The 141,887-nt window shown below is 51.4% G+C and overlaps 4 protein-coding genes and 1 long non-coding RNA gene across 6 annotated transcripts; 3 read left to right on the top strand and 2 right to left on the bottom strand.

Annotated features, from left to right (window-relative positions):
• Positions 1-41,881: 41,881 nt before the first annotated feature.
• Positions 41,882-73,178, bottom strand: LOC121447481. The gene is made up of 3 exons (XR_005974182.1): positions 72,896-73,178; positions 51,775-51,957; positions 41,882-42,711 (listed from the first exon to the last, which is right to left on the bottom strand). It is a non-coding gene; the product is annotated as an uncharacterized LOC121447481 (long non-coding RNA).
• A 1,045-nt stretch (positions 73,179-74,223) lies between these two features.
• Positions 74,224-78,009, top strand: Foxf1 (forkhead box F1). Its single transcript, XM_041650348.1, has 2 exons — positions 74,224-75,299; positions 76,579-78,009. The coding sequence occupies exons 1-2, from the start codon at positions 74,324-74,326 to the stop codon at positions 76,737-76,739; spliced, it is 1,137 nt and encodes a 378-aa protein (XP_041506282.1). The 5' UTR covers positions 74,224-74,323; the 3' UTR covers positions 76,740-78,009.
• Positions 78,010-86,569: 8,560 nt separating this feature from the next.
• Mthfsd (methenyltetrahydrofolate synthetase domain containing) lies at positions 86,570-99,461 on the bottom strand. Of its 2 annotated transcripts, none has more exons than XM_041650278.1 (8): positions 99,393-99,461; positions 98,111-98,214; positions 97,021-97,134; positions 95,706-95,819; positions 91,962-92,052; positions 90,994-91,106; positions 90,059-90,184; positions 86,570-87,644 (listed from the first exon to the last, which is right to left on the bottom strand). In XM_041650278.1, the coding sequence occupies exons 1-8, from the start codon at positions 99,406-99,408 to the stop codon at positions 87,198-87,200; spliced, it is 1,125 nt and encodes a 374-aa protein (XP_041506212.1). In that variant the 5' UTR covers positions 99,409-99,461; the 3' UTR covers positions 86,570-87,197. The 2 variants fall into 2 exon arrangements, with proteins under 2 accessions (XP_041506212.1, XP_041506210.1); XM_041650276.1 differs by lacking the exon at positions 97,021-97,134 and adding an exon at positions 96,877-96,990.
• A 10,447-nt stretch (positions 99,462-109,908) lies between these two features.
• Positions 109,909-112,610, top strand: Foxc2 (forkhead box C2). The gene has a single exon (XM_041650476.1). The coding sequence runs from the start codon at positions 110,333-110,335 to the stop codon at positions 111,815-111,817; it is 1,485 nt and encodes a 494-aa protein (XP_041506410.1). The 5' UTR covers positions 109,909-110,332; the 3' UTR covers positions 111,818-112,610.
• An 8,625-nt stretch (positions 112,611-121,235) lies between these two features.
• Foxl1 (forkhead box L1) lies at positions 121,236-124,135 on the top strand. Its single transcript, XM_041650744.1, is given in 2 exon segments — positions 121,236-122,008; positions 122,010-124,135. Coding segments are annotated over 2 exon segments (1,020 nt in total). The 5' UTR covers positions 121,236-121,342; the 3' UTR covers positions 122,364-124,135.
• The last annotated feature ends 17,752 nt before the right edge of the window (positions 124,136-141,887 follow it).

Genomic DNA, 141,887 nt, shown 5'->3' with positions numbered 1-141,887 from the left:
CATGCACTGTGCAGCCTTAGGGGAAACCACTGACATGGAGGGGTGCCTGCGCCAAGCCCTCAGCCTTCTCCCTCCCCAGCACCCCTGCTCTGCCTTTGGAGCCCAAGTACGCAAGTCTCATGCTGCGATTTCAAACATCCTTCTTGGGTGACTAATGTCGGGGACCCAGGGCTTCCCAGGAAACATGCACTCCTCAGACTGGGCCACTTTTGCTTGGAAATTTCCCATTCCCACCAAACAAATAAGAAAGCCCATCCATTTCCAGGCAGCCAGGAGAATGTCGGCTTCCACCGGCCCAGGACACCTGCCCTCCAGAGGAGTAGACCCCATCCGTAAACACTCTGCCTGGGGGAGGCGGCCAGCGGGAAAGGAATCCATCCGCCAGGCTCCGGACATCCTGGACAGCAGTCAACACGCTTCCTTCCACCGTCTTAGAGAAAAATGTCACATTCACCCAGCCAACTCTTCTTTCCTTTCTCATGGAGGACGGTACCTGGTGTGATTTCCGAAAAGCAAGAGCAGCCTGGCTCCGTTCCCCAGATGTCATAGTCTGATGGCTTTTCTCACTCACTCCTCCATCCCTTCGTGTTTATTCAACAAACCTTTCTCGAGTCCAGGCTCAATGAATAGCCCTCTTCCTGGGATGCTCTGGGACGTGAGCTCTCCCAGACTTCATGGAGGACCTTGCTGTCCACCACACAGGAGGATGCCCTGGGTACAGTGTGGTGTGGCTACTAGCAGGTTCCTGTCCAGTCAGGAGCTCCTCTGTGCAGGTAGATTCAGATATCCTTGCCAGTACCGTTGGATAGAGGGGAAGTCAGGAATGTAAGGACGATATCATAAAGAACATACCTTCTGACCCCTCTAACCGGATCTCTGAAAGCAGAGAACGCCTCTGTTGCACAGGAATGAGGAGCTGGTCCTTTAACAACATCTTAAGTCCCCAGCAGTCACCAGCCCTGGGAGCTGTGATTCTGGTCATAAGGGTTCACTTATTACAGCAACCAAAGTAGCCTCGAAGGAGTTGAGCCCATGCCTACAAGCGCCCCCTGCAGATGAGGATCAAACTTTGCCGTTTGACTCCTTCGTAGGGAAATGAGGGTGGGGTCACTGGGCTCCTTCTCTGCTCAGCTGCCTCTCAGGTTCCATGCTGTTTTGCCTTCCAGGGTTTAAGTTCCAAAGGCCATGGGCAACAGAATCGACAATTTACTCTCTTGTGCTACATTGGCTCCTTCCCTTCCAAGATGAATACTCTGCTCTCTACCCTCTGAGCCAAGCTCCTTCAATATCTGTTTCCAGGAGAGCCAGGCTAAGAAGACCAAGGAGCACACAGAGCTCAGGCAGATCACCCAAAGCTGCACAGAGGCCTGCAGACTGAGCTGTTCCACTGCCCCTTTCCCTGTCCCGCCCTCCCTCTTTCCTCCCCAGGATCTTGCTGACCTCCGTCTTTCAGACAGTAGCAGGTTCTAAAATGACAGCATCTCTTGTTCAGAGTCACCCAAGTTTTCTGGTATGAAACTACCTTGCATGTTATAGAGATGGGGTGGGCTTTGCTGGGCTAAAGAATGTTCTAGAAGAGTCTTGGCACGGCCTGCTGGCCAGTAGCCAGCCTGCTCCCCTCCATCCCGAACAGCACAGCGTGGGACCTCCATTCTCCATGGGGATGTGAGGAGGGACTGCCCATGGTGGGGGTGAACTTGAGAACAGGGCAATGGGGGATAGGCCTCCTTCAGCTTTCCCTCTGCTCTCTGAGCCTGTGTCTCCCAGCACAGACTTCATCTTGGTACCTGGGGATAGACGACCACCCCACGAAGCCTTCAGGGAGCTTTCTTTAGTTTCCATGTCCCACTGGGGTGACATAGTAAGGACTGTAGGAGACAGCGAGGATGGGAAGGAGGGACAATGGAAACGTGACACACAGGCAAGCGTAAGAGGGAGGCAGCCATCGAACACACCCTTCACTGAGGACCAGCAAGCTCAGTTCAGACCTTCTGGAGACAACAGATAAGTTCCTGAGGTCAAAAAAATGTAACTATACCAAGCAGCCAGTCACCAGGGGAGGTGCGTCTGAATGCCTGTGTCCCACTTCAAGTTCCTGGGGCATTTGAGGCACTGTGAAATCATATTTATGCAGAGGTGGGAACCATTCTGAGCCGTCATTTATCCCCTGGCCTCGAAATAGGTTCCCAAGGCTTGACAGAGGCAGGACCATGAATAATATTTCACACCGCCCGGGGCTTCCTCACTCCCTCAGAGCCTTGGCTACCTAAGAGAGGCTGACTCTCCTGGAATCATAGGCCCTGGTTGGACGGGCCTGTTTTTGCACCCTCCACCGTCTGGGCGTGCATTCACCAAATGGATGTGTGTGTGTTGAAGTTGGCAATGGAATGTTGGAAGTGGCTGGGCGCTACACAGAGATAGGCCCTGGCTTAGAATAAATTTGCATTCGGCTCCCTGTGCGCCTCCAGGGCCTGGAGTAGAAAGGAGGCTTATTCATCAGCCACGGTGGAATTTGGTCCCTGGGGTTCCTGGCTGCCGTCCCTCCATGCTGCCCATGTAATCAATCATGCAAATAGCCACATTATCTGTGAAGAGTAATGGAGGGGTCACGTGGTAGAGGCAAGGGAAGTTGGCACCAACAGGGGCTCCATCACCCTGGGGTGGTGTGGGCTTACACTTGCTGATCTAGAGACTCCTAGGTCTCCTCCAGGAAAGCACAGAGGGTAAAGAAGTATCTTGCTGCACAGAGAACGGAATGGATCACCCAACATGGCGCACAATCAGAGAGCAGGCAGACCATTTGCCTTGTATAGATGCCCCTACGTCCCTATAGGACACACGTGAGCAGAGACAGCGCTTCTCTGCCGCCCCTTCCAAGGCCCAGTTCTCACCAGCTTCCCCATCAGGACCCACCTGGCCTCCATCTTTGCCCTAGCTGGCTGGCTCAGGCACGTGGAGCAGCAGCTTCGATCACGTGGATAAAAGCATTGCTCAGACCGGTGATTCTCAATCCGTGGGTGGTGGCCCACTCTGGGTTGCATATCGATATCCCACATGCCAGATATTTACATTGTAATTCATAACATTAGCAAAATGATAGTTGTGGAGTAGCAAGGAAAATAATTTTATGGTTGGGGGAAGGGTCAGCTCACACGAGGAACTGTATTAAAGGGTCGCAGCATTAGGGAGGTTGAGAAGCACTAGTCTAGATGGTGCAAGAGGCCAGAAGGAGGAAGCTAAGTCTCAAGCTGTCTTGTGGCGCAGGCCACTTAGCCTGCCAGCTACGTGCTTGCCTGCTGTGAGAAAGGGTGGGCCTCCTCAGAGGAGGCCAACAGCACCAGCTTAGCTGAGATGACTGACAGGAAGGAACTCCATCTCGGGAGGAAGTGCTCTGCACTAGCCATCTTTCTGGAATGGCCATCGGGATAAGCAAAAAGAGGCTGGTCCCGGAAGACTCATTCATTTCCCATGAAGAATGGGTAGGCTTGGATGTTCAGGGCAGAAAGGACCGAGGACCAGGGCACATGTGTGGAGAACTGGGACCCTGCTTTCTGCTTTTTTGTTGCTGTTTGTTTTTCCAGAAGGTTCATTACGACCTGGCTCCAACAGAGGCAGGTGTGAGTTGAAATCTCACGTTTCCACAGATGGTGGCAATGACTGGGTCCCGGCTGCACTTGTGTTCCCTTTGAAGCTGGGAAGATGGCACTTCCAACCCATGAACCCGTGTCCATGAGTAAGCTGTGAGCAGGACAGTTAGTCTCTGGAGTTAGTCTCTGGTGTGAGACAGCCCCCCCCCCAAAGATCCCTCATTCAAGATGGCGCCTACTTCGTCATCCTTGGTCCCTGAGTGACCTCCATGTCCCTAGAAACCCAGAGTAGGTCTACAACACAAACATAATGGGGTCTGTGATGTTTTAAGTCACTGGGATCCGGGGCTGTTCATTACCACAGCATAATGTACCCTTCTGACTAACCCATGATTCAGGGGCTTTATGACCTTCAGTGGGTTGTGTGGCTTCTGTGGACCTGCTTCCTCACAGGATGGAAGGAGGACATTTCATACCTGGTTGGGCTTGTAGAAGACAGGGGAGAAATGGTACTTGTCATATCCTCAGCAGGCACCTGGGTGTTCAGACGGCTGTCAGTCTACTGAGATCTTTGGCAGCTGATTGGGTTGATTCGCACTCAGGGCCCAATTCCCTGTACACCTCACTTGCCCGGCTTTGTTCTCAGACTGCTCGATTTGGGCCAAGTCCCTGGGATTTGATGTGCGCTGTTTGACACCCAGGTGACAGGTTACAAAGTCCAGGAGCCCCAGCCAGGAAGGCAAGAGAGCAGGGCTTGCTCCTCAGCTTCCTTGAGCTCCCTGGATTTTTTTTTTCTCTTCTTCAAATCCACCTTTTCCATTAACTGGACTTTTATAGCTTGGATGGAAGACAGTGAGCCGCACACATTTCCAAGAATTCCTGAAGGCTGTTTCATGGAGCGCAGAGCCCATTAAGAATGTATCAGAACCGAAGCTTTGGACCCAGAGACTAGAGAAGACCCACAGAGGATCTTTCATACCCCTGCAGCAGACTAGAGTTTGTGTCTGGGCTTTCTGACATCCCAGAGCCGTAGATGACACCAGCTCTGGACAGGTGGCAGAGGTCCCAGGTCCCTGGCTTCTTGTTTTCTCTAAGTCTCAGCTTTTTTCCCCTGTAAAGTATAATTATGACAGTGTCCACCTGTGGGCCTCCTGACACTTCTCTCTCACCCACTGACTTTAGACCCTGCGGCAGAAGGATCACAAGACCAAGTTCTGACTGAACTACAGGATGAGTTAAGGCAAGACTGGGCAACTCAGGGAAAAAAGAAAGCTGGATGGCAGATCAGCCATAGAGAACCTGTTGGATGTGCGAGCCCCTGGATTCCCTCCTCATTTACACACAGAAGTATCACCTCAGAGGTGGCTATTTGACAGCAGTAGTTAATCCATGAAACATTCCCAGGATCCAGGATGAGCAGAAGCAAGAGCTCAGCAAAGATTGGCTACTGCCATCATCACCACCATCATCACCATAATCATCATCATCACCATAATCATCATCATCACCACCATCACCACCATCATCACCATAATCATCATCATCACCACCATCATCACCACCATCACCACCATCATCATCACCATAATCATCATCATCACCATAATCATCATCATCACCATAATCATCATCATCACCACCATCACCACCATCATCACCATAATCATCATCATCACCACCATCATCACCATAATCATCATCAACATCACTATCACCACCATTATCACTCTTACCATAATCATAACTGTTATCATCACCATAATCATTATCATCACCACCATTACCCTCCAGCACCACCATCATCAACACCATCACCATCATCATCACCACCGTCATCATCACCACCATCATCACCATAATCACCAAAATCATCATCACCATCACTATCACTGTTACCATAATCATAACCGTTATCATCACCATAATCATTATCATCACCACCATTACCCTCCAGCACCACCATCATCAACACCATCACCACTATCATCATTACCATCATCATCACTGCTATTATTTATTCCTGCTGTAGATCCCAGACAGCCAATCTGGTTTCTCGACTGGAAACCTCCTTCCTATCACAAATATTCAAGGGCACAGTTTTTAATATTCTAATGAGAATTAACTCCTGCATGACAAGTAACAGCGAATTTGCTAGGTTAGTGCGGTTGTTTGGCTGCTTGTTTCATAAGTTAGATGTGAGTGACAGAGCTTCCTAAGTCCACTCTCTTTTATGTGTTCTGGTTCTGAATCTTTTCAAAGAAATCAAAAACTACCAAAAAAGCAAGTGAGCTGCAGCCCAGTGGAGAGAGCATTCGCTCAGCAGGCACGAGTTCTGGGCTGCATCCCAGCAATGGACAAACCAGACATGGCGATGCATGTCCCCCATACCAGCGCTTGGCAGAGGCCAGGAGACTCAGGAGGTCAAAGTCATCATTGGCAAAATAGAGTGTGCTTGAGGCCAGCCTGGGTTGCATGACCTTCTATTTCAGAAGTAAAAACCAACTGAATTAAACCAGAAAGCAAGAATTAGAACAGTACAATTGTCCATCACACCTCCAGACACCATGCATGTAAGAGACTATTTGCACAGGGGATAGCCTGTAGGATCCCTGCTCACCTCCCCAGCCATTCCTCACTTCCCTGAGAATTCAGTAGTCCAGCACACTGAAGAGGCTTTACCTCAGCACGTGCCAGGATCAGGTGGGGTGACAGTTGGGGTCTTAGCTGTCTGAAGCCACTGAGTTTGGGGACTTTGTTACACACGATGATCCCTAACTAATACAGACACATTTCTTCATGCCCATCTGTCAACAGCTATCACCGAGTCTGGCACACAGTACCATTCAAATTAACATTTGTTGAACAAACAAACAGATGAAAGCATGAATTAAAATAGCTCCTTAGGGCCGGGCGGTGGTGGCGCATGCCTTTAATCCCAGCACTTGGGAGGCAGAGGCAGGTGGATCTCTATGAGTTCGAGGCCAGCCTGGTCTACAAGAGCTAGTTCCAGGACAGGCTCTAAAGCTACAGAGAAACCCTGTCTTGAAAAACCAAAAAAAAAAAAAAAAAAATAGCTCCTTAGGAGTACCACCTCGCACCCTTAAAGGAAACAAACAAGGCACATCCATCACACACCAGCAAGCCCAGCAAGCAGCAGCCATTCCTGGGTACCTGAGCACCTCCCATGTCACAATGGAGGATCCCTAGCTGGGATCTTCATCCCTAGAGCCCCAGATATTGGCAGGATTGGTATCTGCTGAGCGCAACTGGGAGAGGGAAGAACTAGGTGAGGGGAAGAAGAGGAGGCAGCTGTGCAGATGGGGACCGCAGGGTACGAGAAGTGGGTAGGACTCTGGATAGACAGTGGACAGACCTCCACGGTGTGACTCTAACCTGGGCTGCAGGAGGAGGGGGTCACAGCCTCTCTTCACAGACATTGGTTAAAGGGGGCCTTTCTTTTCACAGACTAGAAATCACCTTCAGAGGAGCCCGACTTCTACGCCCTCTGCCGTTCTCTGCCAAGAAGACAGTAGCCATCCACTCTGGCAGATGCACTTCTCTCTCCCATGTGGCTTCTCCATTGAAGCCAATGGGAACCTTGGGATTCACAGTACAGACAGGATATCCCAGTCTCTAACGTTGACGTCTGGGCTAGGTAAGCATTTGCTGGGGAAGGGGTGGGTGGGTGCCAGCCTCATTGAGGCCATCTAGTGTGCCCTTCCATCACTCCACCCCATTAACACCCCAAACTACAAGCTGGAATGCCTCCAGGCATTGCCAGGTATCCCCAGACCCCTGGCCCAGCTGGCAGAACCACCGGGAACTCCACTGCGGGGAACCTGCTCGTTTCACTTCTGACCGAGATCAATGCTTCAGGTCATCATGGGTCCTTCCTCTAAAATAAGAGGCTTTTGGTTGACCAGGCTGCCCTAAGCAACAAGCCCTATTTTGTTAAGCACGCCTCTTGGCCTTCAAGTTATCCCACGGTTCCTGAGATTGTGTCGAAAGCCCTGGCTGGATTTCACCTCTGTTTTGCAAAGTCCACCTCAGACCACGTTTGGCCCCAGTCTTGACTCTCTTTGGTCCTGTAGAAAGTTCCTGGGAAGCTGTGGGCTGGGCTGAGCAGAGGTCTGTGGCAGAGGAACTGCTTTGAAGGCCCGGGCCAGTGTGGCCTTCACCTCCTCATGGATTTCCTGGTGAGCTGGGGCCTGAGTCTAGGAACAATAGCCGCAGCTCCTGAACCTCGGTGGCTCAACCTCTTCCCCTGAGGTTACAAACCAGCTCAGAAAGCACAGCTAGATTCTGAACATGGAGCAAAGCCAACAAGGGGGAGCAGGAGCCTCAGGGGTCCTCATTTCCCTGAGTTACTCAGAGCCTCTGGCCAGTCTGCTGGAGCGGGCGGCCCTGGGCTTTGGAAAAAGAACAACAGAGGTAGGAAGGGCTGTGTCTTTTACTTGCTATGTGGACTCAGGCATTTTGGAGCTTGTCTGACCCACCGGGTCTTCATTTGTGTGGTGACACAAGAATGTGTCCCCCTGGCCCAGGGGCTGGGACTGCAGGTGCATTGCTATCAACTGCATTCTCACAGGAGCAGAGACACAGGACTGATATTAGACATAATATATTATGACATAATATTAGAAGGGGCTTTTTCAATTACAATCTTCTTCAATTAAATGCTACTTCATGGGACCTCAGAACAGGAAAGAGAAGTCACTCTCAAAAGTCAGGTGACCACAGTGTCAAGAGTGGTGGGGACAGAAGGAGCACACTTGGGGTCTTGGTTGAGTATTATGGGATGCTGTAGAGAGGCTTTCCTGATGCTCACAATGAGCTCACTGATTGAATGAAACTCAGGGCACCGTGGATGTATCTGCACAGGGTCAGCCTCCTCCGCAGAGACTGGTCATTGTCACTGCTGTAAGAAAGCTGGCATGCTAGTACAGGTGACAGACTTGTGGCGTCTAAGAACAAGCCCTCAATTCCAGGTGGAGTTCACTATGGCCATCACAGTTATCATCACCACCATCACCTCCGTCACCACCAAATCATCACTATCATTATCGCCATTATCAAAATCATCATCATCACTACCATGGTGACCATCACCATCATCATCATCACCATGGTCACCTGGTCACCACCATCCTCATCATCATTGATGATGACCCTTTCAAACAGTCCAACGGCCTGCCTCATTCAACCCTTCCGAAGGATTGGCTGAAACAGACACCTTTTCTCTAAGAAGCATCGGGACCTGTGACCACAGGACAACACCGCAGCAGACCCATGGGTTTCTGGGAGCTGGGTACTCCCTCCATAGGAGGTCTGACTCCAATGCCACATAGCTTAAGGAGATCTAGGCACTTCTCCACTTCTAGGAAACGGCAAAGAATCCCTGGGACTCTTGGGTAGGGGGGCTTCCCCAGGAAAGTTAAATTTTATCTTACTGTCCTGTTTTGTGTTGCATAAGAGGACTCTTGGTGGCGTGCAGGAGAGCCTTGTTTAAATTTCGGGCCTTTGGGTGAAGTCAGAATAAGAGTCCTGCTACTGACAGGCATCGCACAGTAGGTGATAGAAAGGTCAGTGCGCTAGATGGACCACAGGGTCACACAGGAAGAATCCAGCACTTCAGCTGCTGAGGTAGGAGGATCAAGACATTTGAGGCCAGTCTAGGCTGTAGAAGGAGACTCTACCTACAAAACAGAATGAAAATAACAAAAGGATAGAGAGAGTCAGAGGAGAAAATGGCCAAGGGGACCGATGGAGAAAGGAAACCACTGTGAATGGCGAACTTAACCAGATACATAATACATCAATAGGACAATTTCCAGTCTCCTCGGGAAGGATTCCACTTGGCAACTCGGTCTTGTCAGTTCTTAGATTACTACCCATGTACCTACAGTCAATAAAGAGAATGCTCATTTCTGCATGCATCACACGTAGTTGCTCATAAACCATTTACTGCATTCTGCAGCATGTCATCTGCACTAAGATCCCAGGTCCACGTAAGCGCCTGCTCGCTGCAGCCCTATTTGTAACAGCAAAAGAGGGAAGTTCAACGTCTGGGAGGCAGGCAATGTTTAAACGAAGAATGGAACGTGTTTTGAGTGAATTTAACACAGCTGTTAGATAGATGGGAGGGAGGGTGTCTGTACAGGAATGCGAGGTTCACTCAAGATGCACCAAGTAGGGAGGGAGCTGAGGAGATGGCTCTGAGGGTGAAGTGTCTTCCATGCAGTGTAAGGACCGGTCTCTGGTCCTCAGAACCCATATCCTAAAAAAAAAGAAAGAAAGAAAGAAAGAAAGAAAGAAAGGAAGGAAGGACAGCATGTAAGCTGGGCATGGTGGCATACACCTGTGATCCCAAGGGTTGAAGGGGATGGAAACAAGCAGATCCCTGGGACTTTCTGGCCAGCCAGTCTAGCCAAATCAGGGAGCTCTGGGCTCCGTGAGACACAGGGTGACTTAAAGATAATGTGGGGAGTCATTAAGGAATGATGTGACCTCTGGCCTCTACATGCATGTGTGCACGCACGCACACACACACACACGATTAACAGGTGGAATAAAATGAGGCTGAGGACTGGATACACTGCAGGTCATGCATATCATGGCATGCCTCCTGGTGGGTTCCGACTGAGTCTCGAAGGCAGCTTCTGGAGGGAGCCAGTGTCTGAGTGAGGACAGCAAGGATAGGCTGCAATAACAAACAACCCATGCCTGAGTGACTTAGCAAACTCCACACCCAGCACTCGGGAGGCAGAGGCAGGCGGATCTTTGTGAGTTCGAGGAGAGCCTGGTTTACAAGAGCTAATTCCAGGACAGGCACCAAAGCTACACAGAGAAGCCCTCTCTTGAAACTGCCCCCTTTCCCCAAAAAAGGTTATCTAGGGAGGCTAGCCACTCTTTTCACATGCCTTCAGAAGTCCAGTCTATGAGCTGTCAATCTTTCCAAGTTGGCTTGTTGCCAGACCAAAGACCACATGGGCCTGGAGGTCTGGATTGGACAAGACAGGGCTCCGACTTAGACACACCGCTTTTGTCTTTCTTGCTCTCAAGTCATTGGTGGATGCTAGAAGCATGACCTCTCTTGGTCATAGGGGAGCTGAGCAGACAGATGCAGGAGACACACATTCACTGGTGTCTGGAAGAGAAGAGTTGACCTATGTGGTAGGCAGAGGCCAAAGAGAATGAGCCCTCCATGAACCCTTAAAAAAAGCTTTTTGTTTTTACATATATAATTTTTTTATTTTATGTTCATCGATGGTTTGCCGGCATGTATGTCTGTGTGAGGGTGTCAGTCCCACAGAACTGGAGTTACAGACAGCTGCGAGCTGCTTTGTGGGTGCTGGGAATTGAACACGATCCTTAGGGAAAAACAGCGAGTGCTCTTAACCACTGAGCCATCTGTCCAGTCCCCATAGTCCCCCTTAAACATCTAGCCACCCTTATTCATGACCCCTTTATAGAACTAAGGAGTGCACAGAGGTGAGCCTGGCCTCAGTGTCGTTCATCACAGAAGCCATCAATGAGAGAAGAGTGAGGTCAAACCAGGCTGGACTGCTGGGGAAAGTGCTGGCCGTTCATTTCTCAGCATGCATGTATGTTACTGGGGTGGAAGGACGCTACAGTAGGATCGTGCAGTTAAATAAGACCTATTATCCAGGAAGAGCGATGCACACTCACAATCCAATCCAAGCATTCAGGAGGCAGAGGCCGGAGGATCAAGCCGGTCTTGATTATAGAGTGAGCGCCAGGACAACCTGAACTACCTGAGCCCCTATTTCAATCAATAAAAAACCCAGCAGTTCCCCCTGACACAGTCATGGTCTATAGTGAAATGAAACGCTGACCGAAAGCCAAACACTCAAGTTCAAGTCCCTCCTCCGGACATTGTTTACCTCCCGCTTCATACCTTGAAGGCAACCAGGAAGATTTGCTGCACCGACATGGCTTAGGTGGAAGGTACAAGGGCTGAAACACGGGGAGGAACAGCCAAGTGCAAAAGCATTGTGCACGCTTCCTGTCTCTGCAGGGGATGGCTGCGGCCTGCAGGCGGGACGCGTGTTAGAGGGGGCCCTCGGTCCTTTCATTCTTTGGTCTGATAGACAGCTCCCTGATGCTAATGGGAACCCTGTCCTGATCCCTGCACTAGCACCATCTCTGAGGTCTCTCCTGTCAGTCCGCGTGCACGGGCTGAACTGCAAGCCGTCTGCCAGGAATAATCGACTTTGCATCTTATCAAAACTTTGAAAGTTGAAGCTCTGTTCAGAGGGAGGCGTTTGGGGGCTGCAAAGGGGTAGGGGGGAAAGAATGCCAGGATCTTGGGATTATCAAGATTTGGATTAGTGTGCAATTTCCTGAGTCCCCGACTTCACAAATGAGGTCAGAAAGGTCCGTTCTGAATGGAGCCCATTAATCTCCGGGCCGCGCGAGGAAACGTGGCCAGCGCAGGTGTGAACAGTCTCGCTGTTATTTTTGGGAGAATGTGAGCTGAACAGTCACAGGAAGTGCACAGTCCCCCGCCAGCATCCTGCTGTATTATTTTAGGCTGCAGAACTGAGGCCTGTAAGCAGAACCTGGCTTTCAACACACCTTTAAAGGCAGAGGGGCACTTGGCAGACACGAGCCCTGCTGCAGAGCTGGGGGACATCCCAACAACATGTGTGTTCAGAGGCTGCACTCAGAGAGGGTCACCTGTGAACCTCCTGGGAAGCCACACCTATGCAGTGGTCACAACCTGTCTGACACAGAGGAATTGGGGGGGGGGGGACACAACCCAATTTTATGGTTTCTTGGGCCTCACGTGAGCCAGCAGCTCAGAGACAAAAGACAGATCACTTCACATCAGGATCTGCAAGGTCTGTATAAGACATAGTAAAAGTTCCAGACTCTCTGGGCTGGATAGCCCTGTAGGAAGTGATCCACAATGCTGTCCAACATGACAGCCATGGGAACGGCCCAAGGTGAGTGCCCTTTATTGACAGCATGTCATTTTCAAGTGTCACCAAACACTCTTTCAGCCTGTCCAGCCATGTTAGCAGGTGAATCCAGCCTTGGTTCTCCAGCTCTGGCAAACAGTGATTGGTTCTGAGGCACTGTTTACGAACCTCTTGGCCGAATGGAGTAAATACTGCACTGACACCATCACTAGAGGCCTGTGAGCTGAGCCTAGGACATGTGACAGAACACGGACCCTTATCTTCTGTCCCCAAACTCAGAGGAGCTATGCAGCAAAGACCTGAAGTGTGGTCGTGCAGCTTTGGGAAGGCAGACAGGAAAGAGTCAGCTGAGGTCCCATACCACAGCACTGAACCATCAGAAGGCCCTGTGTCCCCCATGGCTCTCCAGGGTACAGGTTCTCTGATTTGTTTATTCATTTTCTATGCAAACATTTCCTGGTTACTTGCCACACAGAGACCTGGAGCTCTGAACAGGTTAAGACCCTGTCAACACACGAAACATCCCCTCAGGGCTAGCCAAGGCATGGAGTCTGTCTGAGGGGACATGAGGGAAGACAGAGGCCCAAGTGTAGATGGGGCCAGTGTGGATCAAGGCAAACCAGAGCTTCCCACATGCAGTCAGTGAGGCAAAATGTGGGAAGCGGGTTTTGCCAGCAGCGGTGTGTTAGGTTTCAGCTAGTGTCGCTGGAACCCTGGTGGCCTGGGGCAGCTGTGGCTGATGCCCCTCTCCCTCCTGCCCCCACCCAACACCATGCAGCTGTCAGTCACCTCATCCTCATCTGCAGCCACAATCCAAGAGGCACATCCTCTCTAGCTCCTCCTTCCCCCAGGATGACGCCCATAGAACAGGGAGACCGGGTTGCCACACCCTGACCACCACAAGGATGCAGGCCAGGGGGTTAGAGGATGAAGGGCTGGGGGAGGGGCTGTGGCGAGCCTTAGGCACAAGGACAGGAACACCTGGGGCAGCAAGCAGAACAGAAGAGAGGACAAATCTCTCAGGAAGAACCGGGACCTCCCTGCCCAGAGCTCAACCAAGGATGTCATGACTAGTGAGAATCAGCATCGGGAAGACCTCAATGCTTCCTTGCCAGGAGCTCACCTCAATTTTCCGCAGGCCTCAGTCTCTCCATCTGTCCAATGGGTGGAGCAGCCCCTATGTGCCGCATGTCCCATCTTGGGACCTGAGCTGCCACCTCCCCGTGAACTGTTGGTGCCTTCCCAAGGGGAGTTGTAGGGTCCTTGGCAGGGAGGACTGGGGGGCCTCCCTCTCCCCAGCCTGCCAGAACAGCAACTAGAAGAGGCTCTAGCCGCCTCACATGATCAGACAGGAGAGGAAATCGCCAGCAATTGCCGTCATAAATACTCGCCTTCCCTTTTAGCACGTTTACAATGCTCCCTCTTTTCCGATGCAGTAACTTATGCTAATGTCTTCCTCCCGGCACATTTGCTACTCGCTGACATCTGTTTAAACGTGGGGCCGGTGGGACCGAGTAAATCACCCTCTGTTGATTGCACGGATTTGGTTCCACCGTGTGCTGCAGAGACCACGCCAGCTTCACGGCCAGCCTGAGACCACAAACCCTGAGCATAGCTCTCAGCCTTATCTTGATGAACGGACATAAATCGTAACTCCTGCAAAGTGCGTATCGGGAGGATCTGGAGGATGCAGCGAATGACTTTCCCTCCATGTGTCGAGGTGGCAGTGAATCAGGTCTGAGGAACCACCAACTCTGATGCTAAGACATCCGGGACCGGAGAGCAACACACCACTGTGGCACAGGAAAGTCCCTTCAAAGTGTACACACCATCTCCTGTAGTGCTGGGCTCTGCTGCACAGGAACAAAACAAAACTGAGCTGGCGATTGGCGGCTGATAGCTGCAATGTCTTATTCTTTAACATAAAAGGGAGGTTCATTCAGCGCTGAATGGTGGTTGTGTAAAACCGGCAAAGGCCTCAGCTTTTTTCTGGTGGTAAGCTAGCTGCCTGGGCTTCAGCTCTCACATCCTGACAGCAAAATGCTCAGAGAAGGAGAGGAAAGGGTTTGCCTTGCCCTTTATAAGAAAAAAGAACAACAAAACAAATGTACTTTCTTCTGCACACAGCTTTAGGGTAAGGAAAAACTGTGGAAATCACCCAGAGAGTCCCCTGTACTCTGCCCTCCTTAATGGCTTACTTCGGTGTGGGGTTGATGCCACAGTTGGGGTCATCATTGACTGGAGGCTGTGTTTGATTTGGGCTTGCCTCACTCACCTCCCTGTGCGATTTTCCTGGGGATCCTGTCACCCCCATCCTGCGTCTCCCTTCTGGAGCCACACTGTCTGACTTTACCCTAAGCTGCCTACCCAAGCTCTCCAGAACCCTGAGGCTAACCCAAGTTATTTCAAGATTCAGGGTCAGGGTCTGAGAGATGGCCCAGTGGTTAAAATACTTGCCTTGTACACATGAGGACCTGAGTTTGAGCCACAGTACCCACATTAAACAAAACAAAAAGCAGGCATGGTGGCATGCATTTGTGTTCCTGGGGCTAGGGAAGTAGAAGACAGAAGCAGGTAGATTCCTGAGGCTTGCTGGGCACAGGGCCTGGCCTCCTTGGTGAGTTCCAGGCCAGAGGGAGACCCTGTCTCAAAAACTAAGGTGACAGCCTTTGAGGAAATGACAAGATTGTTCTTTGACTCCACACACACGTACACACACACTTCCCTGAAGATACATGAACACGTACATGTGTGTGCATTCACATGATTTGGAGAAAGGCTCAGAGAGTGCAACATTGCTTGAGCATGTATTCTTAGAAGCTAACTGCAGGAACAAAAGGTTCCGTTTAAGGAGCCAAACTCTACACATGGTCCTCTCTCTATCGTGGCCCCGGACAGAACTGTGGGGAGATGTAGCTTCAAATATTCCCCATTCCTCTGGCCCCCTAGACAGGTTTCTCTTCACCCACCTTAAGTGTACCGAAGGAGAAAGACGCCAGAACTATACCGGCAAGCCACAGCTTCATCGCAATACACAGATTAATAGAAATGGGTTAATTTAAGATATAAGAACTAGGTAGGAACACGCCTAAGCCATTTGACCAAGCAGTGTTGTAATTAATATAGTTTCTGTGTGATTATTCGGGTCTGGGCGGCTGGGAAATGAAGGTGCAATCTCTGTTTACAAGGAGGGCTTTCTGTGGAGTTCTGGAATCCAGGGTTGGGGGGGGGGTCTTCTCTCCAAGTAGCAGATAACAGAAGATAGTAGGATCAGATTCGGGGCAAGACACCTCCCTGCAGCCACTGCTTATAGCCCAGATAGGGTCATGAGTCAGGGAGCGATGGTGGGTGGGGAGGAGATGCAGCTGGTGGTGGGTGAGATGCCTGCTATGTAAACTTGGGGAGCTGACTTCAACCTGCAGAGCCCATGTAAAAAGCTAGGCATAGTGGCAAATGCCTGTAATCCCAGATTGGGTAGACAGAGATAGGAGGATCCCTTGGGCTCACTGGCCAGCCAGCCTAGCCAAATCACCGAGTTCTAGATTCAATGAGAAACCCTGTCTGGAAAACAAACTTGATGGCATCCGTGTACCCTGAAGTAGTTCCCTGGCCTTCATGTGCCACATCCACGTGTGCCCACATTAAAATGAACACACGCACACTCACACACGAGGAAGAACATGGATGAGCTGGTCCAGCTCACAGAGCATCTCAAGGGCCTCCAAGGACAGAGGGGAGCTTCTTGGCTGGTGTATTAGGAAGAGGTACTATGGTATGGAGCAGAACCCTGCCCTATCACCCTTGCTTGGCACTCTTCTGGAACTCAGGACTCAAGGTGTCCCAAGTTTGCTGCACAGAGTTGTAACCGCCGTGACGGAGTCCAGTCCGAGGTCTCTAGGAGACACCCGAGAGCACACAGTGGGCAAGTCCCCTCAGAGCTGACCTTACAGAGGACTCCACAGAATCCCAAAGCTGCAGCGATCCCAGGACCAGGAGGGGCTCCAGGAAGAGCAGCAGGCATTTACATTTGTTGATGGGATCATTTGGGTGACGGACGATAGGCTTTGGTTTTCAGTCTCTCCAGGGTCAGATACAGGGCAGGGCTGACATCAAGCTCCATGTGGAGAGGGACACGCCGCACTTCTGATACCTGAGAGTTGAGTAAAAGTGACACTGATGTCACATGTCCTCCTGAGAGGCTCAGATTTCACGTATCCTCAGCATCCTGGGCCAAGGTACGGCTACGGTTCCTTAGTCTGGTTCCAGTGGACTTCAGCAGGTGCCCACACTGGGCAGAAGCTCACCTCCAACTTAGGATGGTCTCTTTGGGGCCTACAGTAGTGTGCAACCAAGAAAGGTGCAAATGGTGGCTGACGGGCAGATATCAACGCTAGCGTGCAACCCCTAATGAAGCTGACAGGTGAGCAGGGACCCGAGAGCCAGGCTGGCTGAGGCCTGCTGCCCTGATGTCACCTGGAAGCCCACCAGTCCTATTGAGGAGGTTGCTGACTACACAAGTAATCAGGAGAGAGTGGTGCCAGCACTGGAGACAGGCCCCCAGCAGGGACAGTCTGTGCGTTCTGTCATACAGAAGTCACTTGAGTGTCCATGAGCATCCACGAGGGCCTTTTCCTCTTAGATCCAGCAGCACGCTGGCAAGTGACAGGATGTGGATCACAGGGCAGGGTTTGCTCAGAGAGAGACCTCTGGAAGGGCGGCACAGCCCTGGCGCCTCCTGTCACCTTGCTGGGGCTGCTCTGGTTGGAGCTTCGCGTGTGACTTCGCTGAGTGTCATTTTCCTTCCTCCCTACAGGGGCTGCCAAGGCCCAGGCCAAGATTTCAGAGGGACTGCCAACTCCTACAACTAGATTTCCAGGCTTCCATCTGAGATGGTTCGAGGCCCAGGAACCCCTGCTGTACCTCCCGCTGGTGTTCCGAGCCATGGGACATCTCTGCCCTGTAACCTTCTGGAAGCCAGGTCCACTGGCAGGCCCCACTGGAGGGCAGGCTGTGAGGACTGAAGGGGCTCTGTGCAGTAGGTGTGCACTGCACACCAGCCTGGCATGATCAACCCGGCAGAGATGAGTGACATAAAAACTCATTTCGCAAGGACTCAAGCAGCCCCGGGAGGCATTCGTTTCTTTGCTGTCCTGTACATGGCAACCTGGAGATGCCCTCTGCATGCCTCACCTGGAAAACAGCCAATGAGGGCCATAGCCACCTGCAGCTGCCAGTGATACCAAAGACGACCGCTGAGAAGGTAGCAAGCCATGGGCCAGGCTAAGGGGGTGGGAAAGACACTGAGATCATGAACCTCTATAAACTCTAGGGTTTTACCAGAACCCGCCCTAGCTGTGGCATTGAAATGACAGGACAAGAAAAGATTCCTGTCCAGGACACAGCGCCCTGAGGGCTCCAGGCTGTAAGGACCCTTGGGGTCCTCTCCTCCCCAGACAGCAGGGACACCGCCCTCCCCAGCAGAGTCTCCCAGGCTTATCTCAGGGCTCCTAACGGGAAAAGGAGGTATTTACAAGGGGTCAAGTCCGCCCTGGCTGCTGGCCAGCTCACATCCTTCACAGAGGGCAAGTGTTGTTTTCAGACTTCCATACTCTGTGGAGCTGAACCAATGCACTCCTGGTGGAAACAGAGAGGAGTCAAGTCAGCCTGGCTCAGAGCGGGAGAGCCAGCCTGCCCCAGCTTGAAGCTTAAAGCAGGAGGAGTGTGTGGGACCAGGGAAGAGCAGTTGTCTAGATGTGCAGAGTCCTTGTTCCGCCCCCCTGAGCTGAATAAATAAATGAGTATTCCCCCTAAAACTGACATCAAACGGATCCCACACACACACACGAGCTCTGTGTCCTGTTATGTGAGGGGACCCAGAGCTGACAACACCGGAGTCTGTGACTCACCTGGTCACCAAACAGGAGCAAATCCTCTGGACATTATATGTATAATTTATATTATATAATATATTATATATAATATTATATATGTATGATTTCATATGGTTGGGGTATGTGGTTTAGTGGATAGAGAGTCTGCCAAGCCTGACGACCTGAGTTTGATGCTTGGCACACACACAGTGGAAGAAGAGAACTGACTCCAGAAAGTTGACCTCTGACCTGCACATGCGCACGCACAAACCACAAACACTCATATACATAGATGTAAAATTAAAAAAAAAAAGATTGGCCGGGCGATGGTGGCGCATGCCTTTAATCCCAGCACTCGGGAGGCAGAGGCAGGCGGATCTCTGTGAGTTCGAGACCAGCCTGGTCTACAGAGCTAGTTCCAGGACAGGCTCCAAAGCCACAGAGAAACCCTGTCTCGAAAAACAAAAAAAAACAAAAATAAATAAATAAATAAATAAATAAAATAAAAAAAAAAGATTGATAAGTAGAGGCAGTGAGGTCATGGGTCAGTTATGACTTTCAAATACAGGGGAGAGATAAAAATATAAAATAATGAAGTGTGGCTGAATGTCAAGGCCATTTAACGAGTACAAAATGATGAAAGCACTGCCGAGTGGGGAGGTTAGGTGGAAAGGGGTCCTCTAGCCCCCAAATTCCCAAAAGTTTTCTATGTACCACACACTAGCGGGGACTTGAACCCCGTCCTGGAGAGCCACGCAAGGTTCAAGGGTCCCCCAGAGTCTCCATCTCTGTTCTGGCCCCAGCTCCCCAGCTGCTCTGCTGGTGTATGAGGCGTCCGGGAACAGGGAGAGCGGGCTTGCTGGCCGTTCAGGCTCCACAGGCATTCGGCATCATTCCATTGTGTGGCCCAGCCCTTCTCTCGACACTTCTCAGTATTGTTCGGCTCTTGGCCCTCCATCCCCCAGAACCATGCCGCTGTGGATGCCCATAAAACACAGAGGCCCTCACCTTCCTGTTTTTCCAGCCCTGGCTCCCTCAGGATGTGTTTCACCTCGGAGCTTTGCTCAGGTTCCCAGGCATCTCTGAGTGTGCAACTCCCAGATCTGCAGCTGCCCAGAGCGTGAGTCTCTAGGGATGGCCTTGAACTGTGAGTGTATGGGTGTCCAGAGAATTTTCTAGGACTTATGTATCCACTCTTCTGCTTGTGTTCTCATATAGCAAGTATTTAAGGAATGCAACCCCATACATAGGCTCCCATCTTCAGGGACAAGAGTTTAAGGGGGTGTCCCAGGTAGCTAATGCTGTGTAACAAAGCACCCCGAACCTTAGTGCCTTAAATCAACAATCATTTGTATTGGCTGTGTCCATCTGCAGAGAACACTGGACCAGAATGCCATTCCTATGCCAGCCCCCACTCCTGAGGGACTTATATAATAGATTTTTACTCTGTCGAAGATCTGGAGTCCAAACATCTGACACAGAGATATCCACTGGGCTGGTTCGTTCTTGGAGTGGGAGGGAGAAACAGCTTGGGCCCCTCATTATATTCTGTCTGCCCTGGCGCTGGATTCTGTTTCTTGCAGACCTGTCTACCCAGCCTCTGCCTTTATCTCTCCATGGTGTTCTCCCTATGCCTCCTTTGCTTCTGTCGGGCTGAGTTCCAGCTCACCCTCATGGCCTCTCATTTGCTCTGTTGTTGCCCTGACAAAACACCGTGATCAGAAGAACTTAGAGAAGGAAGGATTTATTTGAGCTTATGATTCCAGGGGGCTGAGTCCATCACAGCAGGGGGACATGGCAGCAAGCAGCAGGTGTGGCAGATGGAGCAGGAAGCTGGGATTACACATTCGCAATGGCAAGAATGGTGCTGAGGATGCAAACTGGGAGTGGGGGAAAGCTATATACTCTCAAAGCCCATCTTTAGTGGCGTACTTCCTCCAGCAAGGCTGCACCACCCACTGGGGAACAAAGCATCCAACCAGCCAAGTTGATGGGGGCCATTCTCACACAAACCACCACAATCTCCTTTAACTTGAGTCTCTGTAAAGACCCCATTGCTGAATAAATTCACCCAGCATGGGTTGTGATCCTATTTGTCTGAAAGATTCACAGGTGTGCTCCTGGCCTCTCCCCTGGGTCCAGTGGTTGCCACAGTGGATTTAAGGTCCCACACTCTTTAGGGTGCCTGAGCCCATCAAACCTAGCCATGAACCACATTGTGACACAGCTACTCAGTGCCACAGCTGACCCTCTTTGTCACCCAAAATGGATACCTACATGCGGCAGTGTATCCCAGGGATGCAGAGGCTGGATGTGTGGAGAAAGCCCCTCCCTGTGCCCTGCTGTTGCAGTCAGGGTACACACGCCTGCTACCACATAGCACTGCAGGGAGTGTCAATGAGTATCATAGAGCAGAGGTGGCAGCCTGAAGACCACCCTTTCAGGGACAAAGCAGATGCCCTATAGGGGTGACTGGCTAAGCACAGGGAAACTGGGAACACGCAACAGGTGCCTCCCCAGAAGAAGGAAGGGCCTGAACTTGTACTCTCAGGGCAGATTCTCACGGGACCCCCAAAGCTCACTCCAGTCACATCTAAGCATTTCTGAGACCCCAGTGCCTCCTCCTGTCGATATGAGCGTTCAACGTCACAATCTTTATTTCCCTCTGTGTGACAAAAATACTCATCAGATCAACAAAAGAACATGGGAACTTGTGAACTCCAAACCTGTGTGGAGACATTGCACTTGAGATGTCCAAGGCTTTGGGCTGAGGAAACGGCCTGCAGGGTCAGATCTGAACACAGGACTGTAGCTGGGAAGCGAGGACAAACTGACCACTGTAGGGCCTTCGCTCTGGAACACTAGTTTCCTCCGTGGACTTCCTCGGTGCTTCCTCGCTTTGAGCACAGGTGTGTCCCTCCTACACAGAGGAAGAAGTAGGAGATGCAGCCCCTCAAAGGGTATTTGGGTATTTGCAGTGTGCCTTCAAACTCAGCTGTTTTACGGAATCGACGACTTCAAAACCAGAAAGGCTTGGAATCAAAGGCTTCCTGCTATAAATTCCCCTCAATACCTCAGATACTGAGTGCCTGGAAGAGCTGATGAAAACCGAAATTGCTCCAAAAATAGTCTGGGGAAGGATGGGGTGGGGGAGTGACCTTGGAAGATCTGGGGGAACTACCTTGTGCATGCCAGAGTTTTGAAGACATTTGAGGCACCTTACTTTTGTTATTCTGAAATCCTTAGCATTAAAAAAATTATTTTGTAATTTGGCAGCAGAAGTGGGCATAGAATGGCTGCTGCGATGGCTCAAGATGGCTCCATGGTAAATGTGTTTGCAGCCAAGCCTGGGACCCAAGTTCAATCCTCAGAACCCGCCTGGTGGAAAGAGAGAACCAACTCATGCAAGTTGTCCTCTGACCTCCACTCATGGGCCATGGCACATGTGTGCACACACAAGGCACACAAAACAAATAGAGTGTGATTTGTTATTTATTTATTTAGGGTTTTTTTGAGACAGGGCTTCTCTGTGGATCTAGTTCTTGTAGATCAGGCTGGCCTTGAACTCACAGAGATCCACCTGCTTCTGCGTCCAGAGTGCTGGGATTAAAGGCGTGCATCACCACCGCCCGGCAGAATGTGATTTTTCCAAAAGTGGACATGTAAGACAGGACTTGGAAACAAGAGATGGGGCCAGCCACCAACAGTGTTGAAGACCATTTTAAAAGCAGAGGGTGACGTGATTGGGATCTGCGTTTCCCTGAGACCCATGACTTTGATGAAGGCAGGACAGTTCCCAGCCAGGCCCACACCATTCTTCTCGCTGAGCCATCCCCTTCCTCCCTTCAAGGTTGACTGACCCTCTGGGTCTCGGTTTCACTGAGAGAGCCCGGTGCTGAGGTGGCACAGTGCCTTCTCTGCTGTTTCCATGGCGTGTGTCTGGTAGCTGAACATCCTCTATGTCCTTGCTCAGCTAGACACAGTCACCAATATTCATCATTTCAGCTGTCCCAATGAGTGTGACTTAATCTCACGGTGGCCTCTTTCCTTTTATTTCTTCAGGGATATGTATGTTTGCATGTGTGGGGGACATGTGTGCACTTGTGTGTGGAGGTCAGAGGCAGGATCTTTTTATTTATTTATTTATTTATTTATTTATTTATTTATTATGTATACAATGTTCTGTCTGTGTGTATGTCTGCAGGCCAGAAGAAGGCACCAGACCTCATTCCAGATGGTTGTGAGCCACCATGTGGTTGCTGGGAATTGAACTCAGGACCTTTGGAAGAGCAGGCAATGCTCTTAACCACTGAGCCATCTCTCCAACCCCACGAGGCAGGATCTTTTACTTGACCCCAGAGTTCCCTAACTCCGTTGCTAGCCAGCTTGCCCTGAGGATCTCCATCTCCCCTTTCCAAGTGCTGGGATTAGGGGCAGGCTACCGCAGCTGCTCAGCCTTTGCATGGGTGCTTTGCTCCAAACTCCGCTCCTCGGGTCTGCTTGCCAAGGGTTTACCTGCTGGCCTTCGCTAGGGTTTCAGTGCGCTCCTCTCCGCATGAGGTGAGGTTTGCTGTCCCCACCTTTGACTCAGGATGCCTTTGGCGGGGGAACCCATCAAAGCCAGCTGATGCACACCGCTGAGATACCTTACAGCTCTTCTTCCCCAGGGTTTGGTGCTCCACCGCGGAGACTTGGCTCTGGTGGCTGGGAAGAGGCTGGAGAACAAACATACAGATTCAAGGGATGGCTCATCAGAGGTAAATGGAAATGCCTGCCGGGGTGTGAGCCTGTGTTTATCTGATGCCCAAAACCACACTGAAACCCGAGTGCGCCCACCGACCCTCCTATGCTGCAGGCACCAGATGTTTGGTGTGGGGTAGCTGCATCTGCTTGCTGAGCTGAGTATTCCAGTTGTCGGTCTCTTCCGGTCTTAAGAGACCCCTTACACCTCACACGCCCACCAGGAAAGACCAACCTCATGGGAGCCAGATCAGTCTAGAAAAGACTACAGATAGCAACAGGCCTGCTGGGCAATGGAGTCCAAGGTCACATCATCATCTACTCTTCCTCCACTGAGTGGGGACTTTGAATGACACCATTAAAGGGACTCCCCCTAGGAGTATGGACTTTGAATGACAGTATTAAAGGGTCAGTGTGACACGTGATCAAAGCAGGCCAGGCGCAGGGGGAGCAGTGCAGAGCTGGCCCGGGCTACGCATGGTTTCTCAACGTGGCCTGTGCAGGGAGGACGGGATTTCACCGACCTGCTTTACGGCTCCCCTAAGTAACATTATCTTGTTAAAGACATTAACCTCAGGCCTTGGCTGTTACATATTTAGTTTTATTGTTTTTTCATCCTGGGGAGAGACCTGTAGGAGACACTCCTCGGCGAGAAAAGGGTCGCGGGTCAAGAAAACATTGAATGTCAAGGTGGCCAAACGGCTGCTTGGGGAACTCGGGCCAAGTGCAAAGAACAGGCAGTGCTGCTCCTCATGGTCTGTTTTATGATCTAAAAGAAATCTATGAAATACCAAACGTTAATAACCCTTTCATAGCCCTGCCCAACGCGACACAGCTGTGAGAGAAGGCTCCTGAGCTCCATCGCGGGCGAGGCAGGGAAAGGCTGTCATCCTGTCCCGTGGGGTTGACGCCACCCTAGCTGGAGCAGGTCTTCAGAATGAGGAAACCCATCTGCCTTGGCACCCCACAAACCCCACAAAACAGCGGCAGAACCTACCACTCCAACCACCCGGGAAATGACTTTCATTCTGACTGGGTCTGCGGAGCGGGGTTGCGGGGAGCTCACCTCTGTTGACAGAGCCTGGGCTATGGTCTCAGCTTGTCTAAGATGTGGGATCTCTCTATCTGGAGAGAAGACTCCAGGTAACGCAGCCACAGTTGGAGTTACGGATGGTTATGGGTCACCTGACATGGGTGCAGGGAACCAAACCCTGGCTCCTGTGCTCTTAGCTCTTGACCGTCGCATCTTTCTAGCCCATGGATCTCCTGTCTAGATCTCACCCATTCCTCGCTTGATAAAAATCACCACCAAGCCGGACTTAGGAAGACCCCATGCTTCTTGTTCCCAGTTCTCTCTCATCTTCAGGGCCCAATTGCATGGGTGTCAGGATCTACACAAGGAAACTGGACTGGCCAGGAACCTTGGACATCAGTACCATACCAGACCCACGTTCTTTCCACGTACCACATTGTTTTGGCTTGTTCACCCTCGAGATTGGCCCACAGACTCTGAGACCAGAAATGAGTGACAGAAAGGAGGTGTGGCTCATGGTGGGGCCAGGACTCCTCTCTGAGGTTCCTGAGTGGTTGATCCCAGACCTGCCCTTGGATGTCCGAACATCATTAGCCTGGGAACGGATGAGATCTAGAAAGAATGAGATTTCTTACTACTCCCTGCACTAATAATTCAGAAGTGCAAACATGTAGCAAGCTGATCCTGGGGAAGTTTTCCTGAGAGGTCTGCACAGAATCCAGCTTCTCCATCTTTCCCTTCCTCCTCCTTCCTTCCTTTGCAGGCACAGTGGACCATGGGCTCAGCTTCCTAAAATAACCAGAATATTCCAACTTGGGATATCATCTGTGTTTTAGTGGCCAAAAAGCCTCTGAAACACCAGAGTCTTAATTCAGAAGGTCTTTTCAAAACCCTGTCTACCCTGAACCCTGCTCTTCAAAGTATAGATTTGTTCAACGAGCGTTTCTGGAAGTCTATGTAGTAATATCTACTAAGTTTGAATAAACAGCAACTTGGCTTCCCCGAGGTTAGGGATTACGGAGAGGAAATAATTAAGGATGTGTGTGGACTTGACGATGAGATGTTCACTGCAGTGATGTTTATCTAGATGTCGGTCAGTAAGCCATGCCAGCAGCTCTGAGACAGGGCCCTAAACTGCAGGGGGATTCCATTCAGAGAGTGGAAATGCAGCCAGTTCATGAGCATCTGGGAAAGGGTGGGGGTTTGGGGTGGAGCTCAGCAGCAAGGTTTTGGTTCAGTACAATCCCAGTGCCACAATAGGGGAGGGAGCGAGGAAGGGAGAGAGGGAGGGAGGGAGGGAAGGAAGTAAGGAGGGAAGGAGGGAGGGGAGGGAAGGAGGGAGGGAAGGAAGGAAGGAGAGGAGGGAAAGGGAGGAAAGGGAGAGAGAGGGGAAAGGAGGGAGGGAGAGAAAGGAAGGGAGAGAGGGAAGAGGGAGGGAGAGAAAGAGGGGAGGTAGGGAGAGGGAGGAGAGAAAGGATTGTTCCCCAATTCCTTCCTGGACAAGCTGCCTTTGTTCATGTTCATTTGTTTTTGTTTGTTGTTGGCTTTGCTTTTTATCTTTCTGCTCTGCCTCTCACTATAATGTTGACTAAGAGCAGTGGGCAGCAACCATGCCACACCCTGGATGCCCCTGCTACCCCACCCATCTTGACATTTCCTGCACCAAAGAAATGAGCTATCATTTTAGAAATTCAGGATTGATCAAATGTTGAGGACACAGGTAGAATGTAGCCAGGTTCTTTACAGGAAGGGGACCTGCATGACCTCTAGCTCAGTTCCCAAGAGAGTCCTTGTTCCACTCGGAAACCTCACCAGCCAGGTCTCTACTGCCCACAGTATAGTTTTCCAGGATCCCACCAGCATGTCCCACGAGGTTCTGCTGGGTTCCTTTAACCCATGGCTCCAGACACTGCACACTCCTCCAGCCTGCTCTCTTCAGAGGTCCAAGGACCCAGACACAGATTTATAGTGGCAACAGTCCACTCCTTGGTGCCAATTGATTTTCGAGTTGCGACCCATCCTGCAGAAGTACTGCACAGCAGGGGCAGGTGCACCTACGCAGCTAGCCACACTGTGTCCGCAGTCATGAAGCAGAGAGGTGACTGCCAGGGCTCAGCTGGCTTTCTTCTTATCCTTGAATGAAGTGTGGGCACTGGTCCATAAGACTGTGCCACTCACACTCAGGGAGGGTCCTTCCTCCCCAGTTAAGCTTCCATGGCAACATCCTCACCTGTACCTAGAGGTGTGTCTCTCAGGTGAATTTAAAGCCTGACAAGTTAACAGTGAAGACAAATCAACACATTATATTTTCTTACAAGGACTTAAAGTATTCTAGATAGTGTCGAGGCCTAGCAGTGGTCACCAATGGGACAGCGCACAGGGGTGGGGCAAGGGACATGACATGAGTGGACAGATGGAGGGTTTTTGTGTTTTTCTTTTTTTAATCATTTTATTTTGCTAAGAGCAGCAAAACTCCTATGAGGGATTCAAGACAGGTTGTGTCTCTGGCATGTCTTCATGTGGATTAAGCGTGTGTTTCCCTGCAGTCGGTTTGGCTTGCAAACCTTCTTTCCCCATCTATCAGAAAGCACCAGGCTTTCTGTCCTACGTTACTTTCAGCACCACCGTCCTCTGTGGGTCCTGTTCCTTACCCGGACAGGTTTCTGCCTAGACAAGAGCTGCATCCCCTCCCTCCAGGACAGCTTAAGCCATCTTTCTTTGGGGAAGTTAGGAGCTGAGAAGTCCCAGCCTCAGCAGAGCATGAACTGTAGCAGGGCAAGATAGGGAGGGTGCTGACCCCAGATGCTACAGAGGAACCCACAGCGGGCAAATCCCACCCCCCACCCCCCCACCCTCCACCACCTCCACTCCCCCCCCACTATTACCTACCCCCCCACCATCACCACCTCCACCACCATCACCACTACCACCATCACAACCATCACCTCCGTCATCACCACCATCACCACCACCCACTACCACCACCCCATTTCACCCCCTGCCTTGGACTCTAGGCTCAGGACCCAGAACACACGGTGACTCCAGTGGGCTACTGCAGCCCATGTGACAAGATGGGGTTGTAACTCCAAGTGGCCTTCTGAACAGGCAGGTAGAGACACAGGGTCCCTTGTCCTGGGCTTCAGCTGGATGGTTCTGAGCTAACTCAGGCACCAGAACTTGTAGAGATGGCAGAGGAGACAGGGCCAGTGACAGGAGCACCCAGTGACAAGAGGCACAATGGTCAGCCTTCTGTCCCCTGCAGGGTAGATGTGCACTCACAGCTGAGGGGTTCCCGAGAGCAGGACTTGACTATAGAAAGTTCCACAGATGTGTTTCTCTTTTTCCAGTTGACTCGGAAAGCTGCCTCAGCAACTTGACCAGCTCCTGGACTCCTGCACAGGAACCCTCCTCCACCACAGGCCGCTGACGCCACGGTTGATTTTCCTGTATGTAGCTATAAGAGAAGATGCTCTCCCACACAGGTGAGCTCAATGACCACCTGGGGACCAGGCTCCCTGAGTATGACCCATGATGGAGCCAGGGGTCAGCCAGGTACCTCAGAGGGACATGAAAACTCACAATATCAGGCAAATAAGAGCGACTGCAAACACTTAACCCATCGGGTTAACACTGACTTTGGTTTGGCTGGGCAAGTTGTTCCAGCCTCTTACCCATCCCATGCTGCCAAAGTTCCCTGGTGCTAGCTCCTGGCAGTGACATATGGCCACCACTACCAGCTCCAGGGCAGGGGGAGGAGGAAGTTCCCCAAACCAACAGAAACACTGTAAGCCAGGCCAGGAAGGTGGGGGTAAGAACTAGAGTGGGGTGAGGGGTAGTAGTAATGTCAAAGCCACCAAGACGGAGCGACTCAGGTCAGGCTGAGCAGTGTTGGGCAAGGCACTGAGGTCCTAAGCCTCTGAGGGCCCTCTTTAAAATGAGTTCTGGATTAGGTACAAAGAGGTGATGTAACTTAGCACGACACTATGAGTAAGGAGCAGTGTGGGTGGCAGAAAGTCCCCAAGAAACAGTGGCTTCAATGATCTAGACCCTTCTCTCTGTGTCGTAACTGGAGATGGACATCTGGGGCCAGTTGTGCTGCTCCACAAAGCCCCCAGAGACCTGGGCTCCTTCCTGCCTTGCCCTCCGGGCTCTGCTTTCTCACCACCGTGACAACCTAGTCACTGCTCCCATATGTGACTGGATCGGGATGAAGGCAGGGACTATGACAGAGAGTTGTGTGTGGGACCTGGCATTAGGGCCCGCTCATGGGGGTTGAGGAGATGGTCTAGACAGAGGGAGGAGAGCCAGGTATGACTGTAGCAGGGACCTCAGAGTGTACCTCTGTTCCTCAGGTATCTGTAGAGTGGGACCGTCTCCAGAGTCATCTTGAAGTGAGGCAGGAAGGTGCCCATGTCACATGGATACTGCCTAGACTCAGAGCAGGCAGGCCTCCAGTTTAGGGCACGTTCCTAATAGGATCCTGGGCTACCAATCCATCACCTATCAGCCATCCTGGAACTCAGTCACCCATCCTGGATGAAGGTCCTGAAAGAGTTCCCAGGACCCTCACAAAGCCTTACCTCACTGCCAGAGAAGCTGGACTATCATCAACTTTGTTCCTCTAAGTGTTGTAGAAACAGGGTCCCACTGCAAAGAAAGGCAGAGAGAACAGACAGCAGTCTGTCCACGGCAATCCATGTGAGCTGGCACTGCCAACACTGAGACACAGGCACATGGCTCGATTCTGCTGTCAACAGAAGGAATAAAGGACTCTCAGGGCCCAGGGCCCCAAAGAGACACCGGTCAGGCAGAGAGGAGACCAAGTGACACCTGGTGAGACCTTGGGCAATTAAAATCAGAGTGGTCCACACACAAGACACCATCTGGAGTCTTTTCCCATCCTGTAGCGCTATGAGAAGACACCCACCCTCAGCATCAAGAGGTGCGTCGAAAACCTGTTGGGCTGTGGTCTGCAAAATGGCCTTGTTGGATCAGTGTTTTCTGTGAAGCCTGAGGATACTGTAGAACTGGGAGGTTGGCGGCAGGCTGAGCAGTCCCAGGGGTTATCTCAGGGTAGACTATACTGGATATAGAATCATCTGGGAGACACATCATGTCCTCAAGGGTGCTTCCAGGGAGGTTTAACTGGTGAAGCAAGGAACCATCCCCAATGTGGGTGGCTCCATCCCCGACTGAATACAAAGCAACTTAAGAAGGACTTTGCTTTGGTTTATAGTTTGAGGCTTCTGTCCCGCATGGTGGGGAAAGTGAGGTGGGAGGAGTGGGAGGCGGCCAGCCACATGGCAGCCACAGTCAGGAAGCTCAGCTCTTCTTCCCCTTTTTAATTCAGTCAAGGACCTGTCCAGGGAATGGTGCCACCCCCTCTCATCTCATTAACTTCATCGCCATAATCCCTCCCAGGCCTGGCCAGAGGCTAAACTAATCTAAATAATCCCTCACAGCTGTGCCTGGAGGCCTGCCTCCTGGGTGACTCCAGATCTGGTCTGCTAACGACCTGTGTTGGTTGACCCTCACCATAACCCTGAGGTCACCAGTTCTGTGGTTGGTTACAGACCCAGCTTCTCCACTCCCTGGCTACAGGCCTTGAGGAAAAATGGACTAGAGTTTTGGAGCCCTGGTTTCCACCCAGGTAAGACAGAGGACAGCAGAGCTTGCTCTGGAGGGGGGGCTGGGGGTGGAGTATGAGGTGTTGAGGAGACCAGGCAGGCCAAGATCCTGTCAATCCTGTCACCATGATGGGTCAGACAGGGCTCCCTGATTGACATCTTTCACTTTAAGTGGATATATGGTGTGTAACAAGCTTTCCCCGGTTCAGTGGGTACAGCATCAACCATTTAAATCCATATAAAAACACAGTAGCAATGCCGGAGAGAGACTCTAGATTGGGGTCAGTGCTTGACGAAGGTGTCCTTCCTTCTTTCTGATCTGATGCTGTTAAGCCAGGGTTCAAAATCACCATCACCGTCACCTGTCTTCCTGAGGGTGAATGGTAGACACAGAAGCACACGTCCACCCTCTGCCAAGTGGGACTAAGTCACACAGCAACTCATTTGTGGGGTCAGCTTGCCAACCCCACAGATCATCCGGACACCTAGTGCTGTGATTTAACACATCCCCCAAATTCACAGGTGGGAACCATGGGACAGTATGAAGAGGTGGAGTCCCAAGGAGGAGACTAGGTCATAAAAGAGGTGTCCTTGTGGGTGGGATTAGGGCTTGAGGGGGAGTCCAGTCTATTCCTGTCCTTCCTTCTGCCACCCAAGGACATACCACGTAAGGTGTCATTTTGGAAGCAAAAGACCAAGCCCCCACTAGACATAGAACCAGCCAGGCACTTCCCAGAATCCAGAACTACGAGAGAAAGAGAAGCAATTGTTTATTTATTGTTTATAGATTATTCAGTTGTAGCAAGACAGGAGAGTCACATGGGATGCTCACCTTGGGATACCACACTTGCTTATGAGGCAATCACAGCCAACCCTGAGATGGAAGTCCAGTCTTCAAGGAAACGCCCCTGGAGGCCAAAACGTCCACCAAAGCCACCAAGCCTTGTGCAAAGCAGCACAGAAGCTCACAAGAGCTGGCTGTCTCCATTCTGTGTTCTGATTGAACCTCTTTCTTTCCTGGCCACTGTGTTCAGAAACACCGATGTCCCATTTGCTCCATGCAAGGCAAACATAAACTTACAGAGTCATCTCGGGAAAATCTGAAATATAAGCTAGCTACAGGAGGTTGGGAGAGGGCTCCGTCTGTGCAGACATAAGGACCTGAATTTTGTATCCATCGTCCATATTAATAGCCCAGCATGGTGGCACACATCTATAATCCCAACAGTGGGGAGGCAGAAACAGGAAGATCTGTCTGGGACTCACTGGACTGTCAGTCTAGCTGGATGGGTCAGCTCTAGGATTAGTGAGAGACCCTGTCTCAAGAGGAGAGTGACCAAAAAAAAGAGTGGACGTGGACCTCTGGCCTCCGTGCAGAGGCACACACATACACACTCACGCACGCATGCACGCACACACATACACATACTACTGACAGCCGTTTGTCTGAGGCATCCAAGGCTGAGTTCTGATTTTGACCCTTGCCCAGGAGAGGGTGAAATGGGTCCTGGCCCCCTCACAGCAGCCCCGTCTAAGCTCCATGAAGAGTCACTGCCCTTCCCAGCCACTTCCTGGCTGAAGAGCAGCCTCACCATCGGGAACTTCATCATAAGTCAACCAGGGGGCACCGTCTCTCCTGGGCCCCCTCCGTTGGGCCCCTTGGAGCAGGTGTTCCCCGGGCGAGGTCTCAATGCTTACATAACCCTGGTTCCATTTGGAAGGATGAAAAATCACCCCGCGGTTCACTGTAAACAGGCTTAGGATCACCCAAACACACTGAGGAAAGGTCAGCAGATTATTCATGAGCCTCTCCTGCCCCTATGTCCCTCCACCCCACCCCAGCTGCAGACATCCTGGTACCCACCCTCTCAACCTGGCCATCCAGGGCCTGGTGATGGGGGTCTCAGGTCTCCTCAACAGCACTGAAGGGCCCTGTCTTGGCAACCATTCCCATAAGAAGAGGCCGGGGGAGGGGTACAGGAAGTTACTAGAGAGACTGCAGTGAGTAGAAGCTTGCTCACGGAAAGGCCATCTTTCACCGTGACAGAAACGGAGCTAGGAACTCAGAGGGAGGGGCCAGAGAGTTTTGTTCAGGGGAACAAGGTCTCAGCTGTACACCAGCTAACGGTGCCCCATAAAACCTTCACACCATGCTTGGAGCGTCCGCAGGTATCTCCCTCAGGCTTGAGACACTGGTGCAGGCCTATCTTGCAGCTGAGAAACCGAGCTAGGCCTCTACCTTGGGGGTTCTGTGTGGGTGCAGTGGGTGCAGCTGGATCCCCTTCCAAGATGGTATGGGCAGAGGGCTGCAGTTATAACCAACCAGGTGAAATCTGAGACGTCTGAGTGTCCCATTTGGAAATGGAGATGTGGGGTCTGTTGTAATGACTGCAGGCCCACAGTGAGGCACACGTTCTGCTAATGTACAGAAATGCTCTGTGGATAGGATCCCATACAGACAGCAGAGTCATCTGGGAACTGGTTGGAATTAGTCTGGGTGCCACCCAGCCCTCCTGAAATGCCAGGGAAGGTGGATGGGGAAGGCTCTGTCCATGCGCTTTCGTTTGCTCGTTTTTTGTTTTGCTCCGTGTGGTGTGTGTGACAGGAGGGTGCACATCTGTTGCAAGCGCACATGCACAGGTGTGTAGGCTAGGCTTCCTGGCCGGCAAACCCAGGGATGCCCCATCTCTTGTCTCATAAAGCAGGGCTACAGGTACGAGCAATCGTGTTGAGATTCTTGGGAATGGAACCCAGGTCCCAAGCTTCCATGAGAAGCACTATCCTGACTGAGTCACCCGTGTTCTTTAAAGCTACCTGGTGCTGTTGATATTCCACCCCCTCTGCAAGCTGAGGCTTTCCGCGGGGTCTCTTTGGCCTGACTCAGAGGGTTAAGATGGACAGAATCTGTGTAAGGAGGTTGGACCAGTTTTTCATGCACCATTGTATCAACTCCAGTAACAAGCAGAGGGCTAGACGGAGGATTCCCCACCTCTTCCCCTGCCCATTGGGCACCTTGCCCAGGGAGTCATCAGGCCATGTTCCGAGACCTCCCATGGACTCTGGCTGAAGCGGGAGACAGGTGGGTGGGGTTCAGGATGCCCTGTGAGTGCCTAGAGAGCACAGTGTTGGCCCAGAGCTTATGCTTGGACAGCAGGTTGTGGCAGGAATGATGTACCGTGAGGGGAAGCGAACGTGAAGGACGGTCTGGGGGTTCTGACTAGAGATCCAGATTATGAAGAGAAATCAGAGAACACAAACAGGGCAGAGGTAGCTTGGGGTGAGTACAGCATCCTGGGCCACTGTCCCCCACCACAAAACAGGTTGCGTAGCCTATGGGTCCAATAGTGTGATGGATTCTGCAGACCCAGAGTATCTATAGTCGTATCTGTTCTTATTTCTTCACCTATGGTGGTGAGACACTCTGACCTTCTGCTGGCTTTGGAAAACAACAACAAAAAGTGCAGCCCACCTGGAATGAGTCAGCAGTGGTCCAGGTTGTTACCATGAAGATGGAGCCAGGGAAAGCCTGGCACAATGGAGGCTGTGATGAAGGTAGGGACAGGAGGCACAGCCGGGTCAGGGCACCTTCTGTGTGTGCTCCTTACTCTCATCTCATTGTTTCTACTACAGAACTGATGGCCACGCATCTCAGACTGGCCCAGGTGAGGCTGGACACAAGCCTTACTGGGGGACTTGTTTAGGGACCCAAAGTTCATTGGCACCAGCTTTGGCTTGCACAGTCCCCCTAAGGCAGAAGAAAAGGGTGCTCATGGGTGGGTATCTGCTAAAGAAAGCACACAAAGCACAGGGAGGTGGCTTAGGGCACTGTCTTAGCTCTTCCTCTCCGGGAAGAAAGAAAGGAAAGCAAGAAGCCATCCACATGGATGAGCAAGCCTCTGCCACCTACTCCAACATGGTTGTACAGACCACACCCACTCCCAAGCCTTAGTTAGCAAGCCCTGCATACAGACACAGCTGACATGTTTAAATTCAGGCATGTAGGATTTGTTTACATCCAGTTTTACACCCTAGTTTACATCCAGACTTGGCTCTTCAACATCTGTGTGACTTAGGAAAAGTTATTCATTTCTGTAAGTCTGCCTTCCTGTCCACCCAGCGGGGTTGGTAGGACATGGTTTCTGGGAGATTGGAATCATGGCCTCCGAAAGTTACTCTAACAGCATCTGATGGTGATCCGGAGAGGATAGCAGCGATGATGATGGTGATGATGGTGAAGGTGGTAGTGATGGTGATGATAGCGATGTTAGTAACGATGATGATGGTAGTGATGGCTTTGTGGTTATGATAATGGTGAATGCTAGCCTTAGGCTTAATCCTACCGCAGGATCACCTCCTTGGAAGAAGAGGAGGAGAAAAAAGGAGAAAAAAGAGAAGTAGGAGGAGCATCATGGCTCTCTCCATACTTCCCCTCATCTCAGTTAGGCACAATGGATCTAAGAATGTCTCTTACCTGGTTCCCACACCAACTTCACTGGATGCCTTTCAGCGCCACCTCTGATTTTATTCCTGAGCAGCTGGTCCCTTGCAATGTACCCTGGGGCGAAGATGACCTGGGTCTTTTCTCATCCTACACAATGCTTCCATAAATACAGGACATGTGGATTTGTTCCCAGTTATGACTGCACAAAACTCCGATGGATAGTGCATACTCCTTTTTGGGAGGGTTGTTTTGTTTTTCAAGACAGGGTTTCTCCGTGTAGCATCCTGGCTGTCCTGGAACTCGCTCTGTAGACCAGGCTGGCCTTGAACTCACAGAGATCCGGCTGCCTCTGCCTCCTGAGTGCTGGGATTAAAGGTGTGTGCCACCACTGCCTGGCTGCACACACTCCTTTTTTAACCACTCCAATCCAGTCTCAAAGTTGACCTTCCTAAATTCCACATACAGATGGATTCCCTAGACTATTTCAAATCCAAACTCCAGCTCTTTGAGAAAAAAAAAATCCAGGCTGGCTGGGTAGTTCTGTAAAACACCTTGAAAACATGGTGGCATCACCCACCTCACCCCTAAGCAATAGTTGCTCCAAGAGGAGAGCCCCAGGCTCTGGAATTGGGAGGCCTGCAAGCCTGAGATCAAGTCCTATCGCTGACCACTTGAGTCATGTAGCTTTGAATAAGTCACTGTGCCTCAGTTTCCCAACATGTCCAAAGAAGTAGTTATGACAATACTTGCCTGGGAGAACTGTAGCGATTAAATGAGAAGTATCTGGTATCTACTAATAATGCACACTGAGAGAGAGAATGTTTTGTTACAGATGAACGTGTGCACAGATGGATGAGTGGATGGTGAATGATGGATGATGGTGTGAGTGGGTGGGTGAGTGACAGACAGAGTGGGTGGAGGATGAACAGACGATGAGTGAATGATAGATGATAGGCGGATAGATGGATACGGGAGTGAGTGGATGGATGGATGAGTGGGTGGGTAAGCTGCTGAGGGCCTGGGTGAGTGAATGAATGGGACTGATGGATGGGTACATGACGGATTGATGATGGACAAGTAGATGGTGGATGAACAGGTTAGATAGATAGGGTTGGGCAGATGGAGAGAAAAATCGATGGGTGGAGGAATCAGCCTCTGTCCACCACATACTTATGCACAGGTCCCTCTTTCTTTATCCAGATGAAAAACGCTAGGTATGTCCTGGCTTCTCGCATGTCACCAAGGGACAGCTGCATTTCTGTGTGGTGCTGCAAATATGTTATTAAAACCTGAGACAGAGGCATTCAGAAGTGAAGCTGGAAGCCTCTTTAGGTCAACAATGCTGTGGCCCAATCACAAATAGAGCATGCACCAGAACACAGGGTTCTCAGAAGTGCAAATGCCTGATGGACAATTTTTAAGCTCAATATCCACAGCCACCAAGTAAATGAAAACAAAAGCTGCTTTGAGAGCCTATCTCCACCCCGCCCCCGTCATGATGGCTATTGCTAGTGACAATGAATGGCAGCAAGGGCGCCTGGAAGGAAACCCCCTGTTGTGGAATATTTATTTAATTATGTAAAGATGTCTTGCTGTTTTACCTTGCCTGCCTAAGGCGCTTGATTGGTCTAATAAAAAGCTGAATGGCCAATAGCAAGGGAGGAGGTAGAGGTGGGACTTCTGGACAGGGAGAGTAAGGAGGAGGAGGAATATAGGCTGGGGGAAGAAAGAAAAAGAGACACCAGGAAGATGCCAGAGGCCTGTCAGACAGACATGGAAAAAGCAGAAAAGTAGGACATATAGGGAAAAAAAAAGGTAAAAAGCCCTTCAGCAAAACATAGACAAATAGAGACAGGTTAAATTAAGTTAAAAAAAAAAACCCAGTGGGACAAGCCTAGGATACATAATGAACAGTAAGTCTCTGTGTCTTTATTTGAGAGCCAATTGGAGGCCCAAAGAAATGCCAGCTGCAGCCCCCTTAGCCAGGGTTGGAGTGGAAATGGATGCAGTCACTATAGAAGCCAGTGTGCAGGTTCCTAAAAAGCTAAGAATAGCCGGGCAATGGTGGCGCACACCTTTAATCCCAGCATGCAGAAGGCAGAGGCGGGCAGATCTCTGCGAGTTCAAGAACAGCCTGGTCTACAAGAGCTAGTTCCAGGACAGGCTCCAAAGCTACAGAGAAACCCTGCCTCAAAAAACCAAACAAACAAACAAACAAAAAAGCTAAGAATGTGACCCAGCTCATCTATCACAGAGATATGACCACAACCATGTTCATCACGGCTCAACTGACACCAATAGCTAGAAATGCAAGTCTCCAAGATGCCCATCAACTAATGAGAACGTGGGACATACACAGGACAGAATTTTATTCAGCTCTAAAGACAAATAAAATTGTGATGCTCTCAGTATGGAGCTGTGTGCTGGCTAGTTTTTTGTCAACTTGACACAAGCTAGAGTCATCTGAAGGGAAGGAACTCAATTCAGAAAACGCCTTCATGAGCTCCACCTGTAGACAGTTTCTTAGGGATTGACATGGGAGTGCCCAGCCCATTGGGGTTGGGGATACCCTTGGGCTGGTAGTCCTTGGTTCTCTAAGAAAGCAGGCTGAACTAGCCATTGAAAGCAAGTCTGTGGTAAGCAGCTCTCCCCCATGGCCTCTGCATCAGCTCCAGTCTCCAGGTTCCTAATCTGTTTGAGTTCCTGTCCTGACTTTCTTCAGTGATGGATTACAACATGGAAGTGTCAGCCAAATGAGCCCTTCCCTTCCCAGCTTGATTTTGGTCATGCTGTTTCATCAGAGCCATAGAAACCCTGACTGAAACACACCGGAACACATCAGGCTGTGAGATGATCCAGGCCCAGTGACACAAACACCACGTGTCCTCACTTTTGTGGATCTTAACTTTGAATTTTTAGATTTGTGTATCTAACCAAGAGTGTCTGGAGAGGTCAGAAAGAGCCCGCGAGTGTGGGAGGGGATAGTAAAATGTGATAATAAGCTAAGGGGGTGGGGTAGCAGAAGTTAAAGTGTTCCACCTGGGTGAGTGCTGGGAGATGGGAGATGGGAGAGGGAGAGAGGCAGAAGTGGATATGTTAACCAAAGTCTAAGGGTGCATGGGAGGCCTAGGGCAAGCCATCGTCACCATTTCGTCATTTATGCCCCGGCAATGCTGAAGTATGCATGGGCAGCCCGTTTATGGTGGCTCTTCAGTTGTTCCTATCCTGGGCAGTCCTGGATGCTTGTGTTATTGTCACACCCAAGCTTCCGGTCTTCCTTTATGCTGTCTCTCCAGCATCTTTTGGGCCTTCCTCTTCGCCTTATCCGGTGCACTCCTCCAAGCAGTGCTAACTTTGGGTATCTACTAGCATTCACTCTCATAACATAGCCGAAGTATCTCAAGTGCCATCACTGTATCTTGTAGTTTACTTGCTTCTGTAGATGGAGATGTTTCTTAATGTCATTGTTATGCAGCCTATCTCTTCATGTGACACCTAGAATCCTCCTGAGACATGGCATCTCAGTCACATTCAGCCACTGTTCTGAGGAGCATTTCATTGTCCAGGTTCCGGAGTTGTTAAGAAGGCAGCTCAAGACAAGTGTCTCATATACTCATAATTTTGTTGTTGTCGTTATGTCTCTTGCTGACCAAACCTTTCCTAGTGCCTGGAATGCAGCCCTCGCTATCCCTATCCTTCTCTTGACAAATGAAATAGTTCCCTCTTTTGAACTAAGGTTTTCTCCCAAATAGACAAAATTGGCTGTTTGCTTGAGATTCTGATTCTTTATTAAATGATCAGCTTAAGACAATCATAGGAGTGTTGCAGGGATGCGTCTTCTCATCGCTACTCTTTAATATATTCCTTGAATTAATAATAGCAACAGCCCTGGAGGATGAGGAGATAGACGTGCAGATGGGTGGTGTGTGAATGAATAACTTGCATTTCCCCGATGATACAGCACTACTTGCTGAAAGTCGAAATGAGCTGCAGGCCGCGGTAAATAGAGTGGTGGAAGTCAGTGAAAACCTTGGTATGGGGCTGGAGAGATGGCTCAGAGGTTAAGAGCATTGCCTGTTCTTCCAAAGGTCCTGAGTTCAATTCCCAGCAACCACATGGTGGCTCACAACTATCTGTAATGAGGTCTGGTGCCCTCTTCTGGCCTGCAGGCATACATGTAGACAAACTATTGTATACATAATAAATAGATGAATATTTTTAAAAAAGAAAAGAAAAGAAAACCTTGGTATGAAAGTAAACACTTAATGACCTGGATTTCCCAGTGTATGAAGTGACTCGGTTTCCCCTCCTTCTCCACCCACCACAGAGCCAAGTAAATACTCTGAATCAAATCCTATGCAGGTTCAGCAGTCCTCTTTAATGCACATTCCCCACAAACTTGGGGCCAAGACGCTGAGTGACAATGACGGGAAGGCCCCCACCATGCCTGAGAGCTTCGGCCACTCCAGGAGGTTCTGCAGTAACTCAGCCGTCAGTCAGTCGGTCCAAGGCTTCATTCAACAATGTCAACGGGAAGCTCCGGGAGGAGGGGCCGTGACATGAGTCACCACAGCTCCTCCCCACCACAGTAGTAATGCCAGCCTCCACCATGCCAAACCAGGGGCGGGCGGGAGCTGCGAGTTCAGTTTATGGGTCTCTTGGGCCGCTCTCGGGTCTGTATCGTCAGCAGTCCGCGGGTCAAATCTATTATGACTGGGCCTTTTCCAGCCCTCAGTGGTTGGAGGCAAAACCAGCCTTACAGAGCCACTCGTCCCACGTCCCTGGCTACAACTTTCCTCGATGACACTCCTACCTCAGCACTTCCTGATGGTCATCTGCCCAGCACAGGTGTGCCATGACCCCCAAACCTTCCCCTTCCTCTTTTCCTAACGGGATGGGTATGAACGGCTGCCAAGAGAGATGATGGGTCTTCCTGAACCCCATCCGCACACTGAGGGACAGCGAGAGTCAGTAATGACCAAGTACACCCAGGAGCTCAGGCCTCAGGCGGACCCTCAGCTTCTACTTAAAAGAACCAATGCCTCCCAGACATTAGTGAGAGATTCCGGCGAGAGAGCTGTTTCCATGGCTGCTCACGGTTGTCGGAGGAGCCCCATGAGAGGGATCAAAAATGAACTCTCCACGATCACCATGCTTCCTGTTCAGTAAATATGGGATGTGGCCAGGAATTGATATTGTTCATAGTTATTTTTTTTTTGTTTTTTTGTTTTTCGAGACAGGGTTTCTCTGTGGTTTTTGGAGCCTGCCCTGAAACTAGTTCTTGTACACCAGGCTGGTCTCGAACTCACAGAGATCTGCCTGCCTCTGCCTCCCTAGTGCTGGGATTAAAGGCGTGCGCCACCACCACCCGGCCGTTCATAGTTATTTTTAATTAGCATGCCAGGTAACGGGTTCCGAGGGACGAAGTTCCGTGCTAGATAGCTTTCTTAGTGCATGTGAAGGTCAGAGTTTGATACCCAGTGCTGGAAAAAGAGCAGTGGGCTTTACTGTGGCATTTCTATACTAACTCTGTCTTGGTGGGCCTCCTCCCGACTCACGGAGCCTCTACTAGGGAGGCTAAAGGGGGAGGGCACAGAGTTCAAGGCCAGCCTGAGCAACCGAGGCAGCCTGCGCCTGGATTGGGACATGGCTGCTGCCCATCATGTCAGGGACACCCTCCTCACCCTGCCGGTCAGCCTAAGTCATTCCCAAGGCCACTTCAGGTTTCCTAGGACCCCCCCATGTCAGGTGGAGATGTTTGGGGTCCCCCAAAGCCAGCTGCTGAGGGGCAGCACACAGGGTTCACTGCCTATGCCTGGGAGGAAGCCAAGAGCTGCCTTCGGCCCTCTTCACTCTAAAATACTGCCAGCTGCCAGCAATCTTCATAGCTGTCCACAGCCACGAATGTGGTTCAGGCCCAGATGCTTGAGCAGATGTCCGAGTGCATGTGCTCTCTGGGATGGCATCTGAGGTCTCTACTCTAGCGGTGCATGATGGGACTTCCTGCCCCCTTCTTTCCTGACACCTGGAGACCCTGGCCGGGAGGTGCCAACTCCACATCCCACTCATGGACCTGCACCTTCTACCACCAACGGGAGAGGGGCTGCTTCCAAAGCCAGCCGTGCCGTTAGATTTACCATAAGCCCTGGGTGGCCTCCGAGTACCAGGCAGGGTTCTCACAGTGACAGTGAGAGAGCTGGAGACCCAGGAGAAACAAGACGACGTCAAACCTTTCCTGGCTGGGGCAGGGACTGCAGTAACCTAGCGGAAAGCATCTGATTTAAAGAATGAAACTTAGATGAAAAAAAACACAACTCTCGCCTCCCATGAGCATATCATTAAAAAAAAATGCAGTTGTTTATTAAAATCAAAATTTTAAGGATGGAGATATGGCTCAGAGAGTGTAAGGGTTGCCCAGCATGCATGCAACACTTGGGTTCTATTCCCAGCGCCACGAACAATACTGGATATGCTTGCACGTGCCTGTGACTCCAGTACTTGGGAGGAGGAAGTAGAAGGATCAGAAATTCAAGGTCATCCTGTGTGCTCCTGGCCAGCCTGGGCTACATAAGATACTGGCTCATGGCTAGCCTGGGCTACATGAGATCCTGCCTCAAAAGATAAGTCAAAACTGTAAAACTCTGTAAAAAGCAAAATATCAATTTTTTTTCAAAGGACAAAATATGACCTAGACTTTATAAAACCCTTACTGGCTGGTCCGTTCCTGATTCTGGTCCAGGGCCTTAGTAAAACTTTATTTATTAAAAAAGAAAGAAAAGAAAAGAAAAGAAAAGAAAAGAAAGGAAACCAGGCTGGCCAATCACAGCAGATAACGGTTTAGCACCGTAATTTTTGCTCCTATGCTAAAATACCATTTCTCTCGATGGCCCAGATTTTAGGTATACTTCTGTTCGTTTTACTTAAGCTGCTGGAGACAGACCTCAGGGACTTGCTGCTCAGTAACACTCTGCCACCAGGCTGCACCCTCGGCTCTCTATTGCATTCTGCAGGTGGCCCTGCCCTGTGCCCCACTTCCTGAATCGGCCTGGGTCGATACATACCACATTTGGGGCTCATGAGCAGCAGGGCTTGGATTTGGGGGTACAGCCATTGTATTCTGGGTTCTGCCCTGCTTGATGAGCCTGCATATTTGCAGAGAACCTTCTGGGGTCCATTCTGCTGACGGGGCACAGCCTTTGCCAGGGGTACTGGCATCAAAGCCTTTTCAACTTTAACGATGTATGACATTTTGGAGACAAAATACGTTTGGGCTAATCATATTTTAATAGCCCTACCTTTTTGCACAGCCCTTCTGCCCAGTGCACAGTGACGTTCTAATTTCCCAGCTCTGATGAGCCTCATTCCAACTAGGCATTCAGTTTCCCCCACTTATAAATTTCTCTCCCAGATGTCGGATGCCAGGGAACTCTCCAGAACAACTCCACAAATATAGTATTTAATATTGGATGTCAGTTTGGGTGTTCCACTCAATTTCCTGGAAAGAGCTTGAACCGCCTCTCCTTTTGGGTGGGACATCCAATCAGCTCCGTACTCCCAGGCTAGGGGAGTGCCGTGTGATACCAGGCAACTGAGCGCTCTCGTTTCTGAAACACAAATTTGGAGCAGATGTGAGGACAGAGTGTCATTTATTTCCAAATGCAGCCGTTATCAGGCAAACAGGGAAAAAGGACAGTCATCAGGGGCCAAGCTTGTGAGCCCCTTCCCTCCACCGCACAGCAGGCTTTCTGGGAAGCCCGCCCACCCACCTCCCTCAAAGGAAAGGCAGGCAAAGGTGACTGGCATGGAATCCCACTCTCTGCTCCTGAGGAGCAATGAAGGTAAGATGCAGAGGCTTGGAGCAGGTTTTCCACACGACTTGGGATTTCATTTTATTAAGGAAAAGGTCTCATATAGCCCAGGCTGACCCCAAGTTCACTATGTAGCCCGGGATAACCTTGAATTTATGCTTCAGCCTCTACCTCTCCAATGTTGGGATTACTGGCATGCTCCATCACACCGTTTATGCCATCTTGAGAATGGAACCCAGGGCTCCTTGCATGCCCGACAGGAACTCTGTCAAACGAGCCACATTCCCAGACTCCGACTTGGAGTTTGGAGAGCTACATTATTGGGGTGCAGACACACGAAAGACGTCAGGAGTCTCCCGTCAGCCACTCCAGCTGGAACCCAGGCTCATGAATGTCCTCTGTTCAGCTGTCTCTTCATTTCTTGAGGTCATCCAGTTTTTTGAGCCTTGACGTTTCTGTTCTTGGCAGAGGTTCCCTAGTAACTTGCTGCTGCAGTAAGCTGGACTTACCGGAGAGAGCTGACGCGGGTGGGTCAGAGAAGTCTGGGACCAGAGTGGACGGTTGTGCCACAGGCGGAAGCAAGATGCCAACAGGCAGTCAGTTGTACCATCCCACGAGGAAATAATGGGTCCTGAGTGGGGTCCTGAGTGGGGTCCTCCTCTGTAACAAACAAGAGAGACAGAATTAACAGAGCTTGGAACTAGAATTTCACAACAGGACAGTGAACTCCTGAGCCCTGCATGCTCATTCTGGGCCCACGCATAATTGAGGCAAGAAGGCAACAGAGCCTTCCCAGGAATCTGATATGGAAATAAGTGTCATGACATCAGAAGGTTGGGGTCTAGTCCTAACTCTTTCGGGCCTCTGAGAAACGCACTTGACCATCGAGTTTCCCAGCGTCAAAACTAGAAGTGGGCCAGAGGAATTCAGTCCCTCCTAGAGCTCAGATTTCTCCCCTCTACGTTTGCCAAGGACAGAGGGTAAAGACAAGGCTCTTTGTCATCTTCTTGCCATGACAGAAGGCAACCTGAGTCCTTTGCGTGTGGAGACCCCACGCGGGACTTTAGGAGCCGCAGCCGCAGTTCCGTCTGGTGGAAGTGTGTGGGCAATTCCTGACCGCCTCCTTGCCTCTTGGTCTGGCTGAGTGTTCAGGAGTAAGTCTGCCCCTCACAAGACTATGGAGCCGTCCTCTGCACACCCATAACAAGTGACTGGACCTCCCATCTGCTGAAGTTTTTGGGGGGGAGGTCTATTGCTAATTCAATCGTAGATGATCCCACCTCACAGCTGTCTGCCGTCACTGGAGTCACCTGGGACATTCTCTGCAAGGCCCAGCCTGGTGTTGGACAGGATGGTGGGATCTTGAAATGGCCCAGGCAAACTGGAGCAGAGACAGAGAGCCCTTGGCTGCTGGGAAGGTCAAGTCCTCTGTGTAGATCACATGTCCTCACCCTTACCATGGTGAAATGAGTATTACCGAGCCATCCCATTATACCCTGACCCATCACACACCATGGGACTGAGCAGTGAGTCCCAATTAGCCCTGTGTCCGACCTTCTGGTACACCATACACACATTTGTCCACTTATGGAAGCCCTTTCACAGCCCTGGCTGGGACACAAACACCAGGGACACACGGGAACACAGAAACAGTCCCTGTAACCAGAAATATGGACACCCCAAAATGAAACCACATTTCCCAGCTCCCTTGCTGGTAGTTGATGTTATCTGACCACAGTACAGCTAATAAGACCAAGGTAAGAATGTGGTCGCCTTATCCCTAAAACATCAAACAAACCCCTACAGCTGACTGGAGTCCCTACTCTTCCTTCTAGGCAGTGCTATTTCCTGCTGACTGGAATAGAGACGTGATACACAGCACTAAAGCAGCCTTCTTGTATGCTGAGGCGTAAGGTCCACAATGCAGAGCAACCAAATAGAACTGTCTTGAAGGTGCCATGGAGGAGAAGTATCAGAGCCCTGTGGCCTTGGTGTGAGAGACAGGGGAGTCTTCGTTCTTGCTTCTGTTGGTTCTTTTGCTGTTTTCACCTGGAGACCACTGACATCCACCAGAGGCCACAGTGGGTGTTAGAGGCTCTGGCTACAGACAGGATGCTGCTGTAACTGAAGTCCACTGACATCCACCAGAGGCCACAGTGGGTGTTAGAGGCTCTGGCTACAGACAGGATGCTGCTGTAACTGAAGTCCACTGACATCCACCAGAGGCCACAGTGGGTGTAAGAGGCTCTGGCTACAGACAGGATGCTGCTACTGTAACTGCCCTGTGGGGACGCTCTGGACCCCTAGGGACCTGAGAGGTTGTGCTCTGCCTTATGAAACAGACCTGAGACACCTGTCCCGTGTCAGAGGGAAAGGTTGTGAGCCTCTGATAAGATGCATGTCATCCTGTACAGGATAGAGGAGCCATCTGAGTGTGAGGACAAGTCCTGACCACAGCTCCAAACCAGGGTGGGGGGCACACTGTCTGTGGTGTGGTGCTCATGGCACGGTGCCCAATGTGGTGCTCACTGCACGGTGCCCACAGCATGGTGCTCACCGCACGGTGCCCACAGCTTGGTGGTCACTGCACGGTGCCCAGCGTGGAGCTCACTGCACCGTGCTCACCGATCTCACCCTCATTCATAGGTCCTCAGCCCAGACCAGACCAGGGGCTAGTCCCAGAATCTTGGACCCTGGGTCTCGCCTCCTCTCTCCTCAGTCCCCACTGTTCTCCAGATAACCTAGTGAAACCACAAAAACTATCTCAAAATTAATAATACTAATATTAATACTAATAATACTAATAATAAATAACAGGGTTTGCCGGGCGGTGGTGGCGCACGCCTTTAATCCCAGCACTTGGGAGGCAGAGGCAGGCAGATCTCTGTGAGTTCGAGACCAGCCTGGTCTACAAGAGCTAGTTCCAGGACAGGAACCAAAACCACAGAGAAACCCTGTCTCGAAAAAGCAAAAAATAAAAATAAAAAAAAAAAAATAACAGGGTTGGGCAGGGCTACTCAGTGGTGAGAGCCAACTCTTGCAAGTTGCCCTCTGACCTGGACACACATCACATACTCACAGTAATAAAATTTAAACTTCTACTTATCCATCTTATGTGCACAGGTGTTATGCCTGTCTGCATGCATGGGCACCATGTGCCTGCCTAGTGCCTATGGAGGCCAGAAGAGGGCATTATATATGCCCCAAGAATGGAGTTACAGATGGCTGTGAGCTGCCCTGTGGATGTTGGGAATCCAACCCGGGCCTCTACAAGCGCAGCCAGCATGCTTAACCTCTGAGCCATCTCCACCCGACCCCCATTTTTAGGGGTTTAAAACAAACAAACAAACAAACAAAGGCACGTACATTCTGGCACTCTACCCTGGAAGCTTCAGGGGGCACTGACTTGGGTTCTGGCTGTTTTTTAGTTAGCCATCAGGACCGTGTGTCTGATCTCGGCAAGCACGAGTCCAGCAGGCACTGGAGGTTGACAAGGGCTGCAGCTACTTCAGCATCCACAAAGTCTGGTACGGGAGACCCTCCACTGCAGACTTTGCAAAAGACCGCTTGGCGCAGCATTCCCACACTGTGAAGAACAAACTGTTTTCTCATTTGGGGGCAAAAGTGTCCTTTTATGGGAAACAGGCTCAGCCCTGGGTATGCTCCGCACATGAAAGCCACGCCGCTCTCATTTGTGGCCTCCTGACCACAAGACAAGATCTTTAATTAAAATCGGTTTGGTTGTATGTGTGTCTTTCAAAGAAAACCATGGAAATAGTGTTTGTGAGTCAAGACCTAGCAGATGCTACCCCAGTCACCCTCCTCATCTAGCCAGTCCTCCATGAGACGCTGGAGGGCTGGGAGGTGGCACCACTGTGGCCCTGTGGCGAACCCCTCTGAGCACTTCACCAAGGGCAAGAGGACAGGGCAGAGGAGGATGCCTAATGTATCCTAAGGGCACGCATAGCCCAGGGCTGGGGAATGCCTGGCTCTGAATGGCTAGAAGGCCAGGGCCAGCCCAGGCAGATTTGCTCATTATCTGCACATGGCCAGGGGGAATGTGGAATCACATGGCTTTGGGGAACTGTTTCCAGTCCAGGAATGAGCCTGTGGAGACCAGCGTGCCATCTAACATGTTAGCGAAATGAATGCTTAGCCATGTTTTTGGGAATCCTGTGGTTGGGCGTTCCATGTTTTTTCCTCTGCCAACAGCGCTCTGCGCTCTTGACCCCCCTCCACTTGCTGCAAAGAAGAGCCAGGGCTGCACACAACAGCGCCCTGCTCAAGCAAGATCTAGAAGCTTCAGGCTTTGCTCGCAGGCTTGCCTACCCTCTCAGGGCTTCCCTCCCACTCCCAGAGGTGGCTCCTCCTTGCCACAGACCTTTTTAAAGTCTGCAGCATGGACCTGGAGTCTGGCACCAGACCTGTGTGGCATTTTCCAGCTCTCACTCCCCCTCGGCTGTGCTGGACTAGCTATGCAAGCCCAGGTGACTGGGGAAGCTGCTTCCCAAAGGCAGTGAAGGAGCTCTGCGGCCTAGGGGTAAGGGCAGCGTCTGATCACGCGACAGGATACACAACACACTAATTTGGGAAGGGAGGTAACTGTACACAGACAGTCAATGACAGAATTTGCATTTTATCTTACGAACCAACGAAACTCTAAAATAATCAAAGTGAGTTTCCAGAAAGGTGGCTGAAGGAGATGCTAAGAATGAGACAGGCGAAGCCGGGCGGTGGTGGTGCACGCCTTTAATCCCAGCACTTGGGAGGCAGAGGCAGGCAGATCTCTGTGAGTTCAAGACTAGCCTGGTTTACAAGAGCTAGTTCCAGGACAGGCTCCAAAACCACTGAGAAACCCTGTCTCAAAAAACAAAAACAAAAAAAAAACAAAAAAAAAGAATGAGACAGGCGGGACGCGGGTGGGAGTGTGCACACCCCAAACACTACGCACAGGTATGTGACTCTACAGTGTATCTATCAACGTCTCTTTGCTAGGACAAAAATACCTGACACACGCAACTTAAGGAAGGGTTTGTTTCAGCTCACACTTTGAGGGTACACGGTCTATCCTGGTAGGAAGGGCATGGTGACAGGAGCGCAAGGCTGCTGGTCACATGACATCCCCAGTCAGAGAGCAGGAAGAGATGAGCGCTGGTGTTCAACTCACTTCCTCCTTTATTCAGCCCACGTTCCAAGACCATGAGATGGTGCTGCTGACATTCAGTGTGGACCTTCCCACTTCAGTGAACACAACCTAGAAACTTCTTGACAGGCAGACCCAGGGGCTTGTTTTCATGGTGATTGTGAATCCCATCATGCTGATCCTCAATTCAGATCATCCCAGTGATACAAACCTGTTACACTACTAGAGCGATTTAAATCCCATCCTCAGCTGATGGAATACATGAACAAGAGAAGCGAGTAAAATTAAAAGGCTGATCCAGTCCTACCCATCATCTTGATCTCAGGGAATCCATACAGTAATCATCCAGGAGTTGTAGGTGACTCATTTTTTTCTGATTGCATAAGAAGCATATACCAGACTTAGTGCCTGCTGGATGGGCGGTAGGACATTGTTACATGTCACAGGGAGCTCAATGTACAGCTGGTTTTCTGGCTGCAAGGGGGGCTGTCTAGAGCATTTCAGGATAGCTGGACGGTAAGGAACAAAGCCGAAGACCTGCTGCCGGTGGCGACAGAGTATGACAGCTGCGGGGTAAACCAACTGCTTTCTGAGGGATATGGGGTCAGCTTCAGAGGAAGAAATTCAAGTCTAGGACACCTGGTCAAAAGCTGGAGGTCAGGCCACAGGGCCTAGGGGAGAAACCTCTACTGCTGCTTGGTTAAATGGGCATGTTAATCAAATTGCCTCCTAAATATTTCTGTTTACACCCTGCTCACCCTACACCAGCACCGCTCTCAACCTTGGTCAGAGGAGCTTCCCTTTGCAATGTAGTGGTTAGTGCTACAATAAGTGACTATGGACACTGAACCCTAAATGGGATATCTCTATTCATCCTTTCCCTGCAGAACTCAGGGAGCATTGTGGAAGAGGAATCAGGAAGAATGTAAAAGCTGGAGGCTGGGGGAGGGCTATGACATGCTGTCTTCTGGACATGGCATCACCGCTGCCCTTACGAACTCACAGCAACCATGGTGACCTACAATCCAGTCAGCATTCTAGCGTGGATAAGAGAGGGGCTCATAAAATTCCATCCCTGGCTGAGAACCTACTGACAAGCGATGGCTGCTAGAAATGGAGGACCAATCTTCCTGAAAGGTGTGGCAGCTGGTAGGCTGCCCGTGCTCCTCGGATGGCCAATACCCACATGCATCTGGGCAGCACTAACTGGACTCTGTTATCGTAAAGAAGGGGAGGAGAAGAAGGAAGAGGAGGAGGAGGAAAAGGTGGGAGAGGAAGAAGAGGAAGTATTGAGAAAACCCGGGGGAGTGAGAGGGCTGTTGACGTGGATGTGAGCAACATACATTGTGTACATGTATAGAACTGTCGAAGGAAAAAAAATTCTTTAAAAAAGAAGGCAAAAATATTCACAGCTCACAGAAGCAAGCATAGGAGAGAAATGATCCCCCAAGACCAGTGGCAGCAGAGAAGAGTGAATACTAATTTACTGTGTGGGACTAACCGGATCCTTGGAGAGAGAGACATGGTTGACACCATGTCAGCTATGGACGACTTTCAAGCGGGTGGTGTGAGCATCTGTGTTAGGAAAGAGAAGAGAGAAGCAAGCCAGACGCGGGGTCAAAGGAAGGGAGAGCAAAGATGAGAAAACAGTAAAGGGCCAGCAAGATGGCGCAGCAGGGTAAAGGAGCTTGGTGCCAAGGCTGATGACCTGGGTTCAGTCCCTGGGACCTATGTGGTGAGAGAACTGACTCCACAAAGCTGACCTCTGACCCCCACATGCATGTGCTGGCATGTGAACAGACAAACAAATGTAATAAAGAGAACATTAAAAAAAGAAAAGAAAATCAAGGAAATAGGGGAAAAGAAGAAAAAGAAGGGAAGCCCAAAGCAGCACCTTTGAAGGAGCTAATACAGTTGACATAGATCTATACCTACCTCTAATCTACATCTATGTCTGTATGTATATCAAATGACCAAAAAAAGAAACAAAAAGACACAAGTCACAGATCGTGAGGACAAAGGATGACATATCACATCAGATCCTACGGGGTTTGGTTTTTTCTTTTTTATGACCTGCAAATCATGGGGGCAGGTTGGCATGAATAAATTCAATGAGAGATAAAATCCATAAACTCTTCACACACACACACACACACACACACACACACACACACACACACTTGTGTAAAACCACAAGAGACAGCGGTCTCCTCTGCTCAAGCTATACTCAGTGAGACAGTTCACTTCCTGTTGCCTACAGGTCAAGATGTTGGACTCTCAGCTCCTTCTCCAGCACCTTCTCCATGTCTTTCTTTATAAGAGTTGCCATGGTCATGCTGTCTCTTCAGAGCAATAGAAACCCTAAGTAAGGCAGCTTCTGCATGGCATCTGGGGTAGAACCACGAAGCAGCTTCACTCTGGGCCAGTCCACAGGCGGCCAGTGCTCCAGAGGGAATATTCCACCTCTGCACTACTGCTTGAGAAGTTTGGATATTTGGAGTAATTTCTGTTCATCTTGCAGAGGCCAAAGTGGGCCAGACTGCAGGAATTATGTGCTACATAATGTTGCCCCTGGCCAGAGCATTTTTCCCAGGTGGTGAAGCCCAGGATCTCAGTCACTGCACTTTGAAGACATCCCCTTCTCTCCCACCCTCCATATTTCCTTCCCAGAAGCCACCAGTCCTAGCAAGCATCTCACCAAGGCAGCAAGGAAGGCTGCCCTTCCCCTGGTCTGGGAGCCATTTTGTAGGGAAATGGAAGCAACATTTTAGTTCAAGGAAAGGGACGGAGTATTCGCCAAGAAGGCCCCAAATCATTTCTGTGCTGGGAGCCACCAGCACTCAGCTTAGTTACACAGTGGGCCACGACCTGCAGAATGCAATCACACTGCAGAGCTACCCCAGAGCATGCGCAGGGACACACAGCATCCAAACTTGGGAGTCTCCAAGCCTATCTCATCCCAGATGCCTACCCCCCCTCCCTCAGGAGCATGTGTCTGGCTCTTTCCATAGTGGAGAAGTATTCTGCTGGGCAACTTGTGTCACAGCTGACCAATCCAGAGTCCACAGGCCAGGGAGTCACCTTTCTTAGCCCTACCTTGTCCTATCCACAACTGAGCTGGGAACTCAGAGGCTAACAGCCTCGCTTGTACCTTTCAGGAATCCAGTCACACTGTCTACCCCTTCTGCCATGTCTGGTCCAACAAGGAAATAACTTTCTACCACAGAAATCTTTTGGTATTCTGTTATATCTATTGTATTTACAGCAAATACACAAACCCACAGCTCCCTGTCCCCAGCATACATATGTGCACACACACACATATACACATGTGCAAACACACCCACTCACATGCATATGTACATACATGACTGCACATGCAGACACACATGTACTCAATCATACACACATGTACACACAGACACATGCAACACATGCATGCATACACTTAGTTTATGCATACACTTAGGCTTATGCACACACATGCGCACACATGCAGCTCCCAGTGTGCATGGAAGACGGCATGTCCCAAGGAGCCCAGGCCGCTGGGGTCCCGCCCGCCCCATCAGCATCTCTGAAAGGCCCCTTTGTGACAGGAGGGCTTTGACCCTACACAATGCTCTCTTGTCCACTGGCCTCCAGAGAAGGAAGGGAGTAATTTTGTAGCGGTTTCCCCAGCGCTGAGTTCTGCTGGAGACTCACGTTTCCCAGACTGATCTGCAACGCAGACTCTGACCCCAAGGAGATTCAGCCTGGGCCTGGAGAAGGCCAGCAGGGTGGAACACAGGAACTCAGGCCATCCTACCTGGGATGTTGCAAAGCCCGGCAGGTCTCTGGCCAAACCCTAGCGGGCCACTAGATAAAAGTTACTCAGAAGGAAAGCCCAGTCAGCAAGCCAGGCAGTGTACCTTTCTTCCTGTGATCTGAAAGAAAAGCTTTGCGTGCTGGAGAGGGCTGATTAAACACAGTGCTCGTGGTGGAGGTGGATTTTCTTATCACCTCAGCATCAGTCACAGAACCGTCGTCCAGGTTACCACCTGCAGGTGCACCTGGGGACAAACTGCACTCTCACTGTGGGGCTGCGTACGGTTCATATCTCTAGAACTCCTACCTCTGCCCAGCATTCCCCCCAGAGGCCACTGGCCTGTGGTACCCAAAGCATGAGCCCCCCCCGCCCCCAAACCCAACTGAGAGATGATTTGTGTTGGATCCGGCAGGAAGAAAGTTTGGGGTATTATGCCGTCTTTGGGTGAGCCCGAAGCCAACCTACAGCTGATTGAAATAAACAAAACTGGCATTTAGAAAATTCTTTCCATGCTTCTCCAGAGTAAGGAGCATGGGTGACTTCTCAGAATGTTCCAGAAGGGGAGCTTGGGACCCAACTCTCCACTTTAAGGAGATCTGCCCTCTTGATTGTACTCGAAGGTTTGGGAACCTTCCTGGCTGTCAGCACAATGTGACATGGAGAAGTGGCATCCCAAGATGAAATAGAGAATCACCTGCCTGACTGTGACTTCTCCACCTAATGGCCCTGTAACTCTGAGCAATGTGTGTAACAACAGCCCCGAGTTAGTACTTACAGTGCTTGAAGGCTGTGGATGCATAATACGTCCTTGATGCTCAGCATGTTACTGTGGCTGTCTTCATTCTCTGCACACATGTGATGGCCCCATTATCATCCCACATGCGGGGTTCAGCTCTACCAGAAGGGCACAAAGGCCAGTGGTGAAGGCTGGGACTCTGTCACTATGCCAAGCTTGGTCCTGGAGAATGTCAAAATAAACTCTAATAAACAACACGTATAAGTACACTGGCTGAGGAGCCAGGGGCCCGGCCTGATAGCTGACACGGGCCTCCCCAGTGGCTTAAGACTGGGCCTACAGGGCAGATGGATAGCAACCATGGCAGATGCAGTGCTGACACCTGGTCAGAGTCACCCAGCAAGTACCAACTCTGGTAGAAGAGTTCATCGTGCTCCCTCCAGCGCCTCCCGAACCCCCACCTCAATCCCTCTCCACCACCTGCAGAGACAGGTACTAAGCCTTCGCCAGGACACAAGCAAGTCTGCATTTTGCTCTTGGACTTTGGTGCCTGGACAGGTGAGAAGTCTTTCTGCGTGAAGTGATGGGATCCAAGGCATCCGCCTGTTACGAACCACCACCCTGTACATGTAGACATTGGCTCCATGCTTCTGCAGATCCAGGAAGGTCTAGCCAGAAAGTATCAATCACCATCATCTTCCAGCACTGTTTCCCCAACACTGCCCCTCATGTGTTATCTGGTCTGCTTCTGGTCACTCTGCATCCTCTCCGCCTGTTGGTCTATCTTGCTGTGTTCCTCCATGTGTGTGATGTCTGGTACGCCAGACAGAAAGCTGCTGGGCATGGGCATGAATATTAGAGATGTACCCTGTGAATAGGTCTCAAGACTCCCAGAAGCCTGCGCTTGGATCGGTGTGTCCCTTATGCTTCCTGATTCTGCTTCTGCCCCTGAGCTCTGCCCTTAGGTGGACAGGAAGGTAGAGGTCCTGAAGTTGACCCTGCCCTTCCTGCAGGCTCATGTGCTGGAGGCTGGGTCCTCTGTGTGGCAGAGCTGGGTCCTTTAGGAGACGGCTCCTAGGGAAAGGTGACTGTGTCAGGAGGAACACAGCATGCAGAAGAGCCGTAGGAAAGCACACTGCCACCAAGTGAGGCTGCTCCTCTCAGTCTCCTGGCTGCTATCTAACCTTGCCACCTCCCCGCCTCCCACCCACTGCCACCATCATGCCATTAGTCACAGCACGGCACAGCCAGGGCTTTAACCTCACCACATCCCGTGCTGGTTAGTGTTCATCTGTCAACTGACGATAGACTGGCATCATCTGAGGAGAGGGAGCCTCAGCTGAGGACTTACCTCTCCCACACCGACTACAGACAACATTTTCTGGGTTGGTGATTGATGAGGAGGGCCCAGCTCACTATGGATGAGGCCCCCCGTGGCTGCAAGCCACGGAGAGCAAGTCAGTAAGCAACACTCCTCCAGGTCCGCTTCAGGTCCTGCCTCCAGGTTTCTGCCTTGAGTTCCTGCCCTGATTTCCCTCCATGACTGACTCTGACCAGGGATGCCTAGGCCAAATAATGCCTTTTTCTTCCCACACTGTTTCTGGTCATCGTGTTTATCAGAGAAACAGGAAGCAAACTAGAACACACGCACATACACACACACACACACACACACACACACACACAAACACACACTGCCATCAACCTCGCCTCCTGATAAAGCGCCAAGCCTCGGGTGTTTCATCCTCCCAACAGAAGCACTAAAGCATATTGCAGGAGGGAAATCTGTCCCCAGACCCACAAGGAGACTCATGGGGGGCAAACTTTGCATGAACTCTCCTGGGCTAGCAATATCAGCCAGGGCAGAAACAACATGGTGGCTACGGCACACTACCGTAGGGCTCGTTTCTCGGAAAAGCTCCAGACCCACGCCTCAAAGGAACGAAACCCCAAACCCCACAGACCCACCCCGTGAAGTTCTGCCTCATGCTGTCTCCACAGTGCCTGGAAGCTCATCACTGAAGTGGGTTGACTCCTTTCTGTTGGTTTGAAGAAAAATAACTTCTCTTGTTTGTTATAGCCACATTTGTTATTTAAAGGGATAAAATAATTAAAACAAGTGGCCCCACGCCGTGCCGGGTTTTATCTTTACCATCACATTTGACGTAATAATTGGACAATAACCGGGGTCTATGAACTTTATCTGTCACCCATGACTTACAATACTCATCTTTTATTTAACAATACATGGAAATTGGGTTCTTCGCTGTAGCCAGCTTCCTGGGACCAGCTTCTCCCTTTCTCTCTAAGGGTCTCAGACAGCCCAGCCTATTTTCTCTCTGCCCTGGAGGCCAGGAGATGGAAGGTGAGGGCACACACACCTAGTCCTTTTGGCGACTCTGGAACTGTTCTGACTCACTCCAGCGTCCCGTGTCCCCAGTCATCCCAGGCATTCCTCACTGAGATGACCTCACCCATGTCACCATGAGCCCTTTCTAGAAAAAGGAGGGGTGGGGGGCTCAGAAGTTAAATGTGCTTGATATCAAGCCTGAGTTTGATCCCTGGAACCCACATGGCACAAAGAGAGAACCAGCTGGGCATAGTAGCACACACCTCTAACCCCAGCACTCAGCAGGCAGGCAGATCTCTGTGGGCTTAAGGCCAGCCTGGTCTACATAGCGAGTTCTAGGATAGCTAGAGCTACACACTGAGACCCTGAATAGAGAGAGGGAGATAGAGATAGAGAGAGAGAGAGAAAGAGAGACCAACTCCTGCAAGCTGTTCTCTGACCTCTACATATAAATAATTTGATTAATAAGCTTTTTGTGTCACCTTTTTACTAAACTGGCTAAAAAGCCAGGACCATAACCCTATCTGTGCTGGTGACTCCAGCTGTGTGGATCCTGAAGGATGTGTCATAGATCTCCAGCCCGGCATACTCAGGGTCTGTCCTCCAGGCTCTTTGGGGACCACACAAGAAGATGCAGTCACATACCTGCCTCAATGTCTCTTTTTCAGTCATCTCAAACATCAAGTTCAAATGTTCACTTTATTTTAAAGAACACCGCATGAGATCTTTATTTTCTTGCTTTCTTGGTTTTAAGTCAGAGTCTCATCCTGTAGCCCAGGCTGGCCTCAAACTTACAATGATCCTCCTGCCTCGGCCTCCTTTCCTTCTTCCCCATAAACAGGCACCCCCCCCCTCCTGTTTTCATGCCTCGTACATTCTAGAATGCAGAGAGCATGAGAAACTGCCCAGGATCCCAGGCAGCAGACTCTTGGCACCATATCTCTGAGGTGGCTCCTCTGCCCTGGCTCCATGTTGGGGCATCTCTACACCTCACCCACTCCTGTTGGCGGCACTATGCCCTCCTCTGCTGGTATCTCACACACACAAGGTCCCTCTGCTTCCATTCCCTTAGCTGGGGACACCTGTGACCCTGGGTACCTGGCCAGGTGTGCCAACCTATGCTGGTGGCAGGACATTCACAGGAAAGCAGCTCACTGAGGCGACATTGCATGGAACAAAGGGATGCCCAGCTCAATCAGTCCAGAGAATCCTGACTTACAGAGGCGGTCTGTGCAACCCAACTCCATCCGCACAGAAATGTGCACAGATGGTCACCCAAGGCTCTGCTGCCCAATGGGGTACCACACGACAATGAAAATGAAGGAACTGTACCTCTGTGTAGGGGCCTGGGGGATTCTTCCTCCCGGTACAGGGTGTCTGGCGTCAGCACACTGTCAGCTTTGACTTACACATGACAGCAGGCCTTTCTCTGGGTCTTCAAGTCTGGAGAGGTCACCAGTGGGTGGCAGGACTTAAAAGGGTCTTTGGCCCTTAGAATTCGTTGACCTTGAGAAAATTGTCCAGCTCGGCTATGAACGCTTCTGTAGTATTTCAGTTTTAATACAACAACTAATGCTTTCTCTCAAGTCTGTGTTGGTACTGGCTAGACAAGGTAATAGCTGGCCTAAGAAGTGGGACAGCCAAAGCCACCCCTCCAGCGGACACAGGCTTCTGGGAGTGTGTTGGGGGGGGGGGGTCCTCTCTAGTCCCAGAAGAGGGGCCTGTATCTGCTGTGACTGGAGGCCCCTTTGCAGATATAGCCTTGGTCTAGAATCTAAATAGAATTTAGATTTCCCAGAATCCTTTGCGATGTGCGCAAGCTGGAGAGGGTTAAATTCAGTGGTTGCCCCTTAGTGTTTTCTACACAGAATTCCGACCTCCAGGCTCCAGCTGGGTGGTGTACTGGTGTGCTTTGTAATTCAATCGTCCCGTGGTCACGTCCTGGTTCTCTTCAGAACTCTTTCTGGAGCCAGCTATGGGGTTCAGGCCTCTGGTCCTTCAGGTGACCCTGTATCAAATCCCATCTGGGCAAATGACCTGGGGTGCATCAGTCACAGAACCTCTCAGGACCCAGGTGTCAGGAAAGATAAAGAGGGAGCGGTGTGTGCATGAATTGGAGGCATTAAATGATCCAAGTACCTGGTTTGACACCCCAGGCTCTGGTCCCAGCTTGCAAATATCCAGACACTTCCATGTGAGGTGCAATTGGTACACAATTCTATTCAGAGTATTGCAAGTGGTGTATCCCTTGGGATGGTCACATGAGCCAGTTGTCCCTGTTCCTCAACCCAAGTATCCACAAGGAAACCCTCAACCCCCAACAATGGCCTGAGGTGGTAGGGCTTCTAGGAGGAGCCCTGCAGTGGCCTTAGAGTCTTCATGAAAAAGACAGGAAGCATCTTTGTCCCCTTCATGCCACGTGGGAAGGTGACAGAGCAACAGGACCCTGGAAGGGGGCCCTACCATGTAGTACCCGGGCCTGAACCTCCCACCCTTCCAGAACTACAGGGAATACGTCTGTTTTCAAGTCACCACCACTGATAATGGCACTGTGCTAAGGCAGTGCTGACTGATGCAGAAACAGTAAGTAGGGTTAACACCGTCCTCTTCTGAGAGGCAGGATTTCAATAATAATAATAATAATAATAATAATAATAATAATAATAATAATAATAATAGAAAACTGGGCATCTGCATCAGCTGGTCAGCTGCAGGATCAGACAGAGCTCCAGGCCTTTCTGGTCTCTCCTTCTGGCCCCCTTACCCCTCATAACACACACACACATGCAAGCGGACAAGTATGTGTTCACTTTTGTTCTGATGCATGTGGAGGGAAGAGGTTGACACTGGTGTCTTCCTCCATCCCTCGTCACCTTCTTCTGGAGACAGGGTCTCTCACTGAACCTGGGGGGAGTTCAGCTAGGCTGACTGGCCAGCAACTCAGACCCTCTGGTCTCCACCTTCCTCCTCAGTGCCAGGGCTGGAGGCAGATACCACATCTGGCTTTTTATGTGGGTGCTGGGGACCAGCCCGCAGGTCTTTAGGCTGGCACGTAACTCTGGAGCCATCTGTCTCCCCCAGCCCTTCTGGAAACTTTATGTGCCTGGGATTTCTTCACATGAAGGGTAGCTTTTTATTTTGTTTGTTTTGTTTTTTTCAAGGCAGGATTTCTCTGTGTAGCTTTGGAGCCCTTCCTGGAGCTCACTCTATAGATCAGGCTGGCCTCCAACTCACAGAGATCCACCTACCTCTGCCTCCTGATTGCTGGAATTAAAGGTGTACACCACCAACACCCAGCAGCTTTTTTGGTCAATAAACTCTGTAGTTCCCTGTTTTCTTCTGTGATGATTTGAATGAGAATGGCCCCTGCAGCCTCACAAATCTGAGTGTCTGGTCTCCAGCTAGGGGGACTATTAAGAATTATAAGGTGTGGTCTTGTTGGAGAAGGTGTGTCATTGTGGGGAGGGCTTGCTGCTATGCCTTTGACTGGGTATCAGGGCTGAAACCACAAGCTCAATTAAATGCTTTCTTTTGTAAATTGCCTTGGTGTGTTGTCACAACAATAGAAAAGAAACTGAAGTCACATGTGGTGACTCAGGCCTTTAATTCCTGCATTCTGAAGGTGGAGGCAAGCAGATCTCTGAGTTCAAGGCCAGCCTTGTCTAAGGGGCGAGTTCCAGGTTGGCCTGGGATTCTCAGAGAAACCCTATCTCTGAAAACAAAAGAAAAGAAACTAAGACACCTCCCAGTTCACCCTGTGGGACCAGCTCAAGAAGACAACAATTTCAGGCTGTGCACAATGGTGCACACTTTTAATCCCAGGGCTCAGGAGACAGAGGCAGACAGATCTGTGTGAGGCCAGCCTGTAGCAAGTCCAGATGAGCTGGAACACTATATAATGAGACTGTTTCAAAAAGAAAGAAAGGAAGGAAGGAAAGGGAAAAGTCAAATGTATTCCTTTCTAATCACAGAAAAATAAAATGTAACAATGTGGATACGATATTCAACCTCCATGCACTGAGCCCAGCATCAGACATTCCAACTCAGGCCTGTCTTGTTCCTTTTTGCCTTGCCCACATTCCCAACCCTCCGATTAGGTTGGGATTCACCCTGAGTCTGTGGATGGGACTGGCTTCCCCCCCATGTGGGTCACATTCTGACATATCCTGTTTGGAAGTGTCCTTATGAGGGACAGAGGCCCTACTTTCTCAGGGGAAAAAAAAAGCATGGGTAGGAACACACGCATTCACATGTGTATATACATGCATGTGCACATGTGCATGCACACAGGCATGCAGAAAAGTCATGCCTGAGCATGCCACACACACTCATGCTGTGCACACACAGGCATTCACACATGCACACAGGTGTGCAGAATTGGCGCACATGCACACTGTGACTCTAGGTGCTTGGAAGCCCTCAGTCACCATGAGCATAGATTAAGGACTCACCTTGGCACCCACACATCCTGAGCCCAACTCTTTCAGCTGTGGAAAGTGAACTCTGAGACTCAAGCTCAACCCCTGAAGGTCACGTGATAAAAAATACCAGACACACTAAGGACTTAGCCTCCAGTTCAGCCTCTGGTCTGGATTCTGGTTCCATCACTCCCCAGTGTGTGACCCTGGAGGAGGATTCTACCTCCCCCATGTTCTCATCTGGTGCTCCCCTCACCAACTAGCCTCTAGTCAGCCTCTATGATGTTCAGGGATGACCCCTAGACATGCAGTTGCAGCAGCCAGATGCTCTCCTCCTCAGCCCCCTGTGTATCAGTTGTGATGATCCTGGAAAGCCAGGAAAATGGGCCAAATCCAATTCCAGTAGGGTACAGCCTGTGGGGGAAGCCTAATCCTGAGTCTTCTGAGTGTCCCTGGACCAGTCTCCCAGAAAAGTCCCACTACCAATCCCACTCTCAGAGGGAAGGACACACGGAAAACAAAAGCTCCTTTGGAACAGAAAACCCAGGCTCCTTTCTGAGGTCCTGGTACCTTTTCCATGGCACTGCCGTCCTGATGGAGGTAAAACAGTTCTGTAAACAGTCCAGGAAACAAAGTTGCCATCTCAGACCAAGAGAGCCCTTCCCAGCCACCAAACAGCCCAATATGTGGAGACACCAGCTTTTGGTACAAGGAGCAGGTGGCCCAAGTCCAGTGACCGTACTCAGAGCCTAGCACTAAGCTATGGAACTTGTCGGCGGAGCCGCCATCCACGCCTCACCCCTTGGAGGTCCTGAGCAATTCAGGACCAATTCGGTAATCCGGACCACTTCCTGCTCATGACTTCACAGCAATAATTCCCATGTCTACACCAACCACCAAAAAAAATGTGTCTGTAACTGACCTAGCACAAACTCTGATGCCGATGAGCATGCGGAAGGACTCTGCACCCGCTTCTCCCAGGAGCACATCTGCTGTTCTGATTCCTAACACCAACCAAGAGGAGCAACCTAGGCTGCCCAGCTGACAGAACAGTCCTTCGGCTCTACCTCTCAAATCTGTACTCCTCACTTGTACCACCCGAGAAACAGAGAGAAAGGATGCGCACCTCGAAGGGCTGTGGGAACTGACCACCTGTGAGGAACCCAGCACTTCCTTCCCAGGGTCACATAGTGTTGCCACCTCAGAGGTGCCAGTGACCCACCCTGGAAATGTGGTGTGTGTGTGTGTGTGTCTGTGTGTGTGTGTCTGTGTGTGTGTGTCTGTGTGTGTGTCTGTGTGTGTCTGTGTGTGTGTGTCTGTGTGTGTGTGTGTCTGTGTCTGTGTGTGTGTCTGTGTGTGTGTCTGTGTGTCTGTGTGTGTGTCTGTGTGTGTGTGTCTGTGTGTGTGTGTGTGTGCGCGCGCGCGCACACGAGGTCAAGCATGTGCACTTGTCTACAAAGGTGGCAAAGCTGCCTCCACTCACCGAGGCTGAGGTTCGGGCCCAGCCCCATCTCTGGTTTGGAATGGGTGCTAAGGAGAGACTGCATGAGTATTCTGGAGGCCAAGAGGCTGTGTGCATGTGTACATGTGTGTATGCTATGTGTGTATGCGGTACGCATGTGTGGCTTCCAGCAGGCAGGACCTAGAAGACCAACACAGCCCACACCACTGAGGCATTCAGGACCCCTGGGCAGGATGATGGTGTAATGGTAGAAGACCTGGGATCTTGTCTGACCCGGAAGTTGAAAGCTGAACCATGCATGGTTAGCTGGCTGGAGACCTAGCCTCAGATGGCAGCTGCTGTGTTGGGAGAGGGGGCTCAGCCTATGACTAATCTGACCTCCAGAGACCTCAGGCAAACATTTAGACTGGGGACTCCCTCCTTTCTTCTGATATGTCCAAATATTTGTACTTTGTGGGTCACCCCAGCCTCTTCCTGAGAGTCAGGATTTAGGATGCTCCTGCCCACACAATCCCAGTCCCTCAGAGTGAGGCTGAGAACCTTCAGTGTGTCACTTGGGCCACCTGTGCCCAGGATGGTGAGGAAGGAAGTGGTAGGCTGGCCGGAAGTGACTTAGAGCATCTTTTGCTGAGCCCAGGCTTGAGCTGACAGAAACCTGGGGCCTGGACTGGGAGCCAAAGCTTAGCCCCCTACCCTGGACCCCAGTTCTCCTCTGCCTCTCAGGAGATTCTGCTCATTCATTCATTCCTCCCAGCAGTCCAAAGTTACCCTCTACTCCCTCCTTTTTCCTCCTTCCCCTTCTCCCTTCCCTCCTCTCCTCTTCCCCTTCTCCCTAGGGCTTCAGGCCTGCTCTCCCACTGAGCTGCACCCCCAAAATGACTTGCCTGTCTGCTTCTGGAGCTCCCTCCCTGACCTTCAGGGTTCACTGAGTTCTCTGACTTTCATTCCCCTAAGGGGAACTGGGAAGAGACTTGACTTCTCCCCCAAGTCACAGATGAGACTGTTGCAGTAAAGAGAGGCTGGGTAAGCCACCCAAGGCAGTCCAGCATCAGGGGCCCGCAGACCTGGCTAACTCTCACACTGTTGCTGGAATCCCTGTGTACAGTCTTTCCAGGGCTCCCCACTGCAGGCCTAGGGGGCATCTGTCAGGATACCAGCTCCTGCTCCACAGTGGTACAGCAACTCACAGGCAGATGCCAGGCCTGTGGTGGGTACAGGCAATGCCAGAAAGGGCCTGGAAGCCGGCTGCTCCTGCCTGGGTCTCCTTGAAAGCCCAGCCTGTACTTAGCTCTCATGGTAAATAACAGTCCTGGTTTCTGCTAAAAGGATTCATTCCCAGAATGCAGTCATTTCCATCCCCTGCCCGCTACAACCCGTATTTTATGGCTAAATATACGCCATAATGAGGCTCTGGTCTGATAGCGTCGTTAAGGAGATATTTGACCTTGGGTTTAATTGCAGGATGGAAGAAATGGCTGGGGCGCACACAAGGGACCCTGCCAGCGCATTCAGGACTCAGCATCTGGTGTCTCTGGCCCAGGAGAAAGTGGAGTCACAAGAAAGCTGTGCCTGAGGCCAGTGATGCTCAGCCAGGACCCATCCTGGAGTTTCCAGACTCGCCACATGAGGGCCACCCTAATCCTGAGGGACTTCAGTCTCTTAGCTCTTCCTTATGCCTGACTGGCCTCTCCAAAGTTCCGGTGGACGCTGGAGCCACTGCACTCCAAGAGCGAAGGGAAAGGTTAGCCACCTCTTGGGACAGACCAACATTATTTGAAGCGGAGTGCACCTGTCACGGGTCAGGCCGAGATGGACGCAGGACCTGCCCATTGAGTTAAGATCACAGCCTGGCTGGAAAGTGGGGGCGGAGCTGTAACCTAGTTAACTAAAAGGGAACTCAAGGCCTGCAGCCACACAGGGACTCCCCCCTTCCCGACCCCTTGCTCTGCACCTCTGCAGATTCTTCTCTAGGCTGCTCAGTGTCAGCGCTCCAGAGCCTGTCAAGCGGGTGTCAGTGAGTGCACGGGTTTGAAGAATGTCTTTGAAAGATGGCCGGCTGCCGATAGCTGTGACTTAACGCCCACTTTGTTCTGTTTTGGGGGATTAGGGACCATAAGTATCTGGGGAAGGTCAGGACGCTGCTGTTCCCCCAGTACAACCACACACCTACCTTGCCACCCAAGATCTTTTGATGTCCAATTAAGAAAAAGCCAAGCGGAGCAGGGTATCAAAGACCTGTGAGTTCAAGGCCACCCTCATCTACAGAGCAAGTTCCAGTCTAGTTCGGGCCATACTGAGAACCCGTCTCAGAAAGCAAAACAAAAAGAAAAGGATAGAAAAGGGAAGAAAGAAAGGAGAAAAAGAAAGAAAAGTCCAATGGTGTCACTGGCTCCATGACAGAAGGTGGGAACACTGACGGGTCAGCCAGTCCCCTGGAGCTCAGCCCTCAGCCCTGAGGAGGCTGAGCAGAGGAGTGGGGCCAGGTCCTCAAGGGCTCCCCACGAGTGTGTGAACCTACTGGATGTCTAACCTTAGAGTGAGGGTTCCTCCTGGCCTGTAGTCCAAGCCTTCAGAAACTGAGGCAGGGGAATATCAGTGAGTGTAAGGTCAGCGCTCAGTTAGACTCTAGAGGAAGAACCTGTCTCAAAAGTGAATACATTATTCCCTCTACACACAAACACACACACACACACACACACACACACACACACACACACACACCCTGACAGGGTTTGTCTGTGTAACAGCTCTGGCTGTCCTAGAACTTACTTTGTGGATCAGCCAGACTAGCCTTGAACTCACAGAGAGCTGCCTGCCTCTGCCTCCCAAGTGCTGGGATTAAAGGCATATATATTTTTAAACCCTACCCTCTCCTTCTGAACCCTCCATCCAAGCAGATGTCATTTGAGTCCCCTCTCTCTTTTGGAAGGTTATCTCCTAAACTTGGTTGGGCTCCTTGGTGCTAAGCTGGCTGAGCACCCAAGGCCTGCTGAAGTTATGTAGGTGTGTTTTACACATAGGAAGAAGCAAAGGCCCCAAAGGAGAAGATTGTAAAACCCCAAAATTGTCCTGAGGTCCAGCTCTCTAGGTGGGACGCCAACTGGGCTCCCCCTTCCAGCAGGCATCGGCAGCAGAGCTGAATGAGGCCGTGCCCGTCTTGACTGCACCACACAGCCTCAAAAAGAGCAGAGGAAGTGTCAGATAACCCAAACCGCCCTCCACTGTCTCGGATAACCAGAACTGCCCGGGCCGCTGATCTGGAAAGGGGCTGGGGACACTTTTCCAAAAGCCGGTCAGTACTCTGTCCTGGTTCTGGTAGACACCCCTTACCTACCTAGCTAAATAAACCACCACCACCCACAGCCCAGAGAAACCCTGAGGCTCCTGTTTTGATTTTGATTTTTTTTTTTTATCCTGAGTTCTCCTTTGATAGAAGAAAATAAGGGGTGGGTAGCCTGCTCCACTGCCACCGGGCTTTTCCATAGGCAGCGCAGAGGTGAGCAGCGGTACAGCTGTCGGGAGGAAAAGTGGGGAAAGATTGCCTCAGGAAGGCGGACCCGGGAAACGACCAACTGCTCTGGGGGAGGGAGGCGCCTGGGTGCGGAACAGGAGTCAAATCCCTGGCAAATTCTATTACAAAAGGAAAGGGAAAGTCGGGCAGGGAAGGATTAGCGCCCCTCCCAGGGCCGTTTTAAAGAGCCCTTTCTCCTCTGAAAATCCAGTTGTAGTGCGGCCTTGGACAGCACGGTTTTCCAGTTGGGAGGATTGGAGGGTGGAGGGTGCGCAAGTTGGAGTGGGGGTTCCTGCAGCAGCATCCCAGGCTGGGGTGGAGTTCCTGCTAAGTCTCCCAACGCCAAGCGAGAGCCCTTTCAGCATAGAGTCCACAGCGGCCCCTGACTCGGATCGTGTGCTGTTTGTAACCCCATCCTTTTTCCATTAACGTAAACACCACTTGAACAAAAATATACAGGGCCACCTACTTCGCCGGGAAGATGGTCCAGCGCCCACCGACCGGCTTCTGTCCAGGAGGCGTTCAGGGACGCCAGGTCCTCCCCGCCCCCCTGCCCACCACCAAGTCACGCACCTCAGGTGGCTTTGAAGCCTAGGACTCCAGCCTCTCCAGTCTCACCCCCACATCAAACACCGGCTGGTCTGGGGGAGTCCGGAGTTGTCAGCTCAAATTCCTGATTAAGCCACTTGCTGATAAAGCTGGGCAAGCCGGCTCCTCTCTACCTGCTCGCCACCATGATGCTCCCTGCCCTGCTGCACAGGCCCTGTTGCCCACCACCACCTTGCAAGGAGCTGTTTGAGTTGGAGCTGCAGGGTCTTCCTTCAGCTGGAGGCCGCAGGGGGAAGGGGTGGGGATAAGGCCAGGCCTTGACCTCAGCTAGGCATGGCCCCTTGGACCTTTTGGTGGTATCAGATCAGATGTGTGAAGGGATGAAGATGGTGTCTGTAATCCTCAGTAACTGAACACTGTGGCCATTCAGGGGCTCCCTGGCTTCACTTGGGCCCTGTGATCACGGAGTTAACTAAACCTCTATGTGACAACACCCCGTATTAGCCTGACCGCCCTGGAACCACTGTCCCCCAGTTTAAGGGCGCCTCTTAGTTTTTCATAGGCAAAAATCAGATGGAAACACCCCCAATTCACAGACAGTCACCTCGGAGGCAACCTGGGCTGCAGAGTCCAGCACGGAAGTCTTCACCCTGGCTCATTTCTCACCTCCTGGCCTGTACTCAGGGTTGGGCACTCAGACCACAGCCAAAGGGGCAGAAGATGCTGAACTGGGACCGCCCCCTTCCTCAGAAGGTGGCTGGTGTGTGTCCCCGTGCCCTGACTCCCTGGTATCCCTGTTGCCAGAACAGGAGGAAAGAAGTGAAACCTATCCCAAGTCAGACAGACAATGCCCTGCTGGTACGTGTAGAGACGGATTCTTTAGGAGAGTGCCTTAGCCAGTTTCCCAGCAGAACGGTCAGATTTGGGGCCCGAGGGTCCTTCCCCAGCTTGCACTCCTCCCTCCCCCGACTGGTGGAGGGAAAATAAACACCGAGTTCACAAAATCAGGACCCGTCATTAGCCCAACCGCAGAAAAAGAGCTCTTCACAGAGCAACAGAAACCAGCCCGGACTGCCAGGGACCCTCCTGCTGCCTTGCCCCAGGGGACTCGGATCCCGCTGCAGCTGGGGCCACCAGGCCAGAAAGGAGCGGACTCAGTCAGCTACTAAGGGTACTTTCTCTGCCTCTTCCAGCATCCAGATCAACGAAGTACCGCCTCGGCCGAAGGCCAGTCAGAGATGGTTTTTTCTTCTCCCCCCCCCCCCCCCCATTTCCCCAGGGACTACGATGGGGGGAAAAGGTTCCAGACAGACTCACAGAATCGAGGGAGTCTCCGCTGCTTAAAAAGGAGAGAGAAAACTTAGGAGCAGGTAGGAGGCAGCCAAGGGCAGCTCGGCTCTCACCTCCTAGGAAGAGACTTCGAAAGCCCGAAAACCCGCTAAGCTGGGAGGGAGGGAGGGAGGAGAGAGTGCTCGTTCAAGCTCACGATAGAGCCAATTCGATTCCTAATTAGGGTTGGTTTTCATGGTGAATTAAATAGGTCTCGGCCCAATTTGCAGAAAAAATAATGACCCCCTCGTCGGAGGGCAGCGGTGGAAGACTGTCTTCAGTTCTTCACAGAGAGAAGGGAGGCAAGAGGGAAGATGAAAAATGAAGCTGACCTAGGGATATAACGAAGTATTCGAAATATGTTTGGGTTTATATTTTCCCAAAACAGCTAATTGTGAACATCCTCCCATGCCAGGGACAGATTTTTTTTTTTACAGGCAATTAATCGAGAGCGCAGGTGTGGGAGCTCCCTGGTGCTGGGGTAGAGACTGAAGTACGAGTGAAGCGGGATGCTCCTTTCCAAAAGAACAGGCACTCGGCTCCGTCAGGAACCAACTGGGAAGGGCTGGGGTACTTCTGAGCTTTGGGAAATTACATTTAAACATGAGAGGATGAGAAGGCTTGGGCGCTCTGTCCTCCTTTTGACTCCTTTTGTTTGGTTTGCCAATTTGCAGGGTAGAAAGTGGCTGGCTAGGCTGGGGATGTGGTGGTGGTTAAATATTGCTGACTGGGAACAGGGTGAAAGTTGAATGGGTAGCAAAAAATAAAAAATAATAGCCCTAAACGAAGAGAAGGAGAGGAGGTGCAGGAGGAGGAGGAGGGGAGAGACAGAGACCAACAGAAGGGAGGGAGAGAATCGTAAATTGCAAGGGTCTAAGGGGTTCTCTGGGCACTGGTGGGTTCCTGCAAAGGCCCTAGAAGAAGAATCTGGTTCATGAGCAACCCCTCCTGGGTCTGTTTATGAAGGGAGTGGGAGCTCTGGCCTCTAAGAAGCAAGCCCAGGTTTCGGCTCAAAAATCCTTGTCTTCCAAGCTCAAACCTCGAGAGCGGCCTCATAAAGACTCTCTTAACTCTTCAGAAAGGAAGGTCAAAGGATGAGTCCCCCCTACTCAGCAAGACCACTCTAGAACAATTCTGGGGACGCTGCACTGCTCCAGAGGTGGCCAGCCAGTCCCACTCCACCCCCTCCCTGGCACTTCTCAGAAACGGGGCAGGAGAGTGTGGTGCCGGGAAACATTTGCTCCCCAGCTTGCTGGTTCTGCTCTCTTGCCAAATGAGGAGGAGGAGGGGAAACCAGTGGATGGGGCTGGGGCGGGGAGGGGGGTGCTGGAGGTGCACTTTTGTTAAGAAAGTGGTGGAAAGCTAGAACACTCGCAGCAAGCTTGCCCTACACTCTGGTAGAGTTGGAGACCTTGTGTCTGGCAGCGGTGAAGATATCTGTACAGTTGCGGGTTCCATTCAGAAGGCAAGCTCCTTCAAACAGCTCTCAGAGTACGGGGGCCCTCCTGTTTACCCCTGGGTGAGCTGTGCTATCCTGCCAGGGGCTCAGAGCTGGCAGGTGCTCAGAGCTTCTCCAGGGTCCAGGCTGTCCTTCAGGAAAGCCCTAAGGGGAAGCCAAGCTAGTTGCTATCAACTACCTGGAAATCACAGCCTCTGAATGGGGAAGGAGCCTGCCACAAGAGAACACCCCTGACCAGGTGGGAAGCTCCTTCAGGGGTTCTGAGGACAACAGACTGAGACCAGGACTAGTTCTGTAGAAGAGGGCTCCCGTGTGGCCTAACCCCCCCCCCTTCCCATACCTCGCTCCCTTCCCTCAGAAACCAGGCAGGGATCCTTGCCCCTGAAAATCCCTCACCTGTCTCCCCACCTCCAATTCTCTTTCCTACTAGCCCTGTTCCCAGGCTAAGACTCCACAGACTCTGAAGAGTTGCTTCAAAGGTGTGTGTGTGTGTGGGGGGGGGGGGGGTGTTAGCTCTCACCCTTGCCCTGTGAACAGCAAGGCTCCAGGGCTCTCTGCACCTTGGGAAGAACCACCCCACCCAACAATGACCAGCCGACCTGCTCTCCTTGACCACAAAGAAGAGAGGTGGTAGCCTTATTCTTGCTTGCACAGAGAGGCAAGGCCACTGGCTCTGGGCCACAGAGCAGTGGAACCGAATCGTAACCATAAATCGTTACTACGGGGCCCAAGTGGTTATGTTTATTTGTTCGTCTAACAATCTGACATGGTTTGAGTTTACGCTGTCTTTCCTCCCTGACCCACCAGACTCCCTGAACACCACAGTTCTGGTGTTTCTCTTCTTATCCATGGGTCAGCTCAGGGATGCACACTGACATTATTCTGACGGCAAGATGAGGAAACTGAAGCCACAGGAGGCAGAAGGAAGCGCCTTGACGGGCCTGGAACAGAACGTCTGCCTCTGTGCACAACAGTGGATGCTCACAGCACAGCATTTTCACCAACACACACATGCGCACACACACAGAGAGACGTGTACAAACACGCAGCACAGGAATGTACACACATGCACAGGAGTCTTCGCACACACACATATGCATGTGCGTGTACACCCGCCGCATACACAGGCACATTTCTTCTTCCTCCTAGGATCCTATCCGATCTTCCTGAGGTTCTCAGGCAGCCTTGGCTTCAAGCATCTCTATGGACACTTTACTCTTTGCTACTGCTCAAGGTGAACCTTAGTCCTCCTGAAAACCTCACCCCCCCCCATCCCTGCCTAGAGCAAGCACCCCCATTCTTTCCAGGTGACTCCACTGACTTCACACTCCTAATTTATTTTGTTCGTCACATTCATGGAGATCCTTCTGCCTCAGCCTTCTGTGGTTGCAGGTTCCAGGCATCACCCCCCACACACACACACACCGCTTAAAACCTCATTTCTTCTCTGATTTCCTTGAAACTGCCACCTCCCCCAGGCCACCAGTTCACTCTTTTACCTGAGTGCCCAAAGCAGGCATGACCACAAGACCAAATAGAAACAATTTTAACCCGGCTGGGACAAAAAAGGAAAGGAAGGAAAATAAAAAGAAAACAAAATTCATACTATAGCTGGCAGGGGATATGAGAAAAGGGTGTCACCCCCACTTTCTCAGTCAAGCCTGGGGCTCTGCTGGGTGCTGGCAGGTGAGAGGCAGCTTCTCTCCACAAAGGCAGTCCCCACCCTTTTCAGTGCCCTCCAATGGGGCAGGCTGGTAAGTGTGCACGAATGTGCGGAGGCCACTGGCTGAAGGCAGCTTGGGAGTGAGACCTGCACACTAGCAGGTTCCTGGCAGCAAACAGTTTAAGAAACAAATCTGAGCCTGTTTCCGGTCCCGACTATTTCAGCAAGAGTACAGCCCTGCTGCTGAACACTCTCTGCTTGGGGTGTTCACGCGGACTGTGTGTGTGCTCGGGTGTGCTTGGTCTTACAGCCTCTCTCTCAAACCTGAACAACATAAAAATAAAGATATCTGGTCCTTGACATTCAGTGTGTGTTTTATTGTTGACTTGTTTTGGAAGCTCATTCTCATTTTCCTCCCCCTTTGCCCTCCACCTCAGTCCTACGTTTCCCTAGGGAACCTCAATCCCCACTCCATCCTCACCTCTGTGAGCCCTGATTCTCTGCTCACACCTGTCCTGAGAAACCCCCGCTCTGGTGTGGTGGTCTCTCTCTCTCTCTCTCTCTCTCTCTCTCTCTCTCTCTCTCTCACACACACACACACAGAGAGAGAGAGAGAGAGAGAGAGAGAGAGAGAGAGAGAGGCAACAACATTCTATCTTTCTAAGTCCAGATGCTCAAGCAGCTGGGATAAAAACGTTGGAGACACTTGGGGTGCCTCTGTGGAAGCAAAACGCTGCCTAGGAACCAGGCATCATCAGAAGTCAGCCTGCAAGAGGCTGAGTATATCTGTAACCTTCTCTTTCTTGGAATGATACCATCTGATCATTCAGGAAAGCTCCTGACCATTACCCAGGGAAAAGCTGTGAATTCCGGAGCTGCGATGCCATCAAATATTTCACCGAAGGATGTCATGGAAAATGATGCTTTGGGGTAAAGTGCCAGTGGAGGAAGAAAGGTCAGACCTTAGAACTAACCTTATTTACTTGTTTAGACAGAGTTTTTGTAGCCCAGGCAACCCTTAATTCATTGTGTAGCTCAGGATGACCTTGAATTTACAATCCTCGCCTCTACTTCCCAAGTGATGGCGAGTACCAAGCCTGGTTTATCTGGTTCTGGGTATTGAATCCTGGGCAAGGCAAGCGGTTTTTTTTTTATACTACCAATTGAACTATATCCACACCCTTATTTTTTAAAAAAAAAAACAAATTATTAACCCGTTTTCAACGTAGAATGCACAGGGAAGCTATAGGTTCTAGAAGCCGCCGGTGGTGGCACTTGGCAGGCCTCAGACACGAAGAGCCTTGAGCTCCTTTTCCTCACCTCCTTCTACCAAGAGCAAGTTCCTTCATGCTTGGCTACCAGAACACCCAACAGAATAGTAAGTATGAGGTGTACCCCAATACCATCAGCAGCAGCAAGCCTTGTTTCAAAAGCAGCACATGGTACCATCTGACAGAAACCACACACAGTACTCTGTACATCCCAGAGCCCCACTTCTGTGGTCTGCAGAGTTACAATACTCTGTCTCCTGGGCACACGTTTAGAACACACTCCAGAACATTCCACCTGTAACATCTCACCACTGTGCACGATGCAGTTATGTCTTGCGAGTTCTTTACAGCCCCTCATCTCAAACTCCAGCATTCTGCACACACATCCGGGTGTGATGTCCACATAGTTATTTATCCCAGACTGATCCCCAACTTGCTAAATTCAAGGATGACCTTGAACTTCTCCTGCCTGCACAACCTGAGTGTTGGAATTACAGACACTGCTGTCCTGGTTTACCAGTGCCGGGGATAGAATTGAGTGTTTCTGTACACACTTTCGCTGGTCACTCTACCAAGTAAGCCGGTGGTTAGATTAAAACGGAGCCCTGCCCAGTTAGAATCTTCAAATACTCTATTACATGTAAAACCACCACACCAGATCGAAGTCCTCCTCCAGTCGTGCGCAGGGCAGAACGGATGGAATTTGTTTGTTCGCCTTTTGCCCCTCTACATTCACCTCCCACTCTCAAGTTTTCAGGGCCGTCCTTGGTGCCTGCTCCACGCGCGCACTTTGCCCACAGGTCAGCCTCTGTAGGAAGGCAGCACTTTGGATTCTGGTGCCCACTGGCGATTTTCCACCCACGTTCCCTCCCATCGCCACCCCTGCACTTCAGCCAGCGTCCCTCGTGCTCCCTCCTGATGCCCCGGGATTCGCAATCTCTCGTGGGGTCCTGGCCACGCTAATGCGCAGCAGGGCGGCCGGCCTCGCTGTGGGTGGTCGGCGGCGCCCGCGGCCCCACGGCCAAAGCAGGATCTGGTTCCGCGCTCGGGTTTCGCCGGGCGCGCTGTCGGCCGGCGTCTTCACTTAAGCAATTAGCCAATGCAGATACCTGGGGCCCCGAGAGTGGGGGGCGTCCTCCCCGAAACGGGGGCATTCCGGGGGGCCAGCGCCAAGCGCGTAGGGATTTGATTTGAGAAGGGGAGGACGTCTTGTGGATATTCAGCCAAGTGCAAGTATCTTCCTACAAACTCTCGGACCCTGCCTCCCTGGGGACTTTGTTTTACGTCGTCCTTTCCCGTTGTCCCAATTCATTGCTGCCACAACACTAAGAAATGGGTGCTGCAGTTGGGGCAGCTTAAGGAGGAAACTTGGTACAGTACAAAATGGCCAAGTTAGGAGTATCCAAAGTTGGGAATTTAAGTCCTACACTGGGAATATGGGGAGGAGGCTCCCACAGTCTCTCAGGAAGCGTCGCAAGTCTGCTCCTGCAGTCAGACTCAATCCCAGTTACACAAAATGACCAAGGACTTGGCATGGCCTCCCCCCAGGTCTGTCCAAAAAGGAACCGCTTGTGCGGTTGACACTTTATTAAAAAAAAAAAAAAAGAACCACCGGTGTGGTTGACACACTTTGGTGGTAGCTTACTGGGACCCTGAGTACTCCAGCAAGGGGGGGGGGGGGCATTGACAGACCCTACCGCTGAACCTCCCATTTCCCTCTTCAAACGAGTGAGATTAAGGAAGAGCAAGGAGTGTCTGAGAACTAACTTTTCTTGGAACTCATAGGCAGGACCCTCATTGCTATAAATGTTGGTTAACTGTATAGGGGGTCCTTTACATTACAGGACCAGGCTCTCAGCCTGAAAGTAAGTATTGGCATGAGCCTCAGGATGCTAGGACCCCTTTCTTTCCTGCCACGGGGCTGGCGACTGCTATCAGCTCCCACCCTCACAGGCAGCTTGAGGGTCTAGGCCTGAGGTCTGAAGGGCACGTGGGACCCCGACTTCAGTTTCTTCCCTAAAAAAGGAAACTACCTCACCACAAAACCTAAGGTGCCCCCAAAGAGGGGCTCGTCTGGGGTAGTTAAGGAAGGGAAGGGACAGAGTTGGAGGTCACCTATAGAGTCTGTGCCTGTTTTTGGAGGCCCCCTCAGTCTGCCGACTGAGGCAAGGCTGCTACCATTTTCCTGGAGCACCCCCTGCCCCCCACTCCCAGTGAAAATGCAGCCTGTGCTGGCTTGGAAGTTGGCCACTTCCCTCAGCTCACCTCTAGCTAAAGGCCAGATATGTAGCACCCTTCTGGAAACTTCCCTCCCTGCCAAACAGTTCAGAGACCGCCTGACTGGTGTTACCAGTGGAGAGCAAAATAGGAAGAAAAGGAAAAGAGGGAAAAGAAAAGGGGGAGGGGAAAAAAGAAAAAAACTGGGAGTGTAAGAGAGAGTGGTTTGGGTTGGGGTGTGCCCTGGCGTATAGGGCCCATTCTTGTGATAGTGTGGTTATGTGTGGGCGAAGGCACAGTCCAGTAGCATGCAGGCTACACGCGGTAGTGTGTCCTCCCCAGGGTGGGGCCCCTGAACTGTACAGAAGTTCCCTGGGAAAGTTCAGGCCATTCGGTGGATGGTGCTGAGGGACGCTGGCTAGACCGTATGAGTGAAGCAGAAGCCTTTCTCACAGGGCATCTATGAGGGCGAACATATAACCAGATATAAGCGCTCACGTTCCCCTCCGCTCCTTTTCCCTGGTTTGGCCACAGAGTTCCCAAGCCCGTCCGGGAGAAAGTTCCGGGAAGGCGACTTTAGTCTCCTGCGAACCCGGCCCAACCAAAGGAGGCTCCGACAGAGCCGGCAACCTAAATCAGCAAGCCCCCAGCCCCTCGCACAGACGCGCCAGGCGCCTAGAAGGCGACAAGGCGCCTTCCACCAAAGTTGAAGGCGTGGGGGTGGGGAGAAGATGGGGAACTAGGAATCCAAAGATACTTGAGGCCGGCGGGCTTTAAAGGAGAACCGCACACACCTCTCCTTGCAGCTCGCGCCAGGACGCAGCCGCCTGGCTCCTCCGTGCCTCGCACTCACTCGCGAAAACGTCCTTCATCACCCTCCCTGCCAGCGGGACCCGCGTGCGCATCTGTGCTGCGGGAGGCCCGCACTCACCTGGTTTCGGGCGCGCAGAGTCCAGCCGGGTCTCGCGCGCGCCGTGCTGCATCCCGCACCAACTTCCCACGGCCGCGACCCCGCAGTCAGGGCCGCTCCCTGCCGTGCTCCCCGCCAGCGCCGCCCGCTTTCCGGAACCCGGCCTGGCGCGTAGTGTTGGAGGCCCCGCGGCGGCGGCAGGCCGAGCCCATAGGGGCATCAGGCCAACTCCCCCCGCGCCCGCAGGCTTCTCTACTCTTATTATTAAAGGATCCCCCGGAACGTGTTTACGTTGAGCCTTGTAAACTTCCTGCCCCGGACTTTTCCATCTCTCAGGAAATCAGAACCTGCGCTTGTAAAAGGGGACTCGGGGCCGCGGGGCCAACTGAGCGGATTTCAGAGTTGAGCGTGGGGGAGGGGGTCCGAGGAGACTTTGCTGTGTGCGTTCTGATCTGAGAGTGGCATGTGTGTGTGAATGAAGGCAATGGCAATAGCAGCTCCCGTGGGACCCTGGGGTACGTGAGCGAGGCGCGCACTGGGTGCAAGTTTGTACGTCTGAGTTGGTGATTTGAGGATTCGCTTGGGGCATCACTGCGTGTGCGCTCCGGGCGCGCGTTAACGCACGCGTGTGTGCGCTTTATGAATGAGTGAACCGGCCGTCCCGCTAGGGAACCTGTGCGGTTCGGGGCGCTGCAGGAACTAAAGCCACTCGCCGGGTCCTGCTTGCAGCGCCGGAGACAAAGCGCCCGCGAAGCGGCCTGCGGTTTCGTTTTCCGCCCGCGCTCGGCCGGGGCAGTGGCTGCAGCCCGGCTGGGCGAGTCCGAGGACCGCCGGGCGCCGGCGCAGCGCTTCCCGGGGCGGGGAGTGAGGGGAGGCGGTCCCTCTCGGGAACTTACGCCGTCCTGCCTCGAGGGCCGGGAACCCAGTCGCTTGCTCTGCCCGCGCTGGTCACGACCCAGGCCTCCGCCACCGCCGCAGCCCAGTGTGCAGGAAAGACCGGGGCCCCGGGCGCGTGTCCAGCCCAGTCGTCCGGGCCTAGAAGGCGGGGGCCGGGGCACCGGGTCCAGGTCGGCAGAGGCGGGGCGGGCTGCTGAGCCCGGGTAGGGCGGGGGCCGAGGGGGTGCGCGGGGAGGGACCTTGAGGACTCGCGCCCGCTGAGTAGCAGCGGGGGACGGACGCTGCAGGCTGCGGGGGCGCAAAGGCGTGCAACCGGGGGGGGGGGCGGTGCCGGGCCCCCTAACGCGCGTGGCCTCCCGCAGGGAGGAGGAGGAGAATCGCGCGCCTGGGGAGGGCGGGCGCGCGGGGGAGGCGCACTCGGGAGCCGCAGTGACGGCAGAGGTGCAGCCGCCCCGCGCAGCCCCCTCCCCTCCCTCCCCTCCTGCTCCTCCTCCTCCTCCCGGCTCGGCCGCGCAGAGCAGCGGCGGCAGCGGCGGCGGCAGCAGCCACCCGATGTCCGCGCCCGACAAGCAGCAGCCGCCGCACGGCGGGGGCACAGGAGGAGGCGGCGGTGCGGGCAGCCAGGCCATGGACCCCGCGGCGGCGGGCCCCACCAAGGCCAAGAAGACTAACGCCGGCGTGCGGCGGCCGGAGAAGCCGCCCTACTCGTACATCGCACTCATCGTCATGGCCATCCAGAGCTCGCCCAGCAAGCGCCTGACGCTCAGCGAGATCTATCAGTTCCTGCAGGCGCGCTTCCCCTTCTTCCGCGGCGCCTACCAGGGCTGGAAGAACTCCGTGCGCCACAACCTGTCGCTCAACGAGTGCTTCATCAAGCTGCCCAAGGGCCTCGGGCGGCCCGGCAAGGGCCACTACTGGACCATCGACCCGGCCAGCGAGTTCATGTTCGAGGAGGGTTCGTTCCGCCGGCGGCCGCGCGGCTTCCGAAGGAAATGCCAGGCGCTCAAGCCAGTATACAGTATGGTCAACGGGCTGGGCTTCAACCACCTCCCCGATACCTACGGCTTCCAGGGCTCCGGAGGCCTCTCATGCGCGCCCAACAGCCTGGCGTTGGAGGGCGGCCTGGGCATGATGAATGGCCACTTGGCGGGCAACGTGGACGGCATGGCTTTGCCCAGCCACTCGGTGCCACACCTGCCTTCAAACGGCGGCCACTCGTACATGGGCGGCTGCGGTGGTTCTGCAGCCGGAGAATACCCGCACCACGACAGCTCGGTGCCTGCTTCCCCGCTGCTGCCGGCCGGTGCTGGCGGGGTCATGGAGCCGCACGCCGTCTACTCCAGCTCCGCAGCAGCCTGGCCGCCCTCGGCCTCGGCAGCTCTCAACAGCGGGGCCTCCTACATCAAGCAACAGCCTCTGTCCCCTTGTAACCCAGCGGCCAACCCCCTGTCTGGCAGCCTCTCCACGCACTCCCTGGACCAGCCGTACCTGCACCAAAACAGTCACAACGGGCCAGCGGAACTGCAAGGTGAGTGCAGGGGTCCCAGACCCCTGACAGCCTGTTAACCAGTCCTGCTTGCAGAGGCGTTAGCTCCAACCCTGAGGGGAAGCAGCAACCCACCGGAGTGTCTTTGAGTACCATTCCTCTCTGAGGAATGTGTGCGGTTTGATGCCCTCCCGGTTTAGGCTGGTTCAGTTTCTGTTCTGGCTTCTCTTTGCTGGCTGCCCCATGCCAGATCAGGTAGGCCCCAGTCTTATCCAAAAGATTCAGAACTGAGCATTCTGAGTCCTTTGGGGCATGCGGGTTTCTTCATATCTAGCAAAGGCTCTGTATCTAATCAGGGGCCTAACTTGGCCAGTAGGCCCACCTTTCTGATAGTCCCCAAGCAAGGAGTCTGTTTTAGGCAAGAGCTGAGTTAGGCCCAAAGCAAGAGTTAGGCCCAAAGCCGCCTGGGCCCAACACAGAGAGGCTCAGCCCAGGCTCTTGAGGAAACCTGGCCTGCTGCTCCAGGGGCATTTTGTACTGACAGAAGCTAGCCCGTGTGGTGATGGGGCCTGGAGGGGGGTCTGAGTTATAGACCCCAAAGCTTTTTGTCTTTCGGGATCCAGGTTTCAAGGTCCTTCAGTGCCCACCCCAAACTCACCCCACTGAGAAAGAAAAGAGGCAACAGCTCACTTTACTCTTAGCCCTTCCTGGGTAGCTTTCTTCTTACGGTGCCTTGTTCTGGAAGGGGAAATGGACAGAGGGGTATTCAGAAATTAGCGGTCAGAACCCCCGGGGAAGCAGAACACTAGGCTAGACCTAGTGGGAGACCTCTGACCCCCCCCCCAACTTATGCCAAGTTAAAATCCTCTTTCCACCCATCCTGGGCACCCTGCCTGTCCTTCAGGGGGACCGTTCTGGGTTGAAGCTCTGAAGTTTGTTGACCCCACGTTGGGCCTCTGACTTCACCAGAGTGGAGGTTGACAGCTGCAGAAATCTCAGTCTCCCAGGTTCTGGGGCATGAGGAGCTATAGCTACTTTCTCTGCCTTCCTTTGCGCCTTCCTCTTCTGCTTAAAGAAGCCCTCTGGCAGGCCCTGTGTCCAGGCTGGAGAGGCCCCAGGCATTGGAGCTACCCAAGCAGGACTTCTAGCCAGTGTTCTGGTAGGGGATGCACTAGGAGGGGCCAATCCCCTTCCCCAGTTCCTTCCACACTCGAGTGGGGGGTGCGGTTGTGCCAGGCTGGAGGGGTGCCTGGTCATCAGGGCTTCTCGGCTCAGAAACTGATGTGTTGCTCCCCGCTCTTGCTGTGTCCTCACCCGACAGGCATCCCTCGGTATCACTCACAGTCACCCAGCATGTGTGACCGAAAGGAGTTTGTCTTCTCTTTCAACGCCATGGCGTCTTCCTCTATGCACTCGACTGGTGGAGGATCCTATTACCATCAGCAGGTCACCTACCAAGATATCAAACCGTGTGTGATGTGAAGTCGAGGCCGTGGGCCCTCCAGCCCAGTCTGGCCGGCCCAGGGACCAGGAGCCCACCCCCACAAACTGCTTTACTCTGGAGGTATAACCGTCAGCAAGAGAAAGGGACCTGTCCCCTTCCCTAACGGATTATTTGGAAAGAACCCCAACACAAACCTGGCACTGTGGTCGGAGATGCCACCCCCGCTGCTCCCTCACTAATTTCTAAAAAAAAGAAAACAAAAAAACAAAAAACCGTGGCCATGGGACGCCAGATTGGACTGCAACTGACAGTAAAATACATACTTGTTTTCAACCCCATTGAAAGCAGCCACGAAGGTGCTGTGTGTGGGGGGGAAGCAGCTAGCTACAAGGAAAGAATTCTGCCGAGGTCTCTCCACCCCTCCCACACCAAGGGACAGTTTTTAGAAGCACGAACACGTGAGACCAGTCATTATCAAATACTTTTATTTTTGATTGAGTATTTATCTTTTAATTTTTAACTTTTTGAAAGAATGTCTTGAAATGCACAGTTTCTCCCCCCCTTCAGCCATCTTTTTTTCCCCCTTCTGGGGAGGAGGAAAGGATCAGGCGGGCATCTCCCTCTCCCGACCTGGGGTCTCCTCCAGCAATCACAGGTGGATCTTCGTGAATATGACTCAGATACCTGGAGCCTCTGTTTGTCTTTTAAAAAAGAAAAGCGGCTGAGGAGCTGCCCCAGCCTCTGGCCCTTTCCGTTTTCTTCTTCCTCCAGCGTGTGTCTTTCACTTTGATTTGGAGTTGCATTGTGACTTCTTCAGTAGGTGTTTTTCTGTCTTCCAGTCTCTACTGTAACTCGGAAAGGAAACGAACACGGAAAGCTGCAGGGACACGGAGGCTCGATCAGGTGGTGTAGTTCAGGCTCCCTGACACCGGAGACAGGCTCAGCCTGTTATTTATTCTGCTTTCTTTTCCTAATCAAAACACCACGTAGCTCTGCCCTCCCGGTATTAATGGTGTGACTTGGTTGGCAATATTTGCCGTGTAGAGTTGTTGTTTTTTTTATTTGATACCCATTGTAAATTTGAAACAAAGACCAATCTGTGTAAAAACAAATCCCCATATGTTTTATATAAATATATATAAAATGAAGGACTGTCCCCCTTTTTAGTATTTCGGCCGCAGAGGTGCGCCGTCTACAACACATATTTTAAACCTCCTTCTGCACTGTATAAAAGGATAATCCGAGGGTATGCTTTTGTGTATTTTTTTCCTACAAAATGAACAAAAATAAAAATGTATAACATTTGTACATGGCCTCTAAAACTCTTGTCGCTAGAAAAACTCGAATGGCTACTTTGTTGGGGGTAATAGACATTGCCTATCCCTGGAGCTGCGGCTCTGGACGAAACAAAACTTTAAGTCTAGGTGAATCTCACCCCCCCACCCCCATCTTCCTCCTCTCTTTTTCACTCTTCATTTCAGTAAAATCTGGGTAGGGGTAACTTTTTTTTCCTGCCTCTAATTTTTGAAGGTGAGCTTTCTGTCCCCCTAAATGTCATTTCTTGGTTTTAAGAAATAGTCAAACATTTAAAGAAAAACTGTAGTATTTTCATCCCTGAGGGAAAGTCGGTGCGTGCAGAAGCACACGGTTTTTATATGTATTTCTGTATATTTTTTTCCTTCTACCCTGAACCCAGTGTTTCTCCGGGCATAAGCCTTGCTTGGCCTGTCTTGCATTCTGTTGTAGATAATGAAGTAACTTCAAAGTTTTGTTTGTTTATTTTGTCTGTTTTTCAATTGCCTGATGTCTTCCCCGGTGGACTCTGTAAAACCCAGCCAGGAAGGTTCCACCGTGGGTGCCCCGACTGCATCCATGTTCCTGCCACTAACATATTTCCCTTCTAAATCGTATTTTAACCCCCTCTTCTGGAGACAAGGAACAGCTAAACCCTGGGCTCCCCTGACCACCATCTCCATCACCAACCGCCCACCTAGGAAAACAAACACAATAAGCTGCATTGTTGGTACCGCGGTCCTGACCCACCGCAGAGTCTGTGCACCGTGGGGTCGCACCTCAGAACCTGCTTCTTCTCAGACTTGACATTCTGGACGGGAGGGTAATTTCTCCGGTGCTCTGTTACATCAAAATTATCAATAAACTCGTCCGGGCAATTAATGTCCCAAACTAACAGCTGTCTATAAAACCCAGATAAAGAGGACAGGAAAAGGCCGGAGCAGCGGCGTCTGTAGCATCAGGCGGGGGCTGCGGCCTCCCTGCTCTCTGGGCCCTGCGGCCTGGAGCAGGTTCGAAGCCAGGAGGGGAGGATCTGACCTTCTCTCGGGCGGTAAAGCAGGTCCAGGGAAAGCCCTCGGGGGCCCTAGAGCGGGGGCACCTTCCCAGCTCTGATTGCGCCCTTGAGGAAACTGAGGACAAGGGAAGCACGGAGGCGGCCCTCTGGTGCGGTGACTTCTGCGCCCAGGATCCCTGTGCCGGCGGCGGCGGTGAACCCCAGCTTCCGGCTCATCACCAGACTCCTGTGTGGGTTTCGTGGGATTTCCCAGCTCCCACATATCAGGCCAAGCTGGGAAGGCACCCAGAGTCGCTCCTGCAGAACTGGTCAGGGCCGGGGGAATTGGAGCCCTGCTTTTGCCTGATCTGCCGCCCGAGGGTGAGAGGGAAAGTCCGGCTTTCCCCAGAGGAGGGCGGCTCCAGGCAAGCTAAGCTGGACCGGATTCTGTCGGCAAGAACGCCTAGCCTCGGCCCGAGGTTTCCCGCCGCCGCTTTGATGGCGCCAGGCTTTTTCCTGGGCTCATTGGCTTAAGTTCGCACAGGGTGGGAAGGGCCCACCACCGCGTCCACGAAAAGCACTAGGGCACGTGCAAGTCACGGTCTTAAATTAGCACAGGGCCTCTGAGTGGCACGGAATACTGCGTGCGTGCGTGCTCACTTGCCTATCGTCAACGCAGTCTGAGCCCTGCTGTTCGTTATCTCCAAGCACCATAGCAGAGTGGTCCAGAGGCCCTGAGTGTGTGTAAGGCCTAAGGCTGAAGGCCCCGGCCCCGGAGAGGGACAAACAGAGGGGAGGCACAAAGCTCGGCCCTGTAGGTGAATCACAGGGTCCCCTCCATAACCTCCTCCTCTTGCAGACCTAGGTGCACGGCCTCCTAGGCCTTGACTCTAGGTCCCACAGACCTTAGTCAGGAGGAACTTCCCTGGGTCACTGACCCTGAACCCAGACCCAGGGTGACCTCAGCACTCAGAGGCTAGAGGACAACAGGGTGTGAGCCGTGATGTGCAGGTGCTGTCTATTGTCCTTTCTCTTTGGGAGTGAAGGGTCCAGGACAGGGAAGGGTTGGTGCTGCACCAAAACCTTACTCCGTGCCTGACCTACGCCATCAGTGACTGTATTCCTAGGAGGGAGTAGAAATACCGACCAACTGGAGTACTTGTCCTGGGGCCATCTGGAAGTGTGCAGACCAAGCCACCTCTCTTTTGCTTTCCTCCTCTCTGACAATGTCCCAGTAAGATGGGGCAGTGACGTGCTCAGGTGGAAAGGGACATAATGCCCTCGCACCCAGAAGGAAGAGTGGTGGCCTTCAGACCCCTGGTGTTTCTCACCATAAGGATGGTGTGTGTGTGTGTGTTTGTGTGTGTGTGTGTGTGTGTGTGTAGAACCCGCCCACACTTTCCAGGAGCCGCCTCTTGGGTGCTTATAGCTCCGCCATAGGTTTGGGCCTGAGACTCCCCCACACACTACCAGAATAGTCTGAAGGTCTCAGGTGGGGAGATGAAAGGGTCGCGTCACTTCTTCTGGTGGCTCTGAGCGACCCACCACATCGGGCTTTTCTGGAAGAGGGAGGACAGGGTTCCTGGTAAGGGCTGAAGTGTGTGCTCCTCCTCAGAGCCCTCAGCCCCAGCCAGCCGTGGTGAGATGGTTTGGTCTGGCCTCTGCTGCCCTCTCCTGCCTGCCCTGGCTCCAGTGGCAGTTTGGGAAAACTAGGTGTCCTGGGGAAACAGGCGACATTCAGGAGACTCTGACATCCTGACAGCCCTCTCCTCAGTCCATCCTCACAACACCCTTTAAGTGACTTTCACGCCCCTGCCCCTCTTCCCCCACTAGGTATGGAAGCCCAACTCAAGAGAGGCCACACAAGTGCTGGTGTAAACTAGGAGGATGTGGGGTTGGGGCTCAGAGCCTGGACTTTCTGCCCCCCAAAGCTGATGACCTGTTTTCTTGGATAACCCATCATCAGTGGAGAGGGGGATGTTGAAGGGGGGTTCCTGACCCAGGCTGGCCTTCATGCTATACACAAGGGCTACCAGACCCTGCCCAGCGTTTCCACTGAGCCCAGGAAGTCCACAGACTCTCAGTGTCCTGTCAGACTGGAGACTCTCACATCCCTCCTGGAGTTGCAGACCCGGCCTTTCCAGCTTTCACGATGGCTTCCTGCCTGCCCCCCTTTCTTCCTTCAACCTCTTGGTACAGTGGAAATAAACATCAAGCAAAAGTTGACACAAGACCAGAGACTGTGGGCGGCAGTCGGGTGCGGCTGCCTGATTCTGTTTCTCTGGGTAAGGAGAGGAAGGGCCTTTTTTCCTGCAAGCCCAGGTGGGGCCCTGCCAGTCACTGGATGGAGTTTGGGCTATTGTAAAGATGGACACATGGATCATGGACCTTTAATCGTGAGCTTCCCCCTCCCCCATGCCTGCATTTCTTCACTTCGTCTTCCTTCTCCCCTGCTCCGAGTATCCCACTCAGTGTTTCAGCTAGGATGCTATCTACCCTAGATCTCTACTTCCACCCTTATAACATTTTCTGATGAGCTTTGACGGCCCAGAGAAGAATACAGTCCGCGAGAAACAGCAGGCTGGGTAAAGAGTGAGCCCAGCTGTTCAACCACCCAGAGTGCCCTCCCGGGCCACACTGAGCTGCCATGAAAACTTGCCCTTAGACTTGTTCCCAGTAGACAGATCAGCACAGCACAGCCGTTAATAGTCCACAGTCACCCGGCTGACCGTATGGAAGAAGGCCACTTTGCAAAGAGCATGATGGGAAGATGAGGTTACCAAGGTGGGACTGCAGCGCTTTCTACTATAAGGAAGGCTCATTTGACTCCCCTGAAGGGATGTCACTGGGCCTGGCCCACCCAAGGGATAATTGGGTGGGGTAGTCTGAACAGAGCTGAAAGCTAGCCCCACTGAGCCCAACCACAGTGCCTGACCAATCCTTTCGGTGGGCCCTCCCTGACCCAGCCCATATTACTTCGGCACAGTTCTAGTGTTCAGTGCCCTCATGGTGACACAGCAGTGGTCTGGGGAAGCTAAGCCTCTCTGAGCATCTTATTAAAACTAGTGACATCACGTCAGGGAGGTAGGGACCCCATGTTCCCCGACTCTCCCGGTCATGGCCACGTGGAAGAATGCCAGGTTCTTAGCTGTCCCTGAAAAAAAGGACCAGCTATCTGTCTTTGGGAATTTGTCCCGAAAGCAAGTTCTAGATAGGCACACGATGTCTCTGGGTTTCTGTGTGACAGGGGCCTGGCAGGAATGAGCTCTCACCAGACCCTCAGCATCAGCCCCCGTCGTCAGGCTGGGTCAGAGAGCTACGCCTGTGTGAAGAAGGAAGAGGACCATAGGGGTAAACCCCAGAGGGCAGGGCAGCAAGGGGGGCGGGGGAAGCAGGCTGTACTTCACCTTGACGCCGGTACAGGGAGACAGCTCAGGGTTAGGGACCCTTTGAAAAGAAGAGGGAATCCCGGAAGGCACCAGAAGCACCAGCCCTGGGATTTTGTCCCTGCTTATTTCTCACGAGGAGATGGCGCCACCTGCTGTTCATTTCTCACAGTTCATGTTAGAACTACAGAAAAACAGATTTCACCAGGCAACAAGCATCCAGGTCCGGATGAGTGGACCCTAGTCCAGACCCTTAGACCTCAGTTTAGGGGAGATGGGTTGTTCTCGTTGAGAGCTGAACTAATTATCCTTTCCTAGTTACACAAACAATAGGGCTTTAGGAAATGGACTTCAGAAAAGCGGAAGGTAAAGTCACTTCTAGCCCCATCTCAGGCAGCTTTGGGGTCTCTGAACGCATCCCCTGCACACCAAGACCGTGTGGCCCCCAGAAAGCAGATAATGGATGTGCTGGTTCGGAGCTCCCAGCCCCCAGGATGTGGTTCCAGTCCTGCCTCTGCCTCGTCCTAACTTTGCTTGCTTCCCTCCTGTGATGTGTGGGGAAATCCGCTGCAAGTCTCAAGAGTTAACTCTGGCCGGGCGGTGGTGGCACACGCCTTTAATCCCAGCACTCGGGAGGTAGAGGCAGGTGGATCTTTGTGAGTTCGAGGCCAGCCTGGCATACGAGAGCTAGTTCCAGGACAGGCTCCAAAGCTACAGAGAAACCCTGTCTCAAAAAACAAAAAAAGTTAACTCTGAAGAACCCAGGCACAGAGAGCCCTGCCTGAGGTAACACAGCTAGAACAACACACTGCACACAGAATCCCCCCCCCAAGAATTCTGACTCCGAATTCTTCAGCCACTCAATGTTCTCTGTGTTCTGACAAGTTGCCATGGCTTCCAGTTGGCCTGCAGGCCCAGCTTGTGGTCAGGAGATGAGCAGGTCAGGGTTTCCCTGGGAACAGCCTTTTTCCATTCCACGGGGCCAGGATCCAGGGCTCCAGCCAGTTCTGGCCTGAGACCCTGATCCGGAAAGCTGCTCCTACCGGTGGGATTGTCCGACCTGCAGGTGGGAGCGATGTTGGAGTTACCCACAGCTCAGCGCCTCAAGACCGGTGCTTAGCGCTTCCAACCACCAAAGTACGGCCATCCACACCACACAGGCACATGTCGGCTCCCATTGCAACCACCGTGATTTACGGCCCTGGAAAACAAAGGGCTCCATTCACAGGAGGCGGCCCTGCCTCTGTGAGGAAAAGAGCACAGCTCCTCACTTAAGGCTGCTTGTCTGCACATCTCTGCGGTTCCCAGTAAAAGCCTTGGGTGACCCACAAGATGGATGGAAGGATCCAGGATCCTTGGGACCTGCAGTGTTGCCCATAGGAGCACCAGAGAGGCAGGGGCCACAACCTAGAGGTGAGAAGGTTGAAGGATGCAGGATGGACCCAGCACGGTGGGTGACCCTGACACCCATGCCACAGACCCCAAGTCCATTTATCCTCTGCTGTGGGAAGAGCGAGGTCACCTCACAGGGGAGGGCTGATTTTCTCTCCTGACAAATGGCCCGGACTTGAGCCAACTCACTGGGGGTAAAGAGCAACTTGCCTGCGCTCCTGAAACCTCAGCTGGCTGAGGAACCCGTATCTGCAATGATGATCATGATGGTTATGGTAGGCCCTCTATCTACTCTTAATTGCTGCTCTTCAGAGGAAGTATTGGTCTATACTTTAACATATGTGTCCATCATTATCTGTGACAATAAGTGAAACTGTGTGATTGGTTACTGAGGAAGCAAACACCTGCCCCAAGTTTAGTGGTTCAAAACATTAAAGTCACCTCACTCATGAAGTTACAGGGATGCTTCAGTGGGACCCCCCTCCCCCAGCCTGGGATCCCTTCCAAAATGGCACACCATCCAAACAGTGCTGGGGTGTGTGGTCCTCTCCACAGGGCAGCCCAGCATCACCACTGCGTGGAGCTGGTCCTCAGGTGACTAGTCAAACGTGGTGTGGCTTTAGCCAGTTTTTGGGGAAGGCTTCTGGTGGGGAGAGCTGAGGCACTTCCTGGGAAGATGCACCAAGCTCCCTGGGCACTTTCAGTCCTTGGGAGAATAGAAGAGAGCTCTCCTCTAGCCTCCAACTGCAGGAAAAGGGAGTTCAGAGTTTAAGAAAGGCCAAGGGGATAGACTAAAGAGTGCTGAGGACCACGGACTGGGTGTCACTTGCATGTCAGCCCTTATACATGGGTCCTATCAAAGGTCTGCTTTTCAGAAAGGGTCTGATATTTTGAAATTTGAAGCTGAGGGTGGTGGGAGACAGAGGCAGGTAGATCTCTGAGTTTGAGGTTAGCCTGGTCTATATAGCAGTTCTAGGCCAGTCAGTGCTATGCAGAGAACCTGTCTCAAAACAAAACAAAACCAGAGCCAGGGGCAGTGACACGCCTTCAATTCCAGCATCCTGGAAGCAGAGGAAGATGGATCTCATGAGTTTGAGGCCTAAACTGAGGGAATGTACCCACCAGACTGGCCTGCGGGCAAGTTTCTGGTGCATTTTGATTGATGACTGATGGGGGGGTACTGTAGGCAGTGCCAGCCTAGATTGCTCGTTCTGGGTTCTACAAGCAGGCTTAGCAACCATGAGGGTAAGCCAGTGAGCAATCCTCCCCCATGGTTTCTGCACCAGCTCCTGAATTCCTTGGATGACAGACTATGACATGGAAGTGAGGTGAAACGCCCGAGCTGCTTTTGGCTATGGTGCCTTATTACAGCACAGAACCCGGAACTAAGATGACCCCTAGGCTCAGCTACCTCTTCTCTGGCATTCTATCCTTCAAGCCACCATCTCACTCCTCAAGATGATGACTATGACTGCTCTGGCCTCTCCTCTTGGGGCATCCTGGCTTCTGTATTAAGTGTGGCTTCACTATGCCTACAGGACAGGAGGGGATGCCACCAGCATCACCTGGAAATTTGGACCTCATAACCTCAAACCTCATCTCCAAGGCAGGGCCTAGAATCACCTAGAAACCAGCACTGAGAGGTCTGTCACTGCCTTTTGGCTCCTCTGCCAGCCTTCATCCCGTTCCCATGTGTGTGCATGTAGAGCAGTTCAGAGGTCAACCTCTGCTGTTCTCTGCGCTTGCTGCTCAGTTCCCTGAGGAGTTTCTGCTAGGATCTGGTTGGACATGCTGGAACTGAAGAATCTCTCTGGGATCTGCAACCACTTTCTGTAAAACTCATTTCACCTACAGGAGTCTGAGCTGCCCATCAGTCATGGCCCCAACTACTTCTGAGTTTCGCTGCTGTGGTTGTGTGCTCAGTACCCAGAGGTCTGACAAGGTCTCAGATCCCCACAGCTGAAGCTACAGGTGCTTGTGAGCTTTGTGACATGGCAGCTGAACTCAGGTCTTTTGGAAGGCTCTTAACAACTGAGCATCTCTCTAGTCCCTTCTGTTACATTTCCAAAAGCCTAATTATAACAGGTGCTGGGAAAGGCACTTTCCTGCATTAGCTAGTTTCTCGGCACTGTGAAGATGCCCAGAAGGGTTTGGTTCAGCTTCAGGTATCAGTCCGAGCCATGGCAGGAGGCTGAGACTCTGTTCTCATCAGAACAGCCAGGTGCAGGGCAAGCACACATAGGAAGAGGCCAGTGTGCTGGCTAGTTTTATGTCAACTTGACACAGGCTAGCGTTATCTGAGCGGGAACCTCAACTGGGAAAACGGCTCCAGAATAGTGGGCTGCAGGCAAGTTTGTAGAGCATTTTCTTAGGGATTCATGTGGTAGGGCCCAGACCATTGCAGGTGGGGTCATCCCTGGGCTGGAGGTCCTGGATGCTATAAAGAAAGTAGGCTGAGCAAGCTGTGAGGAGCAAGCAAGCAGCACCCCTCATGACCTCTGCACCAGCTCCTGCCTCCAGGTTCCTGGCCTACTTGAGTTCCTACCCTCACTACTTTTGATGATCAAAAGGTCAGCGCAGCTCAAGGCCTGCTTCCCACAGCCACTCTTCATAGCACCTGGGACAACTTGGAAGGGGTGGTTACTGAACTAGCACTGAGTGACTACGGCTAGGTCCCTGCAAGAAGTTGTGTGTCACAGAATTGTTTTTCTAGGCCTGCCCTTCTGGGGCAAAGGACAATGTTAATGGACACTGTGGAAGACCCACTGGTAAAAACGAGAAACTTCTCAAGCATGCACATTTGATAAATGCTTATTTTGACTTTTTGCCTAGGATCAATGGCACAAGTACTGCATCTTGGCAAGCATAGGCAGCTGCCACCCCCCTCTTATTCTCACTGATGGACAGTGAGGCCCTGAGCCTGTGGAGTTAAAGCTGTGCCGCCTGGGTAGACACTATCACACACGTGCACAAGTGGGGTTCCCATTCTCTGGGTGCAGAGCCCCTTACCCACTCCTGTTCTGCTGGACTGCGGCTCTGCTGCCTGCCCTGGATCCCTGCCCCAGCTTCTTCTCTGTGGGTCTGTGTTCACTTTCACGTCTATCCTAAATCGGGTCTCCATTCTCTACCTTTTGTCCCTAGACCTTCTGCACCCAGAGGGCATATCACACGGACCTCACAACCAGGACCTCACAACCAGAACTGGAATGGGTCAGTTCTCCGACTTATTGTCAGAGTTTGTGGTATCCCGAGAGTTGTGATGTGCTGCTCACCACACATCCCTACGCATTAGGAAAGTGTGGCCTCTTCCCAGGAGGAGCAGAGCCTAGGCCTCACACAGCAGCAGGCTCCCATCAATAGCAAACTACCACACGTCAGAGGCATTCCAACAAGAGACGGCATAGCTCTTCCATTGGGGGCTGCTCACCAGGTCACATATCCCTATGCTGCCCCAGTGCCACCCTCAAGGAGTTGGCACCTAGATGTAGGCCCTGAAGGCGGGAGGCAGCTTGCTGGGCAGCAGCTGAGTCAGCATAGTGTAGAATGGCCCTGTGCTGTGGTCCCTGCCAGGTAAGCCTCAGGGGCACTGCCCCTAGCTCCTGGAGGGCTCTCTTCAGTTCACGCACGCGAGCATTAGAGGGCAGGTTTCCCACGTACACAGTGGCAGCTGGTTGGGTGTCCACCCCGTGCAAGGGGCTATGAGACCCTCCTAGGGAAGCTGCTTGTGACTGCGGTATATCCCGGGGTCTCCTCATGGTGCTTGGAGCTGGGTGCTGGCTGCCAGGCTCAACTTGAAGAGCGACGTCTTTTCCGGCCCGCTTCTCTCGCTCACGGAGGATCCTGAGCACTGGGATTTTCGTAAGCATCTCACAACTGACCTGGAAAAGACAGTGACCTCAGTCGGAGTCTTGGGGTGACCAAGTCACACCAAGGCCACACCCACACACTCAGGAGGGACTCTGGTAACATACACACCATATGACTGAAAGGGTGCTGAAGGCCCCAGCTTTGGGGAGATAAGTAAGACTCCACTGCATGTTTAATTTTATTTATTTCTCTGATGCTGGGGGTGAAGCACAGGGCCTCAAATGGGCTAGACAAGTCTCCTACCACTGCTCTACAACCCAGCCATTTCTTTTTATTTGGAGAAAAGGCCTCATATTGCCCAAGTTTGCCTGGACATCAAACTTGCCATCCTCCTGCCTCAGCATCCAGAGTGCCCAGATGATAAGCCTGCAACATGAAGCCAGGCCTAGATTCCATTTCTTAATAGAAAGTCACCAGCCTGCAGCTCAGCTCCAACCCCACGGCAGCCTAAATGAAATCCTGACACTCTGACGTCCTTCAGACTGTCCCTTCATGTGCCACAGCAAGGGTGGAATGGGCCTCTATCTTTCCAGAGGAAGCAGCTGGGGTTCCTTTGTGGGCCATTCACCCAGAAGAGCGCCTGCAGTCAGTGGTGTTAATATGGCCACAGAGGGCAAGTCCTTGCCTACCTCCAGGAAAGTGCCTGTGGCCGGGACGGGGTCCTTTACAAGCCCAGGAGCATCTCTCGGATCACACCGAGGCCTGGCCCTGCACGCTGCCAGGCAGGTCTGACACTAAGCATGACTCGTGCAGCATTCCCTAGCAGTGGGCCACCAGGTTGTTAAATGACAGCTTGCTGAGCTCAGCATCATCCTGTGGGGCTTTCGCACAGGCCGCCTGTGGTCCTACCAAGTTGGTAAAGTTGCCTGCAAACATCCAACAACCTGCAGAGGCAGTGGAAGGCAGATCACCATGTGAGCAGTGTGCCTTGGAGGAGGAGCCAGGTGCCTGATCTGTGTGCACAAACACGGCTGGAAGCGTGTGGACCATCAGCAGCCAGTTTGCCAGTGGGATGCCTGGACTGAGCTGGCAGATCAGCCTGAACAGCAGAGCCTGCAGTGGGCCAGGAAGCAGACTTGTTCAGTCCTTTCTGACACTTTTCATCCATCAGAGGCAAGCTTTTCTTTAACTTTGGAGGCAGAAAACTGGCAAACAAGCAGTTACTGAGAGAACAGCCACAGCTCCAAGACAGGGTTTCCTGTGTGTATGTGTGTGTGTGTGTGGGGGGGGTGTTTTTTGTTTCTGTTTGTTTTTATAGTTGATGCTGCTGTTGGGGTTTTTTTTTTTTTTTGAGAGTCTCACTATAGCACTGGCTACCCTGGAACTCACTATGTAGTCCAGGCTGGCCTCGAACTCACAGAGATCCACCTGCTTCTTCTTCCCGAGTGCTGGGATTTAAGGCGTGCACCACTATGCCCAGCTCAAGGCAGGGTTTCTATAGGGCACACATCAGATCAGCACTCAGGCTCTGGGTTCCTTTCCTATGAAGTCCAGCAGCACAGGAGCTGAGCTGTGAGGATGGCATCTCCTGGTGTTCAGGCCACTATGGAGCCAGGCACCACTCCTCTTGGGAACAGCCTGTTTTGAGTAGGGAGTCATGCCACCCAGCATGGCTTGGCTCACTTCTCCACAAGTCCCAACCACATTGGCTCTGCCATTTCCCCACGGCTTACATTTGGGCTAGCAGAATGGGTTGATGTCGCTGTCCATGCTGAGGGGATTCTGTTTTTACTAGCTGGCAATTAGGAATGGTCATTACGTTTTATCAACGTGCCACATGAAATGAGAGCTCTACTTGTTCATCAAACAGAAAACAACATCTTCATGCTCCATCCTCCAAAAATTCCAATTCAGATTTGGTATTCATGTGTCAGTTACCTAGAAGTTTGCAATCTTTTGTGGAGGGTGGCAGTGTAGCTTGTAATCCTGGCTACTCGAGAGGCCTAGGCAGTGAACCCTGCCTCCAAAATAAAAATTAGCAAAGGACTGGGAGGCAGCTCATTAGCAGTGCTTGCCCGAGTCACAAGGCTGTAAGTCCAACCCCACAGAACTGCAAAACCAACAAACTATAAAAATGTTCAGGGTGTGTGCCACACCCTGAGGAATGATACCCAAGGCTCACCTCTGGCCTCCACACATGCACATATATGAACACAAATGCACGCACGCGTGTGCACACACACACACACACACACGCACACACGCACAAAAACACTAGCAAAGGCGCCAAAGTGAAGTGACCCTACCATGACTGCTTCCTAGGTAATTCTAGGCCTCAGCCTGAAGACATTACTTGGAGCTACACCACTCAAAGTTCCAGGTAGTGCTGATGTCCAGCCACACAGGACAGCAGACAATAGCCAGGTCATACAAGGAACTCTGATGGCCACTACAGTAGGCCATGTCAGCCACAGTAATAACTCACCTTGGACCAGATGATCCCTGTTGGCTTTGGACGTGCACAGTCTGTAGCAATGACCCTGGTCGGAGTGATGATGTAGTCAACAGTGAGATCGTGGTCCTCTAGAAGAGCCTCAGGAATGTCAACGACCTGAACAAGGTAAGGCGCTGACTAGTCAGGTGACAGCAGGGCCCGGAAGGAACTGAGCAACTGGAGGGATGATCTCCAGTGCGTGAGACCCAGGGTCTGATCCATCAACACTGCTCATCGCATGACCCAAGAACAGGTGCTGTGGAATACTGCTTTAACTACGGAAATATGTGTTACATTTGTTTATGTTGTGGAATATTACTTTAACTGGGCAAAGATGTGTTACATTTGTTTAAGCTACATTTGTTTAATTATGTAAAGATGTGTTACATTTGTTTAAGCTACATTTGTTTAATTATGTAAAGATGTGTTACATTTATTTATGCTACATTTATTTAATCATGCAAAGATGTGTTACTGCTTTACCTTGTCTGCCTAAGGCACCTGATTAGTCTAATAAAAAGCTGAACGGCCAACAGTCAGGCAGTACAGGAATAGGCAGTGCTGGTGGGTGGAGAGAATAAGTAGGAGGAGGGATCTAGGCTCAAGAGGACAGAGGACAAAGAGAATAAGGGAGAAAAAGAGAGAGACGCTGGGGCCAACCAACCAGGTAGCCACTAGGCAGACATGGAAGAAGCAGGAAAAATAGGACATAAAGAATGAAAGAAAGATAAAAAGTCCTGAGGCAAAACATAGATGAAGAGAAACATGTTAAATTAAATTATAAAAGCTAGTGGGACAAGCATAAGATAAGGCTGAGCATTCATAACTAATAAGTCTCCATGTGCCTGCTATGAATAGGTGTCTCTCTCACCTCTCCCTCTCCCAGAGCTGCTGAGGGGTACCAATGATAGATCTGCAGGACGTACCTGGCAGTCATGGACAATGGTAACAACCGGAGTCCCCTTGTGGACAGCTCCCATCGACACCATCATGGCATACTCAAGATCGGCATAGCCTTCTCCCTTCCCAATTCTCCAGCCTAAGAGACAAGGCAGGGGCACAGCAGAAGTGGGTTCCTATCAGGCCTCAGTGGAAAGGATGGGGTCTCAGTGTTCCTGTTGTCCCCAGCAATCCACGAGTGGCTCCGAACACTGAACGTGCACAGTGAGTGCATGGGGTGACCAAGTTTGCACCTGTGAGCTGGCCATGTCAGCAAGACACAGTGAAAAGCAGAGACAGTGGCCAGGTGCGGTGGCGCAGCTGCATCAGCACGCAGAGGCTGAGGTGGGAGGGTGGAGAGCTAACGTCAAGTTCTGAAATCAAAACCCGAAAGCCACGAAAGGTCGGCAGGTGAGGACAGAGAACAACAGAGTTCTGCTTTGAAGGGCAGGTGTCTGATCTCCTGCCTTAGGAAGAGAAGCCAGAAGCAAAGGGGAGGTCAGGCTCAGCGGGCCTGAGAGAGGAAGACTAATCTGAGGTCAGCGTGGGATACACAACACTGACTTTAAAGGCACGGCAGAAATTACGGCTCATTATCGGCCTGCTCAAAGTTCAAGCTGGATAGTCCCAACATGGCAGAGGACAGGAAGAGGGGTGCTGGGGCTCCTGTGAGCCCCTGTGACTGTGTCACCTGTCAACTTGACAGAAGCTAGGGTCACCAGGGAGACAGGCCTCCGTGAAGGCCTGTGCAGACTATCCAGACTGCATTAGTTGAGGCGCAGGCCTCGTGCACTCTTCTGTGGTACCCGGGAGACTCTGGTCTGACTAAAACAGAACAAAGCCGATACAAGTGGCCAGTGAGTGGCTGGGGTCAGGCATGCAGGGCAGAACGACTGGCAGGGGAGAGTGGACAGGGCAGCCTTCACAACACCTGTACAGCCTGTCTCTAGCTTACCTTTCTCAGACACAGCAACAGATCCCACCACAACTAAATCCACGAGGACACTAGAGTCCAAGCCCACAGGGACGCTGAAGTTCCGCACGCCCTATAAAGGGAAACGGGGGCTGAGTTGTGGTCTTAGTGCATCAGAGTGGACGTGACTCCCACGCTACCCTAGAGGAGGCAGTATCCCGGGTCAGCCAGTCCAGAAACAATTTGAGAGAGTGTCTTCTACAGTTCTTACCCCAGGAAGAGGGACAGAGGGAACGAACCACACAAAGTCACAGAACACTAATGCCAAAAGAACACCATAGGTAATCAGGTGGGAGCCACACACAACCGGGCCAGGCCCTGTTGAGTCTCAGAAGCTTCAGGTTCCTCATGGCACAGGACACCAAGACGAACATTAGAAATGGGGGCACAGGACATGGTCAGTACCCGCATGGCCATCGCTTCAGGCAGGGCACTCTCGCTTCTGGAAATGTCCCCCCCAGTGGACCCACCCATCCTGACGATCAGAGGCCTGGATAGAAGGTATGAGGGGACTGCCCCTGCAGAGCAGGTCAGAGACCTGGCAAGTCTCTTCTGGGATCAGTGTACGGCCTGGGTCTCCCTGGAGCATGCCACAGTGCATGCCCGAAGCACCCACTGTGCTGGAGCCTTATGCTGTCCCTCTTGGTGGCCATGAAAATAGGCTCCTCACTGCCTGAGTTGGGGCCCAGGACTGACCACTGCCCTGTCGCTGAGAATCCTGAGCTGCGGGCTTAGGATTGGCCAGAACTACGATTTTATTTATTTTTTTTAATATTTATTTATTTATTATGTATACAATATTCTGTCTGTATGCCTGAAGGCCAGAAGAGGGCGCCAGACCTCTTTACAGATGGTTGTGAGCCACCATGTGGTTGCTGGGAATTGAACTCAGGACCTTTGGAAGAGCAGGCAATACTCTTAACCACAGAGCCATCTATCCAGCCCCAGAACTACGATTTTATCTTACTTTTCATCCTTTTTATTCTTTTCCATTTTCTTCAGTGCTGGGTAGAATCTGGGGTTTTGTACACGCTGGGGAGAGCTCTAATGAGCTACGTTCCACCCCCACCACAATTCCTTCTAATATTTCTTCTGAAATGCAGTCTTGCTATAATGCAAGGCAGGTTCAGATCAGCAATCTCCTCTCCCCACCTTCCCCAGCAGCTGGTTTCAGATGTGTCCTCCCAACTTGCTCCTCTACACACACGTATTTTATCTTTATAGCATACTGAACATGTTTTTGTAAGCTGTAGCCAATTTTTTCAATAAGTTATCAGAAAATAAAAAGTCATTCAACATTAACATATTAGACTCAAGGTAAAATGCCTTTAAAAGGGATAAGTAAAATCACATGGTGTTTATGGTTCTTTTTTTAAAAAAAATTATTTATTTATTATGTACAGTGTTCTGCCTACCTACACCCCAGAAGAGGGCACCAGATCTCATTATAGATGGTTGTGAGCCACCATGTGGTTGCTGGGAATTGAACTCAGGACCTCTGGAAGAACAGTCAGTGTTTTAACTGCTGAGCCATCTCTCCAGCCCCGCGTTTATGGTTCTTTAAAAAGCTATCTTTTTTTTTTACCTTTTTCCCCATCTCCCCTTACCCCCATCCCACCCCACCCCCAAGATCCTAATTTTCTCCCCGGCAATTGGGTCTACTTCCCTTAGCCAAGAGGATAACTATATGTTTTTCCTTGGGTTCACCTTCTTACTTAGCTTCTTTAGGTTCACCTATTGTAGACTCCGTGGCCCTAATTTATGGCTAGAAACCAATTATGAGCGAGTACATCCCATGTTCATCTTTTTGGGTCTGGGACACCTCACTCAGGATAGTGTTTTCTATTTCCATCCATTTGCCTGCAAAATTCGAGAAGTCATTGTTTTTTACCGCAGCGTAGTACTCTAGCGTGTATATATTCCATACTTTCTTCATCCATTCTTCCATTGAAAGGCATCTAGGTTGTTTCCAGGTTCTGGCTATTACAAATAATACTGCTATGAACATAGTTGAACAAATGCTTTTGTCATATGATAGAGCATCTCTTGGGTATATTCCCAGGAGTAGTATTGCTGGGTCCAGGGGTAAGTTGATCCCGAATTTCCTGAGAAACCGAAACACTGACTTCCACAGTGGTTGCACAAGATGGCATTCCCACCAGCAATGGATGAGGGTACCCGTTCCTCCACAGCCTCTCCAGCAAAGGTTATCCTTGGTGTTTTTGACTTTAGCCATTCTGACAGGTGTAAGATGATATCTCAAAGTTGTTTTGATTTGCATTTCCCTGATTGCTAAGGAAGTTGAGCACGACTTTAAGTGTCTTTTGGCCATTTGAACTTCCTCTGCTGAGAATTCTCTGTTCAGTTCAGTGCCCCATTTTTTAATTGGGTTAATTAGCATTTTAAAGTCTAGTTTCTTGAGTTCTTTATATATTTTGGAGGGGGGACTTGGGGAATCAGGAGAATTGGGATAAAGGAAAGGTGGATAGGGGAGCACGGAACCACAATTCTTAGTTAAGGGAACCACTTTAGGGTGAGCAAGAGATTTGACCCTAGAGGGGCTCCCAAGTGCCCAACATGAGGTTCCCAGTTAGTTCCTTGGGTAGCTGAGGATTGGGAACCTGAAATGACCCTATCCGAGAGCAATACTGACGAATATCTTGCATATCATCATAGAACCTTCATCTGGTGATGGATGGAGACAGAGACAGAGACCCACACTGGAGCACTGGACTGAGCTCCCAAGGTCCCAATGAGGAGCAGAAGGAGGGAGAACATGAGCAAAGAAGTCGGGACCACGAGGCGTGCACCCACCCACTGAGACAGTGGAGCTGATCTACTGGGAGCTCACCAAGGCCAGCTGGACTGTGACCGAAAAAGCATGGGATAAAACCAGACTCTCTGAACATGGCGAACAATGAGGGCTGATGAGACGCCAAGGACAATGGCACGGGGTTTTGATCCTACTTAATGTGCTGGCTTTGTGGAAGCCTAGCCAGTTTGGATGTTCACCTTCCTAGATATGGACGGAGGGGGGAGGACCTAGGACTTACCACAGGGCAGGGAACCTGGACTGCTCTGTGGACTGGAGAGGGAGGGGGAGAGGAGTGGGGGGAGGGGTAGAAGGGTGGGAGGAGGGGGAGAAGGGTGGGAGGAGGGGGAGGGAAATGGGAGGCTGGGAGGAGGTGGAAACTTGTTTTTTGTTTATGTTTTTTTTCTTCTTTTCTTAATAAAAAAAATTATTAAAAAAAAAATAAAAAAAAATAAATAATTTTATAAATATAAAAAAAAAAGCTATCAAATGTGATTTAACGTAAGACGCAAATCCTGGCTCTCTAACACATCAATGAATTTACAGATTCTAGTCTAGCTGCGAAGTGTCTGATGACATGCAACCACGCTCCTGTCGGGAGTTTACAGCCTGCTCAGCAAAGAGGGTGCATCCTGCCCTCCACTGCTTCATCTAAACAGGCGGGAGCAAGCACAGGCACAGACCAAATCTACCACAAGAGGGCACCAGAGTGCCCTGTGCTGCGTCTCCCCTGCTCTTGAACAAGCATTTCTAATCAACCAAACTATCTATCTGTTCAGGTATCGATGGCACAGGCAGAACTGGTGAATACTTTAACAGCGCTCTCGTGGCTCTGTGTAAATTCCATGGATTCTATTCCACAGTGCGATGACTCAGGAGGACAGTCCCCCAGGGTGGACGCTTGTAGCACTCACCTGGGAGGTGGCACATTTCCTCAGTATGTCTTTAGTGGCTCCAGGAGGTGGTGTGATCTTATTAAACAGTCCTGTCCTCAGCCGTGGAGTTGGGACCAGCAGTGTCTTTTTGCTCTTTGCGGGAAAAGACAATCAATTACACAGAGAGTGCATGTTTTCCCCCATGAACAAAGGGAATCTCTACAAAGGGACACCTGAGCATAGCTGGGCCGCTTCCCCTCTCATGCCTGTTTCCCGAAGGCCAGAGTGACCACCCCTAGTGTCCTCCCCCACATCAGCAACAGCTCCCTCCCGCTGCTCCCTGCTGTGCTCCCTGCAGTGTGGGGTGTCAGTCTAGTTCAAATACCATCTCACTGCCTGGGAGGGGAGGTCAACACTCCTGCGCTTCCACGAAGCCTCCTTGAGTCTCATGGGCCCAGAGTAGGAGCTGCATGTCACTGCTCTCCTCAGCACAGAGGCCTTAGGCCTCCCTTACCGCACAATGTCCTGCGCAGCTGAGGCTTCTGCCATGAAACGGGACAGCAATGGGGGACCAGCAAGTCACTCCATGGTCTTTGGCCATCCCAGGTTGATTTCCAAAGCTCTGTGCCTGACATTCAGTGCCAAAGCAGCAGCAGCCTTGGTTTGGCAGAGCTAGGTCGGTCATCACATTGCCTGTACCACTCAGTGCATGCTGTGGCTCGGCCTGTTCACTTTGTCCGCACAGGTTATTATAACTGCTTAGAGCTATGTCCATTAAAATGCACACCAAGCTCTGGCCTCATACTACATGAGATGATAAAGTAGTTTGAATGAATGATGAGGGTGCTCTCTTTTCTTTGAGAAGTGGTCTACACATTTGTTTGTTTATGTCTTTTGAGACAGGATTTCTCTGTGTTGCTCTGGCTGGCCTGGAACTCACTCTGCTCTGTAGACCGGCTGGCCTTGGACTCACAGAGATCTGCCTGCCCCGGCCTCCCTTGTGCTGGGATTAAAGGTGTGCGCCACCATCACCTAACACAGACTCAGATTTCTAACTGAGGAGTTTTTGTTTCAAAGAATTTGAACATTAAAAACAAAGTGACAGACGGCTGCCGTGAGCTGCAGGTCACCTAGAGATGCGGCATGCGCTCAGCAGTCACCTGGAGGGGGAGCGCTCCTGACGGAGGGCACCTTGGGAACATGGAGTTACCTGCAGTGCCAGCAACCGGACACCTTCCAGGGGCTTATCAGGGTCCACTTTCACTTCCTGTGTCCCAGCAAAGACGTCCAGGTCTTTGATGCTTTGGCAAGCCAGGTAAGACCCCTAGGTAGGCAAAAACAGTGCTGCACTCACCTCCAGCACGAGGAAGCGGGCGTTTCTCTGAGGAGCATCGGGGTTGACTTTAATGGTTCTCGCCACCCTGAAAGCATGCAGGTGTGGGAAATGCTCCGTAGCACGAGAGGCACCCTGTGTAAACGTGGCTGCATGTCACCTTGGGGACGTGGGCCAAGTACGGCCTAGGCATCACAACCCTGCATCCACCCAGATACAGGAGCCCACATTCCCCCAAGGAGACACTTCAGAAAGAACACAGGACAGAAAGGAACTAAGCCAGAATTCAAGTTTTTTTGGTTTGTTTTTTGGTTTTTAAAGAGATTTACTTTATGCTCTACTGACTTTATGCCAGAAGAGGGCACCAGATCTCATTACAGAGGGCTGTGATTCACCATGCGGTTGCTGGGAATTGAACTCAGGACCTCTGGAAGATCAGCCAGTACTCTTAACCACTGAGCCTCTCTCCAACCCCAGAACTCAGTTTTTAAGGAAAGAAAACTCTAAAAAGAGTACAGAAGCTGAAGGGTTTCCACAGAAGAGCGGAGCTCACGTAAGCAGCATCATTTAAGGAGCAGGATGCCTGGAGAGGCCTCTCCTTCGCCTGCTCCCTTCACACCAGACCCCATGAGCTCATCCTGTACCCTCTTCCTGTGCCCTCCTGCCTCTGCCTTTCCACTGCTGGGATGGCCAGCTTGAACCAGCTCCTGGCTCACACTGCCTCTTTCAGGCAAACTATTTTCCATGCAAACTATCGGCAATAGTCACCTTGGGTTAGGAAACAGGGCCAGGGCTTCTCTGGGCACAAGCTGGGCTTCCCTCTGGGGGTTCCATAAGCTCTTCCATAAGTGGCTGAGGGAGGCCAGCTCTGTGAAAAGCCCTGGTAGCAGCTACAGTGCAACCCTCCACCCCCACAGAAGCTGGGCCCCACTGGGTAACAGAAAGGAATGTGTCCAAACACAAAGAGCCCTCCAGGCCCTCTTGGATTCTGCCTCTGCTCACTGAGCCTCGAGGACCAATCCTACCAGAAAGCAGAGGAGCTGTGTTGCTGATGTGATTCTCCCAGGGATAACTTCATCCCCTTCTAACAAGCCCAGGAACACCTCCGTACCTTAAAGTTCGGAATCCTGTGATGCACAGGTCGGGGGAAGTCAGCTAAATCACGTGATTCCATATGGTCCCAAATGCGTTCACGGATGCCTTGCTTGGAGACACCTACAACGACAAAGGACTGTGACTTACTGATAAAAACCATTCCCACAGTGCATGTGGCCACTGTGCTCTTGTGACAATATCTGCACAGGAGTTTGGGTCCACGCCAGACCAGCTTAAGGTGCCAAGTCTTTCTTCGGGGCAATGGAAATATTAGTTTCCCCTCAAGCTCCCTCACCAGTTGGGAGAAGAGCTCCAAACTTGTGCTAGGAACCAGGAGCATACCGTGAAACCTAGCTGTGAAGTCATTTGCATTTTCTCTGCGGTGCCAGGGACGCCAGCATACTTAGCCATCCTCTACTGATAAGCTACACACCGCCTTTTTTGAGGCAAGGTGACATTGTGTTGCACAGATGGGCCTTGAACCTTAAGCGCTCTTGCTTCAGCCTCCCAAGCAGCAAGAGTTGCGAGTGTGGGCCACCAGGTTTGGCTAGAATGCAGTCTTGATTATTTAGGGGTACAGAGGGTCAAACTCAGGGTTCTGAGTGTGTTAAGGAAGCACTCCATCACCGAGTCACACCCCCAACCTGCCTGGTGTGTAGTATTTTTGTCTTTCTTTTTAAAAAGATTTATTACATACGTGTGTCCGCATTTGTTTACGTGTTTATGTGCACCACCAGCAACTGCGGGGGTGGGGTGGGGGAGCACTCAGGAGGCCAGGGATCAGAGGGCATTGGTCCTTTCTCTTGGAACTGCGAGTTGTGAGCTATCTCATATGCTTGCTGGGACTGATCTCCCGTTCTCTGTAAGAGCAACAGGCGCCCTTGACCACAGAGATCTCTCCAGCCCCAGCTTTGGTCCTTTGTAAATTTCGTGGCATTACAGCGTTTGCGAGGGCAGATCCCACCGACGGGCAAGTGGAAGCTTTCCAAACTTTCGCTGCTGGATGCGTACGTTTCCTCGTTTACAATGCTTTGTAGCGCGGGCTGTGAAGGCGCTGCGCGGTGTTCGAGGCTGAACGATCCCTTCCACTCCCCCTACCCACCCACCCCGGCTCAGGCTATTTTAAATGCGTCGAGCCCGGCTGCGTGAGGGCCGGACTGACTCTTCCCTCGCGCTGTCAGCCTGGGCATCATAGCCGTAACAAGCCGGGTCGCATCCTCCACACGCCACGTTCGGACCATCAGGACTTTTGGGCAGGCCAAGCCTTGGTTTCCCCCACTGCCCACCGTTCTCCTCACCCGCCAGGGCCTCCATGGCCAACCCACGTCAGAGCGCGACGCCTTTCACGGTGACGTCAAACGCCTGCGCGTCACACTGCGCCTGCGCACTGAGGCTAGACGGACTCAGGGCACACGCCTGCGCAGGCCACGCAGCGGGTGGGGTTCCTGCTTTGGGTCCCAGTTTTTCTCCATCTTTTCGGCTTGCTGAACGCTGCAGATGCACCCAACACCTTTATTTGTTTATTTTACTATTTATTTGTATAAATGCTATGTCTTCATGCAGGCTAGAAAAAGGAATCTGATTCCGTTACAGATGGTTGTGAGCCACCATGTGGGTGCTTGGAATTGAACTTAGGGCCTTTGGAAGAGCAGTCATGTGCTCTTAACCGCTGAGCCATCTCTCCAGCCCGCCTCAGTGATTTTTGAGGCCCCCGCTGGAGCCGCCTTAGAACGAAGGTGCCTGGGACACATACACACACACACACACACAACATGTATGCTTTTGTATTACGTGGAACATATATAACGCATATAGGGCTGACAAAATGACCTAGCTGGGAAAGGTGTTTGCTGCCAAGCCTAACAACTTACATTTCATTCCCAGGACCCACTGTAAGAGATGGATTTGGGTTCAGGATCCCCAAGACCAAGTTCTCAGCACAAAGGAGGTTTATTTGCCACAGGAGGAAAGAATGCTGAGGGGTGGGGGGCGCAGGGATTAAGAGGCAAAGACTGGAGATAAAGGGAGAAGGGGAAGGAAACAAGGGAGGGGGTAGGGATATTTGTGGAGGGGCAGGAGAAAAAAGGATTGCCACTGGATAGAAAGGAGACAGCTGGGGCACATAGGAAAATGGTGATTTGTAAAGTACAAGGAGGACTCCATGTTAGGATGAGGTGTTTAATTTTAATTGGGCATGTTAATTAGGTGAACTGAAGGCTAGACCTCTGTGGTCAGCCTTAGGAGGAGGAAGTATCCAAGTGAGGAAATAGACCTTGGTGGCTAGCTTTAGGAATGTATGCTCACACGTTTTTTTAGCAAGGCAGAGGGAACTGGGAAGACGGGCAAGCCTGCCAGAGCTGTGTTTGCCTCGCTCGAGCTAGCTAGAGTCCCTTCACACACATAGTTGAAGGAGAAAACCGACTCCCTAGAGTAGTCCTCTGACCTCCACAGACTGTGCTGTATCATGAGTCCATACACATATATCATTAGCGCATATACTAAATACGTGTATATGCAAGTATGTAGTATGTTTAGACCATCTTGTGTGTACATCTGTAGAGACATCGCTTGAAAGTCGAAGGAAACCTATGTACAGGAGTGGATCTGAGACTGAGGACACCCGTTGGGATTTCCAGCTCCCTGTGTCTCAGGACAAAGAACTGTCCTAGGGACATGTGGTTGGGCATAGAAATAAAGGCTGTTTATTAAAGAAAGGAAAGAAAACTCCTGAAATGGAGAGGGTGGTAAGGTGGAGACAGCCAGAAGCTCAAAAGTGTTGGGCCTGAAGGCTCCTGACTCTTCATGAGTCACTTACATAGACTCACTCCCGACTTTGTCCAGGAATCTTTTTTTGAGTGTGTGTGGGGGGGTTCTCTGTGTAACAGCCCTGGCTGTCTGGGAACTCCCTCTGTATACCAGGTTGGCCTGGAACTCACAGAGTGATGGGATTAGAGGCAAATCAGGTGGCCTCTTTCATAGGGTGTGTCTGTGTGTCCTTGGGCACACCTGTGTTTGTGGAAGTCAGGGGCAGCCTCAGGCTCTTTTCTGTTTTTTTTGTTTGTTTGTTTGTTTGTTTTTGAGATAGGATTTCTAGGCATAACAATCCTGACCTGGAGCTCACTCCAGGCTGCCTTCAAACTCACTGAGATCTGCCTGCCTCTGCCTCCCTGAGTGCTGGGATTAAAGGCGTGTGTCACTACTACCTGGCACTTTTTCTTCTTTAGTTACTATAGCTATACCTGCTGGCTTCTTGCTGCGTTTTTAAAGGTGGCAAAAAAAAAATCCCCCAAATTGGCTGGTTCCCAATGCAGGGAGGAGTGGAGGGGGCCTTAGAAGGTGACCAAAGCTGCTCTGGGTTTGCCTGTCCTCATGTACCCTGTGTTTGGAGCATCTGAGTGGCTAGGGATGTCAGGTCAGGTTTGTGGTAGCTGCCCAGCTTCCACCCCAGCCTCTGATGGAGGGTTCTGTTGTGGTTTTTTGTTCGTTTGTAGCTGAACTTCATTTGCACCTTGAAGAAATTAGGCCCCTGTGAACCCTCTTTGTGACATGTGACCTCAAGGCCGCCATCTCCACTGATTCCCCAGCTAGTGAGAGTTTGTTAGCACTCTGCCCTCGCTGCCTACGGAACCAGAACACAGAACAGTGCACTGGTTTTTGTTTGTGTGTTTGTTTTTAATTTTGGAGACAGGTACGTACTGTGCAGCCCAGGAAGCTAGCCTTTTTTTAAAAATATTTATTTATCATTACACAGTGTTCGGTCTGCATGCCAGAAGAGGGAACCAGATCAAATTACAGATGGTTGTGAGCCACCATATAGTTGCTGGGAATTGAACTGAGGACCTCTGGAAGAGTAGCCAGTGCCCTTAACCTCTGAGCCATCTCTCCAGCCCTGGAAGCTGGCCTTGAAATCACAGATCCACTCGTCTCTGCCTCCCGAGTGTGAGTGCCAGGATCAAAGGTGTGCACGGCTTCACCTGGCAGGATTCAATTTTTACTGGTTATTGTTTCTGAAGTTTTAGGTTCACAGAAGAAGTCACAGAGAGTCCCATACTCTCCTTCTCTCCTGGTAGCAGAGCCTTTCCCAAGGTCACAACTCTGCCCGAGTGGGAAAGCTGTCATGAGATTAGCACAGTCAACTCGCGGTCAGTTGTCACCCTGGTACACAGCATTCCTGGTGGGGTAATACAGTTTCCTGTGAAAGATGGGAGTGGGGGAGGGGACAGTATTTCAGGGATGGGAAATGGGAACAAATTTGGCTTCAGCAGAGAAGTGTTGTTGCTGAGAGCTGAGGGTGTGTCTGGACATTGGGATGAATCAGGGTCACCTTTGCTCATGGAAGATCACCAATAGGGAAGCTGCTAAGTCACAGCTAGAAGGTGTACAGCAGTGTTCAGGCAGGTGGGGGGGCAAGGAAGCAGAAAGTCAGGAGAAAGGAGGAGGAGAGTGGTGGAGTTAGGGGGCTATAGACTAAGGGGTGTCACTATGCAGCTTGGCTGATGGTAGCGAGAACGTTCAGGAATCTCTGAGGTGTCTCCGGATTCCTAGTCTTGCCAAAATGTACAGTCTCCCATGATGGCTGCTGAAGAGTCCAGAAGAAGAAAACCATGAAGAGCAGAACAGGGGGATGGAGAGCCCAAGAAAACATCCTAGTGTCTCAGGAGCTTGGCTTGCTGTTAGAATTCCCCAAGACTTAGTGCTTTCTCTCCTCCTCCTCCTTCCTCCTCTTCTTCCTTTTCTTCCTTTATTGAGACAAGACCTCTCTACATAGTCCTTGCTGTTCTGGAACTCACTAAGTAGACTAGGCTGGACTTAAACTCAGATCCATTGTACCAGGTTTTCTTTTGGGCCACCAATAAGCTCCCAAATCCTGATATGGAGACATATTAGTTATGAATGCCTGACTTTAGCTTAGACTTACTTCTTGCTGACTCTTATAACTTAACCTGTTTCTCTTCATCTACGTCTTGCCTTGGAGACTTTTACCTTCCTTTACTTCTGTATCTTACTTTCACTGTTTCTCCAGTCTGGCTAATAATGGCTGTCTGGCTACCCCCAGGAGTCTCCCTCTCCTCTCTGGAACCTAGATTCCTATCTATTCCTTCTGCCTGCCAGCCCGGCCTATTCCTCTCCTACCTAGCTGTTGGCTGGTCAGCTTTTTATTAGGCCATTAGGTGCCTTAGGCAGGGAAGGTGAAACAAATGCAACACATCTTTACATAATTAAACAAATGCAGCAGGAACAAATGTAACACACCTTACATTGTTAATGGAATGCAGCAAAAAAAGAAAAGTAACAAACCTTTATACAGTTAAGGTAATATTCCACAGCATAAACAAATGTAACACATCTTTTAAGTATTCCATAACAATTCATCTGATTCTGCCTCCCAAGTGCTGGAATTAAAGGTGTGTGCCATCATGCCTGGCTGCTGTTTCCTTTTCTGCCCCTCCTCCTCTCGGTCTTCCTCTTTTTCCTCCTTCTCCCTCTTTTTCTCCTTTCCGTCTGCCTCTTCCTGCTCCTTTAGATGTTTTAAGACAGGGTCTTACTCTCTGTTGTGGCTTTGAATTCACAATGTTCCTGCCTCAGCCTCCCATGCTCCCAAGTGCTAGGATTGTTACAGGCCTGTGTTACCACACCTCAGCTGGTGTTTTCTTTTCCCGTGTGTGTGTGTGTGTGTGTGTGTGTGTGTGTGTGTGTGTGTGTGTGTTGGGATGGTGTTTACTATGTAAGCACACATGAGGACGCTGTTGTCACCCTCATAAGTCATCCACCTTGTTTTTTGATCATCCAGAGGAATCTGCCTGTATTTCAAAATCTGCTGGATTTCCAAGGGCCCACTACCACACCCAGATATTTATTTTTATTCTTTAACATGGGTGCTGCTTACAAGGCTAACACTTTACTGACTGAGCCATTTCTTACTCCAAATGCCTTCTAACTTGGACATGTGGCATGAAGGAGGAAATGGTGGTGTCCTGTTTAGTGACCTCTGGTTTCTAGGATTGTCATTACTATGGGAGACAACACAGTCAGACTGAGCTCTGAGAAAGGACTGGGACCTGGACTGGAGACCAGCACCTCTCTGTGCAGACACTTGGTTACCGGCCTTCCAGGACCTGGCTCACTCTCCTGAAGCCCTCTTAGATAAAACATATTTTCCTGGAAGTGGGGGAGGATGCCTCTCCAGTAGATTTTAACAGTCATTCATTTATTTATTTTGGATTGGGAGGCAGGACCTCAGAGCCCAGGACCTACTTGGTGGAAGCACAGAATGGACTTCTGATGCCTGAAAGTTGCTCTTTGACCTCCACAGTCACCTTGGCCCACATTCCCTTGCCCCACATAAATAAATGCAAAACATTTTTAATTTAAAAAGGAAGAGATCTTAGCAGCAGGGTTCTAGGCTGCCCTGCCCCTACTTCCTTCTGCTGTGTGTGTGGCCTGGCAACAAATGGAAGCAGATCGCATCAGACTGACTGGTTTGGCTGAGAAATAGAACAGGGAGTGTGTGTGTGTGTGTGGGGGGGGACATAGGTGAGGCATCAGAGGAGGAGGCTGGGGAGCAGGTACCTGAACTTGAGGGACAGCCGAAGGCTCAGCAGGTACAATGGGCCTGAAGAGGGTGGAATCAGGGTGAGGGCAACCCTAGTTTTGTCACCCCTAAAGGGGATCCCGTGGTATAGGACAGGGGTCTTGTTGTTCCTGTGAGGTCCCAGTGTCAGTCTTAATGGCCTCTTTGAGTCACCAGTCCAGATTGGGGGATCTGAGTCAGCTCGTGCTCAGAGCTGGGAATGTCAACCCGGCAGGCCGCAAATCCCACAAAGGCCAAGTGTCTACCTCCTTACCTCTTTCTCCCCTAGTTCCTTTCTGACCTCCTAGTGCAGGTTCTCAAAGGGAGGAGGGTGAGTCACAGTGTTCATAGCATCAATTCGGGGCTGGAGTTTGAGAAAATCCCGGAACAGTTGTAGAGGGGACACTTGGTGATTCTTGGCGAACGTCTCCATCCACCTTGGCTTTCTGTCATTTTTTCTGTTTCCAGAGTTATGATGATATTTTGAGTTTTGAAAATTTCCAAATTTAACAGAAAACTTGCAAGAATGGCGCAGCGGAGGCCCTAATTTAAAAGCCATTTGTAGGACCCTCTTCCTGTTCCTGTCACCTGTGTTAGTGCTGATCGTCAACTTGACAAAACCTATACTCACTTGGGAAAGGGGACTCGGGGCATGACTGTGGGGATTACCTTGATGACCTTAATGGAGGTGGGAGGATCCAACGCTGCAGACATGTCCACTCCCTGACTGGAGTCCTGCACTGTCTGAAACAGAACGGAGTGGAACACTAGCATGGCGGCTGTCATGTGGGCAGCTGCCTCAAGCCCCTGCCCTGTGACAAGATTCCCCCCATCCCAAAGATGAGGAGCTGTGAGCTGAAATCACCTTTGTCAGAGTGGTTTATCATGGGCAGCGGTGCAGAAAGCCAGCTAAGGTGCCATCATTGATGAGTATTTACTCCCCCTCCCTCTGTTCCTTCCTCCTTTCTCTTCCCTTCCCTCCCTCTCCCCGCCTTCCTGTTCTTCCTCCCCGCTTCCTCTATCCCTCCCTTCTTTTCCAGTGCTGGGATGGAACTCAGGGCTTTGTGTGCCAGACAATCACTCTGCTCTGCAGCACATCTCCTTTCAAATCTTTTCGGATTTGCACAGACTGTGACATTAGCCCTAAATATTATGACACATGTCTGCTCCAGACAGAGCGTGTTCTTACCTGAGCACAGTCCCATCTCACTCAGGGATCTTGACCTGGGAGAGATGGCTATACTACACACACTCTGCATTCTGATTGCCTCAGACCTGCCTGCCCTTTATTTGTTCTGAACTTTATACCACCTAGCATCAAACAGTGCATGTAGCTGCTGGGTCTCCTTAATGCCCTTTGACCCTCCCACCCTCACCCCTATCTTCACCATCTCAACTCCAGAAAAAAAAAAGTCATTCTCAGTAAAAATGAGTTTGGATCCATCAAGGGCTGAAACTTCTGTCCTGAAAAAGGTAATCTCTAGAAGCTGACTCATGAGGGTTGTTTAAAAAGTAGCCCTGAGGCTGGACAGTGGTGTTCATACCTTTAATCCCAGCACTTTGGAGGCAGGGGCAAGCAGATCTCGGAGTTCACGGCTAGACTGGTCTACAGAGTGAGTTCCAGGATGACTAAGACTACACAGAGAAACCCTGCCTGGAAAAACCCAAATAAATGGATAGATAGATAGATAGATAGATAGATAGATAGATAGATAGATAGATTGCGGTTCTGATGGGGTATGGTATCCACATAGCAAGACCCTGTCTCGAAAAGGGGGGATGCCTCTCTGTCCATATCTAACTCACAGGTCAGTTTTTTTTTTTTTGAGACAGGGTTTCTTTGTAGCTTTGGTGCCTGTCCTGGAACTAGCTCTTGTAGGCCAGACTGGCCTTGAACTCACAGAGATCTGCCTGCCTCAGCCTCCTGAGTGCTGGGATTAAAGGTGTGTGCCATCACCGCCCAGCACAGGTCAGTTCTTAAGTAGCCTGGGAACCTGAGACTCTTCTGCTATCTCATTCCTAAAACTGAAGGCATCTCCTGAGCCCAAAGGATGCTAATCAAAGAGCTGAGAACAAAATCGGCTTCCAGCTTTCTTGCATTGGTCCATGCATGGGCCTGAAAGACAGAAGTCTCAGGACCCTCCAGAAACGGTCTGTCATTTCACATCCTAATAGCTCCCTGCTTAACTTCCCAACCCTCCCACAACACACCTCCGCAGGTGTCAGGCAATTCTAGCCAGTGAGGATGTGCAGAACCTCCTTGCTGCTCTGGAAACTTCCAATAGTCTCAAAAGATGTTTCTGTCACTCAGCAGCCTTGACAAAGCTATGGAAAATGACTTTTTGTAAGCTAACTGCCAGGCCCAGTTGACTTGACCTTCTTTCTAAGTTTTTGCACGCTTTATTCTTGCAGTGCAAAGCACGCTGGCGTCCACAAGGTGTCAGCACCTTCATTAGAACCAAACCTGTCAGGCATTCTTTGCTATCCCCCCCCCCCCCTTTTTTCGATGTAGTTCCCCAGTTGGCCTCACGATGGCACCATCACCCACGGAGTTCGTGTCTCCAGGTGCTGGAGTCGTGGCGTCTGCGGAGGAAGAAGGGCCGGGGAGGCAACTCTCTGCCCTTTTCATCGCTTATTATTTGACTAACACACAGAGCCCTCCGGGGTCTGATTTGCTTTCGTCTAGCTGACAATAAGACAAGGAAGAGAAGGAACAGGCAATAAGCAAGAATGTAGCAACTCTTAGACCGCTGAGGCCTCTGCAGGCTGCCGGAGCAGCGTGATGTGGTGCCTGCCAAGTCCAGGTGTGTGCGGTGTTGTTTTAGAAACCGGAACACACAGATCTCTCTTTGCTCTATAGAAGTTGGAGGAGCCCAGGTTCAGAGAGGGGGAACGTCCCTACCACCTCTCTGAGACCGGGTAGTAACTGTATGTGACGGCTAAACCAATGTTCTTCCTAGCAGACACTGGTCATTCCTGGGCATACGCAGGCAGAAAGTGGCCTTTGGGAATTTAGATGTCTTAATCGGAGTTGTTTGGTTTCTGCCCTGTGCTTTGATAAAGCTATTTAAGCGGACACACAGACAGACAGACAGACACACATGGACACAGGCATATATGAACACACAGAGACACATATGGGCACACACGGACGTGGACACATATGGACACGCACGCACACACACACCCCTCATAAGAACAAAGTAAACAGTGTCCCTGCAGGAAGTCCACAGATGGGGGGAGTGTTTCTTGATCAGTGAGTGGAATTTCCAGTAAAATCGTGAGAAAAATTCAACACTGCCTGCCACGAGCTTCAGGGGTGAAAAGGCACTTTCTGTCATAGTCATAAAAAAAAAAACCTTCCAAAAAACACATGAACGCAAATACACTAGGGGCATTGGAACAATAAGGTCTTAGTGGGAGCCTGAGAGTAGGGGGGAAAACTTAAACCAGAACTCGGACCCGGGAAGCATTATCTTCCTGCTTAAAGAGGAGAAGGTGAAACGTGTCAAAGAAGAATCCAGAACAGCCACAAAAAAAAAATGTGTTTCCCAAGATACTTCAGGTCAGGGGGCCTTGTACCTCCCTTCCCTTTAAATCCTGAGTCAAAGATAGCACACACAAATATTTATTTGATTGTTTTGATGGTAATTCACACGATGCCACTATTGTCAGCTACTCAAGCGTCAACGCTGAAAAAGAAGTCTCTAATGTCTCACCGCCTTTTGCTGAAAATCTAATGCGGGGAGGTGGGGGGGGGGCACGGAAAGCTGAAACAAATGTTTTATCTGTCGCCTTCTTCCCTACCCAACCGGACCAACAACTTCCAGAAGGTTCGGCGGGGCATAGAGCCTTTCCGAAGGGATGATGACCCAGTGCTTCTGGGGAAGCGGGCGAGCAGGGATCCGATGACGACCTGAGGTGTTGAAGGAATAAATAAGCACTCCACAAATAAACAAACCGTCCCTGGGATTCCTAGAGGGAAGGCGAAAGCCTGAATGTTGGAGACCTCGGTGTGGCTACGCAGCAAGGCTGGCAGCGATAAAAAATCCTTCAGTTGCCAGGCCCTCTGAGGAGCCCTTGGTCCCCAGCTCACCTTATCAAAACTCAGCAAAACAAACACACTGAAATATAGTCAATTTACAAATCCCAAAGATGCTGGCCGCAGAGTGTGATCTGGCGGGGGCCAGGAACTCCGGCAGGAGGCCACGCAGTGCGAGCACTCCAGTAAGTCTCCAGCGGCGAGGCCCCGGGTGGAAAGCAGGCCTGGAACTCCCCACGCGGGGTGGGGTACCATGGCCTGGACTGCACTGGGGACACCTTCGGGGCAGCACAGAAATTAAAAAATCGCCAAAGCAATTTTATAGTTGGAGAAGGGAAAGCGACCAGATGGGATGACACTGGAAGCTAGCCCGCGTCTATGCGGGAGAGGAGAGGGAGAAAACAAGTGGCCGACTCACGCGCTCCCTGAGCCTCACAAAATGGGCTGGAGGACGCAGATCTGTCACAGCTAAGACTTAGGATCAATTGCTCCAGAGGTGTTCCCTCCCGGCTTGGCTTTCCCACCGAGCTTTCCTCCCCAGCCCGACCCCCAGGCGTGGGAGCGAGAGGAACCCAATTCTACCACCCGGCCTCCTTTCTGGGCTCTTCTTCAACACTCCGACCTCGAAGCGCCCAGTGGATTTATTCACCATTGTGTTCAGGAGGCCCGGCCGGCTCAATCGGTTTGCTCTGAACCCATTACAACTAGGCCCCGATAATTAAGAAATCTAATTATTCGCCTCTTCACTCATTAATAAGAAAAATCTTTAGAATCTTTGCTACTTACAAGGTCTTGGTCGGGGCAGACCTTTGCCCAACTTCATCAATTCGATTTTAAATTCCAAACTAAACCTCTTTTTTTCAATTTTGTAAAGGAACGGGTTTTTATTTTTTGCTGTGGACACGTGGTCTCGTTAAACAAAATGTGATAATAAAATAAAATTTAATAAGATGTAACTTATTTTTAAAAGTCCTCAAGTTAACTTGAGCTACAGGGGGTGGAAGGGAGAAAATTCTGGCTAAGAGCGGCTGGGTCTTAGAGCCGACGGGTTCTAGCGCTTCTCGCCCTGATTGGGTCCATCCTCCTCACAGCTGCCAGATGATTGGTTCAAACTTCCTGGAGGGGGCGCGGCCTGAGGAAAGTAAAAACTCCTTTGAGCCTGAAGACTTTTGAAACTTTTCCCAATCCCTAAAAGGGATTTTGCTTCTTTTTCCGGGCTCGGCCAGGCAGCTTCTCCTCCGGACCCTACCTCGCTGAGGCTGCGGGCTGCCGTTCTACTGGCGGGGCCCCGAGAGCCGCGATCTCCTTTCCTAGCGTTCAGAAGGGTCGGTCTCGCTCCGTGGCGTCCCTGCCGCCAGTTCAGGGCTGCCACCCGCTGGGCCGAGAGCGCGGCCAGCGGGGCCGCCCCGGGCGCGCCCTCCAGGATGCTGACTCGCCCGGTCGGCTGAACCCGAGCGCTCCCGGTCGGCGCGAGCGCCGGCGCCTTCCGCGCGTGGCTCGCGAGGCTGCCCCGAGCAGGGGCTGCCCGCGCCGCCCGGTCCCCTCCTGCTCTCCTGCTCCGGGCCTCGCTCGCCGCGGGCCGCAGTCGGTGCGCACAGGCGGCAGCCAAGCGCCTGGGACGCAGCATGCAGGCGCGCTACTCGGTGTCGGACCCCAACGCCTTGGGAGTGGTGCCCTACTTGAGCGAGCAAAACTACTACCGGGCAGCGGGCAGCTACGGCGGCATGGCCAGCCCCATGGGCGTCTACTCGGGTCACCCGGAGCAGTACGGCGCCGGCATGGGCCGCTCCTACGCGCCCTACCACCACCAGCCCGCGGCGCCCAAGGACCTGGTGAAGCCGCCCTACAGCTACATCGCACTCATCACCATGGCGATCCAGAACGCCCCGGAGAAGAAGATCACCCTGAACGGTATCTACCAGTTCATCATGGACCGCTTCCCCTTCTACCGCGAGAACAAGCAGGGCTGGCAGAACAGCATCCGCCACAACCTGTCGCTCAACGAGTGCTTCGTGAAGGTGCCGCGCGACGACAAGAAGCCCGGCAAGGGCAGCTACTGGACGCTAGACCCAGACTCCTACAACATGTTCGAGAATGGCAGCTTTCTACGGCGGCGCCGGCGATTCAAGAAGAAGGACGTGCCCAAGGACAAGGAGGAGCGGGCCCACCTCAAGGAGCCGCCCCCGGCTGCAGCCAAGGGCGCCCCGACGGGGACCCCGGTAGCGGACGCGCCCAAGGAGGCCGAGAAGAAAGTGGTGGTCAAGAGCGAGGCGGCGTCACCTGCACTGCCTGTCATCACTAAGGTGGAGACACTGAGTCCCGAGGGCGCGTTGCAGGCTAGTCCCCGCAGCGCAGCCTCCACTCCCGCTGGCTCCCCAGACGGCTCGCTGCCTGAGCACCACACCGCGGCGCCCAACGGGCTGCCAGGCTTCAGCGTGGAGACCATCATGACGCTGCGCACGTCGCCTCCGGGCGGCGATCTGAGCCCAGCGGCCGCGCGCGCTGGCCTGGTGGTGCCGCCGCTGGCTCTGCCTTACGCCGCCGCGCCACCCGCCGCTTACGCGCAGCCTTGCGCGCAGGGCCTGGAGGCTGCGAGCTCGGCGGGCTACCAGTGCAGCATGCGGGCCATGAGTCTGTACACCGGAGCCGAGCGACCCGCGCACGTGTGCGTTCCGCCCGCTCTGGACGAGGCTCTGTCGGACCACCCGAGCGGCCCCGGCTCCCCACTCGGAGCCCTCAACCTCGCTGCGGGCCAGGAGGGCGCGCTGGGGGCCGCGGGTCACCACCACCAGCATCATGGCCACCTCCATCCACAGGCGCCGCCGCCCGCCCCGCAGCCCCCTCCCGCTCCGCAGCCTGCCACCCAGGCCACCTCCTGGTATCTGAACCACAGCGGGGACCTGAGCCACCTCCCCGGCCACACGTTCGCCACCCAACAGCAAACTTTCCCCAATGTCCGGGAGATGTTCAACTCGCACCGGCTGGGACTGGAAAACTCAACCCTCGGGGAGTCCCAGGTGAGCAATGCGAGCTGTCAGCTGCCCTACCGAGCCGCGCCTTCCCTCTACCGCCACGCGGCCCCCTACTCCTACGACTGCACCAAATACTGACGCTCCCAGCCCGTCCTTGCCTCAGGCCCACACCGGCTTCGCCTCCCCGATGGACCCTCTTCGACGGAGCCGCAGAAAGCGACGGAACGCGCCCCTCTCTCAGACCCGGGAGCAGAGAGCTCCGCGCAACTCGCAGGTAACTTATCCGCAACTCGGTTTCCGAGATCCCAGCGAGTCCCTCTAACGGGGACACAGCCCACCGAAACGAAATACCGATTTTTTAAAAATTTCCTTCCCCTACCCGGATACTGCGCCTGCTCCCCTTGGGGCTTCACAGATTAGTTTGTGGACCAAATCCCACAGGGACCCCTAATGACTTTCTGTGGAGACTCCCCAGGGGCGCATGAGGTCTCTTTGGATAGGGTGCCTTCTGTAAACGAGTGCGGATTTGTAACCAGGCTATCTTGTTGTTGCCCAGAGCCTTTAATATAATATTTAAAGTTGTGTCCACTGGATAAGGCTTCATCTTGCCCAACCGTTTCTGCCAAATTGAATTAAGAAACCAATGTGGGTTTTTCTCCCCACAGTACCATGATAAAATAGAATTCTCCTCTCAACTGTAGGTCTTTTACAAAACAAGAAAATAATTTATTTATTTTTTTGTTGGTGGTGGATAACGAAGTCAAGTATCTGATACTTTTAATTAAGGAAATCTGGTGGCTTTGTACCCTAGACGCCATCTGGAGTATTCCTAACAGACACCAAAAGACTTAAAAATTTAACTTCATCTGTGTTTGTCTTATGTGGTCTCAATGTTGTATTTACCTTAAAATAAACCCATGTTGTTTTTCTGCCCAAAGTTCGGACAGTGTCTTTGTGTTCTTGAATTAAAAAGAAATAAGTTGTAGTAAACCCACTTGTGACTATTTTATGGTGCAGGTGGCCTGGTACGTAGGTGCACATACGCGCCATGGGACAATGGAGCTCTCCTTTAGTAAAGAGAGGGCTCTTGATTTGTTGACGTATCCCACCCTGGGATTTTTCTCTCAAGACAGTCTGAGAAACTGTCCTACCCGCAACACACGGACAGGGTTGCCTGAGCGCAGCTAGCTGGTCTCCGAACAAAATGCTTTTCGGGATGCAGAAAACGCTTGCCAATTGTCAAAACAAGATGGTGTCGCTCCTTCTCGGTGTCCAGCTGTCCCCTGTTTAAGGGGAGAAACAGAGAATAGACAAAAGGTCACAGCTCACCACTCTTGGCTGAACCAGAGCCCGGGTGAGTCCTGTGTCCCCTGCGTTTCCTTAAATGCGGACTTGTTGCCCTGTTAGTGTTTGAACCCTGCCTGCAAGAGCGAAAGAGAATTGATGTATTTAACGGCTGGGGATCAGATTAGAAGTGACTTTCGATCTGATTTATTTATCAATTTGGGCTTTAAATATTTACCCCCTGAGGTGAAAAGGGAAGCCACGGTGCCCCTTAAAAACTCCATATTTTAGCGCTGACTGAAATCGATCTGGTTTTCAGCTCACTAAAGAACAGGGAGATTATTTTTCTTTCTAAAAATTTTTTTTGGATAGGGACAAACCTCGTATTACCCTGTGGGGTGAATGTCTTTCTTACCTTTCTGCTGGCTGACTTCATTGCAGGCCTGTGTGTTGGTCTTTAGGCGCTCAGCATCATGGAGTCCCGCCCCAGTTGGTAACCTGTATTGTGCCCAGGGATTTTCCTCCTGCATAGAACACGTGGACCAAGGAGGACTTTGCAGGAGGTCATCTGCTTGGTTCAGTGGTAGCCACTGAAGCACGTGTATTATCTTATTGTTAAAACTGCTATTTATGCTATTTTGAGCTGGAATTAGGGAATGTTTGAATCCTGATGATTCCTCCCATATGCGTAAGACAGTCTTTCAACCTGCAGCACCAGAAGGTGGCCCATGCTTCACGACCTTTCATAAAGTGGGGACGCAAAGGGCTTGCCTGGGCTGGGGCAGGTAGCTTAGGAGGAATTCTGGAGACGCTGGTCCCTCCCTATGCTGGTTTCATTTTGCAGCGCACTCTTCAAACCACTTGCCCCAGGAGAAGCGAACTGCTGCCCAGCCAGCTGGCTCTCTCCTTTCCCAGATGTTTCAGGGGCCTCTCAGAAAGCGTGCCCTCCTTTTAAGATCTGAAACTTTCTGGAGCCTGGTGACTGACCCAGAGGGAAAGAAAGGAGGTGGTTGGGAGTGGGGGAACTCTTAAAGAGAACCCTTCTGGGGTAGGTAGCCAGGGAAAAGCCCCCGGAGCAGGCCCTATACCAAGTCTTTCCTTGGAACACAGGTAGCTGGCTTGTGTTGCCGGCTTTTTCCAGGCGGCCTGAAGCAGCAAGAGTGGAAAATAGGGCCCTGGGAAATGTTGGTCTGGGGTGTCACTTTCTCTGGGCAGTGGAGAAGGATAGGCTAGGCAGAGGAGAGGAGGATAGGCAGAGGATAATGGTAGGCTAGGAAGGTTGGGTTTCTAACTCTTAGGCTCACGGCTGTTTGGCCCAGCCTTCGCTGCAGTCTCCTTACTACCAGGGACTTATCATCAGTCCAGATCGATCAGGAAGCTCCCCAATGTTGCTAGCAACAAGGAGGCAAGGTCAGGCCCCAATATTGGGGTCATACCAGCCACTCTGAGAGCTGGATACTCCTTGCACTAGAACATTTATGGGAACGCAGATTGTTTTTAGCTCACTACCCCTAACTCTGGTCTTCCTTAGGCCTCCTCTCTGTCCCTGGCAAGTCCAGGACATTCCAGGAAAAGGGGGCAAAGAGTTCCAAGGTGGAAGGCCTGGAGTGCCTACCCCAGGTAGTCCAGCTCTCTACCAGGGTGATTCTGCTGTTCATCCAAACACAACCTTGTCTGTTAACCATGCCTCAAGAAGACGGTGCGGCTTGGCAGATCACACAGATAGGGTGGATAAAGACGAAAGCAGGCCCCTGCAACACTGGCTGAGACATTCCTGTGGGTTTGCTTCCAAGAACCAGCCGGCCTTAACCAGGTGCACTGATCAACAGTGCTCAATTTTGACAGATCAGGGTCTGCAGAGAGCCCTCCATGCCTCACACTCCCAGCTCAGACCCCGTGGCCAGGAGGGAGCACTGTACAGCCACTGCCTTCTGAGTCTGAAGTTATACCGGCTACTGGCACACCTGCTGTTTTTCGGGAAGTGCCCACCAGCTTGGTCCCTGTTCACACCTCTCCCCAAACCAGCTTGGATCTGCAGCTAGAGGCCTCACTGCCTGGCTCAGGTGGCCTGTCACAGCAGATGAAAAACTGACAGTGACTTTGGTCCAGAGTGTGTCCCCCATCTCCATGCACTGTCGCCTGGGAGGTTGACCGGTCTTACTTCCTTCGTACTGAACTAAATGAAGATCAAAAGTTAGAAGGAGCTGATAAACGAAGGATCCAGGGAATACCAGCGCTTGCCTCATACCCTTCAGGGTCCTCTGCCCTCCAGCCCCGCTGTCTGGGCTCTGGGGAAGGCAGGTGAACTTCATTCACATTACAGAAGAAAGTTCACAGCACTATGCAAATGAGGTCTGGTGACCAGTGACTAGTGTCTTCATACTTGTCTCCACTCCCAAATCCAAAGGTGGAGGCAGGAATCTCCGACTTTGTTGTAAACCAAAACAGGTAGGTATGAATAAAAATGTGGGAAATTGCCTCACCCAGCCTTCGAGCTCCCCCAAAACTGCCTCGTCCTTCAGGGTCATCTGTCATTCTACATTCCTGATCCCCAGTTGTAGCCTGAAGATGGGTCAGCGGGTGGCTCAGCTAGGGAAGGAGACACCACACGTCCACCCAATTTCCAATTCAGGTGGAGACACGTGCTGGGTCCGAGCCTCAGAGTGCCACTCCCCACCCCCCAGCCATCCAGCTCAGAATATTTGGAATGCTTTCCCAAACTTCGAGAAGCATTCCTTGCCCGCCTTTCTTGCTTGCCCTCCACTGCCAAGGCGTTTGAAATGTTTGCTTTCGGACACAACGCGAGGAAGGGGTAGTATGCTTCCAGGGTATCTAGGGGGCTGGCACCCACCAGCTTCATTGGGGACAGTGCCTGGGAAGGTGTCATGCACCTTTAACTTGTGTCAGCCTTCTTACTCGCCAACATCCCCGCTCTGCAGGGAGGACAGCTGGACAGATGTGCACAGATGTGCCATGGGTACTGTTGGACAGTGAAGCCTGTCCCTTTGGGTGCTGTTGGCTTTCTGAGCATCCAAATGTGGGAATTCATCCTGGGGCCCTAAGTACGCAGAGCTGGGGTGGAGGGAGGGAGGGGCAGTGACATCCTAGGTGACTCAGAGCTGGGTAATGGGAGACTTCGACCTGCTCTGTTCTGCCATGGAGTATGGCCTTGTGTTTTTGGATCTCAGTGTCTACCATTGGGGTGATAAGCCTGGATGGCCATTAGACAGCTGTGGCCTTCCAACCCTGACTCTGCTATTCCCTAGACACCCTGCCTCCCAGGGAGACTGTCTACAGTCAAAGCTCCCCCCCCCGCCCCCCGCATCATTCTGACCCCATAATCGGTCTAACTTCATCCCATTCCTGTAAGCTTTGAGGCCAGTTTCTTAGGTGATATTTCTTAGGATTGTGAAGTTTTAATTGTGTATGTTTGGGGCAGTTCCAGCTCTACCATCACGGTTAGGGAGAACTTTCTCAGAAGGCATTTCTGTGTCTATCTTGCCTATCTGGATGGCTGTGAGTGGGGTAGTGGACGTGCCCCCAGGGCCTCCTTGGGAGCCTTCCCATCCTTTCTGGGAACAAGGTGCTCTATAAATAAGTATGTCATTTGGAAAACCCTGCCCTGCTCTTTGGGCCCCACTTAGCATCAGCTGACCAGGCCCAGCCTCCCTTCTCTTCAGACACTACCCCCATCTGCACCCCCTAGGGGAAACAGGGCTAGACTCTGCTAGGCTCTTTTCAAAGAGGGAGGGGAGAAGAAATAAAGCCTTCTGAGTTTGTGAGGATTCAGGGTACACCCTGAGACTCCCAACCCTGGGGCTGCACACTTTCCAATCTTTCCTCTTTCTCCTGAGGACACCTGAGCATTGGGGGCCCCACTGAATCCACTTTTGAGGACAACCTGTGACTTGGGATTCCCGCTCTGCTGGTTACCCAAGTAGCAGTAACTGGGGAGTACTCTGTGACTTGGCCTCAGTTTCAGGCTCTGTAGAATGGGTGGATCCTTCAGGCTTGCCTTTCACTGAAGCAGCAAGGGCTTAAGAAGGAAGTTCTTCCCGCAGGGGTCTTGGGTGCCTCATACAGGGCGGTGGCTGTAATACAATTGTGTCCCTATCTTTGGACAGGTCTCTAAATGAGAACTGAGACAGTTAACTTCCTGAACCTCAGCTTCTTGTGAGAATAACACAAAGATTTCTTCTTCCTTTAACGCACGCGCGTGTGCGTGTGTGTGATTACTGGGAACTGAATCCGGCATTTCACACATGCTGGGCAAGTGTCACATCACTGTCCCTACAAAACCCTTTACTTAAAAACTATTTTATTATTTGATTATTCTGCCCCTGGAGCTGGAATTACAAGGTGGTTGTTAGTTAACCTGTGTGGGTGCCGAGAACCAAACATGGTTCACGAGAACCATATATTCTTCTCCCAGGAGAAAAGTGCCATTTTATTCATTTATTTATTATGTTTATTTGTTTGTTTTTAGTTTTTTCAAGACAGCGTTTCTTTGTGTAACAGCCCTAGCTATCCTGGTCTAGCTCTTGTAGACTCTCAGAGATCCGCCTGCCTCTGCCTCTCAAGTGCCGGGATTAAAGGCGTGTGCCTCCACCACCTGGCAATAGTGTTCTTAACTACCAGTAGTTAACCAGCTCTCAGCTTCTCCTTTTTCAGACAGGATTTCACGTAGCCCAGGCTGACCGCAAACTCACCATGTAGCTGAAGATGACTTTGAACTTCTGAGTCTCCTGCTTCTACCCCTCGGTGCGGGGATTACTGGCACAGGCCACCATGCCTGATTTATGTGGGCTTCCTGATTGCCAGGCAAGCTTTCTACCAACTGGAGAATGCAACCATCCCTTTTTACTTTTTTTTTGTATTTCATATTTTATGTTTTGAGACAGGGTCTCACTAAATTGCTCGACAGTGCTTTGAACCTGCTGTGCAGCCCAGATTGACCTTGAACTTGGGTTCCTCCTGCCTCAGCCTCCCCCCGTGGCTCTGATAAGAAGCCTGGGGCTACTTTAAGCTTAGAGTTGCTGCAGAGGTGAACTGACTTGTTGCTCCCGTGAGCACTTGCGGTGCACGTCGTGCTCAATTCACTTTAGTAAAGAGGATTTGTCCACAGTGGTGTTTTGAGAGAGGTTTTCTTTGTGTAGGCCTGGCTGTCCTGCAACTTGCTGTGTAGACCAGGCTGACCTCGAACTCACAGAGATCCGCCTGCTTTTGCCTCCAGAGTGCTGGGATTAAAAGTGGGCCCTAGCACCACTCTGTATCCACAGCGGTTTTAAGACGTCTTTACAGCGACCAGCCCGAGTCCCCACCCAAACATACTATTAGGTGAGATCAGAGGCCCAGTGCTACTTATGATACTGTCGTCTGAATAGGAAAAGAATTGCAGATACTGGGAGAACAACACAGATAGCCCTTCATTTGGAGGCCTACTTTGTTCTGGGTGTGCCTGGGAGAGAATCCTGGCTCTCATTCTTCGCGGTGCGGGCTTTTTGGGAGGCCTGTCTCCTCCCCACAACCTCCCGGAGGAGCTCACATCCGCTTTGTCCCAGTACTGGGAATGTGGCTGTCAGTCCTCATCCCACGCAGAAACCACTGCCCATTCTGCTCCCAGGCGTCTGGAGGAGCATGGGGCTCTCCTGGGAGGAAGGTAACTTGTCTCCAACTGCCTGCCCGGTACTTACAAGGTTGTTTTCGTTATTGTTGTTGTTTTTGTTTTTCTGGATTTGAACACTCAAGGAACCTGGTTAGAACCCCGCTTTCTCTGGGGCACCCACTTCTCCCAGGCTCCCCCACCAGGCCAGGTCGGTCTTCAGAGGACTGAGCTTCCGCACGAGGGCGCATCCGCTCCTAGGCTTGTAGACTCCAGGCCTTTGCGCCGCAGTCCCCGGAAAGGCGGGAATGTGCCCCTGAGCGAGGATCCTCCCACAGTTGCCCCCCCCCCCCCCCCCCCGTGCTAAGGCTGCGAGTGTCACCTGGGAGCCCAGGATGCAGACCGCACCCGTACCGGACCGGGTGCTCCGGCTCCAGCCTCCTGCAGACGCTGCCAATCGCAGGCCCTGAGCCTCCAAACTGCTGGTGCAATTCTGCGGGAAGTTTCTAAACTTTTCCCCCTTTCCTAGCCGTGCCCCGCCCACCTACCGGGCGTGTCTCCTCCAGCGACCAGCCCACGCCTAAAGTGGGCGGTGTTTATTATTGTTGGAATTCAAGCTCAGATTTGCCTTAGGGTTCAGAAGACTCGCCCGGACAGCACAGCGGGGCGCGCCTATCGGGAGGGTCGAGGGTGCTTGCTGGACTCGGGGTCCTGGAGAGCTCTGGGATTGGCGCGGGCTGTGGAGGTGAGGGCACGGTGACACTGACTTAGTTCTGGGTCTGAGTCTATTAAGGGAATTCAGAATCGAGGGACAGGGTGGCACAGTTGAGGCTGCTCACTCACCTTTCACCCCAGAATTTAAAAGGGTATTCTGGCGAAAGCCAGGGTTCCGAGAGAAACACACTCCGACCCTCCACCCTCCACCCTCTCACTAAGGCAGGTAGCCAGGGCTGCTTTCGGGACTCAGGTTAGAAGCGCTGCTGTCACAGAGGGAGATTGAGTGGGCAAAGGCTAGCTGGACACTCCCTCAGACCCATTTTCATCAAAATCAGTTTTGTTTGTTTGTTGTTGTTGTTGTTTCCAACCTGTGGCAAAACTTCCATTTTCAATTTCCTTCCTCGCTCGTCTGTGGTGGTAGGACGCTAGGACATCTTAAACCCGAAGGCTATAATCTGAATTCCTCCCTTCCAAGTGGACCGATCGTCACCCAGCTTCTCCACGTTCAGAGAGCATCTGAGTACCAGCCACTGCTCTAAACCCGGCACCCTCCCTGGCGCTCAGTGTGTCTCATCCTCCATGGGTGGCAGAAGGCTATTTCTTTACCAAGTTGCACCTCCAAACATTTCCCCAGTAATTCTTCAGAAAATTACCCAGGGGGCAGCTACCAGCCCAGTTCTTCACACCGTTTCCACTTCCTTTCAAAAAACACTGGCAGACAAAACATGGTGAACAGAGAGGGCCACACCAGGCTAACCTGCATCCCTACCCCACTGGAGGGGAGCCAATTGGGGAGATGCCCCCTTTGGAATGAGCATCATTCAGGAGTTTGGATTCAAAGTTTGACGTGGCTAAATGTAAAATGAGACGGGGGCGGGGGCGTGCTTACACCCCTGGGTGGGGTGGGGGGACCAGCACGCAGGCTTCACAAATGCTTAATGTAATCACCAGCCAGCTGTGCACACTTGTAAAGCTGTTGTAACCCCCCTCCTTGTTATAAACAGGAAGGCACAGAGTATGGAGCTAAAGACCCACATTCACGAACACCAGCTCCCCACCAGCTGCCACCACCCCCCTTTATGGTGTGCCTTGCTAGCAAACTTAACCAGACCAGAAAGACCTTTTTCCCTTACCCCCACTTTCCAGGGTGGGGGTTGTTTTGCGGTCTTTAATGGAGCTAGGGACCAGGTACTCTGTCCACCTACAGCTTCCCAGAGCTGTTCCTCTGCAAAAAAGGCTGGTTCCTGGGGCCCACTCCTTTTTCCCTAAGTCTCCCCACTCTGTTAGTTGGGGCCTCTGGGACAGTAGTCCCCTAAAGAGTGCTTACCTCTAAAAGGTGTGTCTAGTGTCTTCCCATCTCCCCTAAATGCAGGGGAGAGCTCTATCTTTAAATTGCCTATTGAGCTTAGGGGAAGGAAATAAAAGTTCTTTTTGTGGGAGGGTCCCCCAGCCCAGCTTTAAAATGTACCCGTTTGCTCCCCCACCCCCATCCCCATCCCTCCTTCCTGGCCTAGCAGACCCAGCTCCGGGAGAGCCACCCGTCCCTCCACATCCTGCCTCGCTGACTGTGTGCTTACAGCGTCAAGGGGTGGACGTGGTATTTCAAACATCAGATCAGTGCGTTTATATATTGGGTGCCCGGAAATTTTTCCAAATAAACACAGCTTGATTCAACTTGGGTGGGCGGACTTATCAACAGACTAATTCTATAAACAAATGAGGAATAGTCCCGAAACCGATTGGCTGGTATCAAAAAGACACGTGGAGGGAAGAGCTGGGAGATTTTCAGCAATGAAATTTTAATTAATGTGGGTGGGCTGAGAACACAAGGACTGTTTATCATAGACAATTTATTTTCCAGCGCTAAGTCAACACATAATAGCAAACTTACAACAATTATTTAACATTTTTAAAGCCATGAAGAAGGGACAGAGCGCGCAGAGAGCTGGAGAGAGCGGCAGATCGCAAGGCAGACGCACGGAGGGCTCCCCAGGAGGGCCCTGGCGCGGGGCGAAGTCCCTAGGCTGCCCCGGTGGCGGAGCGCAGAGGCTGCTGTCACCATGAGCCACCTCTTCAGTCCCCCGCTGGCCGCTCTTACTGCCTCGCCGTTGCTGTATGTGTACAGCCCCGAGAGGCCCGGGCTGCCCCTGGCCTTCACCCCTGCCGCTGCGCTGGCCGGCCCTGGCCGCGCCGAGCCCCCGCAGAAGCCGCCCTACAGCTACATCGCGCTCATCGCCATGGCGATCCAGGACGCGCCCGAGCAGAGGGTTACACTGAATGGCATCTACCAGTTCATCATGGACCGTTTCCCCTTCTACCACGACAACCGCCAGGGTTGGCAGAACAGCATCCGCCACAACCTGTCGCTCAACGAGTGCTTCGTGAAGGTGCCGCGTGAGAAGGGGCGGCCCGGCAAGGGTAGCTACTGGACACTGGACCCTCGCTGTCTGGACATGTTCGAGAACGGCAACTACCGGCGCAGGAAAAGGAAGCCCAAACCCGCCGCGGGTTCCCCGGAGGCCAAGCGCACCCGGGCGGAGCAGCCGGAGCAGCCGGAGGCTGAAGTGGGCTGCAACTCAGGGTGTCCGGGCCTGGTTACTGCACGCCCTCCGCGCGCACCGGATCGTGCTCAGTCCCCGACGGGAGGCACCGCGCGGCCCGCGCTCCTTCCCTGGTTCCGCCCCGAGCCCTGGGACCCCGACGCGGACCGCACAGCCCAGGGCGCGGGGGGCAGCGGCGGGTGGCCAGCGTGAGCGCACTGTGCACCGCCCGGGATCCCCTCTGCGCCCCGCCCCCAGCGGCTCCCCCAAGGGTTCCAAGTCTAAGAGCTTCAGCATCGACAGCATCTTGGCCGGGAGACCAAAGCCGGCCTCAGGGGCAGAGGCCTCGGGGGTCCCAAAGTCCGTGCCGGGCTTGCTGGGCGCCTCGCTGCTGGCCTCCTCATCCAGCCTACCACCTCCCTTCAACGCTTCGCTAGTGTTCGACCCGCACGTCCAGGGCGGCTTTTCCCAGCTGGGAATCCCCTTCCTTTCCTATTTCCCTCTGCAGGTCCCCGAAGCCGCCGTGCTTCGCTTCCAATAAGGCGGATCAGCAGCTGCTTCCCCGCCCCGCGAACCCCCACCTCCAGCCAGCAAAGGCTGCGGCTATCGGGCAACAGCTTGCCTGCGGGTGAACGGGTGTAGAAGTAACCTAGGTTTCTGCCCTGGCGACTGTGTGTTTAGAACAGCGTACCCACTCCGGCCAAACTCGGTGCACTGCGGGGTCGTGTTGGTCTGCCTTCTCCGAAGATGACTTAACCAGCGGTGGGAAGCTTTGCAGACTTAAAAGAGGACGTGATCACAGCCCACTCAACACTAACAATCACCAGCGGAACCCCGTTGGCCCGTTGGGTCGCTGGTGTTTTTAAAATAGCCTGACCCTCTTTGCCCACCACAGGTCCTCATTAGGACCCGAGTCTCCTGCTGAACCCGAGGGCAAGACTTATAGGCATAGCATACATTTCTACACGGAAATTCCACTGGACCGTGGACAGCTCAGTGGATTCCTTGTGACCCAGGCCTTGGCTATGACCTCTTTGGATGATGGGAGCTTGCATCCAGAATGCAGGGATCCGTGGTTCCCAGGGTGTGGGAGAGATGTAGGCCTGGTTACCATTCACAACTAAGGCTAAGAGAAGCAGGCAGAGCAGCAATGCTCAATATGAAGAGACAAACCTTCCTCTACACTAAAAGGATGTTTGTTCTTGGCTTTTGAACCAGGCTCCTCTCACTTGGCTATTGGCTTCTTTCAAAGCACCCATATTTGGCCGGCACTCATGGCTTAGCGTGGCACACCAGTACCTTCCGCAGCAGCATAGCCCTCTGTTAGTTTGTGCTTTTTCTTTTTAAGGGACCAAACGATTTCAGGGGACACAGGAGGGCATGTGTGGAGTTAATACGCCTCAAGGTCAGAATTTTTATTTCTGTAGTTTTTCAAGATCTAACTTCCTTTTTTTTCTCTCTCTCTCCGTTTTCCAGACTCACATAGTAAAGGACACCATGTAATCAGAAAGGCTGGGGGAGCAAGCACACTCCTGTCTGATCTGGGACAGAAGTGCCTCTACATGGCACAGCCTCCAGGCGACACTGAGGCACCCCAAGTCAGTGTTCCCTCCAGGAGACTCTAGATCCTGACATTAAATAAACACATAGGGGTGACCAGATGTTGGGAGGGTACCAACAATGATCTGACTAAGACAATTGAGCTGGTTACAGTTCAGTTCAGCTTCCAGCTTGGGGGGAAACTGGTAGACCTTCATGGTGCCTGTGTTTTAGCTCTCTGACGGGTTCTTGAAGTTTGACTTCCTGAGGAACTAAAGAACTATCTTTTATCTGGGGGTAAGAAAGGTACAAAAATGAAGGATTCTTGGGCATAGGCCCTGAGCGAAGTCTCACAACCACCAAGGTGTGCCACGTCACATCTGTAATCTCAGTACTCGGGAGGCTGAGGCAAGAGGATTGCTGTGAGTTTCAGGCTAGCCTGTGCTACAGAGTTAGACCTGTTACTAACAGAAACCAAACAGACAATCACAGACAAGTCTCAGGACTTGTGCAAAAATGCCTAAGAACTCTCAAGTCCCCTGCTGGTCAGTGGTGGGAAAAGCATTTTGGGCAGGAGGGATACTGTCTGGTTGTCAAGAGAGTCGGATCTCTTACAACAATTCAGTCCTACAGTCCAATCTGGGTCCCACCAGGTCTGTGTGGAGATGGGGAAGGGTGTTCAGCGGCTCTAGCTGAAGGCCTTTGCTGGGACCTCACCGTGGATTCAGGTGGCTGGGACTGAACAGAACGCAGCAGGCAGGCTGCCATTGGATGTTTCCCATGTGCTCAGCCTCTGAATAAAGGTTGTTTTTTCATTAACCTCTCACTGGCTGGTTCAGTGGATTATGGGGACATAAACAAACAGTGGAGTAGGAACGAGAGAGCGGGATTATATCCGGGAACCCGGTCAGCCTCTTTGGCAGCCTTGACTTCAGAGGGTGAAGACAAGCTGCAGGAGAGGGACCAGAAACTCCTCTGAGCCCTGGAGGGGATTGAATAGCAGAAAGAGTGGGCAGTTCTGCTGTGCTGGGTGCTTTTAGTTTTTCTTTTCGTTCTTGTGTTTGACATGCTGTCTCATGTGTGTTTGTTGATTTGTGACAACCGACTTTTGGAGAAACAATTGATTTAATACTGCTGTTCATAGAAGGTGGTATTTTAGGGTTATAATTCAAAAGGCATTTGTAAGGACATCGTTGTTCAGGGACAGACGGATGCAAGGGCATGTATCTACTTTGTGTGTTTACACAGAAAGATTCCATCCAGTTTCAGCTTTCACCAGGCACAAAATCGCTGGAGAATTGGGCTGCGAAGATGTTTTCTATCCAGTCTGTGTTAGTCTCTGTGGGTTTCTTTTTCTGAGGAAAAGGAAGGGCGCTGGATCCTCACTAGCCAAACCTCTGCTCTAATGTCCCATGTGTATAACTGGCTATACGGTTGGATGATAATTATTACTATTACTACATTATTGTTGTTGTTGTTGTTGCTGCTGCTGTTGTTATAGATCAGCTAGACCAAGAAATGGTTTCAGGCCAGGCATGGTGGAGCACACCAGTAATCCCAGCACTCAGGAAGCAGAGGCAGTCAGAGTGATCTCTGAGTTCAAGGCCAGCCTGGTCTACTGATCTACAAAGGAGTTCCAGGCCGCCTAGGGTTACACAGTGAGATCCTGCCCAAAAAACAAAACAAAACAAAGGAAAAGTAGATCTCTGTTAGTAATTAAGACAGCACTCCGGTTATGTTTAGTGGGAAGCAGGAGCGAGACTATGGCTCCACTCTCACGCAATCAGAAGGTTGTCTCTCTTCACAGAACAAAGGGATGGAGGCAGCCTGTGTCTCTTCTGATAGCCGTGCACTTCCTCTCTCTTTGTGCATCTGTCTCTGTTTCTTACTGGATCTCTGTCTCTCTCTGTCCCTGCCTGCCAGCCTGCCTCTCTTTCACACATGCAGGCGAGTCCACTGAATGCGATGACAGCTACGTTAATGATGAACGTGTGTACTTATGCCAACACGCATGCCTGTGTGTGCGTGCACATGTAAATATCTACATATCTGTGCAGTGTGCATGGGCACTCAGAGACTTTTGCATGTAGGTGGTATTTGGATCGAGTACTGAATTCTGAGGTTTTCCATAGGACTTCCTTTTTTAAACTGGCGCGCGTGTGTGATGTTCATCTATAGGAGTGTGGTTGTATGTGTGCTATGGCACGCATGTGGAGGTCAAAGGACACGCTCCAGTGTCAGTCTCCATCTTCCATCTTGTTTGAAGTAGCGTGTCTGTTGTTTGCTTTTGTATGTGTAGGGCTAGCTGACCCACCAGCTTCTGGAGTCCCCTGACCCCACCTCAAATCTTTCTGCAGAAGCCAGGAGATCAGAGTTTCCTACTCTATAGCACCTGGCTTTTTATGGGTTCTGAGGATCCGAACTCAGGTCCTCAAACTTTTACAACAAGCATTTACCCATTGAGCCACCTCCCTAGGCCTGTATGCAGCTTTCCACAGTTTCGTTTTCTGTATAGTTCTGACTAGGACAGATTATCCATGTTTCTGCATTACCACGATGAGGCTAACCCAGACTTTGTGTCTTAGAAGACACCCTAACGCTGAGGCCTTTGCTACTTTTATCAGTAGAGTGTTTTGTAGACCAGATGTTTTGGATACCAGGGAGCTGACACATTTTCAAGGACATGAACTAGACCTGACCAGGGCATTCAGGGGGTGGCTACTAACTCCAGCCCTTCTCAGAAGGACCCTGGGTCCGTGTGTTCTCCTCACCATTCCAAGGAGTGTTTAGTTACTGTTGATATGTGAGTTAAAGAAGGGGCCACAGATGGTGACTATTATAGCTAGAGCCAGGGCTGGCCTGCCCCTGTGCCAGCAGCCTCAAGTTCCCACCACCGAAACCTACGCGTGGGAATCAATGGAGAGCTGAAGCCTTGTGCATGGCCCGGCCTCGTGGTGTTGGAAATAATGATTGCTTCACGGAGTATAAAAGATCAATGATAAAATCACCTGCTATTAAAGAGAAAGAACATGAACTTGTGGGGAAAGTAGAACTCATTTGCTATGCACTCAAAGTAGCTTAAAAATAGCGCAACGAAAAGTGGTCTGCCATGCCGCTCCTGCCTCAAGGTCCCAGGGCTAGGTTCTTCAGGACGAGGGAGATGCCAGGGTGCTTACAGTGACTTGGGAAGGGCCACAGAAAGGGCTGAGACCTGAAGGGGGAATATCCTGTCCCTTCAAATGGCATCCAAGTGCCAGTGACCCTGGGCAAGACGGATATGTGGCTCATAGACCAGATTGGGTGTGAGCTGGCTATGTGCATCATGGGGACTGGGATCTTTGATCGTTGGGTGTCCTTGTTAATACTGGGTGAGAAGGAGGAAGGGGAGGCTGTGGGGGTAAACGTTGGTCTCAAGCCTCTTTTTCTAGCAAGTTTGAGAATCAGGGTCCTATAGGAAGTTAAAACTCACTCAGATCAATGTCTCAGATCATTTTTGTGGGGACTGAGGGTTCGGTGAGGACACTAGAGGCATCAGTAGGGTGAGGACATGGTCTACCTTCCCCTCCCCTCCAGCCTCCAGCACCACCCCAGCAACTCCACCCCTCCCCCATTCCCCTTGACCTGCCTGCCTTATGCCACCAATACCTCTGATTGGCTATAACCTGCCCCAGTGCCAGCTGCAAGGAAGACCAGGTAACATGGCTTATAGAAGATAAGCTATATACTTGCTGCACACTTGGGCAGAGCAGGGCGAGGGAAAGGGTGTGGGGAGGCAAATGAAGCATGAATGATGAACTGGAAGGTCCTTCTTGGACCAGTTAGTGGCCGCTGTCCTGACCACAGCTATGGCACTCAAGATAGATGATACTCAGTTGAACCTTGACATCCTGGAGACCAGGTCCCTTCTGGGCAAGCCTCCGAGAGGACACAGCATCTTTAGGCTCTAATCCAGAGCTCCTTAGGTGTACAAGATCTGGAACTGGACACAGTTCCCAGGGTCACACCTTGGGTCCTTCGGTCTCCACCCTTATACCTCAGAGCCCAAGAGGGGGCTGCTGAGTTGGGAAGGTTGTGTCTGACTGTGCTCGCCTTGTCTTAGTTTGTCACGAAGCACAAGGTCACCCTTTTCCAGTGGCTCTCTGGATGTGACAGACTCCACACTGTCCTTCCAGAATGTGTGTCCAGGCTGGGCAGTGGTGGCGCACGCCTTTAATCCCAGCACTCAGGAGGCAGAGGCAGGCAGATCTCTGTGAGTTCGAGACCAGCCTGGTCTACAAGAGCTAGTTCCAGGACAGGCTCCAAAACCACAGAGAAACCCTGTCCCAAAAAAACAAAAACAAACAAACAAACAAACAAAACAAAACAAAAAACCCCAAAAAACAAAAAAACAAAAACAACAACAACAACAACAACAAAAACCAGAATGTGTGTCCACAGATTGCGGTGTCATCTACCAGTGTAGGGGAGGGAGGCCATGACGGTGTCTTTGCTGCAGGGCAGTGTCTCCCACAAGTCCTCTTGGAGGGGACAGGGCCACACCCTGTTGCTCATGGGTCAGGTGGACTGGGCTGGCTTTCAGTGGTGACTCATATCCTCATGATGTCCAATGGTGCCTGGCCCCCATATCCTTGCTCTGCAGCTGCCCACCGTCCACCACCCACCACCACATTCTTCGGGCATGTTCCCATCTCTGCACCCTCCCGCCACCAGCTTCCCACTAGCTTCTCACCCGTTGGGACTTGATGTTTGGGCAGGATGGGAAGGAGGCATTGACTGTGTCTAGAGAGGTCAGAGACCCAGCTCCACCTTGACTTTGGCAAGGCCACCAAACTCTCTAGCTCTTGCCTTTTGTCACACACCCAATGCAGGAAACATTTGCCACTCCTTCTGCCCCACAGAGCTGTCACAAGGAGTGACCCACCAGATAGGCATAAGTCCACTGTGCCTGCGTTAGTCACAGTTAAGTTGGCTGGTATGTGTGAGGGTCTCTAGGTCACCCTCTCTTGGAGACCTCTGAGTCTTGGAACGCTCTCTGGGACAACTGTGTCAAGGAGCTGCAATTCTGCAGGCTGCCCATCCTCTCCCCAGCCTGAGCAGACCCAGGCTAGCCCCTTGGCATCTTTTGCTGCATTTAGTTTATCTCTTGGGGATGGCCTGAGCATGTGAACTCAAGATACAAAGCAAAAGAAATTGCTGGCTCAGTGGGGAAGGACAGCAGGGGACATCAGGAAGAGCATGGGGGCAGAGGGAACAGTTCCCAGGGACAGCAGAAAGAAAGCCCTGTTCACTTCCTTGCTGTGTCTAGGCAGCGCGAGGACTCCAAGGACTCTTCCTGGGACCTGAGGTCCAGGCACATGAGTTCTCTGGTTAACAAAAGACCTCTGTTTCTGCTCTAGCACCGAGGCTCTCCGTGGGGCAAGGGAGAGCCCAGACTCCTCTCCTGTGATGACGGGGACCTGAAGAGGACTTTTGCTAAACCCTTCCATCTTGTGGCCCGCCTTAAAAAGAACGTGGCTTTTCAGTGCTGCGGCTAAATATAGCAAGGGCTTGATCAGCGAGAACGCTTTTAGAAAGCACATTACAAATCAGGAATGTTTGGGAGAAATAAACTTTCCCACATTTTTGGACTTGGCGTTGGCACTGTGCACAGGATGGAGGCAGTGATGATTACGCATGTGGGCACTGCCCAGGGTCCGCGCTGGTGCCTCAGGACACAGATGCTTCACAAGGACCCAGGTGGTGGGATGGGTGCTGGTGAAACACTCTCGGGGGAGGGCAGCATCACGTCTCTGTAAGGGTCACTTAACCAGCAAGGAAGTCAGATGCAAGAAACAAACCTAATCCTGGAGTTCTGTTTCTTGTCTCTGCTAGTTTTCTCTGAGGCATTCATAGAGATGAGATCACAGCTACGAGCCATGGGCCGTCCGCTCTGACCAGAGATGGCTTCCTGGTGCCTGTGTCCTGTCCCCAGAGGCCAGAGTCAGCTGGTGGTGAGACCAGTTGACTGAATTTTTGTTTTTAATTTTTTTTAAAGATGTATTTTTATTTAAAATGTATGGGTGTTTTGACTGCATGCATGGTCTGTGCATCGTGTCTGTGGATTGCCCACAGAAGCCAGAAGAGGTCATTGGAGTCTCCAGAACTGGATTGACAGATGATTGTGAGGTGTTGGGAACTGAACCCAGGACCTCAGGAGAGCAGCCAGAGCCTTTTAATGCTGAGCCGTAAGCCCTGATGGGTGACCCTGCAGCTTCTGCAGCCAGCACTGAGAGCCATTGCAGAGGCAGACAGATGGCAAGGCTGGGTTTTAGGGACAAGGAGTGAGAGAGTTGCCAACCACAGATCGCTTCTTGTTTTTCTGTGCTATCACTTGTCTGTCCCTTACGGCTGATCTACCATTTGTATATAATTTACATTTGGCTCCAGTAGGCTCTGAGGATCTGTGAACTTGACTGTCTTTTTTTTTTTTTTTTTTTTGCCTTTGCTGTCTCTGGTGATTATGTGACCTTCAAAAGGCACTGAAGAAAGAAACCTCTACTCTGTCACCTGGATGGTCCAGGAATGTGCTTAGTGCTCCCAATGTACCTTGCTGTTCTTTTCTATATATAGCTGCGTGTGTATCGTGGTTTGCTTTCTCTTTCTTTCTTTCTTTCTTTCTTTCTTTCTTTCTTTTATAATTTATTTAACTTTATTTTATGTGCATTGGTATAAAGGTATCATATCCCCTGTAACTGGAGCTACAGACAGTTGTGAGCTGCCCTGTGGGTGCTGGGAATTGAACCCAGGTCCTCTGGAAGAACTGCCAGTGTTCTTAACCCTCTGAGTCATCTCTCCAGCCCCCTCTTCCTTCCTTCCTTCCTTCCTTCCTTCCTTCCTTCCTTCCTTCCTTCTTTTTTTTTTTTTGTGGTACAAGGAATGGGTCCCAGGACCTTGCACCTGGTAGGTGAGTATTCTACCATGGAGTTACACTCCCAGAATGTATATAAACATTCATATCATCACGGGTACACTCATCATTGTCACCGTCTTTGTTATCAGCCTCACTGTCACCGCCATCATTATAACCCTTGCCATCATCAGCATCATCACCGCCATTGTCATTACCACCAGCAGCGGTACCATCACCATCCGCATTGCCACCATAAGCAAAATGCATTTGCCACTTCCTGTGAAGTGCACAGCATTTCTGGGTTTAACAGCCCTTTACGTATGTTGGCAGTCTAGTGGTAGAGAGACATGAAAGAGATGCATTTACTCAGTAACTTTTTTCCCTTTGATGTGGGATGTTATGAGGAAATATTCAGGGAGATGAGAGAATTACTTTGCTCGAGATTTTTTTTTTTTTTTGAGACAAGGTATCTCTGTGTAACAACTTTGGCTGTCCCACTCACTTTGTAGACCAGGCTGGCTTCAAGATCCTCCTGCTTCTGCCTCCCAAGTGCTGTGTGCGCCACCACTGCCTGACTTTTTATTTTATTAAGAATTTCTTCTTTAAAAAACTAGATCACAGGATTGTAGAGATGGCGCAGCAGTTAAGAGGAATTGCTGCTCATGCAGAGGACCTAGGTTCAGTTCCCAGCACTGACATGGGTGGCTCATAGCCATCTGTGACTCTAGTTCCAGAGGATCTGGAACCGTTTTCTGGCCTTTGCTGGCCCTAAGCATTCACATGGTGCACAAATATACCGATAAGTAAATGTTCGAATACATACAGCTTTTTAAAAATCTTCAAAAATTAAATTACAGGACACAATTCATATGTTTTCTTTCTCTGGTGTGTGTGTGTGTGTGTGTGTGTGTGTGTGTGTGTGTGTGAGAGAGAGAGAGAGAGAGAGAGAGAGAGAGAGAGAGAGAGAGAAAGAGAGAGAGAGAGATATGTGGACGTATATGTGCTATGGTGCACGTGGAAGCCAGAGACACTTTTGTGGAGTTGTTCCTGTCCTTCCACCTTTACATGGGTCCCAGGTATAGAACTCGGGTTGTCAGACTTGCACAGCAAGCATCTTAGCCCGCTGAGCCATCTGGTTGGCCCCTTGTTCAAGAACTCTCATATCCATTTTTCATTTTTCATTCATTTTAAACCATTCTTGCCTGAGGTTTCATATACACACACCCATGCGCTCTGGTGGTCAGGTGGCATGTTCAACACACGTAGTCGCTTAAAAAAAATCTTCCATAAAGGGTCAAGGAGATGGTTCAGTGGGTAAAGTGCTTGCCAGTCAAGACTGCTAACTAGAATTTAGATACCTGAAACTCACATTCAAAGCCAGATGTGGTGATACACATCTGTAATCCAAACACTCCTGTGGCAAGATAGAAGGCAGGGATGGAGAACTGTCCAGTGGCTTAAGCTCCAGCTAGCCTGGAGTACAGCCCAGGAGCTTGAGACCTAGCTAGCCCAGCTGGGATACATAGACCTGTAGCAGAAACAAGAGAGACCCTGCTGCAGCAAGGCAAGATCCAGCTCTTGAAAGTTGTCCTCTGACACACACACACACACACACACACACACACACACACACACACCCTCCATAAAATGCCCTTTTGACTGTACAAGTTGTGTGTGAAATATGATTAGATTATGATTAATTTAATGTTCACACTTGAGACTCATTCTCAAGATAGCTCGCATGCAAACATGTAAGATCTTGTCAAAATCCCAAGTGAGAACCCTTCCTTCAGTTCTCAGCTCTTTGGATAAGGGTCCTCTTCCCATGGTACTGGGGGCTGGCCAGCCATCTGAAATCCTCTTTGTGAACTCTCAGCATCGAAGGGAGCAAAGCCCATGGGACAAGCTGCTCCTCTATCATCTTGTCTCCCCATAACAGGTCTGCAAAGCTCTGGAATTCTCTTTCTCTCTCCCTTTTCTTCTTGTGGTGCAGAGTATAGGAGGCAGGGGCTCGAAAGGCACAAGTAGTGTGCGTGGGGGTGTCATCTCACCTAGTCACTCTGCCTTCTCACTGCAGTTCCCAAGCTCGGGGTGAGCGATCCCTCGGACTTGGCGTTTGTTTTCCTTCTAGACCAGTGACCCAAGTGAGAGCAATTCAACAATGGGCAGTGGCCATATTTAAAGAGTAAAGATAAGCAGGCAAAATTAATCCTCGTAATGTATTTGATTTAACCTCAAATATTCGACCTCATATATCAAAATATTATCATTTTGTTGGATAATTTAGTGTGAAGAATTACTGAGATTTTTGCATTGTGTGTGTGTGCACGCTAAGTCTTTGAAATCCTGTGTGTACTGGCATTCACAGGAACTCTTAGCTTAGACAAATTGTGTTTTCCACATGTACATTTGGTGGCTGCTGGGGTGGATGGCATCAGTCTCGTGTTATCCCATCCAGGTGCTTTTGTAGAATTCAGAAGTTCTTTGTAGTCCTTATCCGTTATGGCAGTTTGGATGAGAAATAGCCCCCATAGGCTCAGATATTAGAATGATGGGTCTCCAGCTGGTGGTGCTGTTTTGCCAAACAAGTTATGGGGAAGTACAGCCTTGCTGAAGAAAGTACATCCCTACGGGTGGGTTTTGAGAGCTTAAAGCCTCACACCACTTCTAGCTCACTGTCTCTGTTTGTACTTGTGATAACAATGCAATCACCCACATCCCTGCTTCTGCTGCCAAGCCTACTGCCTACTGCTTTCTGCCATGCTTCCCTGAAGACAATGGAGTCTTATCCCTCAGAATCATAAACCTGAATAAGATATTTCTTTCTAAGCTGTTTGGCTGTGGTACTTTATCTCAGCAAGAGAAAAGCAGCTAAGACACACATTACCACCACCACCACCATCATCACCTTTATCATTAGCATCACCATAATCACCACCATTAACATCATCATCACCACCACCATTACCATCATCACTAGCACCAACAGCATCACCTTCATCACAACAATCCCTATCATCAACATCATCACCACCAACACCATCATCATTATCATTAGCATCACCGCCATCACCACCACCAATATCACCACGAAAACCACCACCATCGGGCTGGAGAGATGGCTCAGAGGTTAAGAGCACTGACTGCTCTTCTAGACGTCCTGAGTTCAATTCCCAGCAACCACATGGTGGCTCACAACTATCTATAATGAGATCTGGTGCCCTCTTCTGGCATCCAGGCAGACATGGAAGGAATAGTAAATAAATAAATCTTTAAAAAAAAAACCTACCGGGCTGGAGATTTGGCTCAGTGGTTAAGAGCATTGCCCGCTCTTCCAAAGGTCCTGAGTTCAATTCCCAGCAACCACATGGTGGCTCACAACCATCTGTAATGAGGTCTGGTGCCCTCTTCTGGCCTGCAGACATAGACACAGACAGAATAAATAAATAAATATTTTAAAAAAAAAACCTACCACCATCATCACCATTACCATCATCATCAACACCATCAACATCACCTTCATCACAACAATCCCCATTAACACCATCATCACCATCACCACCCTCATCAAATTAAGAAATGGCTCAGGGAACTTGATGGTAGTGTAAGCTTGCCTAGCATGTGTGAGATTCCAGGTTAAATCTCCTCTACCAAAAATAATTAAAAAAGAAATGGCTTGGCCTTAAGTTTACACCTTTCTCCTCAGCTGTTCCATAAACATCCCACTAGAATGGCTTCATCATTTTTACTGCTGCCCTGTTTGCCATTGTTGTGCCAGATGAGTTTGTCACAAGATGAAACTCTCCACCAGGATGCCTGCCCCCCCCCCCCCCCCCACCTGAGGGGAAGCTCATGTCTAGGATGTTTTCAGGATTAATGCTTCCCTTCATGGTCACCCCACACAATGACTCAGTGGGGGAGTGTATCTTCACTCTCAGAGAAGCCACAGTCTCCAGATGAAGCTTTTGTAGTCAGTGTTTGGTACCCTTGTGTCTTCTTGGGTCCCTGGTGATGACCTCAGAGCCTCTGAGGATGTGGACTCACAGCGCTAAGACTGGAGGGATCTGAGCTCCAGTATGTGGACAGGATAGTGCCAACCCAGTGAAAACCAGACAGCACTTATCTACCCTGGGCATGGCTGGGGTGAGACCCTCCCTGAAGAATCAAAGAAGAGACCTCGCTGGCGACACCCCTTCCTGGAGGGACAGGGAATCTGGATGTTACCGCCTCTGGCTTTCTAGGCTTTCCAGTGGGTTCTATTGCCTGTGCTTGGCCAGAAAGACACTCCTGGAAGGCTGCTGTTGTAGCACTGGGGGACGAAGGTGTCAGCTGGGGAGTGTGAGAAATGACACATGTCCTTTGCGTTCCAACAGGAGTGACTGGTCATTCCAGCAACTGGAGTTCTCCGAGGGCCCCACAAGTCACCCCACTGAGCACAACTTGGCTAGCCCAGAGAGGAGTTGCTGTCTGAATGCTCACGGGATGGTGATTTGATGTGTGTGTGTAGTGTATATGTATGTAAAAGTGGAGAGGCAGAAGATGACTTTGGCTATGGTTGGGGTCGGGGGCGGGGGACATTAGCTATGAAGCCTCTCCTTGTTCTTCCTTGCTCTTCTGGTTGGTGGGGACAGTCCCTCCTGCTTGTAACCATCCCCTGAGCTCTGTCATTGTCCCAGTGCTTCCCAAGCCTTTGTTTTTGTTAGCAGAGCAATATGCGATCATAGTTGTTAAAATAATTGCATTTCTGTTTTAACATCTGTAAAGATTAAGTTAAACAGTGTGAAGCCCATTAAACCATTTCATGGCACGATGCCATAAATCGCCCTCATTCCCGGCTTCTCCGTGGACGGCAGAGTCCACTTTGGAGATGGGTGCCTGCCACTGAGGGTTATTTATCGTAGCTCATTCATCAATGAAAAACTTCAAAAGGAATCTGTTTTTCTTCTATTGGGAAGAAGAAGAAAAAAAAAAAGAAAAGAAAACCCTCCCAGAAACGACCCCATTAAGAAACAAAGTGGAGACCACCAGACTCAGATTTCTAATGAATACCCATCCAGGGAGAGATGGCCCGCACACTCAAGTCCATCTGAGCTGGTCGCCTCCCAATTGGATGCTAAAATAAGCCGTTAAGCAGCTATATTTACCTTGGCTTCAAAGGGCTCAGGCCCCTCGCTGGGCTTTAAAAATGTAATATATTTGTGATTTTGACGTGGGGAAACAGTTCTTTCATCTTGTGTGTGTGTGTCCGTGTGTGTGTCCATGTGTGTCTGTGTTTGTGTGTCTGTGTGTGTCCATGTCCGTGTGTGTGTGCCCAGTTTGCTCACTGCTTGAAGCTCAAGCCTGCAGCGCTCCTGAATCATCCTAGATTCTTGGTGATCAGAAGAGGCTGGTGATGGGAGCCTCTTTATCTGTCACTCACTAGGATATTACAATAGCCTGAAGAAACAAGTGTGAATGGTCCCACTTAAAAGATGGAAAAACTGATCCCTATGTCAATCAGACTGTGCAGCAGCCTTGCTTTTGGTGGCACTGAGAATTATAGTGATTTTATGTCTTCCAGCAAGCAGAACCAACTAATCTACACGGATATTTACAGACCTTATTAACGCGACCAACACCTGGTCATCTGTGAGACACATTGGGAAGATGCACAGAGAGGCACAGGGGGCAGGTTGCCCAGGCATGCAGGTTCTGGCATAGAAAGCTGGCTCTCTGGAAATGCTATGGTACTCTCTTGCATTTTGTTTTGCTCAGTCCTGTGGTACAAGGGCCACTGGGCTCATGCTACCGTGAAGGTTTGAGATTAGCCACCCAGGAGATTGGCAGTGCTGGGATTAGAGATTTCTCAGAGCAGGGCTCAGAAGAGAGATACCTCTCCCATCCCCACTCACAGGGGTGGGGAGCTCAGCATCCGGAAAGTGTCCCGGCATGATGCTTCCTTGGTGTGCCAGGGTACCTTTAGAGAGACAGCTGACAGGTAACCAGTCTGCTTGCCAACCTTGCAGCACCAGGCAGAGGCGCCTCCCAGGCTCGAGATGGTCCTGGAGCTGGGCCTATCAGACTGGGGATCTGGCTTTGCTGGTGGTTAGCCAGTCACTCCAGCAGCCTCCGGGAGCCTCCGATGTCTCATCCCACAAATGGGGCTCATAACGCCAAGGCCGTGGGGAGGATTAGTGGGATGAGGTCATTTATGTGTGGCGATTGGCACATCCTAAAGAGCAGTGGGCACTGCCTGGGCACCACAGCCTCAGCATGTGTGGACTCATGCAAGCCAGCTGCCCACCCTCCGAGGCTGGATGCTCGATGGTGGGGAGGCTGGAGTGTTGTCAATGTCACACAGCTCTCCAGGGTGGGGCTGGGAGGCAGACCAAGGCATCTGGGTGTCAGAACTATTCTCCTGCCACTGTTGACATCTGTGTCTCCAGTGGGCTCTGGGTGCCTACCGATAAAATGGAGGCCGAGCTTTTAGAACATGGACAGGGCAGGAGCAACCTTGGTGTGTATTCCGGAAACTTCTGGGAGCTTTTTGTTCAGGTCCCAGGGAAGCATAGCTACACGAATTTTCAACCATGTTCTAGATTCTAGACATCTAGAATGTGGTCTTGGGCTGTGCTCAAGGATCTTGGGCTACAGCCTGCGTGTGTCCTGGGAACCGGGAAGCCCAGGTTCTATCTGTAGGCTGGAGCTGCTCGTTTCCATGGGTGATACTTGCAGGACTGGCCATCTTCTGCTCCGTGAGTCGAGAGTTTCAAAGTTTTGCATATGCCGGGACTAGAAGCATCTCTTGCTGTCTTGCCTGGAGTGGACACCCAGAACTCTGCACTCACCCTGAGCGTGGGATGGGGCCCGGTCATCAGAGCATGACCATGTGACTCTCTGGGGGGAGCCATGTTGGTTTTTTGTTGATGGTTGAGGAGAGGTCTTGGGCGTGTTTCTCGTGGGTGGCAACCAGAACAACCTGCAGTCTTTGCCAATTGCCATCCTCTTGAATTTCCTTCCTGTCCTTCCATCCTTCAAGAGGACAGGGGTAGCCACAAAGACCGGGAACTTGACGGCTCTGAGAGCTGCAGTTTGCAATGCCTGGCTTTTTGGGCCTGTTGGACAGAGACCGAGAAGCCAGTGGGTCCAAGGTGGTGTGCTCTCCTTGTGCTTGGAGGCACTTTCCCCTGAGCCCAGCACTTTGGACTTTCTGACCATCTCACACTGGGGTTTGATAATTCCGAGAAGCTGTTTGCCAGTGCTTTTCCCTTTCGTGTCTCAGATCCTTGTGGATTTGGAGGGGAATTCGCTCCATATGTGTGGAGCTCGATTGCTCTCAACTCATCAAAACCTGGTTTCAGAAAAAGCTATTTGATGTCCGAGGAGCTTTTGTAGTTGGGTTTTAAATCTTTTAAAGTCTTCATTTCCCAGCTCTGAAAGGAGACGTCGTGTTTTGCCAAGCGTGAATGCGCTCCCATACGAGTAAAGGTTCACATTTGGTTCACAATCAGAGAACTGGGAACTCCCAGCGGGCCACACAGCCCACAAAACCTGGAGGCCTTTGAAGACCTGTCAGATCATGCTCTCCCAAGTCCAGAACCAGGGCCTCCGGCCTTGCAGAGAGAAGGCCTTCCCCCAGGCTGAGGCTGACAGAAAACAGGAGATCCCTGCACACAGAACAAAACCCATTCTTCCTGGAGAAGGGCCACTGTGGGACATTTTGAAAAGCACTTGACCCACATTTTAGGAGAACATTACTAAGGAGACTTCTAATGTTTTCATAGATTTTGAGTTATGGTAAACTTTTTTTTTTTTTTTTGAGACAAGGTTTCTCTGTGTAACAATCTAGCTGTCCTGGAACTCGCTTTGTAGACCAGGCTGCCCTCGAACTCACAGAGATCCACTTGCCTCTGGCTCCCAAGTGTTGGAGTTTAAGGTGTGTGCCACCACGGCCCGGCTATGTTACTTTTCTGATTGCAGACTAGGTAGGGGACGAGGGGTGAGCTGCTCTTGCAGAGAACTCAAATTCAATTCTTAGAATTCAAGTCAGACAGCTTGCAACTGCCTGCAACTCCAGCTCCAGAGGATTAGACATCATCTTCTGACCTCTAAGGGCACTTGCATGTGCACACACAGCAGCAGCAACAGCAGCAGCAGCCACAGCAGCAATAGCAACACCACCACCACCACCAGCAGCAGCAGCAGCAGCAGCAGCAGCAGCAGCAGCAGCAGCAGCAGCAACAGCAATAGCAGCAACCTAAAACTTAAAAGTTTAGAACACAAGAGCTGAGGAGCTGAGAGCGCTTCTCAGCAGAGGCCGGCACAGGTGCCTCCTGCCCACTACATCTGCACTTGCAGAGGATGGAGCGGGTATGGGACTCCACCTGTGGCCCAGGGCCTTAACCCTGGTTCTTGATTCAGAATGTTTGGTTCAGTATCAGGTTGGATGACTGTCAAGTGAGTTCTGGACCTCCAACCATTTCATCATGAAATGTTTCAGCATCCCCTTTTAAAGGGGGGAGGAAAAGGAGACAAACACACACACACACACACACACACACACACACCACTCACAAACACAAATATACACAGAGACACACAAATACACACATACTCACATACACATACAAATGCGCACACGTGTGCACACGCACCCCCCCTCACCCCGCCCCCCATTGGCCTCTTTGAATCAGAATCTAAACAATGGCTGTATGTTGCTTTCATTGTTTTAAACATATGGATCTCTCTTTTCCTGTTTCTCCTTCACCCTCTTCCCATCTCTTTTCTTCTCCTTCTACTTTTCTTCTTTATGTTTTACTATTTTTTATTTTCATAAAATAATATTTTAGTAAAAATCACACATCTTGATATACAAAAATAAATTTAAAATACTTATTGTTTTTAACACGATTTTTATTGAATCCTTGGAAGTTTCACATAACACACCCTAACCCTAACCCCAGTCCTTCTAAGTCTTCTGCCCTCCACCCTTATAGCCTCTCCTCCCCAAAAATAGAAATTAGAAAAGCAGATAAGAGAATAGAAAAAGAAAGAAAGAAAGAAAGAAAGAAAGAAAGAAAGAAAGAAAGAAAACTGTCTCACTGAGCCATCTGGGCAATACGACCTGCTCCTCTATCAACCACAGCGTTCTGTGCGTGTATCATTCAGCTCCTCTATCCTTCCCGCATCCCCATCACGTGTTCCTCTGTCATCGTGGCATTGGAGTTGCTGTGTTACAGCTTTACTTGTGAATGTTCAGTGGAATGAGGTGTTCATTTAGTTCAAGGCCCCTGGCTTCTGCCACACTGTCAACACTGGACCCTCATAGAGATTCTCCAGCATCCTGCTGTTGCCCTGAGTTGTGGAGGTCCTGTGGCCATGGGTCCCCCAGGAGTAGTCCCTTCATGTGCTCCAGCATCTCACAGATGGGGAAGATGCTGGAGTGAGCCAACTCAAAGTCCTGGTTCTGAGCCTGGGCGGTAGTTGAGTTGGTCAGTCTGCCAGCTCTCCTGCACCCAGGTGAGGGGTGGGACCAGCTCTCCTGCACTCATAACATGGGGCCAATTCTTCCATGTCCTCACCACCAGGCCCAGTGCTCCTGCGCCATCCAGGCCAAGGGCAGGGCCAGTTCTCCTGTGTGCCCACATAACCGCTGGAGCCACCATACAGTGCCCGGTGGGTGCACAGTAGCTCCCTGGGACCCTCAAACATCAACTTGGCTTCAGACAGCAGTACAGACCTTCGGCAGTAAAATGGTCATCAACACAGACCCTGGCTGCAGTGGGACCCGGGACCCAGACACGGCCCTCAGTGCCAGCATGGACTCAGGTGGCAGTGCAGGCACCTCACATCAGGTTGTTCCTTGCAGCCATCTCCAGCTCTGCCTCTCTTCAGAGCGCACAAACCGCTCCGCTTCTCCTTCCCTCCCGTCTCTCCACCACAATCTCGTGCACTTTTGGGTTCACCTGTCTGACAAAGGCCAAGCGTGACTCAGTGTCTGGACCCTTCCGCTACTTACTTAATCTTTACAATTTCATGTATGTGCATGTGTTACAGGTGCCCGAAGAGACTAGAAGAGGGGTGTCAGATCTGCTTTTGAGCTCCCTGAGAACTGAACTTGGGTTCTCTACAAGACCAGTCTTTCCAGCCTCCTAAAAAAATAAAAGATTTTTTTTTTCAAGACATGGTTTCTCTGTATAGCTCTTGCTGTTCTGGAACTCACTCTGTAGACCAGACTGGCCTCAAACTCATGGAGATCTGCCTGCCTCTGTCCCTTGAGTGCTGGGATTAAAGTTGAGTGCCACCACCTGGCCAAAAAAAAAAATCAATAAAAAAACCCCCAAAAGTCAAGATACCCACTAAGTCCAGGAAAACAGAAGTTAATCAAGAAGGGAAACAAAATAACACCTCACAGAGTGTCTCAGAATAGATCTCATTTGTGGTCTTAAGAGGAAACACTGCCAATTGTAGTAGACGATTGGCCGAGTCCTGTTTATTTGACTAGACTGGGAAATGGTTAGATTAGTGAAGTCCCCTTCTGGGCATGTCTGCGAGGGTGTTTCTAGAGATGATGGCATGTGCGAAGGCAACCAAGGGGGAAGTCCCATTCCTGAATGTGGGTATCGCTGCTCAATAGCTGTAACAGAAGCCCAACGGTCTCTCCCTACCCTCCCTCCACCCATATGAGGTGAGTACCTTGCTCTTCCACACTCCTGTTGCCGTGAGGTTCATCCTGACTCAGACCCAAAATGATGGAGCCGTTCATGGACCCAAATCCCCCAAACCCTGAGCCCAAACCAACCTTCCTTTAAATGACATCTGTCTGGTATTTGTCACAAAAACGAATCTTTCCCAGCACCTGGGAGGCAGAGGCAGGCAGATCTTGGTGAGTTTGAAGCCAGCATGGTATAAACAGCACATTCTAAGACAGCCTGGACTATGTAGAGAGACCCTATCTCAAAGTAACACACACACACACACACACACACACACACACACAAACCCTAAAAGCTAAAACCCGAATACAGGCTTCAGGGACCCTCTCTAAATTTCTCTCCCATTTCCTTCTCTGTGCTGTTCACTCTTGGGCCTCCATGACTTCCTGGGAGAGTTTCCTCGACTTGATGTTTCAGCACCTACACAGAGCTCTCTTTATGAAGCCGTGATCCGTGCCCTCAATGCTGGGTGGATTTTAGATGCAGCATGTGGTGTCTGACGCTCTTGCCTGATGTGCCGGGCGCTTCTTTAAGTGCTGACTTCCCTGTTTATGAGCTGGTCTGTACCTTTAAGGGCCTGCCTCACCTTACCATTGTGATGTGATTGTAGGTAAGCCTACGGCTGTAGCTCTTCTCCAGACATCATCACCAGGAAGTAGACAGTCATGATTTTTATGTGACAAAATGACCCTAAAATATCCCCAGCCCCCTGCCCTACAACCATCTAAAAACGCAGGAACAGGGAAGGCAGAGCTGGCTCAGGTGTCAAAGCTGAGTCTGATTTCCGGGACTCAAAGTAGGATGTGGTGGAGTATCATTATAATCCCAGAACTGGGGGGGGGGGGGGGGGAGCCAGGATGTCCCTGGGGCCTGCTGGCAGCCAGCCAACTTAGTGAGCCCTAGGACCAGTGAGAGACAATCTCAGAAAACAAGGTGGATGGCA

Source organism: Microtus oregoni, unplaced genomic scaffold, assembly GCF_018167655.1.
Source record: "Microtus oregoni isolate MIOR12 unplaced genomic scaffold, Mior012 000004F_ref0000308, whole genome shotgun sequence".
Classification (NCBI taxonomy): domain Eukaryota; kingdom Metazoa; phylum Chordata; class Mammalia; order Rodentia; family Cricetidae; genus Microtus; species Microtus oregoni.
Note: the sequence above shows the minus strand (reverse complement) of the source record. Positions and strands in the feature narration are given on the sequence as shown.

Bases quoted from the DNA above. Each gene is read 5' to 3' on its own strand.
- Foxf1 (XM_041650348.1), top strand. From the start codon at position 74,324: ATGTCCGCGCCCGACAAGCAGCAGCCGCCGCACGGCGGGGGCACAGGA. The intron at 75,300-76,578 runs GTGAGTGCAGGG...CTCACCCGACAG, and splicing joins CGGGCCAGCGGAACTGCAAG to GCATCCCTCGGTATCACTCA.
- Mthfsd (XM_041650278.1), bottom strand. The intron at 92,053-95,705 runs GTGAGTGCTACA...TTCCCTTTATAG, and splicing joins GGAAATGTGCCACCTCCCAG to GGCGTGCGGAACTTCAGCGT. The intron at 90,185-90,993 runs GTACGTCCTGCA...TACCTTGTTCAG, and splicing joins CCATTGTCCATGACTGCCAG to GTCGTTGACATTCCTGAGGC.
- Foxc2 (XM_041650476.1), top strand. From the start codon at position 110,333: ATGCAGGCGCGCTACTCGGTGTCGGACCCCAACGCCTTGGGAGTGGTG.